Raw genomic sequence first — 144,179 nt, 5'->3', positions numbered from 1 at the left:
GGGGGCTGTTCAGAAGTACCCCTCCTAGAATGCACAGCAAGAGTGACACTCCCACTGGGCTGGTTCCGAGAGAGAACTGGCACTCAATGCACCCAACTGGACTGCCTTCTAGCAGCTGCCAGAGATGACAGCGCCACCTATGGTCAAGCAGAACACAATGCAATCCAGCTAGACTAGTACTGAGACCAAAATTTAGAGTAATTAAACCCAAAACCAAACTGCGGTTCCAGGAATATTAAATGCCAAAAACACATAGTGCGTGCTCTTCTGGAGCCGGCGTTACAAATATATCATTTAGTGACAACTTGTGCAAAAAAGTAATTCTTTTTCTGGCAACTTGTGTCAAAATATAAAATATTGCATGGACTTGACATACCTCTCAGTAAATAGCTTGGGGTGTCTACTTTCTAAAATGGGGTAATTTGGGGGGGGGGGGATTTGAACTGGCATTTTATGCACAACATTTAGAAGCTTATGTCACACATCACCCACTCTTCTAACCACAAAGCCTTTTCTGACACTTTTTGTTTACATGAAAAAAAAAATTTTTTTTGCAAGAAAATTACTTTAAACCCCCAAACATTATATATTTTTTTTAAAGCAAAGGCCCTACAGATTAAAATGGTGGTTGTTAAATTTATTTATTTTTCACGCAGTATTTGCGCAGTGATTTTTCAAACAAATTTTTTTACAAAAAAACACACTTTATTTAATTGTAATGCACTAAAACACACGATATTGCCCAAATGTTTGATGAGATAAAAAAGTATAATCTTATGCCAAGTACATGGATATCAAACAAGACATGCTTTAGAATTGCACACAAATGTGCAGCGGCGTCAAACTACATACATTTTTAAAAGCCTGTAAAAGCCTTTACTGCTAAAATTACTGCCCTCGAACTGACCTTCGCGGTGATACCTCACATGCATGGTGCACAAACTATATACATTTTTAAAAGCCTTTAAAAGCCTTTACAGGTTACCACTTTAGATTTACAGAGGAGGTCTACTGCTAAAATTACTGCCTTTGATCTTACCTTTGTGGTGATACCTCACATGCACAGTGCAATTGTTGTTTACATTTGATGCCAGACCGACGTTTACGTTCCCCTTTGTGCAAAAGCAGAGGGGGACAGGGGTGCTTTTTTTTTCTTTTTTTCTTTTTTATGTTATTTTTAAACTGTTCCTTGATAAGAGGTCGTATAGAGAGATCTGATGTGTGCAGTAAAGAACAGAATCCTATTATCATACCACGTCAACATCACGTCACCACAGAAGGTGCCATCCGGTCAGCTGGCCTCTGGATTATTGGGATGAAAAGATGTGTTTCTTCCATACTCTATAAATACATCAAATGCCACAAATTAAGGGGAAGACATCAGCAGCAACAGATGGCCAATCTACCAGTTGATCGGCTAAGTACCGGTCCACCTTTGTCTTACATGGGAGTCGATGTTTTCGGGCCATTGTCTGTCATTACTCAGAAGACTCCTGGTGGAGCCAGTAACAGCAAAAGGTGGGCCGTATTGTTTACTTGTCTTAGCATCAGAGCAATACATATCGAGGTAATCGAGTCCATGGATTCCTCCTGTATTATAAATGCTTCTCCATCAGAGGGCCAGACAAGCAACTATGGTCTGACTGTGGTACCAACTTCATTGGCGCATGTAAGAAACTAGTTAGACAACTTCCTATTTCACAATGGGTGTACTTGGGTATTCCACCCTCCTCATTTATTGCATATGGGAGGACCATGGAAGTGAATGATTGGCGTTGCACGGAGAATTCTTGATTCCATGTTACTGGACCATAAATCTGTGCCACTTACCCATGAGACCTTGACCACTTTTCTAGCAGAAGTGTCGGCAATAGTCAGTGCAAGGCCACTAGTCCCAATGTCTTCAGATCCAGATTATCCGGTAATTCTTTCTCCAGCCTCACTCCTAACACGAAAGATTGGGACCATCACAGCCTCTTCAGTAGGGATGAGCCAAACACCCCCGGTTCGGTTCGCAGCAGAACTTTCGAACGGACCCCAAATTCGAACGAACTTTAGAACCCCATTGAAGTCTATGGGACTCGAACGTTCGAAATTAAAAGTGCTAATTATAACGGCTAATATGCAAGATACTGTCCTAAAAAGGGTTTGGGTACCTGGCTCCCGCCCCAGGGGACATGGGTCAATGCCTAAAATGTTTTTAAAAATGGCCGTTTTGGCGGGAGCACTGATTTTAATGACGATTAAAGTGAAAAAAAAGTGAAATATTCCTTTAAATATGGTGCCTGTGGGGTGTCTGTAGTATGCCTGTGAAGTGCCACGTGTTTCCCGTGTTTAGAACAGTCCCTGCACAAAATTACATTAAACGGAAATAACACCATTTAAAACTGCTTGCGGTTTTAATGTTATATCTGGTTCCTGCAATATGGTTGAAAATCATTGAGAAAAATGGCATGGGTAGCCCTCCCTGCCCATTACCAGCCTATTTGGGTCTTGTACGCATATTAAGGGGAACCCTGTACCCATATTAAAAAAAGGAAATGCGTGTGGCCCCCAGGCCCTATATACTCAGAACAGCAGTATACAGGCGGTGCAAACAAGACAGGGACTGTGTAGGTTTGTTGTGTTAAGTTGAATCTGTTTGTAATTTTCAACTGGTACATTTTTAAAGTGTAGCTCCAGTCAAAAAAACTATTTTTAAGCTTTTTGGAAAACATAGGGAAGGGTTATCACCCCTGTATAATTTGTTTTGTCCTCCATCTTTTTTCATCTCACTTGCTGTTGTCTCCTTCCCTTTGCAATTAGGAGATGTTTGTAAGTTGGATGTTTGAAAGTAGGGGCCTGCCCTATATGCTCTGCAGAAATGGCGGAACAAGGTGTTGGTTTTGCCACAACATTGTAAGCCCTCAAAGTGACTCTTGGTGGGCGCTGGAGCGCCCTGCTGTGAACGATTATATCAAGAATTGTAATTACATGCCATTGTTGAACAGTGGTAGAAAAATTGACCTTTGGTGGTTGTGGTGCTGGTGCCACAACAGTATAAGTCCTCACCGTTACTCTGGGTGGGCACAGGAAGGGGCCCTCCTGTGAAATATTATATCAAGAATTGTAATTACATGTCCCTGTTAAACAGGGGCAGAAAAATTTGGCCTTAGGCACTGCTGCTGGTGCCACCACACTGCAACCTCTCCCATATACTCTAGTTTTATTGCAGGAATTAGCCCTGCTGCAAAGCATTGCATCAAAAATTGTACTTAAACACCCCTGTTAAACAGGGGCAGAAAAATTGGGCCTTAGGCACTGCTGCTGGTGCCACCACACTGCAACCTCTCCCATATACTCTAGTTTTATTGCAGGAATTAGCCCTGCTGCAAAGCATTGCATCAAAAATTGTACTTAAACACCCCTGTTAAACAGGGGCAGAAAAATTGGGCCTTAGGCACTGCTGCTGGTGCCACCACACTGCAACCTCTGCCATATACTCTAGTTTTATTGCAGGAATTAGCCCTGCTGCAAAGCATTGCATCAAAAATTGTAATTAAACGCCCCTGTTAAACAGGGGCAGAAAAATTGGGCCTTAGGCACTGGTGCTGGTGCCACCACGCTGCAACCTCTGCCATATACTCTAGTTTTATTGCAGGAATTAGCCCTGCTGCAAAGCATTGCATCAAAAATTGTAATTAAACGCCCCTGTTAAACAGGGGCATAAAAATTGGGCCTTAGGCACTGGTGCTGGTGCCACCACACTGCAACCTCTTCCATATACTCTAGTTTTATTGCAGGAATTAGCCCTGCTGCAAAGCATTGCATCAAAAATTGTAATTAAACGCCCCTGTTAAACAGGGGCATAAAAATTGGGCCTTAGGCACTGGTGCTGGTGCCACCACACTGCAACCTCTTCCATATACTCTAGTTTTATTGCAGGAATTAGCCCTGCTGCAAAGCATTGCATCAAAAATTGTACTTAAACGCCCCTGTTAAACAGGGGCAGAAAAATTGGGCCTTAGGCACTGGTGCTGGTGCCACCACACTGCAACCTCTTCCATATACTCTAGTTTTATTGCAGGAATTAGCCCTGTTGCAAAGCATTGCATCAAAAATTGTACTTAAACGCCCCTGTTAAACAGGGGCAGAAAAATTGGGCCTTAGGCACTGGTGCTGGTGCCACCACACTGCAACCTCTGCCATATACTCTAGTTTTATTGCAGGAATTAGCCCTGCTGCAAAGCATTGCATCAAAAATTGTAATTAAACGCCCATGTTAAATAGGGGCATAAAAAATTGGGCCTTAGGCACTGGTGCTGGTGCCACCACACTGCAACCTCTTCCATATACTCTAGTTTTATTGCAGGAATTAGCCCTGCTGCAAAGCATTGCATCAAAAATTGTAATTAAACGCCCCTGTTAAACAGGGGCAGAAAAATTGGGCCTTAGGCACTGGTGCTGGTGCCACCAAACTGCAACCTCTTCCATATACTCTAGTTTTATTGCAGGAATTAGCCCTGCTGCAAAGCATTGCATCAAAAATTGTACTTAAACACCCCTGTTAAACAGGGGCAGAAAAATTGGGCCTTAGGCACTGGTGCCACCACACTGCAACCTCTGCCATATACTCTTGTTTTATTGCAGGAATTAGCCCTGCTGCAAAGCATTGCATCAAAAATTGTAATTAAACGCCCCTGTTAAACAGGGGCATAAAAATTGGGCCTTAGGCACTGGTGCTGGTGCCACCACACTGCAACCTCTGCCATATACTCTAGTTTTATTGCAGGAATTAGCCCTGCTGCAAAGCATTGCATCAAAAATTGTAATTAAACGCCCCTGTTAAACAGGGGCATAAAAATTGGGCCTTAGGCACTGGTGCTGGTGCCACCACACTGCAACCTCTTCCATATACTCTAGTTTTATTGCAGGAATTAGCCCTGCTGCAAAGCATTGCATCAAAAATTGTAATTAAACGCCCCTGTTAAACAGGGGCAGAAAAATTGGGCCTTAGGCACTGGTGCTGGTGCCACCAAACTGCAACCTCTTCCATATACTCTAGTTTTATTGCAGGAATTAGCCCTGCTGCAAAGCATTGCATCAAAAATTGTACTTAAACGCCCCTGTTAAACAGGGGCAGAAAAATTGGGCCTTAGGCACTGGTGCTGGTGCCACCACACTGCAACCTCTTCCATATACTCTAGTTTTATTGCAGGAATTAGCCCTGCTGCAAAGCATTGCATCAAAAATTGTAATTAAACGCCCCTGTTAAACAGGGGCAGAAAAATTGGGCCTTAGGCACTGGTGCTGGTGCCACCACACTGCAACCTCTCCCATATACTCTTGTTTGATTGCAGGAATTAGCCCTGCTGCAAAGCATTGCATCAAAAATTGTACTTAAACGCCCCTGTTAAACAGGGGCAGAAAAATTGTGCTGATGGCATCAACCAGAACCAGAAATGTTCTTCCAACATATCAGCGGAGGAGGAAGAGGATAGACAATCAACATAACAGGACAGTCACTCAGCATCAGCATAGGCAGTCTTGAAGGGATGTGATATTTAAAAAAAAATTATTCTGTTACATCAGCTTCAGGTGCTTGGTAGCTGTGGGTGATCCAAGACTGATTCATCTTGATGAAGGTCAGTCGATCAACTGATTCGGTGGACAGGCGCACCCTGTGATCGGTAACAAAGCCACCAGCAGCACTGAAGGTGCGTTCCGAAAGAATGCTGGATGCAGGACAGGCCAGTAGCTCAATTGCATACTGTGCAAGCTCTGGCCAGTGATCCATCCTCAAGACCCAGTAAGCCAGAGGATTTTCGGTGGGAAAGGTGTCCAAGTCTGACCTTGCCCCTAGGTATTCCTGCACCATGTAAATCAGACGCTGGCGATGGGTCCTGGAACCGATCATACCTTGGGGCTGCGGACTAAAAAATTGTCTGAAAGCATCAGTCAGACGGCCACCTTCTCCACCGCTCCTTCTGACCGATGCCTCAGCAACACGTTGTCCAGGACCAGGAGTTTGTAACCTCCCAGTCTCTGGGAACGCGTTGCACAGACCTTTCTGCAAGGCCTCCCGGAGATGTCTCATCCTCTGCTCCCTCTGCGATGGCAAGATAAGGTCGGCAACCTTACCCTTGTACCGTGGATCAAGGAGAGTGGCCAGCCAGTAATGGTCCCTCTCCTTGATCCGAAGAATACGAGGATCCTTCCGCAGGCTTTGCAGGATCAGGGAGGCCATGCAGCGTAGATTAGCTGAGGCATTCGGTCCGGAGTCCTCTGGGTCACTAAGGACAACATGATCCGCAGCTACCTCCTCCCAGCCACGTACAAGTCCACGTGTTTCTTGGGACTGTAAATCATCCCTACAAGACTGCTGCTGCTGCTGCTGATGCTGAGTGCCAGCCTCCACCTCCATGCTGACACAATCATCCTCCTCCTCCTCTTCCTCCTCCTCATCCTCTTCCTGTGTGATAGGTGGCACAGCAGGGACACTGTCTGGATAAAGGGGGCCTTGAGAGGCAAGGAAGTCCTCCTCTTCCTGCCTCTGTTCTGCCTCAAGTGCCCTGTCCATTATTCCACGCAGCGTATGCTCCAAGAGGTGGACAAGAGGTACAGTGTCACTGATGCATGCACTGTCACTGCTCACCATCCTTGTGGCCTCCTCAAACGGTGACAGGACAGTGCATGCATCCCTGATCATGCCCCACTGGCGTGGTGAGAAAAAACCGAGCTCACCTGACCCTGTCCTGGTGCCGTAGTCGCACAGGTACTCATTGATGGCCCTCTGCTGCGTGTGCAGCCGCTGCAGCATGGCCAACGTTGAGTTCCATCTGGTGGGCATGTCACATATAAGGCGGTTCTTGGGCAGGTTCAACTACTTTTGGAGCTCAGCCAGCCGAGCACAGGCATTAAATGATCGACGGAAATGCACACAGACTTTCCTGGCCTGCTTCAGGACATCCTGTAAGCCGGGGTACCTGCCCAAGAACCGCTGCACCACCAGGTTAAGGACGTGAGCTACACAGGGCACATGGGTCAGTTGTCCCTGTCGGAGGGCGGAGAGGAGGCCTGCCCCTGCAGAGCTGACAAAACATCCGCCCCAGTGTGGCTCCTGTCCCCCTAACAAACCAGCGCAAGCACGGCATGGCATCGTTTTGCCTGCGTACTTGCGTAGCCACTGGAAAGCCTACGAAGCACCGCTGGTTCTGAGGACAGAGCACTGGAAGAGGCCATGGAGGAAGAAGAAGAGGAGGGGGTGGAGGAGAGAGGCGTGTCACAACCAATAGTAGTATTTTGGAGGCGTGGTGGCGGAACAACCTCCAACACTACTGCACCTTGTCGTGCATCCTTCCCAGCTGCCAGAAGAGTGACCCAATGGGCCATGAAAGACAGGTAACGTCCCTGTCCATGCCTGCTGGACCATGAGTCAGCAGTAATATGCACCTTACCGCTGACCGCCCTGTCCAGCGAGGCAAGAACATTGCCTTCCACATGCCGGTAGAGAGCCGGAATCGCCTTCCGTGAGAAAAAGTGGCGTTTGGGGACCTGCCACTGAGGAACCGCACATTGTACAAACTCACGGAAGGGGGCCGAGTCTACCAACTGAAAAGGCAGCAGTTGAAGTGCTAGCAATTTAGCCAAGCTAGCATTCAACCGCTGGGCATGTGGATGGCTGGGAGTGAACTTCTTTCGCCGGTCCAGCAGCTGGGGCAGGGACATTTGCCTGCTATAATCGGACGTGGGTGTACCGCTAGCAGAGTTCCCGGAAGCACTTGGCTGTGACACACCTAATTCTACACCTTCATTCCTCTCAGAGCAGGTTTCAGAGAGGACTGAAGGTCTAGTGGGGTTGGAGATGCCAGCTGATGAGGAGCAAGGAGAGGTCCACTTTGTTCTTTGGTGTGGGTCTTTGAGGTACGCTTGCCAATGAGCTGCATGGCAGGTCAACATATGTCTGGTCAAGCATGTGGTGCCCAAGCAGGTGATGTTTTGGCCACGCGAGATACGCTTGAGACATATGTTGCAAATAACAGCGGTGCGATCTGATGCACTCGTCTCAAAAAAGGCCCACACCAAAGAACTTTTAGAATAACGCGCAGAGGCAGCGCCCTGCACAGGCGGAGCTCTGCGGTGTGATTCAGTCGGTGTGCTGCCCCTAAGCTGGCCCCCGGAGGGCATCCTGCCTCGTTGGACATGTGCCTCCTCCTCCTCCTCCTCCTCCTCTCTCCTTCCAGGCACCCACGTGGAGTCAGTGCCCTCATCATCCCCTCCCTCTTCATCGCTGTAGCAAACCTGGCAGTATGCTGCCGCTTGTGGAACATGACTGCCAGATTGCTGTCCTTCTTGAGCATCCCCTCTCTCTGCGCTCACGCTACTGCCTTCCTCTAGCTGAGTGTCATCATCAGAGCCCACAAAACACTGGGCATCCTCCTGGAGCATGTACCCAACACTGTGCTCAAAGAGTTCAGGAGACTCCTCAGGAGGACGTGGTGGGTCTAGGGAAGGAGTCACTGATGATGACATTGAGAGGAGGGAAGACGATGCGTTGGCAGCTGCTTTGCTAGTACCCTGAGACTGGGTGAGAGAGGATGAGGAGGATGAAGAGGGCTTGGTCATCCACTCTACCAAGTCGTTGGCATGTTGCGGCTCAACATGTCCAGCTGCCGAAAAGAAGGACAAGCGTGTCCCATGGCCACGTGCTGATGACAATGCACCGCGTCCACGACCAGCACTGTTGTCTCTAGACACAGAGCCTGCTTGCCCTCTTTTATCGGCTCGCGCCTGTCTGCCTCTCCTTGCTGGCCTTCCAGACATGGTAATGGCCTGAAGGGAGTTGGGTAAAAAAGCAGTTGGGTAGTATATATTGTGCTAGAGGCACACAACACCCACTAACTCCTGCAGATGCCTTTATTATAGAACACCAGAGATAAAGGGGTATATACAGATGTATACTGTGCTGTGCTGGATGCACACACAACTTCCAATAACTCCTGCAGATGGCAAGTGGGCTCAAATAGAGAACAGCTATGTAGGTGGATATAGCGGTATGTACTGGGTACAGAGCACGCAGACAGCACGCACTAGCTCCTAACACTACTGACTGCAAGCTCTATTATAAAAGATAGATCACTAGCTATATAGGTGAGGTGAATATAGCGGTGTATACTGCGGTCAGGGCACGCAGACAACAACCACTACACAACAGCAAGATCGGAAATCGGCCGAAAACAATCGGTGTGTACTGTGTTGAAGGTACACCCACTGCTTCAGACGCCAACACACTACACAAGGCCGCCGCGCTGGCGGCCTTATATAGTGTGGGGCGTGCACTACACAGCCTGAGCTATGATTGGCCACAGGCATCCTGACTGTGGCCAATCATGGCTCTCCTCGCTGCTGGCGCTGCGATTGGCCAAGCATGCGGGGTCACAGTGCATGCTTGGCCAATCATGAGCCAGCAATGCACTGCGCCATCGCAGTGCATTGTGGGCCGTGAGCGCCACACGAATTTGGCGCAAACGGACCAAAATGTTCGGACTTCGTCGAACGGACGAACAGCCGATGTTCGAGTCGAACGTATGTTCGACTTGAACACGAAGCTCATCCCTACTCTTCAGGAGTGATTGACCAAAAATATATATACAGGCGTCAATGGAAATAGGTACAACACCTTTCCAATGTGTTTTGGCACCAGTGGAGGAAAGAGTACCTGCATGTTTTCCAAGGCCTTTGCAAATGGCAAATACCCAGGCCAAACATTAATGAAGGAGACCTCATTCTTCTAAGGGACAAGGAAGCATGTCGCAATGAATGGCCTATGGGGCTCATTACCAAGGTCTTGCACAGCGATGATAGGAAGGTTTGGAAGGTGGAAGTAAAGGTGACCAAAGGAGGTACAGCATGGACTTTCTTACGACTGCTTCTCAGCCTTTTGGCTAAGATCAAGTGTAGTATCTGTTCTTATCAGTTGCCAGAGGAGGCGCTGACGTCACTCCCGAGTGTGGGGAGGGCAGATGCAAATCCAATTGTGTCATTGCACCTGGAAGGGCGGTTTCAGTAGGGGTCAGCATCTGGGCATCCATGGTGGTGTCAGTGGGGCTTCAGTCTGAGCCGCCCGGAAGGGTGCTCCTGGTGAGGACGGGTGCTACATGCGGTCTGAACCCAGAGGGTCGGGTCTCTGGCCTTCTGGCCTAGATTGGGGTATTCCTACCTCCGGACAGTCTTTCAAGAGAGAACACTGGGTCCTCCTTTGCATGCAGGGGAGGAACGTTTAGTATCTCTGAATGTAATGAGGTAGGAATGATGGGAGCAGGGGTTGAGCTTGTGGATGGGCAGGCTCTCCCCGGGCTTCCTGAACTCCCTGCCTTCCTAACTGGAGTGGGGGCTGCTGTGGTCTGGGCTGTTGGTCAGGGTGGTCTTGAAAGCCTATAGAATATGTACCCCTGGAGTGGCAGTCCAGGGGTGTCATAAATTCACTGTGAGTGAGGGTCACCTTGATTTTGGGCACCAAGGTCACAGCACCATAGCACGCTTTTTTAGCACCTGCCTCTTGGGCCGGGCCTTTTGCCTGGGATCAGAGGAATTTTTTATTCCTGGCCAGAGGGTCTGGTCCTGGTTTTACACAATGGCCACCTTTTTCTCTCTCCTCTCCACTTATTCCCCCCCCCCCCACTTTATTTAATGTATTCCTTTGTTGTGTGTGTGTCACTTTTTTGTGTTGTGCACTGCATGTGTGACAAGTAGGGTCGCAGGTCCTCGGGCCTGTCCTGAAAGTTTGGGAAGGGGGTGGACACGGCCTTCTGGCTTAGTTTGCCCTCTCTCTTCTGGGGTCTCCCTTCAGGGGAGCCCTACCTAGTACTTGGGTGGGTCTGTTTCGGCAGACCTTCCAAAGAAAGGGGTCTGTCTGGTTTCGGCCAGACAGACCATGTTTTAAGTACCCTTGTACCCCTGGCACTTTTTGTGTATCACTCCCTATGTGTGTGCACATTTTTTTGGTACCGGGTGCAGTTTTTGAGTGTGTTTTGCACGCCACAGGCTTTCAAAAAAAATAAAAATTAAATTATTGGTTCTACACACTAAATAGTCAAACACTTGCATGGTGGCTGCACGCTTGGTAAATAGTAAAGTCCAAAAATAAAAAGTAATGTACTAATGCGCTACCAAAAGAGTGTTATAGACACATATAAAGTGCTTAGTGAAAAAATATATAAATAAAAAGCAGCTAGACTTCTGTAGTGATACCAACACCAATAAATATACATATATATATATATATATATATATTGTGAGGGGTTAGCTCGGTAGCGGGTGGGTGTGACCCCCTGGATGGGTTCACAACACAAAGTCAGGCACAGCAGACAGCGGTGTAGGTTCAAAAAACAAAAGATCCGGTTTATTTCTGCTACATGCAGTGATACATAAACAGCCAAACAAAATAAAACAAGAAAATAAATCCTGGTCAGCTTGACCTCTAACTACACACGTAGACTCCCTGTCTAACAACTGGGTGCAGCCTTGTGCTGCCCCAGTCCCTGTCTCTATTGTAGGGGTTTGCCACACAGGCGTTAACTCACCGCACAGAACAGATCTCAGACTCCCCAGTCTATACACACAAAACTGGTTCCAGGATGGAGCATCTCCCTATGCATGCTGGGGTTTTTTGTAGAGGTCTTAATGAGCCCACTTACTACAGCTGGGCTCATTAACTCTTCCCCTCTAATTGTAAAAGTCTGCATACAGCCTGAATCTAGGACACATATATTTCCCATCCTGAATACAACCAGGTGATTTTACCTGCGTGCTGCCACATACCCCCCCCCCCTCTTGTTTCAACCTTGGGGTTGTAACACAAGTAGCCAGACACGCATGTATCCGAGACAAAGCATCCACATTCCCCATTTTAACACCAGGGCGATGCTTAACTGTAAAGTTAAATTCCTGTAGGGCCAGGAACCACCTATTTACCCTTCTATTGGTCTCCTTGTTTTGAGCCATCCACTTTAAAGGAGCGTGATCAGTCACCAGGTCAAAGTGCCAACCTAGCAGATAGTACCGAAGGGAATCTAGAGCCCACTTCACTGCTAAACATTCCTTCTCAATCGTGGAGTAATTTACCTCATGGGACTTCAACTTCCTGCTGAGGTAAATGACTGGGTGTTCTTCCCCGTTCCAGACCTGGGATAACACTGCTCCTAACCCAACGTCTGATGCATCAGTTTGTACAACAAAGTCCTTAGAGAAGTCTGGTGAGTACAACACTGGCTGGCTATATAAAGCTGTTTTTAAGGACTGAAATGCTTCCTCAGCCTCTGGGAACCATTTAACCATAACCGACTCTTTCCCTTTTGTCAGGTTGGTGAGGGGCACAGCCTGAGAAGCAAAATGGGGAATGAATCGTCGATAATAGCCAGCGATTCCCAGAAAGGCTCGTACCTGTTTCTTGCTGTTGGGACGTGGCCAACTCTGTATGGCCTCGACTTTATTGACTTGGGGTTTTATCACCCCCCTCCCAATAGTGTACCCAAGATATTTGGCCTCCTCCTGTCCAATGGTACACTTCTTTGGATTGGCCGTAAACCCAGCTTCCCGGATAGAGTCTAGGACTGCTTGTACTTTTGGCAAATGTGAGACCCAGTCTGTGCTATGGATAATCACATCATCCAGGTAAGCTGCAGCATATTTCTGATGGGGCCTCAGAATCTTATCCATTTTCCGCTGGAATGTTGCCGGTGCATTCTGTAACCCAAACGGCATTCTTTTATATTGGAATGCCCCATCTGGGGTTACAAACGCAGTTTTCTCCTTGGCCGACTCGGCCAGGGGAATTTGCCAATACCCTTTGGTGAGATCAAGAGTTGTCATATATCGGGCTGTTCCCAGCCGGTCAATCAACTCATCTATACGTGGCATGGGGTAGGTGTCAAATTTTGTAACTTTATTTAATTGTCTAAAATCGTTACAAAACCGCCAGCTCCCATCAGGTTTGGGCACTAGTACAATAGGACTGGACCAGTCACTCTGGGACTCCTCTATCACACCCAATTCCAGCATCCTTTGAACCTCCCCACGTATTGCCTCCCGTCGGGCCTCTGGTATTCTATAAGGTTTTAGTTTTACCCTTTCTCCTGGCGGGGTGATAATGTCATGCTCTACGCCAGATGTTTGTCCCGGAAGCTCAGAGAAAATCTCTTTGTTACGAAGTACAAACTCTTTAACCTCCTGTTGTTGGGGTTTCGATAAGGTGTCTGCTATTCCAACCTCAGGAACTAAGCAGTCAGGCTGTACTTGTGACAAAGTCTCTGCGACTAGGGATTCCCTATCCCTCCAGGCTTTCAGCAGATTGACGTGATAGATCTGCTCCGGCTTTCGCCTTCCTGGCTGTCTAACCCTGTAGTTCACCTCACTAATTTTTTCAATTACTTCATATGGACCTTGCCATTTGGCCAGAAATTTGCTTTCAACCGTAGGGACTAGCACCAAGACCCTATCCCCCGGGGAAAAAGTACGGGTCTTGGCCCCACGGTTGTACACTCTCTGCTGTGCTAACTGCGCTTGGGTCAAATGTTCCTTTACAATTGGCATTACCTGTGCAATTCTATCTTGCATCAGGGTGACGTGCTCAATCACACTCCTGTGAGGAGAACTCTCATTTTCCCAAGTTTCCTTGGCGATATCCAGCAGCTCTCTTGGGTGTCTCCCATAGAGCAACTCGAAGGGTGAGAAACCCGTAGAGGATTGGGGTACCTCCCTAATGGCAAACATCAGATAGGGTATTAGACAATCCCAATTCTTTCCATCTCTATCCACCACCTTCTTTAACATTTGTTTTAGGGTTTTGTTGAATCTTTCAACCAACCCATCTGTTTGGGGGTGATACACAGATGTACGCAATTGCTTCACTTTGTACAACTTGCATAATTCTTTCATAACCCGGGACATAAAGGGTGTACCTTGGTCCGTAAGCAGTTCCTTACAAATACCCACGCGGCTAAAAACAAGGGATAGCTCTTTGGCTATGGTTTTGGCCGAGGTATTTCGAAGAGGAATTGCTTCCGGATAACGGGTGGCATAGTCCAATATAACCAAAATGTACTGATGCCCCCTAGCAGACTTCATTATCGGACCTACCAAATCCATTGCGATCCTCTCAAAGGGGACCTCAATGATAGGAAGAGGTACCAGTGGGTTACGGAAATGTGGCATAGGTGCCGACTTCTGACACACAGGGCAGGAGGAACAATACTTTTCTATTTCCTTCATGACCCCAGGCCAATAGAATCTCTGCAATACCCTCTCTCTGGTTTTCTCTGTCCCCAGATGACCTCCCAGAATGTGTCCATGAGCCAATTCTAACACCAACTCCCTGTAAGGTTTGGGCACCACAAGTTGCTCAATGGTTTCTTCTGCCCTTTGAGCCACTCGATACAGCAGGTCCCTTTCCACAGTGAAGTACGGGTAAGTGCAAGTCTTATCTGGGTTCACTAACTCGCCATCTATTTTCACCACATTTTCCCGTGCCTTTATTAGGGTGGGGTCTTTTAACTGTTCTGTGGCAAAATTTTCCCTGTGAACCTCAAGATCCGAAAACTCCACAGACGGCATGTTTTCAACTGAGGATGTTGGCTCCTCCCTAGTTTCTCGAGTTTCCCCCGCCAATACCGACAAGGGAAATTCAGGAGAGTCCTCACCACTCCCAGAGGAATTCTGGTCATCTTCCTGGTCTATAGGGGCACCAGTGGGGGGCTCAGGACAATCCCAGAGTTCCCAGAATTTTGGAAAATCCCTTCCCACAATAGCATCATGTGGTAAGTGAGACACTAACCCCACCTGATGAGAGAGGTTACCTTTGGGGGTCTCAAAAAACACTGAAGTTACAGGATACTCTCGGGTGTCCCCATGCACACAAATAACAGCCACCCTGTTATTCCCAGAGACCTCTGTAGTAACTAATTCAGCTTTTATCAATGTTACCAGGCTACCTGAATCTAGCAACACATCAACATGTCTACCATTAATACACATTTTACATAAATGTCTCTCAGGTCCCCGAATGGCAGTGCATGCAACTGTCGCAAACAGCGACTGACGTCTCTCCCTTATAAAGTCACATTGCATAGGCTCATCCACAACTGGGCAATTGGCTGCAATATGTCCCTCTTGCCGGCAGCGGTAGCAAATAATTTTTTTCGCTGCCTCTTGCAGCATGGGCTTCCTGGGCTGCTCCCGCCAGACCTTAGGTAGAACTCCCACCCTCTCACTCTCTCCACCCTCACCCCTTGGAGTCATCTTACCCGCCACTGGGGATGATCTGGTCTTAGGGGGGAAAGTCCGTGAGTCCCTGGAAGAGGTGGTCAAGTTCTCTGTAGCCAAGTACCTCTCAACCAGATCCACAAGTTTATCTGCATTTTCTGGGTCTCCATGGCTTACCCATTTTTGGATGGCAGTAGGAAGAGCTCTCAGGAAACGATCCATAACCACACGTTCCACAATGTTTGGTGCGGTCAAAATCTCTGGCTGCAGCCACTTCCTGCTCAGGTGAATGAGATCATACATTTGAGACCTGGGAGGTTTTCCAACCTGAAAAGTCCAGTTATGCACACTCTGAGCCCGGACTGCCAGGGTGACACCCAGCCGTGCCAATATTTCTGCTTTTAGCACCACATAGTCTTTTGCTTGGTCAGGCTCTAGGTCATAATAAGCTTTCTGCGATTCCCCAGTTAACAGAGGGGCCACCAGTCCAGCCCATTGCTCCTTAGGCCACTTTTCCCTTTCCGCAGTCCTTTCAAATGTGGTCAAAAACACCTCCGGATCATCCTCTCCAGTCATTTTTGTCAGTAAACGGCTCACACCAAAGGATGCGGTATTATTGTTCCCACTTGCTTCATTGGTCTGCGGACGTTGCTGTATCAATGTCTCTATTTGCTGTTGAAAATTCTGCTCTTGCTTCTGCAACAGGTCTATGAAACGGGCTTCAGATCGCTGCTGGGCTTGTTGCTGAGCTTCCAAACTCTGCTGCAAAGTTGCATTTGTCTGCTGCTGGGCTTGTTGTTGAGCTGCAAGGCTCTTTTGTAAAGCTGCATTTGTTTGCTGCTGGTTTGCATTTGCTAGAGCCAGCTGTCTCAGTATCTCCTCCATGCTGGCCTTTAAAAAAAATTGAAAAAAAAAAAAAAACTTGCCAAAATTCTCCACCAACTGTGAGGGGTTAGCTCGGTAGCGGGTGGGTGTGACCCCCTGGATGGGTTCACAACACAAAGTCAGGCACAGCAGACAGCGGTGTAGGTTCAAAAAACAAAAGATCCGGTTTATTTCTGCTACATGCAGTGATACATAAACAGCCAAACAAAATAAAACAAGAAAATAAATCCTGGTCAGCTTGACCTCTAACTACACACGTAGACTCCCTGTCTAACAACTGGGTGCAGCCTTGTGCTGCCCCAGTCCCTGTCTCTATTGTAGGGGTTTGCCACACAGGCGTTAACTCACCGCACAGAACAGATCTCAGACTCCCCAGTCTATACACACAAAACTGGTTCCAGGATGGAGCATCTCCCTATGCATGCTGGGGTTTTTTGTAGAGGTCTTAATGAGCCCACTTACTACAGCTGGGCTCATTAACTCTTCCCCTCTAATTGTAAAAGTCTGCATACAGCCTGAATCTAGGACACACATATTTCCCATCCTGAATACAACCAGGTGATTTTACCTGCGTGCTGCCACAATATATATATGTATGTATAGTAAAGCAGCGCTAATTATTTAAAAGTGAGCAGACATAAAGTGCTAGTGGGCAAAAATACCAAACATCTTCTTTTCTGCCTCTGTTCTTGACCCTATGGATCTGAAGATATTTTCCTTTAGGAAACTGTAAGGAAAAGCTGCAGTGATTCCCTGTCCTGGATACACCAAGGAGGATAAAGAAACTGCCTTGACGTTTATTGATGCATCACTAGATCCGTTGGGGTCTATCCTTAAGATGAGAGGCTAGCAATACTGGGGGAGGATTGTGAAATCATTTTTTATTACCTCACATTTATAAATATATAAATACAAGTTTCTGAGCATGACAGTGAAGAGGAAGTGACTCATCTGTCAGATTCAGACTCAGAATACAAACAGGTAGATAGCAGCAGCACCCCGACAGATAGCTCTGAAGATGGAGTTGTGGTCTCTGCCAAGGTCAGGTGTACCCGACCCTGTTCTTCTGCTGCTGTTGAGGAGCAAGAACCGCAGGGTAGACATGTGCATTTCGTTTCGTTCCGAATCGAAATTCGGACTAATTTTCATTATTCGGACATTCGGATGCATCCGAATTACCGAATTGCAATGCTAACGAATTCAAACGAAATTCGAATCAAATTCGAAAAAATGACATTTTGCAACCCGACTTTGGGGCCATGTATCTCGGGGCCACTTATAGCTAGGAACCCCAAATTTGGTATGCAAACACAGTAGAACTAGCACTACAACATATCCAAGTTACAGGGCCCCAAAGTTGGGTTGCAAAATGTAATTCTCTGCTTCAGAAAAGTGCTTGACATTTTGCGACCCGACTTTGGGGCCCCATAACTGGGGGTCACTTGGAGATAGAAACTCCAAATACGAGATACGTGGCCCTAAAGTCGGGTCGCAAAATGTCATTCTCTTCTGCAGAAAAGTAATATAAATGAAATAAGGTGTGTGTGTTTTTTTGCACTGGTACACTGCAAGTATGAGAAGTTGATGTGACAGATGTATATAAGTAACTAACCATCTTCCAAAATTTCTAATTCAAATAGAAAAGATTAGAAAAATATATAATTTAATAGAATAAAATAGAAAGAATATATAACCATCTTCTGAAATTCTAATTTCAAATAGAATAATTTGAATTTCGAATAGTATGAATTCAAAATTTTTAATTAATTAATTTTAAATTTGGATAGAAAAGATTATAAGAAAATAGAAAGTAGACTAGAAAAATGATAGAACAGAATAGAATAGAATATATTATATTTTATTCTGTTCTATTGTTTTTCTAGTCTATTCTTTTATATTCTATTAAAATCTTTTCTATTAAAATCGAAATCATTATATACTAAATTCGAATTTCGGAAAATGGTGGTTTTATAATATATATATATTTCTTTCCGACATTTGAATTTCGTATAGAATGAATTAGAATTTGAATAGAAAAGATTAGAATAGAAATAGAGAATAGACTAGAAAAACAATAGAACAGAATAGAATATAGATACTATCTATTTCATTTTTAATTTCTTTTGCAGATTACTATTTGTTTCCATAAGATCTCCTGCAGACTATTAGCATCTATTTAAAATTTTTGCAGATCTCCTGCAGACTATTAGTATCTATTTTGTTTTCTAACCAGATCTCCTGCAGACCATTAGCATCTATTTCATTTCATCTATTTCAAGTTGTGTATTTTCCACTTGCCACGACACCTGCCAGGAGTGCTACGTGACCTGCCACGAGTGCCACGTGGCCTGACACGAGTGCCACGTGGCCTGACACGAGTGCCACGTGGCCTGACACGAGTGCCACGTGACCTGACACAAGTGCCACGTGACCAGACACGAGTGCCACGTGACTTAACACGAGTGCCATATGACCGACCACGAGTGCCATGTGACCAAGTTGTGGATTGTCCGCTTGCCACATCACCTGCCACCAAGCGACCCAGATATGGGCAATATGAAAGTACTTTTCTGCAGCAGAGAATGACATTTTGCAACCCGAATTTGGGGCCACATATCTCGGGGTCCCTTATAGCTAGAAACACCAAATTTGGTATGCAAACACAACATAACTAGCACTACAACATATACAAATTTGGGGTTTCTAGCACCAAGTGACCCCGAGATACATGGCCCCAAAGTTGGGTCACAAAATGTCAAGCACTTTTGTGCAGCAGAGAATGACATTTTGCGACCCGAATTTGGGGCCACATATCTCGGGGTCACTTATAGCTAGAAACACCAAATTTGGTATGCAAACACAAGTGACCCTGAGATACATGGCCCTAAATTCGGGTCGCAAAATATTTTCGATTACAATTGAAATAGTTTCGAATGCGGTTGAAATAATTTCGAATCATGTTGAAATCATTTCGAATTCGGCAGAAATATTTTTGAATTTGGTTGAAATATTTTCGAATGTGATCGATTTTTTGAATTCGGTAGAAAATTCAACGAAATACGAAAATGAATTTAAGTAATTTAACGAATATAACTATACAAAATTAATTAATTAACGAATTAAAACGAAACAAAACAAATTTTTTCCTTTTGCACATGTCTACCGCAGGGTTCTTATATGGAGCAGATAGTACTAGTGCTGCTCATTCTTCTGGTGAACTGGCAAGCATCAGTGGCCTAGTACATCCTGGTCATACATCCAGCACTGCAGTAACACTTGGTGATGTGGCGAGTCCCATAAGTGCAGTTCAAGCTGGCGAGGTTGCTAGCACATGTAGTGTCCCGCTGCCACCAAGAAGAAGACAAACACAGGCCCGTCAAGCCCATAGTGCCCTTCCTACTGCATTTGCCAATCCTAATTGGGAGCCCACCACTTCTGCAGCACCCATACTTCCCCCATTCACTGGCCAATCCAGAATTCAGGTGGAAACAGTTGATTTTTATTCGCTGTTTTTCACAGAAGAACTCTATAGATCTATTGTGGACCAAAGCAATTTATATACTGGTCAATTCATCGCCGCTAATCCCCAGTTGACCCTTGCCAGAGATTGGAGACCTATTACAGTCTCCAAATTTAAGACCTTCCTGGGCCTATCCCTCCTCATAACTAAAAAGAGTGAGTTGCGGTCATATTGGTCCACTGACCCAATTCACCATGTGCCGGTGTTCTCTGCCTCCATGACCAAGACACAATACGAGCAGATCTTGCGGTTCATGCACTTCATTGATGATGAACTCGGGGTGATCCTGGATTTGATCGGCTCTACAAAATTCGGCCCCTTGTAAAACCACTCGTAAACCCCTTCAACAGTTTGCAGCCTTGTTCACTCCCGATCAAGTTGTCTGTTTGATGAGTCCCTGACTCATCAACCAGACAAGCGTTTTTCTTACCACTTGTCTATCAAACAGCATCTTCCGAGCAAGCCATGCCAGATAATGGGGTCAACATGTATAAGCTCTGTGACAGGGCAACAGGCTATACATATAGTTTTATGGTTTACAAGGGAAAAGATAGTCACGTAGAGCCGGAGAACTGCCCAGACTACATAGGGAACGCTGGTAAGATTGTGTGGGGCTTGGTGTCACCCTTATTCAGAAAGGGGTACCACTTGTACGTGGACAATTATTACACAAGCGTGGCAATTTTTAGTCACCTTTTTGATTGTGGAATTGGTGCATGTGGCACCATGCAAGCTAATCGCTGGGCTTCCCCCAGGGGCTTGTAGAATCCCGACTTAGACAGGGGGAGAGAGTCTGCTTGAAGTGTAATAATTTGTTAGCAGTGAAGTGGAGGGATTCACGGAATGTTTTCATTCTGTCCTCCCTTCACGCAGATATGACAGTCCAAATTTCTATGGCAACTGGTGTTGTGGAGAAACCCCTCTGTGTCCATGAATACAACCTTAATATGGGAGGGGTGGACCTCAATGACCAGTTGTTGGCACCATACCCAATTGCCCGTAAAACCAGACGCTGGTACAAAAAAGTGTCTGTGTGTCTGTATACTTATTTCAATTGGCTCTGCTGAATGCTTTTGTGCTATACAAAGCTTCACGATGGACAGGATCCTTCCTCAAATTCCAGGAAGAGATCGTCACAGGCCTTCTGTTTCCAGGAGGTGCTATGGCCCACCTTCCCAATGCAAATGCAGTGAGCCGGCTGCTTGAGAGGCATTTTCTGTATGTCCTCCCTGGTACCCCTACCCAAAGAACACCCCAAAGAAGATGTCGTGTCTGCAGAAAACACGGATTTAGGCTTTTACTGTCCTGACCAACCTTGTCTCTGCATCGGTGACTGTTTTCAAATGCTACCACACACTAGTGGAGTATTAGCGTAGGGTACAGCACTGCAGAGTCCTAGGGCACACTAACACAGGGTCTTGAAAGATGTGATGGCCATCATATTTTGAGAGACCCTAATCTGCAATGTTCAGTTTACAGTTTTTATAAAAGTGAAAAAAGTGGAAAAACAACACACAAAAACACAACAATAAAAATTAAATAAAAAAGCCAAAAATAGTTGTGGTTTTATTTTTCTTCTCTCTCTCTATCTTTGTTCTATTGATAACCATCATTTGCTTAGCAGGTATGCCATTCAGCTGAACCATGGGTTTATTTATTCTGACAGCAACAGCGTTTGCGCCAACGATGCGTAAAGTCGTGACTCCAGCTGTGTCAGAGGTGATTTCACCACCACAGTTAAAAAAAAAGAGCATATATGCCGAAGCATGGGGGCGGGGGGGAGGAGCGATTTGCTCCTAACATTAGGGGCGGATTGCCCCCATGCTTCAGCATATATTTTTTAGGCACAGATCGCAATGTTTTATTTAGTTAAAAAAAAATGGTGCATGTATGCCCATCTTTAGAAGTTGGTGGATGAAGGGAGGTATTCTACATACCCACCAATTAATCTCTTTTTTTCGTTCAGCCCACAGGCTGCATGAAAAACAGAACATTACAATGTATACACAAGGACCAGCGACGTACTGGTATGTTGCTGGACTTTGAGTAGTTATACCAGAATGATGACTGCAGGTTTATTTTATTTTTTAAAGATTTTTTATTGCACACAAAAGTATTATACAGAGTAGAACATCAAAGATATGTAGACCCCCGACAGTAAGAGGAATCAACATGCATTAGGAGCAGTAAAGATTATATACATCCATTTTCACATGTCTGAGCCTTTGATGTCTACCCCCCATAATACACTAAAATATATGTGCTTTTTCTTTTTCCATTTGCTACAAACAACATAAATGTAAACCAAAAACCAATTGAATAACCGCACAAAGAAACCCCCCGAAGAGAGTGTCTGCTTTCCAGTGTTATGTTCAGTAAGATACAGAAAAAAATATCCCTGTCCACTTCAAAAAGTGCACCCACTGCGATGCCACCATCCCAGCTCCTAGGCTTGAAGATAATCCTAGATAACCCACTGTTCTAACATCAGAATCAACCCATAGGAACCATAAAATCCTAAACTTCTTGGGAGCCCCTCTAGCCTCATTATACATCAGCACATCCGCATTTACTATTTTCTTCCACATCCCCAGTGTTAATCGTTCATCATGTATCCAGCGTCTGGCAATGAGTTTCCTCACACCAAAAAACAGGATCCTGAGGAAGTGTTTTGTGTGCACATTCATCACTTCTTCCTCAAAGACCCCAAGAAGACATCTCAGAGGAGAGCAAATGTTTGGCAGATTAAAATTATCTGAAATAAATTTAGTCAACTGCGACCAACGGTCTCACTTTTTTGCATTCCCAGACCATATGTAGGAAAGTACCTTCCGCACCCCTGCATTTGTGGCAATTGGCTGATTCCCTCCTTTGCATTCTGTAAAGTTTAGCTGGTGTATAATACTGTTGGTGAAGGTAACTGAACTGAATCATTTTGTCCGTGGAGGAGACCACAGACACCAAATATGTGTCCATTATCTCCTGCCACATCTTCTCAGACAACTCCGGGACAAACGCCACCCATCTCATCATGGGCCTAGTAGCTGCAGTCAACACCCCCAGGCCTACCGCTCCATAGTATCTAGAGATTCACTTAGCTGGATCTGGATCAATCAGAACCTTCTCCAAATCCATGTTCTGGACCATGGTTTCACCCCCCCCCCCCCAAACTGCGCAATCGCAGCATGGCGTAGCTGCGCATATCGAAAGACCCAAGACTTTTTCCCTTAGCTGTGCAAAGGTACAGAGATGCTTATCCTGGTATATTTGATGTAAGTATTTTATGCCATATTTAGCCCAGGTATTTTGCCCATCTGGTAACTTAAAGAACTCCCCTAGGGTTTTATTACACCATAGGGGACTATTTGGGGATAGCCACAGGGGATCATCTTTCCTCCATTGTGAGCATAAGTGGAACACCTTCCAGGGCAATGCCATTTTCGATCCCGCCTTCCTCCCTAGGATCCCTTTCTTATACAACATATTTTGTAGAGTTTCCTGCGAGGTGGCAACTGCAGCCTCCAGTAGGGTAGTGTGTCAGGTCACCTTGAGGTGAGGTGACAGATGCACACCGTAGGGATCAGGAGTGCACCGCAAGGTTGTGGACCCTAAGGCTGACTGCTGCGGACGGGAGACAGATCCCACCAAGGTTAGAGCGTAAGATTCCCTGGGGCGCGGAATCTAAGAGCCAGCAGGTGTTCACCAGAACCTCTAGTGGTGAGGATGGACTTGGCTGCAACTGGCTCCAGGTTGCGACCCCAGGGTCCCCCAGCTGGCACCCACAGTAGGCAACAGGAGGATAGGGATAGTGAGGGATAAAGCCAAGGTCGGGGCCACAAGCAGACAGGAATAGTCAGGGACACGCCAATAGGTCAGGATCACAGGCAAACAGGGATAGTCAAGGACACGCCAAAGTCGGTAACGGAACAACAGAAGAGCACACGGCAGGTAACAGGCAGCTAAACACACAAAGGAATACACAATGGTTGATCAGCAGGGTTGGCCTGCAGTGCACAGGTTAATATAGAGTTCTCTGATAGGAGTTAGGGTGGAGTCATGCCAGAGGATGGATTACAAAAGCTGTCAGGTGAGGGTCGGCTGGTCTCTAGAGATGAACACATGGAAGCAGGTAAGCAGACAAACTCTATTGCATAACCATGACATAGTGGCATTGGGCATTTGCGGAAAAAGTCCCCAGTGCAAACAAATTAGCTGTGAGGCCATGAAATAAGACCGTAAATCAGGAAGGGCCATCCCACCCATTGTAATTGGAAGCTTTAAAACTGCCAAAGGTACCCTGGGTGCCTTGGAGCCCCACAGAAAGTTCACAATAATGGAATCAATTTGCTTAAAGACTCGTAGTGTCACATAAATCTGTGAATTGGAGATAATGTACAGAAATTAGGGGAGAAAAATCTTAAACAAATGTATCCGTCCCATCAAGGTGGTCGGTAAATTCTGCCATCTCTGTACCTTCCCCCGAAAGTTCGCCATTAGGGGAGCTGAACCTCTATCCCCAAGTACTTAAAGGAGGTAGACAATGGGATGGGGCAGTCCAACGGAACCACCACTACCTCATAAATAAGGAAGAGGGAGGATTTTTTCCAATTAATTTGGAATCCAGAGTAGTCCCCAAATTCCTGAATCAATCGGAAGGCTTCTGAAATCGATGGCCCCGGATCCCACAGATACAAGAGCATGTCGCCTGCATAAAGTGATACTTGCTCCTCAAACTCCCCAAGTCACAGACCATTTAACCCTTGAGTGGTCCTTAGCTTAACCACTAGAGGTTCTATAGCCAGGGCAAACAGGAGGGGTGAAAGTGGACCCCCCTGCCTGGTGCCCGAAATATATGAAACAAATCTGAAATAATACCATTAACCCTCAGTCTAACTATCAGGTCTGTGTACAAAAGCCGCACCCAAGAGATAAAAACAGGGCCAAAGCCATATGACTCAAGGAGGTGGAACAAAAACAACCATTCCACCGAGTTAAAGGCCTTTTTTGTATCCAAGGAAGCCACTATTCTGGTCCCGGAGTTGTCATGAGCTGTCTGGAGATTCACAAAAAGTCTCCTAACATTCATCTGTGCACATCTTCCCTGAATAAAACCAGTTTGATCCGGATCAACTAATCTCAGAATAACTGATTGCAACCTACCCGCCATTATTTTGGGCAGAATCTTTGTGTCAACATTCATGAGCGAGATCGGACAATAGGAATCACATTCCCATTGATCCTTCCCCCCTTTGGGGATCAGGACAACCAAGGCTTCTCTCATAGAGGGGTGTAGTCTACCGTCCGACCTCGCAGCGTTGAACACTTTCAGTAGTCGAGGGGCCAAACCAGTCCCAAAGGTGTTTACCATTCCACGGGGAGGCCGTCTAATCCCGGAGACTTCCCAGGGAGGAAAGAGGCAATCGCCTTCTCCACTTCCTCCACCGTAATACCTGTTTGCAAGGCATTACTGTCCTCCTGCGATAACTTAGGTAGGTCAATATCTGCCATGTAAGTCACCAAGTTCTCCATCCCCAGAGGAGTACAAGACCTGCACAGTTCTTTGTAAAATTGAGCAAATACTGTCAGGATTAGGGATGAGCTCTGTGTTCGAGTCGAACATACGTTTGACTCGAACATCGGCTGTTCGCCCGTTCGGCGAATTCCGAACATTATGGGCCGTTCGCGCCAAATTCGTGTGGCACTCATGGCCCACAATGCACTGCGTCATCGCAGTGCATTGCTGGCTCATGATTGGCCAAGCATGCACTGTGACCCCGCATGCTTGGCCAATCACAGCGCCAGCAGCGAGGAGAGCCATGATTGGCCACAGGCAGGATGCCCACCCAGAGTAACTGTGAGGACTTATAGTGTTGTGGCACCAGCACCACAACCACCAAAGGTCAATTTTTCTACCACTGTTCAACAATGGCATGTAATTACAATTCTTGATATAATCGTTCACAGCAGGGCGCTCCAGCGCCCACCAAGAGTCACTTTGAGGGCTTACAATGTTGTGGCAAAACCAACACCGCCATTTCTGCAGAGCATATAGGGCAGGCCCCTACTTTCAAACATCCAACTTACAAACATCTCCTACTTGCAAACGGAAGGAGACAACAGCAAGTGAGATGAAAAAAGATGGACGACAAAACAAATTATACAGGGGTGATAACCCTTCCCTATGTTTTCCAAAAAGCTTAAAAATTGTTTTTTTGACTGGAGCTACACTTTAAAAATGTACCAGTTGAAAATTACAAACAGATTCAACTTAACACAACAAACCTACACAGTCCCTGTCTTGTTTGCACCGCCTGTATACTGCTGTTCTGAGTATATAGGGCCTGGGGGCCACACGCATTTCCTTTTTTTAATATGGGTACTGGGTTCACCTTAATATGCGTACAAGACCCAAAGGGGCTGGTAATAGACAGGGAGGGCTACCCATGCCATTTTTCTCAATGATTTTCAACCATATTGCAGGAACCAGATATAACATTAAAACCGCAAGCAGTTTTAAATGGTGTTATTTCCGTTTAATGTAATTTTGTGCAGGGACTGTTCTAAACACGGGAAACACGTGGCACTTCACAGGCATACTACAGACACCCCCCAGGCACCATATTTAAAGGAATATTTCCCTTTTTTTTTTTCACTTTAATCATCATTAAAATCAGTGCTCCCGCCAAAACGGCCATTTTTAAAAACATTTTAGGCATTCACCCATGTCCCCTGGGGCAGGAGCCAGGTCCCCAAACCCTTTTTAGGACAGTATCTTGCATATTAGCCGTTAAAATTAGCACTTTTAATTTCGAACGTTCGAGTCCCATAGACTTCAATGGGGTTCTAAAGTTCGTACGAATTTGGGGTCCGTTTCGAAAGTTCTGGTGCGAACCGAACCAGGGGGTGTTCGGCTCATCCCTAGTCAGGATATCAACTGAGTCACATATTTCAGTTCTGGAGTTGTCATTTACCGATTTAATATAGACTGGAACATAGTCCAGCCGTGTCAAGTATGCCAAGAGTCTGCCATTCTTGTTGCCAAATTCAAAAATGCGTCTCCGTTGTGCATTGTTGAGCTTAGTGGTACGATCCGTTAGGACTGTTTTGTACTCCCTGGTTCTAGTCTGTAAAGTCAGTAGTCTCGCCCTAGTGGGGTCCCTTACATATTCTGCCTCCACTAGCGTCACGTCCGTTTCCTTAAATTGAATTGTGGAAGCCAACTGTTTCTTGAAACCCTGTACTTCGGTCATAAACACTCCGCAAATGCGTAAGCCTGGTTTCAGGCCAAGACTAACTAACATCCAGTAGCATAGGGGAGTGATCTGAAAAGGCTCTGGGCAAATAGGTAACCCCCTTGACCAATGCCATACCGCCACCCTCCGACAGGATAGTGTCTATTCTGGAGAGCGTCTTGTGCATTTCCGAACAGCAAGAATACTCCTTTATATCAGGGTGATGAAAAAGCCAGACATCTCTAAACCCATGAGTAGACATCCAGCCTGCAAGGGGGGTCGATTCACCAGTAGTCGTTCCCAGTCTATACAGGGCCGGGTCAGACACATAATTAAAATCATCTAGTATGTAGATCCTCCCCTCTGCCACATGACTAAGTATCATCTTGGTATCATTCTTTTTAGCCAGCGGCCGGCTTTCATGTAAAAACAATCCTAGTGACTAATTAGCCTCTAGACTGCTATTACAAGTACGGATTTCTCAGGCTCTCCTGTCCTAACAGGGAACCCGAGAATGCAGCCGGTGGTTCTGTCAGCTGACCATGGAGCTGATCAGAGACCAGAATGGCTCCTATCATCTCTATGGCCTAGGAAACCAGAAGTTATGAGCATTTCATGACTTAGGTTCCGCCGGATATAAACAGCGCCATTGGGAATTTTTTGCAAAGCATTTTATCACACCGATCTTGGTGTGGTCAGATGCTTTGAGGACAGAGGAGAGATCTAGGGTCTAATAGACCCAATTTTTTTCAAAAAGAGCACCTGTCACTAACTATTGCTATCATAGGGGGTATTTACATTCCCTGAGATAACAATAAAAATGATTAAAAAAAAAATGAAAAGGAACAGTTTAAAAATAAAATAAAAAAAGCAAAATAATAAAATGTCCCCCCGTGCTTACGAGCAAAGGCGAACGCAAATGTCGGTCTGGTGTCATATGTAAACAGCAATTGCACCATGCATGTGAGGTATCACCGCAAAGGTCAGATCGAGGGCAGTCATTTTAGCAGTAAGGGCTTTTACAGGCTTTTAAAAATGTATGTAGTTTGTCGCCGCTGTACGTTTGTGTGCAATTTTAAAGCATGTTGTGTTTGGTATCCATATACTCGGCATAAGATCATCTTTTTTATTTCATCATCATTCATCATCACATTTGAGCAATATAGTGTGTTTTAGTGCATTAAAATGTGTGTTAAAAGGTGTGTTTTTTTCCCAAAAATTTCATTTGAAAAATCCCTGCGCAACTACTGTGTGAAAAAAAAATTTGCAACACCCACCATTTTAATCTGTAGGGCCTTTGCTTTAAAAAAATATATACTGCTTGGGGGTTCAACGTAATTTTCTTGCAAAAAGAAAAAATTATTTCATGTAAGAAAGGGCTTTGTCTTCAAGTGGTTAGAAGAGTGGGTGACGTGTGACATAATAGGAGTAGTTTATATGTTAGAGTGCGGATGCGGGTTACAGTACATAGGGAGAACTTCGAGACCCCTACATGTACGGCTGACGAAACATATTAGTAGTATCAAAAAGGGTCTTACTACACACAATGTTTCCCGCCATTTTAAGCAGTTCCACCAACAAAGCTCTAAAGGTTTAAAGTTTTGGGGGATAGAAATAATTTTTTATTCGTCAGTTAAGCCGTAGCGAATCATATTGGATATATGAGACCAAGTTTTTAACCCCTGGGGGGCTTAATGTTGATTTAATCTTGATGTTTGATCTAAATTGTTTTATTTGTTTTTATTTCTTTTTGTAAGGTGACGTTGTGTCCTTTTAGTTTCCTCGGATTTGTCCTGAGGTAATGTCTGTGAATATATATAATTTTTTTTATATATATTTATATATATTTTCTATATAATATTTTCATCACATATTTATGTGCTTTAGTTTAAATTCCGCATACCACAATATGTGGCATTGTTTTTAACATATGTAATATCATGCGTGATGTCTCATCAGGTGGGATGTCTCAGTCTTTTATTTCGTTTCAACCTTTTTCTGTATTTTCCTTGGATGGGCATGAGCGAGCCTAGCCGTGTACAGGTCCCTGAAAACCACATCACATGACACAGCGTCTCTCCAATAACCAAATGGAGGCACAAAGAGCACATGATCCAGCGTCACAGTACTCAGCATGGATGCTAAACAGGATGCGCATCCCGTTTAGCATCCATGCTGAGTACTGTAAAAATGGATCATGTGCTCTTTGTGCCTCCATTTGGTTATTGGAGAGACGCTGTGTCATGTGACGTGGTTTTCGGGGACCTTCGGGGACCTGTACATGGCTAGACTCGCTCATCCATGTCTTTATGGACTGTGCTTTGTGCCCTGGTCCAAATCATTTGGTGGAGGGGGATTAAAGAGGAAGTAAACCCTGATGAGTTTACCTCCTCTTTGATTCCCTGCAAAGCTAAAGCATAATGGACTACTATGCAACTTACCTGACACAGGAGCCAGCGAAGTCACCGCTGTCCCCTGTAGTCCGGGGCCTCCATCTTCTTGGTGGGTCTCGCTGCTCCAGCGCTGTCATTCGTCGGAGCCGCAATGACGTCACTCCCGCGCATGCGCACGGGAGCCGCCACTCGCGGCATATCGCCGTTAACTGTGGCACGTTCAGTGCGCCTGTGCGCCGCCTGTCTTTCGGCAAATATCTCCTAAACCGTGTAGGTTTAGGAGATATTTCTTGGACCTACAGGTAAGCCTTAACCCTTTCATGACTAAGCCTATTTTTGGAATTTGGTGTTTCCAAGTTAAAATCCATATTTTTTGCTAGAAAATTACTTGGAACCCCCAAACATTATATATATTGTTTTAGCAGAGACTCTAGAGAATAAAACAGCGATTGTTGCAATATTTTATGTCACACGGTATTTGCGCAGCGGTGTTTTAAACGCAACTTTTTGGGAAAAGGGACACTTTCATGAATAAAAAAAAAACTGTAAAATTAGCCCAATTTTTTTGTGTAATGTGAAAGATAATGTTACGCTGAGTAAATAGATACCAAACATGTCACACTTTATAATTGCACGCACTTGTGGATTGACGACAAAGTACGGTACCTAAAAATCTCAATAGGTGACGCTTTAAAATTTTTTTACGGTTACCAGGTTAGCGTTACAGAGGAGGTCTAGTGCTAGAATTATTGCTCTCACTCTGACGATCGCGGCGATACCTCACATGTGTGATTTGAACACCGTTTACATACGCGGGCGCGACTTCCGTATGCGTTTTCTTTGCTTCGCGAGCTCGCGGGGACGGAGGGCGCTTTAAAAAAATTTTTTAATTTTTTTTTTTTTTTTTTTTTTTTATTTATTTTAAAATGACTAAATTGTTTTTTTTTTTTAATTGATCACTTTTATTGCTGTCACAAGGAATGTAAACATCCCTTGTGACAGTAATAGGTGGTGACAGGTACTCTTTATGGAGGGATCGGGGGTCTAAAAGACCCCCCACCCCTCCTTTACACCGAAAATGGCGATTCTGAATACCGGATATTTTTTTAAAACCGGCACCATTGGCAGCCGAGTAAACGGGAAGTGACGTCATGACGTTGCTTCCGTGTTTACGATGAGGAGACTGGAACGAAGCCGATTACGGCTTCGTTCCAGTTCCTCCCCAGCAGCCGGAGGCAGCGGAATTTGAATCGGTGCTCCCGATCGAGCGGGAGCACCGGTAGCAGCGGCGGGAGGCAACGGAAGGGGGGGACGTCCCCTCCAGCTCCTCCGGCATAACAGCCGAGCGGCTTTTAGCCGCATCGGTTGTTATGCCTGGATAGCCAATCGCCTGCTGAAAAAAACGGTACCGGGATGATGCCTGCAGGTGCGGGCATCATCCCGGTATACCCCCCGGAAGCCGAGTACGCACATCTGCGTATGCTGGGCGGGAAAGGGTTAATCTAGGCTTGCCTGTAGGTCAAAGTGGTTTGTAAGGGTTTACAACCACTTTAAGGTGTGGGGACGTTTTTCAGGGGTTAGGCTTGGCCCCTTAGTTCCAGTGAAGGGAACTCTTTAGGCGTCAGCATACCAAGACAATTGCATATAGTGCAGGTGTGTGTGTGTAATGTGCAATATAGTGTATATAGTGCAGAAGTGTGTAATGTACAATATAGTGTATATAGCGCAGGAGTGTGTAATGTACAATATAGTGTATATAGTGCAGGAGTGTGTAATATACAATATAGTGTATATAGGGTAGTCGTGTGTAATATGCAATATAGTGCATGTGTGTGTAATGTGCAATATATTGTATACAGTACAGGTGTGTGTAATGTGCAATATAGTGTATATAGTGCAGTCGTGTGTAATGTACAATATAGTGTATATAGTGCAGGCGTGTATAATGTAAAATATAGTGTATATAGTGCAGGAGTGTGTAATGCACAATATAGTTCATATAGTGCAGGCATGTGTAATGTACAATATAGTGTATATAGTGCAGGCGTGTGTAATGTACAATATAGTGTATATACAGCAGGGGTGTGTAAAGTACATTGCAGTGTGATTTGGGCCAGTGCATTGCGATACAGTGCATCATGTCTGCATTTTATGGCTGCATGATCCAACACAGCGCTAGGCTTATTTGCAATGTAAATGGGAACAATTGTTTCCTCTGTGTCCCTGCGGTAACAAACATTTTATCATGTGATAAAATGTCTGTACCCTCACATAATGTGAATTGGCCCTGTAAGAAGATCTCGACTGTATCTGTGCACCACAAACTGAAAGTGCTATTTCAAGTGGAGTTCAACCCCAAAAATGCGCTGAAGGCTTGGATGTTCATCTGAGTGCGCACGGTCTATCTGCCTGTTGCTATTAGGTGGTTCTTATCTGCTATGAGTCTGATGTGTGTGTATGCAGCTCCCTCGGCTCAGGTGATCGTAGGTGGAGTCATAAGTTTTATACATATATACATGGCAGCAGTTTCTGTTTGTTGTTTGTACCTTCCTTTCATTATTTTCAGCATCAATGGTGTCCTATGTCGCTGATGCTTCCTGCGTTCCAGCAGCCGCTCTCTCTTACTTCCGAGAACCGGTGTGCATTCCGCGCATGCGTGGACCCTATACAAAGAAAAGGCTTGGTTTGCACATGCGCGCAAGCATTTCATGTGTGACTCCATTGATGACGTCACAGACACCACTTTTTAAAACTGTAGGAAGCCTACAGAGCCCCGGGAATGATTGTGGGCTCTACAGCGACTTCCCGGGGCTACTATCTTGGCGGTTCAAGGTAAGAGCAAGTTCTTTTGTCTGGGGTCTAATTTCCGTGTCAGTTAGCTGATGTTTTATTTTGTCTCTGCAGTTCCCTATTGTATTTGTCACTTTGAATTCCTCACTGCCCCCTAGTGGCCAGCCCGCTTGTAACAGGTATGTTTGCAGTTATGCTTTTCTGCCTGTTCAAGGAGAGAGTGTAGGACTTTTAGGACACTAGTTGATTTCTGTCTCTATCTTTTCTGTTTTTCTTTAATCACAGCCCTTCTAGGTCTGATCCACAGCGTAGTTCCCATAGAGGAATGTGGATCTTCGAAATCACACCACCAGCAATCTTCCTCCAGGTCTAGCCATCATAGGTCTCCTTCCAGATCTGAACGGCGCAGTAAAGACCTTCCTCGTCCCCTTCATCTCACTCTAGCAAGAGACTAGAAAAATCATGCTGGGGGTGTAGGATGCCTGTTCCAGGAGACAACTCTCTCTGTGATCACTGCTTCTCTAAATCTTCAGAACTGAGGGATGGTGCATCTAGAGGCAGGTTGTGAAAGAATCTCTACAGGAAAGAGAGGCTCAACAGCCCCATGATTCCCCATCAGACCCATTATACCCTCCAGTGGGAGAAGATTTAGTAAGAGAGGCTCTGAAGTGGGAAGACCCTGTTACTTCCCCCCCAAAACAGAAAAATTTTCAAGCAGCTCAATAAGGAGTGACAATATTTTCCTTTTCTCTCTGAGCTAGGTGACATTATATCCGATGAATGGAGCAAGATGGACAAAAAGAGTTCCATGCAATCTAAAGTCTTGAAATTGTATCCTTTCAAGGAAGAGGAAGTAAAACACCTTGAGTCAGCCCCTTTGGTGGATGAGGCACTTATGAGACTAGTAAGATATGTAACTCTTCCCTTAGAAGACACTGTATCTTTTAAAGATCCCTAATGCCGTGTACATGCGACTGGACTTTTCGACAGCAAAGGTCCGACGGAACGAAACCGCCGGACAATTTGATCATGTGTGGGCTTCATCGGACCTTTTCTGTCGAAAAATCAGACGGACTTTAGATTTAGAACATAGTATAATGTATAAAATATTGATGCGCTAAGATCAATGTCCCACCATATATAAAGTGCATATGCAAATACGTCCCTAAGCCCTTGTACACACGGTTGGATATTCCGATGGACAATGTCCGATAGGACCGTGTTGTCGGATAATCCGACCGTGTGTGGGCTCCATCGGACTGTTTCCATCAGAGTATCCGACGGACCAAGTTTTCCAACTTGGCTATAACATTTTCCGACAACATGCTCCGAGCGGACATAGTCCGATCATGTGTAGCCTACTCCGACGGACCACGCATGCTCACAATCAAATTCAGACATGGAAGCGCTCGCTCAGGTAAAACTACCGCTCGTAATCGATATAGCACATTCGTCACGCTGCAATGTTAAAAATTCTTTCATGCAGCGCATTCTCTTGTTCTTTACAATGCTGCAAGAATGAAGTTGTTTTGATGCTCATATTCACACACACTTCTCCCGAACGTATTTCTTTATTCTTTTTACTCATTTCAGCAATACAATATTTTAAATCGTCGCATCTACCCAATCTTTTTTTTATTTATTTTTTTTATTAATTTTGTGGTTGGTTTTTTTAATCATCTCCTTTTTTGACAGTTTGCTCATCTTTGCATTTTTTGGTGTGTTTTGTGTGTCAACTTACCACAACACCATTATTATCTTTTTAATTTTGTTTTTCTTTTTTAATCTACAGGAGGTTGTTTGGTGTTGGTGCCCCTTGTTATTCATTTCACTTTGTATTTTTGAAATGTACCTGCCTGCTCACAAATAAACTGTCCTTTTTGAAGTAAAACACATACGTAAGTATTTCTTCAACCAAAAAAACCCTTTATTTAGGTGGCAGTAACAAATAAACAGGAAGGCAACGCTGGAGAAACTGGTCAATTTGGCGAAGCCTTTGGCCCCCAGGGCAGACATGAACTAATTTGAAAATGCAAAATTGGTGGCCTGAGGAGTACATATCATCTCGGGGAGAGCAGTCTGGTCCAGAAGTCTAGAGGTCAGGAAGAGCAGATGCCATCTATGTCCCCAGGCTGTGGTTCTACAAGAGGCTGCATCTTCTGTCAGACCAAACTGAACCCAGGCCATCACTCTCTGGTCTTCCTTGGGCACTTCCCTCCAGGCTTCCTTTCAGGCTGTGGCTCGGCTCCTGTAGTTGTGGCAGGAGGAGGAGAGCGATGGATCGACCTCCTGGCTGCCACTTGCCACAGCCTCCTCCCAGCTGAGGTCTTCCTGTGTATGAAAATGGGACATAGTTTTAGTTTTTTGCTCATCAATCACACAATTTTGTGCTCATGACTGTTGCAAATTGAATGTTACCAAATGGAACAGACTATCATTCTGAGCCTCGCATTTTTCATTCTTGTCCCAATCATTTTTGGTCACTACTGTCTATTGAGATGTAAACCACTTTGTTAAATCACAACTTACTGATCAATAATAACATCTAGTTAACATCATTAAATGTACGACAAGAAATATGTTCAACAATGCTATACCTGTCTCAAGCTGGGCCCCTCCACATGTTGTTGCCTGGAAGGCCCAGGTTGCTTGTTGGAAGCCTCAGCTGGGGGTGAAGGAAGCCTTGAAGGAAGACGGTTGAGTGGCGGCCTGGGTTCCCCCTGGTCTGCCATAAAATGCAGCCTCTCGTAGTACACCATCCCTGGGACATAAATGGCATCTGGATCTCCTGATCTCAGGGAATCCTGGTGCTTCTTTCGCTCCCTGAGATATGTACTCTTCAGGGCACCAATTTTAAACATCACATAGGTCATGTCTGCTGTGGGGACCATGACCTGCACCAAAGCAAGAAGTTTCTCCAGCGCTGCCTTCCTCTTTCTTCGGTCATTATAAAAGGGGTTGTTCTTCTGCCACAGGCAGGGCACCTCCCTGAGCAGATCAATGAATAGGCCCATAAAATTTGAGTTCTTGAAGGGATCCATCTTGTCTGCAAGACACAACACAAGACAAACCCTAATAATAATGCCATGCTAAAGTCTCCTAATCTTGTCCCAACATAGGCCTATATAGAAGCAGTATAGGCTAATGATGTACCAAGTTAAAAATTGTACCTTCGTTTGCATGATCGGCGCGTCAGCTCCTCACTCTGCTCACAGATCCTACGTATGGCGCACGCGTGTTGCGTTTTATCTACAATGCGCATGCATGAAACTCCGCCCACCCCTGACGTTCTTTCTAGACTATTCCTCGCCCCTTCTCTTTCGGGCGCAGTGGGGAGAGCACATGGCAGAGAGAACGCAGGTGTGCAATCAGAGTTCCACTAACGAGGAGGAGGGCGAGGAAAGCCCGGAGCCGGAAACGTCCCGATTCTGGAGAAGAAGATTTAAGGCCCCAAATATGTCTTTTGGAAAGATGTTGGAGATGGTGGACATACTGAAGAGGACCGACTATGATGGGAAGTATGGACCTTACCCAAACCCAAATATCAGAAAGACCAAGATCATGACTAAAGTTGTGAAGAGTCTTCAGAAGAATTTTGGGGTACAACGATCCAAGGATCAACTGAGAAAATGCTGGTCAGACCTGAAACTGAGGGAACATGATCAGTACAGAAGGATCAAGTGAGTTCTTCAAAAAAGTAAGTAGTTGTTGTGTCTTCATATGATTTTTATTGCTTGCATACTGCTCCATGTGCTTTGATTTAATGTTGTACAGTTTAAAATGGCCACTTGCATGTTCATGGGTTCAATCGTTCGTAATAAACATCGTTCATTAGCCCACTCCCAAAACGATGTTTTCCCAAATTACACTTCACTACATTTCTTCACACTGCAGGTAAGTATTCCAGCTTTAGAAAGTGTCATTAATAATGTTCTCACCTTTGAACTCAGCCAAAAAACACAATTGTACAACGCTTCCAAGCAATGTTTCATATTCCTATTTCTGCCCTTTGTGTGCTAAGTATTCCTTTTTTACATTCTCATAGGGGAGAGAAGACTCGGGAAGTCTGAGGACACCAGGGACCCCACACCTCCCAAAGAAGGCGAAATTCCAACACCGGAAGCAGAAAGTTGGTCAAATTGTCACCACAACAGGTGAGTTTCGGAGACCACAGTTTACGGTAAGCTAATCAATGTATATTGTCATATTTATAATACATGGTGTGTTTATTTTTGTTTTTTTAGGTGATGTGGAAGAAGAATCACATTTTACCAGTGAAAGTGCCCAGATCCTGATTGGGGAGATAATGGGGTACAATCGCGATTTAGAAATTATACAGAAAAACATCAATGATGTTCAACATAAAATAAAGAACATCATTGATGTTTTGGGGAGAGTTTGAAACACCCCAAACTAGCTCAGTTTTTTTTTTTTCAAACAAACAACTTTTGTATTTTACTAAAAGCCAAATTTGGAAGATGCACACAGTGTGTCAACATGTGCTATCCCCCATCATGGGGGATCAATGTACGTGTTTTGTGGAAAGTGGCTGAGATGAAGGGGTTGCACCCCCAAAACATGTACATTGATCCCCCATGATGGGAGATAGTACATGTTGACACAGTGTGCATCTTCCAAATTTGGCTTTTCCAGGGGTGACACCCCATGTGATGAAGGCAATATCAGCCCAGTTTGTACATACTCATGTCTGATATTGTCTTCACTTTTCAAAGTTGAACTTTGTAAGTTCCTGTGTTCTGTATGTTATGCTTTGATACATGCCTGTTTACACAAAAATGCCAAGTTACAAAAAAGTTACCGAAAATAATGTTTTCCATACACCCAATATGTTGGTTTGTTGTAAATCCCTTTTCTAAACGCACATGTGAATGTGCTTTGATTAAAAAGTGAAATTATCAACAATGTGTGGCTTCCTTTTTCAATGAGCAAAAGCAGTATTTGGAGTAAAGTTGTTGTTTTCTGTGACAATGGGTGTTATTTACTAAAGGCAAATCCACTTTGCACTCCAAGTGCAGTTTCGGGTGCACTTTTGCAGTGCACTTGTAGTGCATAGTGGATGTACCTTTAGTAAATAACACCCACAGTGATGTGTAAATTTCCCCAATCACGCCATTTTCCTGACCCCACATATTTCTGCCATGGTGCTGAAAATGAGCAATAGTTTGGTCAGTAATGCACTACATACATTAGCAACAAAAACAAGGTGTACGTGTAGCAGACCCACAACATAATAAGATTATCTGAAGAAGAGACTGTCACCTCATCTCGCTTAGAACTTGGGTTTGCACTGTTGTAGAAAAAGGCCCAACAAAAAAAAGCAAAAATACCTATGAGACACCTAAAACAAAGCCAAGCAGTAAATGAAAACAAGATTATTGTAGTTTTAAAGAAAAAGGTATTAAAAAATGCCTCTCAGACATTGTCTGGCATATCAATGGCCCCCCTACCCACAAAGTACTCCATGTGTTGGGTTCTGACCTTGCGGGCTCTTTGGGGGGCAAGCCAGGACGAGCAGCTTCAAGGGCCGTGAGATTGTCATTTTCAGGCAAGTCTGCATCTGGGCCAACTGACACCACATAGTTAGCTGAATTTCTTTTCAAAAAATTGTGCAGAACACAGCAGGCAAGCACTATGTGATTGAGTTTATATTCTGTCATGTGGATTGGCGTCAAAAATAGGCGGAACCGGCTGGCCAGTATTCCAAAAGTGTTCTCCACGACTCTTCTGGCTCTGGCCAGCCGGAAAGTAAAGATCCTCTGATCCGGGGTGAGGGTCCTCATCGGGAAAGGCCGCATCAGGTGGTTTGCAAGGGCAAACGCCTCATCCGCGACGAATATGAACGGGAGTTCTTCGACATTCTCCTCTGGGGGTGGCAAGCCCAGACTGCCACTCTGGAGATGCCAGTAGAATTCCATGCGTGAGAACACTCCACCATCCGACATCCGGCCATTTTGCCCCACGTCCACATAAAGGAAGTCATAGGTCGCTGACACCACCGCCAACATCACGATACTATTAAACCCCTTGTAATTATAATAGTAGGACCCCGAGTTGGGGGGTGGGACGATGCAGACGTGTTTCCCATCAATTGCACCTCCACAATTGAAAAAATTCCCAATGGCTGGCAAAGTGGGAGGCCACAGTCTGCCATTCCTGTGGCGTTGAAGGAAACTGTGGAGTGAAACAAGACAAAAAATTAGTCATTTGGCACATCAACATTGCAAGCAGATTAGACACAAACATTTTTTGGCCAAGATCAGTATAACATTTTGGGAAATGAGTATTTAAAACCTAAAGTATAAGGTCCCCTTATCAGAGTCATCACCCACCCATCCCTCCCCCACAAATGCCTCCTCACCCTGTTCATGGACCGGGCTTGTGTGAAAGCTAAAAGCCCAACACCAAGCCCCTGCACAGCAAAAACTCTACGATGAGTACGTACACGAAACATGGCTTTAAAACGGTCGGCTGGTCAGAACGGACAGCAGAAAGCACCGATAAACAGCAATGCCTGAAAGAACGATCTGAAAAGCAGAAACAAGCAGACAATAAGCAATGCAAATCAAAGCGTACTATACCAAGATATAGTCCACAATGAGAAACAAATGCTTACTGACTACATGCACTGATAATCAAATACGCACCGACAAGCACAAACTGAAGAGCAGTAATGAACTGAAGCGCAAATCTGAAAAGCGCAAATCTGAAAAGCGCGAATCGTCTCTCACCAAACTTCTACTAACACTCACGATAAACACGAGATCAGCAGAAGGAGCCCAAAGGGTGCCAGATGTGGTGCTGAACTTCCCTTTTCTAGTCCCGTCGTACGCGGCTTACGTCACCGCGTTCTTGGCAACCGGAACTTCCGACAACTTAGTCCGACCGTGGGTATGCAAAACACCCCTTCCGGACCTCTTCCGGACTAAATCCGTCTGAATTTATCAGACGGATTTGGTTGCCGGAATGTCCGACCGTGTGTATAAGGGCTAACAGAAGGACAAACACATCAGTGCAATATACTAAATTGACCAATCAAACACAAAACATAAAAATGAAATGAAAATAAAAGTTCACAGATGCCCCGCTTAAGAGATAACGAGATACAGTGCTAAATATATAACTAAATATAAATTGCATCAAACACATATGTATATATTAACACAATTAAATAGTGCAAAATATATGGAAAAAAGGTGAAAAACACCAATGGCTGATGTAAAACAAGTAGTCCCGTAGGAGAAATGAATAGTTCACGATTACCACTAATACGATTGCTTGCTAATCCAGACACCTGAAAAGCCCCGCTGGCATCAGTTCCACAATAAAATGGCCCCAATGGTCTCATACATAAATAATCACAAACAGTTATGCAGAGATCATCACTGGTAGGCAAGCAGATTTTCCAACAGAATAAGTGTACAAAATATACACTTGGGCTCTGGTGTACTTGCGTGCTGGACCTCTTATAGATGATGGATCACATAGAGAGTAGGGAGTAGGGATGAGCCGAACACCCCCCGGTGCAGAACCTGCAAAAAGACCTACAATTCGTGTGAAATTTAGAACTCTATTAAAGTCTATGGGACTCATACGTTTGAAATCAAAAGTGTTGATTTTAAAGGCTAATATGCAAGTTATTGTCCTAAAAAGGGTTTGGGGACCCAGCTCCTGCCCCAGAGGACATGTATCAATGCAAAAAAAACTTTTAAAAACTGATGTTTTTTCAGGAGCAGTGATTTTAATAATGCTTAACCACTTCAATACAGGGCATTTATACAGCTTCCTTACCAGATGAATTTTTAGCTTTCAGCACTCTCACACTTTGAATGCCAGTTACTCAGTCATGCAACACTGTACCCAAACAACATTTTTATAATTTTTTTAATACAAATAGAGCTTTCTTTTGGTGGTATTTAATCACCACAGGGTTTTTTATTTTTTGCAGCATAAGTGAAAAAAGAGCGAACATTTTGAAAAAAAAACATTTTTTTAGTTTCTATGATAAAATTTTGCAAATAAGCCATTTTTGTTCATAAATTTGGGCCAAAATTTATACGGCTACATCTCTTTGGTAAAAATAAACCAAATTAGTGGATATTATTTGGTGCAAACCATTGAAAATTGATCTGATCACACCTGATGCACCTATCTCATTTCTTGAGGCTCTGAAATGTCAGGAAAGTACAAATACCCCCCAAATGACCCCTTTTTGAAAAGTAGACAGTCCAAGGTATTTAGTAAGAGGCATGGTGAGTTTTTTGAAGTTGTAATTTTTTCCCACAATTCTTGGGAAAAAGAAGAATTTTTTTATTTTTTTGTTTTTTTACAAAATTGTCAAGTTAACAAGTTATTTCTCATACACAGCATATGCATACTTCCAATTACACCTCAAAATACATTCTGCAACTCTTCCTGAGTATGGTGATACCACATGTGTGGGACTTTTACACAGGCTGGCCACACAGAGAAGTCCAAAATGCAGGGAGCACCGTAAGGGGTTCTAGGAGCATAAATGACACCTCTAATTTCCTAACGACCTATTACATTTGTGAAGGCCCTGGAGCACCAGGACAGTAGAATTACCCACAAAATTACCCCATTTTGGAAAGCAAACACCCCAACGTATATTCTATGAGGCATAATGAGTCTTTTGAACAGTTAATTTTTTTCCACAAGTCTTCAGAAAACGTGGAAAGAAAATTTAAATCTTTTTTCTTGATCATATATCACGGGACACAGGAGCTTCATTACATAGTGGCTTATATAGGCACCTCTGGTGATTGGACACTGGTTAACCCCAATTAAGAAGAATTCCTCCCCTATATAACCCCTCCCATATGGGAGGCACCTCAGTTTTTTCGCCAGTGTCTATGGTGGTTGGTCACGTAAAACTTTAGCTCTGTGCAGGTCCCTGTGGAGGCCTAAGGGCTACAACAAACCGAATCCATACCTCGGGCCGATATTTGACTCCCAAGATGGTATGGTACCAGGGCCTCGTCAGCCGAAGAAACGAGGTTTGGCCTGTAAGTCCTCTCCTATTGGAAGACTGGGCTCTGGGAAAACCAGACTTGGTGTACTGTTTACACAGAGCGCTCAAAAGTTTCTGGCAGAGTGTTTTACATGGTCCAGGTAGGAGGCTCTCTTGAGAAAGAGCCCCAGATAAACCTGAAGGTTGGCTAACACTGCTCGTCGTGATGGGTGAAGGCTGGAATTTGTCTGTTTCAGCAATTCCTGCGGCGAGGACAGGTAAGGGAAGTAAATCCTATATATATAATTATATGATGAATTTCTTCATTTTGAGTAGTTGTATGTCTTACCTGGTTTCCACCACTAGAGGGAGTAAGAGCAGCCTGATGCATACTTACATGCCTTTCAGTACACATGCTCAGTGAAGCCTGGTTCTCCAGCTGTCTCACGTCTCCACTGCAGTCCCTGCCACAACAAGGTAACACAGGGGTCCCACGTAGTCTGGGGGTCCCACGCAGCTCCGGTGGAGTTCTCCTTTCCCCCTGGATCCCGCGGTCCTCGTGCACGCGCGCCGGGCGCATTCCCGGCCTAATGGAGGAGGGGGGAGTGTGGTTGTGAGCCGTGCACGTCAGTGTGCACGGCGCTGTACTGCGCAGGCGCCAGGCGGCAGATTTAAAAAGCCCAGAGCGTCATGGGGCTGTAAGTGGAGACACAGGAGCTGTGGGCAGTAAGCATCCGTGGGGATTGGATCCAGGCAAACCTTAGACACCTACTCAGCATCAGGTTGTGCGGTTTAAGCATATATATTTATTGTGAGACTTTAAGCACAACAGTGATTGCACTTGTACTAGTACCTCTGCTTTGTAGCTTAGGACTATGTCTCCTCGTAAGAGGGTCTCAGGGGGAGGTAACAAAGGCACTGGTAAATCACCGCCTAGGTCCAGGGGTTCTAAAAATGCCTGTAAGTTACCATCCCCCCCTGCAAGACTGGAGCCAGCCTCTCAGGATGAGTCAGTGCCCCTGTCAGGTTTTGCAGCCTCTCCTAATGTCCCAGCCCCGGTTTATGTCACTGAGCACTCCCTTAGGGCTACATTGGAGGGGTTTGAAGGGAGAATAATGAATTTTATTTCTGCTTCCCTGAAAGATAGCAGGAAAAGGGGTAGATCCCCTCCCTCTGCTGAAATTCCTCTCTCAGATGATTCTTCTGACAATGAGGAGAGATCCCTGTCTTGGGACATGGATCATGAGCAGTCGGATGAATCAGAGGAAGAGGAGAGAGTCTCCTCCTCCCAGGCGCTCAGAAAACAGGTGCAGTATTATACTGAATTGGTGCGTACAACATTCAGAATGCCTGCTGCTGAAGTCGCTACGTCCTCTGTTTCTTCCCTGGGAGTCAGGAAAGCCCCACAGACTGCCTACTCCTCTGGAGTAGAGTTTCACCAAGAAGTGGGGGATCTGTTGATGCGGCTGTTTCTTGCGTGAATAAAAACCTGACTTGTCCCTTGGATAATGCGCAGGTATTTAAAGATCCAACTGATAAGAAGCTGGAAACCTTATTAAAAGCCTCCTTTTCCATGACTAGCGCTGTAGTGCAACCTACAGTCGCAACCGTGGGGTTGTGCCAGTTCCTCAAGGAACAGGTTAAGCAGATGCTTGGGCTCCTTCCCAGCGAGGAATTAGAGAAGTATGCAGAGATGCCTCATATTCTGTGTTTCATGATTGATGCGATTTTGGATTCTGTCCAACAAGCATCACTTGCAAGCATCCTTCATTCAGGCGTGCTCTCTCTCCCGGAGCATCAAGCTCTAAGCAGTGGCGACGGCCTTCTCAATCCTCCTCTACAGGAAAGGCTCAGGGCCGAGCCCAGGGACAGAAAAAGACTTGGGGGCGAAAGCCTGCCAAGCAGAGCCCAAAAGCTTCCTTGTGAAGGAGTGCCCCCGCTCGGCCGAGTGGGGGGAAGGCTCCTGCAGTTTCCCGCACACCAAAGATTTCTAAGGTTCGCGGTAGAGCGGCGCCATTTTCAATTTGTGGCCTTGCCGTTCGGCTTGCTATGGCCCCTCGAGTCTTCACAAAGATTCTGGACCCTCTCTTGGCAAACCTAAGAGCTCAGGGTATAGCCGTCATTGGCTTATCTAGACGATTTGCTTCTCATGGAGAAAACAGTAGCATTCCTGAACCACAGTGTTACCAGAATGCTAGAACACCTGAAACGCCTAGGTTGGATTATAAACCTAGAAAAGTCGTCCCTACAGCCTGCCACCAGGTTGGAATACCTGGGTATGATCATCGACACCGCTCAGGGAAAGGTGTTTCTTCCAGGGCCAAAGGCCTTGAACCATTGGGGATCTGATGCGCCTAATTCTGGGCAGGAGATCATCCCCCATTCGATTGTGCATGAGGCTATTAGGAAAAATGGTCGCCTCCTTCGAGGCCGTCCCATTTGCCCAGTTCCACTCAAGGCCTCTGCAAAGATGCATCCTTGCGGCTTGGAACAGGAAGCCCCAATCCTTGGATCTTCCTATGCGTCTATCCCTAGGGACACGCAAGAGTCTCGTCTGGTGGTTACAAACCAAGAACTTGCTGAAGGGCAAAACTTTTCTTCCTCTTCCATGGAAGATTATCACGACAGATGCCAGCCTGACAGGCTGGGGAGCAGTGTTGGAGGAGACGTGCTTGCAGGGGAAATGGTCTGCGATCGAGAGGCTATTGCCCATAAATGTCTTGGAGATCCGGGCAGTTTATATGGTTCTCATAAAGTGGTCTTACAGACTACGAGGTCTCCCTGTTCGGGTTCAGTCCAACAATGCCACAGCAGTGGCTTATATCAATCACCAGGGCGGTACCAGGAGTCTGGTTGCGCAAAAAGAGGTGAATCGCATACTTGTCTGGGCAGAAAAGCATGTTCCGTGTCTTTCTGCAGTCTTCATTCCAGGAGTGGAAAATTGGCAGGCGGATTTTCTGAGCTGCCAGCAGTTGTGCCCAGGAGAATGGGCTCTGCACCCCAACGTGTTTCGGAACATATGTCACAGGTGGGGTACTCCAGACGTAGATCTGTTTGCATCCAGGTTCAACAGGAAACTGGACAATTTTGTGTCAAGGACAAGAGATATACTTGCTCAGGGGTCAGATGCTCTGACAGTTCCCTGGGATCAGTATAATCTGATCTATGCCTTCCCCCCGAGCCCGCTTCTGTCTCGGTTCCTGGGAAGAGTCAAGAGGGAGACAAAATCGGTCCTTTTAGTGGCCCCGGCTTGGCCCAGGCGTCTGTGGTATGCAGAGATCATGAAGTTGGCAGTAGGCAGGCCATGGATCCTCCCTCTCCGGCCAGATCTGCTCTCACAGGGTCCAATTTACCATCCTGCTTTACACAGTCTAAATTTGACGGTTTGGCTGCTGAGACCCACATTCTGAGAGACCGTGGCCTTTCGGGGCCAGTCCTTTCTACTCTGGTCAATGCCAGAAAGCCGGCCTCCAGGCTTATTTATAACAAAATCTGGAGGGCATATGTTTCCTGGTGTGAACTCAGGAAATGGCATCCTAGAAAGTATGTCATTAGCAGGGTCTTGGCCTTTCTCCAGTCAGGCCTAGAATTGAATTTGGCCATAAGCACTATCAAGGTGCAGATTTCGGCCCTGTCAGTGTTTTTTCAGAAGCCACTTGCATCGCATTCCCTGGTGCGGGCTTTCATCCAGGGGACCATGCGGATAAGACCGCCAGTCAAACCTCCGGTATGCCCATGGGATCTGAATTTGGTTCTCTCGGCTTTGCAGGGGTAACCATTTGAACCTTTGCATCTGGCTTCATTAGTTCTCCTGACTAAAAAATTGGTTTTCTTGGTAGCCATATCCACGGCTAGAAGAGTATCAGAGCTAGCAGCTCTTTCCAGCAAGGAGCCGTATCTAATTATTCATAAGGACCGGGTGGTCATGTGTCCCAACAGGTCCTTTCTGCCTAAGGTGGTTTCGGGATTCCATTTGAATCAAGACGTAATCCTACCATCCATTTTTTCGAACCCACAGTCCACAGAAGAAGAATCTTTGCACACTTTGGATGTGGTTAGAGCAATCAGTATATATCTTCAAGCAACTGCTCAGATAAGGAAAACTGATTGCTTGTTTATTTTGCCGGAAGGCCCTAGGAAGGGCCAGGCGGTGTCAAAATCCACTCTCTCAAGGTGGATTAGATAGCTTATTTCTCAAGCCTATAGTGTTAAAGGGAAAATCCCTCCTTTTTGAGTGAAAGCGCACTCTACTAGGGCTGTAAGTGCTTCTTGGGCAGTGCATCACCAGGCTTCCCTGGCTCAGATCTGTAAGGCTGCAACTTGGTCATCAGTCCACACATTCACCAAATTCTATCAGGTGGATGTCAGAGGGCAAGAGGATATCGCCTTCGGGAGGGGTTATTTAGGGGAGGAATTCTCCTTAATTGGGGTTAACCAGTGTCCAATCACCAGAGGTGCCTATATAACCCATTATGTAATGAAGCTCCTGTGTTCCGTGATGTACTCTCAAGAAAAGGATTTTACAGGTAAGCTGTATATAAAAATCCAATTTTTTTTTACACAAAGTTGTCCATTTATAAGATATTTCTAACACATAGCATGTATATAGCACAAAATAAAACACCCCAAAACACATTCTGCTACTCCTCTTAAAGCGGGAGTGCGCCGGGAGTTCCGCCGTTTTTTTTTTTTTTTAAAGCCAGCAGCTACAAATACTGCAGCTGCTGACTTTTAAAATAAGGACACTTACCCGCCCAGCGCGTCCGCGATGTCGGCATCCGAAGCCGATCTCTCGATCGTCTCTCGGGTGCTGCCGCCGCCATCTTGGGTATGGGAATCAGGAAGTGGAGCCTTTCGGCTTAATTTCCCGGTTCCCTACTGCGCATGCGCGAGTCTCGCTGCGCAATAAGGATGGTCCCGCTGCCTCTGGGATCCATGTGTTTCCCAGCAGGCAGCGGGGGTCTTTCGGAAAGGGGCGTAAACTACGCCCCTTTCCGCAGATAGCTATGCCGGAAGTGGGTGCAAATACCTGTACTGTACAGGTACCTGCACCCCCCTCCCCCCTGAAAGGTGCCAATTGTGGCGCCAGAGGGGGGGAGGATTCCAATGAGCGGAAGGTCCACTTTAGGGTGGACCTCCGCTTTAAGTATAACAATACCACATGTGTGAGACATTTACACAGCCTGGCCACATACAGAGGTCCAACATGGAAGTGGTACCTTCAGGCGTTCTAGGAGCATAAATTACACATCTCATTTCGTTCCTACCTATCACACTTTTGAAGATCCTGGAGCACCAGGACAATAGAATTACCCACAAAATGACCCCATTTTGGAAAGCAAACACCCCGATGTGTATTCTATGAGGCATGGGCTGCAAATAGGTACTTGGATACTCCGACGGGCTGGAGACAGGTACTCGGGTTCTCCGACGGGCTGGTGACAGGTACTCAGGTACTCAGACGGGCTGGTGACAGGTACTCGGGTACTCCGACGGGCTGGTGACAGGTACTCGGGTACTCTGACTGTCTGGTGACAGACATTCGGGTACTCAGATGAACTGTCACAGGTACTTGGGTACTCAGATGAACTGTGACAGGTACTCGGGTACTCAGATGGGCTGTGACACGTACTCAGGTACTCGGGTACTCAAATGGACTGTGACAGGTACTCGGGTACTCAGATGGGCTGGGACAGGTACTCGGGTACTCAGATGGGTTGACAGGTGCTCAGGTACTCGGATACTCAGATAGACTGTGACAGGTACTCAGGTACTCAGATGGGCTGTGACAGGTACTCGGGTACTCAGATGAGCTGTGACAGGTACTCGGGTACTCAGATGAGCTGTGACAGGTACTCGGGTACTCAGATGGGCTGTGACAGGTACTCGGGTACTCCGACGGGCTGGTGACAGGTACTCGGGTACTCCAACAGGCTGGTGACAGGCATTCGGGTACTCAGATGAACTGTGACAGGTACTTGGGTACTCAGATGGGCTGTGACAGGTACTCGGGTACTCCGACGGGCTGGTGACAGGTACTCGGGTACTCCAACAGGCTGGTGACAGGCATTCGGGTACTCAGATGAACTGTGACAGGTACTCAGGTACTCAGATGGGCTGTGACAGGTACTCAGGTACTCGGTACTCAGATGGACTGTGACAGGTACTCGGGTACTCAGATGGGCTGTGACAGGTACTCGGGTACTCAGATGGGCTGGGACAGTTACTCAGGTACTCAGATGGGCTGGGACAGGTACTCAGGTGGGCTGGGACAGGTACTCAGGTACTCGGGTACTCAGATGGGCTGGGAAAGGTACTCGGGTACTCAGATGGGCTGACAGGTGCTCAGGTACTCGGATACTCAGATGGACTGTGACAGGTACTCAGGTACTCAGATGGGCTGTGACAGGTACTCAGGTACTCAGATGGGCTGTGACAGGTACTCGGGTACTCAGATGGGCTGTGACAGGTACTCGGGTACTCAGATGGGCTGTGACAGGTACTCGGGTACTCAGATGGGCCGACAGGTACTCGGGTACTCAGATGGGCTGACAGGTACTTGGGTACTCAGATGGGCTGTGACAGGTACTCGGGTACTCAGATGGGCGGTGACAGGTACTCGGGTACTCAGATGGGCTGTGACAGGTACTCGGGTACTCAGATGGGCTGACAGGTACTCGGGTATTTAGATGGGCTGTGACAGGTACTCGGGTATTCAGATGGGCTGTGACAGGTACTCGGGTACTCAGATGGGCTGTGACAGGTACTCGGGTACTCAGATGGGCTGACAGGTACTCAGGCACTCAGGTACTCGGGTACTCAGATGGGCTGGGACAGGTACTCAGGTACTCGGGTACTCAGATGGGCTGGGACAGGTACTCAGGTACTCGGGTACTCAGATGGGCTGACAGGTACTCGGGTACTCAGATGGGCTGACAGGTACTCGGGTACTCAGATGGGCTAGGATGGGTGATGACAGGTACTTTGATGGGTGGTGACAGGTACTTTGATGGGTGGTGACAGGTCCTCTTTATTGGGGGGGTATCAGTGTGGTTGGTGTGTACACTGAGCGATAACGAGATGTTACCGCAATCTCCTCCTCACACACAATCAGTGTGTGAGGAGGAGAACCCGGTAACATCTCGTTACCGTGGTTTGTTTACATTCTGTGACCGGCGGTGATTGGACACAGCTGGTCACATGGTAAAGAGCCAATTTCATTGGCTCTTTACTGCGATCGGGGGTTGGGCTGTGTCAGGGTGACAAGCCACATCCCCGATTGCCGCTCTGCACGCGCCCTAGGTGCGTGCACGAGCGCTGTAACGGCACAGTACATGTGACCGGCTGTGATTGGACACGGCCGGTCACATGTATCGGGGGGGTCGATGGGGAGGAAAATCCTACAGTTCGGGGATGAGCTGTGTCCGAGGGACACAGCTCATCCACGATCGCCACGCTGTGGGCCCCCGGGGGCCCGCAGGAGCGGCGCAATACTGAGGCTGTCATATGACGTCCACCCAGGATGGGAGATCCCATCTGTGGCCGTCATTTGACTATGGCCCGGTATTGAAGTGGTTAAAGTGAAACAATAAAAGTGTAATATTCCTTTAAATTTCGTACCTGGAGGGGGTATGTATAGTATGCCTGTAAAGGGGCACATGTTTCCTGTGAACTAGAACTGTCCCTGCACAAAGTGTCATTTCTGCAGGAAAAAGTCATTTAAAAGCACTCACGGCTATAATGAATTGTCGGCTCACCGTAATACAAAGAACAGTCATTGAAACATATTGATATAAAAAAAAAAGGCGTGGGGTTCCCCCCAAATTCAATTACCAGGCCCTTCAGGTCTGGTATGGATATTAAGGGGAACCCCATGCAAATTTCTTTTTAAAAACTACGTGGAGTTCCCCCCAAATATTCATACCAGATCCTTCAGGTCTGGTATGGATTTTAAGGGGAACCCCACGTCATTTTTAAAAAAAATTTTTACACGGGGGTTCCCCTTAATATCCATACCAGACCTGAAGGGCCTGGTAATTGAATAAGGGGGGAGCCCCATGCATTTTTTTTTTATCAATGACTTTCAATGACTGTTCTCTGTATTACGGGGAGCCCACAATTCATTATAGATGCGAGTTCTTTTAAATGACTTTTTTTCCTACAGAAATGACACTTTGTGCAGGGACAGTTCTAAGCATGGGAAACATGCGCCCCTTTACAGGCATACTATACACACCCTTAGGTACGAAATTTAAAGGAATATTACACTTTTATTGTTTCACTTTAAGCATTATTAAAATCACTGCTTCCGAAAAAACGGCCGTTTTTAAAACTTTTTTTTGCATGGATACATGTCCCCTGGGGCAGGACCCCCTTTTTATGACAAAAACTTGCATATAAGCCTTTAAAATTAGCACTTTAGATTTCTCCCATAGACTTTTACAGGGTGTTCCGAATTTGCCGCGAACACCCCAAATTGTTCACTGTTTGGAGAACGGGCAAACAGGCAATGTTCGAGTGGAACATGAGTTTGACTGGAACTCGAAGCTCATCCCTAATAGAGAGAACAAAAGATACACCACCATTGCGCAATGTTGTAAAAGTATGAAACAAATTCAATGAATTGTATGCACTCACATAAACAGAGGATTGTAGCGCTTTGTATAATGGTCAGTTACAACACCCCTCTACATACAGCACATCCTTTGCTGACACTGATGTACGATGTTGTCACTGGCTCTGCCTCCTGATGCGTTGTGTCACGTGTCACGTGACTTTCTCAAGGGTTGCCTTGTGAACCGCCGCGCATGATACTTTTGCCGGTGTATTTATTACCACACTAGCTGCGGTTGTTGGCAATTCATCATTCTATTCAGCACTAAGTTGTACATTCCATTTTAATAATAACATACTTATTTACACAGTAGCATCATTTAATAATTAAAACAAAACTTTATAAAGAATGATTAAAAGCATAATTCTATAGTGCATATATTAAAACCATTAGGCTTTAAGAGCACTCCCTCCAGTGGTCATCAGTGGAATTACCCAACATGCTGATAGATAAACATTCACATGCTCTGTGTGTTAGGACACTGACTCCCCCAGTGGTCATGATCATACAATTGATCTGAATGCATGATAATAGTCCCTCTGGTGGCGAGATTCAGTCATTACTAACCCTAAAGCCTCACATAGAGAAAAATAATAATAAAAATAAAAAATATAAAAATAATAAATAATACTACATCCTAAAATACTAAAAGTCTGAGATAAAACAATTCAAATCAAAATCAATATTCAGGCCCCTAGGTGATAAAGTGCACATTTCAAAAATCCATCTGGACTCGCTTTTATTTAACTCTCTAATTTTATTACTCCCCCTCCAGCGGTGATTATACTTTTTAATAATCCAAAATTTTAAATGAGAAGGATCTTTGTTGTGATGTGATGCAAAGTGACGTGATACACTATGTTTAGGGAAGCCAGTTTGAATATTTTGTATATGCTCATATACGCTTCCACATAGGTTGTTTCGTCCTGCCAATGTATTGTAATGAGCAGGGACATTGTAGTATATAGACCACCCCTTCTGTTCTGCACGAGATGAAGTCTCTGATGGTATACTCTTTATTAGTAACTGTAGAGATAAAATTGGTGCATTTTTGACCCATCCACTTCGTGTTTCTAAACGCATAACACCTTCTGCATGAAAAAAATCCTTTCCCATTAAAAAACGTAAAAATGCTAGATTTCTTGGGGGGAACCAGTACATTTTTAGCAACTAGGTCCCTTAGTGTAGGAGCTCTCCTATAGATAAAATGGGGTTTGACAGGTAAAATCTTTTGTAATTGTGTGTTTGTTTATAATACGTTCAACTTGTTTATGTTGAATGTTAAAATTCATTACCAATAGAATCTGATCATATTGATTGGGGATCTTTACTTTATCCTGTATGAGTTGATCCCTCGGTATTTCATATACCTCCTGGATTTTATCTTGTATGAGCTTTTCATTGTAACCCTTACATACAAATTTCTTACCAACAATGTCTGCTTGTTCTAAATAGGATTTAGGACTAGTACAATTTCTTCTAAGGTGTATTAATTGACCTATAGGCCCCTTTCACACTGGGACGGGAGCGGCGTCGGTGGTAAAGCGGCGCTATTTATACAGCCGCTTTACTGTCGTTTTAGCAGCATTATTGAGCCACTAGCGGGACGGTTTTAACCTCCGCTAGCAGCCGAAAAAGGGTTAAAACCACCCGCAAAGCGCCGCTGTATAGCCGCACTGCTCCATTGATTTCAATGGGTAGGAGCGGTTTAGGAGCAGTGAATACACTGCTATCTCTACAGTTACTAATAAAGAGTATACCATCAGAGACTTCATCTCGTGCATAACGGAAGGGGTGGTCTATATACTACAATGTCGCTACTCATTACAATACATTGGCAGTACAAAATGACCTATGTGGAAGTGTATACAAAAGCATATACAAAATGTTTGAACTGGCTTCCCAAAACGTCACTTTGCATCACATCACAACAAAGATCCTTCTCATTTAAAATTTTGGGCTAATGAAAAGTATAACCCCCACTGGAGGGGGAGTAATAAAATTAGAGAGTTAAGTAAAAGTGAGTCCAGATGGATTTTTGAAATGTGCATTTTATCACCTAGGAGTCTGAATATTGATTTTGATTTGAATTGTTTTATCTCAGACTTTTAGTATTTTAGGATGTAGTATTATTTATTATTTTTATATTTTTTATTTTTATTATTATTTTTCTCTATGTGAGGCTTTAGGGTTAGTAATGACCGAATCTCGCCACCAGAGGGACTATTATCATGCATTCAGATCAATTGTATGATCATGACCACTGGGGGAGTCAGTGTCCTAACACACAGAGCATATGAATGTTTATCTATCAGTAAGGATGAGCCGAACACCCCCCTGTTCGGTTCGCACCAGAACCTGCGAACAGACCTAAACTTCGTGTGAACTTTAGAACCCTATTAAAGTCTATGGGACTCGAACGTTCAAAATCTAAAGTGCTAATTTTAAAGGCTAATATGCAAGTTACTGTCCTAAAAAGTGTTTGGGGACCTGGGTCCTGCCCCAGGGGACATGGATCAATGCAAAAAAAGTTTTAAAAATGGCCGTTTTTTTCAGGAGCAGTGATTTTAATAATGATTAAAGTGAAACAATAAAAGTGTAATATTCCTTTAAATGTCGTACCTGGGGGTGTCTATAGTATGCCTGTGAAGGGGCACATGTTTCCCGTGCTTAGAACTGTCCCTGCACAAAGTGTCATTTCGCAAGGAAAAAAAGTCTTTTAAAATCACTTTGAACTGTCGGCTCCCGTAATACAGAGAACACTCAATGAGTGTTCTCTGTATTATGGAGCCGACAATTCATTCATTGATAAAAAAATAAAAAAAGCGTGGGGGTTCCACTGAATTCAATTACCAGGCCCTTCAGGTCTGATATGGATATTAAGGGGAACCCCGTGTCAAATTTTAAAAAAAATTGACGTGGGGGTCCCCCTAAAAATCCATACCAGACCCTTTCTCCGAGCACGCAACCTGGCAGGCCACAGGAAAAGAGGGGGGATGAGAGAGCACCCCCCCTCCTGAACCGTACCAGACCACATGCCCCCAACATTGGGAGGATGCTTTGGGAGTCTGTGACCCCTCAAAGTACCATGTCCCCATGTTGATGGGGACAAGGGCTTCATCCCCACAACCCTAGCCGGTGGTTGTGGGGGTCTGTGGGTAGGGGGCTTATCAGAATCTGTAAGCCCCCTTTAACAAAGGGACCCCCAGATCCCGCCCCCCCCCCCGTTTGAAATGGTAAGGGGGTACAAAAGTACCACTACCATTTCACAAAGAAAGTGTAAAAAATGGTTAAATAAGACAAACACAGTTTTGAAAAATTCCTTTATTAAAAATAAAAAAAATTAAAAAAAGATTCCAGCGCTGCTAATCCACTCTTGCTATCCAATGATGGATGATCATCTCTCCGGGGTCCAGCGATGGCTGATCTGATCCAGCGACGGGTGATTTTCAGTCCAGCGCAGTCCATCTATGCATCCGTTTTCTGAGGAGACACTGCGGGGATCCCAGTGCTGACGTTTCTTATATTAGGAGGGTGGGGCCACCCATCACCTGACCCCGCCCCCTCTGATGCTGGTGAGGGAAGCCAGGGGTTCCCCCATGACGTTCCCCCTCTGATGTAACACAGGTTTCCGGAAGACGGATGCATAGATGGACTTTTTTCAAAAGTGTGTTTGTCTTATTTAACCATTTTTTACACTTTCTTTGTGAAATGGTAGGGGTACTTTTGTACCCCCTTACCATTTCAAACGGGGGGGCGTGATCTGGGGGTCCCCTTGTTAAAGGAGGCTTCCAGATTCTGATAAGCCCCCCGCCCGCAGACCCCCACAACCACCGGCCAGGGTTGTGGGGATGAGGCCCTTGTCCCCATCAACATGGGGACATGGTGCTTTGAGGGGTCAAAGACCCCCAAAGCATCCTCCCAATGTTGAGGGCATGTGGCCTGGTACGGTTCAGGAGGGGGGGCGCTCTCTCGTCCCCCCCTCTTTTCCTGTGGCCTGCCAGGTTGCGTGCTCGGATAAAGTGTCTGGTATGGATTTTTAGGGTGACCCCCACGTCAATTTTTTTTTTAATTTGATGCGGGGCTCCCCTTAATATCCATACCAGACCTGAAGGGCCTGGTAATTGAATTTATGGGAAGCCTACGCTTTTTTTTATTTTTTATCAATGAATGAATTGTCGGCTCTGTAATACAGAGAACACTCATTGAGTGATTTTGACCATTCAAAGTGATTTTAAAAGACTTTTTTTCCTTGCGAAATTACACTTTGTGCAGGGACAGTTCTAAGCATGGGAAACATGCGCCCCTTCACAGGCATACTATAGACACCCCCCAGGTACAAAATTTAAAGAAATATTACAGTTTTATTGTTTCACTTTAATCATTATTAAAATCACTGCTCCTTAAAAAACGGCCGTTTTTAAAACTTTTTTTTGCATTGATCCATGTCCCCTGGGGCAGGACCCAGGTCCCCAAACACTTTTTAGGACAGTAACTTGCATATTAGCCTTTAAAATTAGCACTTTAGATTTCTCCCATAGACTTGTACAGGGTGTTCCAGATTCGAATTTGCCGCGAACAGCCCAAATTGTTCACTGTTCGCTGAACAGGCGAACAGGCAATGTTCGAGTCGAACATGAGTTTGACTCGAACTCGAAGCTCATCCCTATCTATCAGCATGTTGGGTAATTCCACTGATGACCACTGGATGGAGTGCTCTTAAAGCCTAATGGTTTTAATATATGCAATATAGAATTATGCTTTTAATCATTCTTTATAAAGTTTTAGCGCTGAACGGAATGATAAATTGCCAACAACCGCAGCTAGTGTGGTAATAAACACACCGGCAACAGTATAAGTACGATGCGCGGCGGGTCACGAGGCAACCCTTGAGAAAGTCACATGACATGTGACGCAACACGTTGGGAGATGGAGCCAGGGACAACGTCGCACGTCAGTGTCAGCAAAGGATGTGCTGTATGTAGGGCGGTGTTGTAATGGACCATTATACAAAGTGCTACAATCCTCTGTTTATGTGAATGGATACAATTCATTGACTTTGTTTACTTACATACTTACATACTTTTACAACATTGCGCAATGATGTGGTGTATCTTTTGTTCTCTCTATGTGATCCATCATCTATAAGCGGTCCAGCATGCAAGTACACCAGAGCTCAAGTGTATATTTTGGACACTTATTCTGTTGGAAAATCTGCTTGCCTACCAGTGGTGATCTCTGCATACCTGTTTGTGATTATTTATGTATGAGACCATTGGGAGAATTTTATTGTGGAACTGATGCCAGCGGGGCTTTTCAGGTGTCTGGATTAGAAAGCAAATGTATTAGTGGTAATCGTGAACTATTCATTTCTCCTACGGGACCACTTGTTTTACATCAGCCATTGGTGTTTTTCCTCTTTTTTTCCCCGTATATTTTGCACTATTTAATTGTGTTAATATATACATGTATTTGATGCAATTTATCTTTAGTTGCATATATTTAGCACTGTATCTCGCTATCTCTTAAGCGGGGCGCCTGTGAACTTTTATTTTCATTTCATTTTTATGTTTTGTGTTTGATTGGTCAAATTAGTATATTGCACTGATGTGTTTGTCCATCTGTTAGAGACGTATTTGCATATGCACTTTATATATGGTGGGACATTGATCTTAGCGAATCAATATTTTATACATTACACTATTGAATTTCGGTGACTGAGCACTGCTAATTTGTTGCAGCTTTTATCATCTAGGTACGTCTCACTAGGAATCCATATTTGCGCTTTAGTAATTTGTAGTTTACATTTAGAACATGTTTCAAATCTTTCCAACGGACTCGAGACCAGTCGAAAAACCCATTTGTCTTTATGCTAGTCCGATGGATGAAAATGGACGCTAGGGCAGCTATTGGCTACTAGCTATGAACGTCCTTATTCTAGTCTGGTCCTACGCCATCACGTTCAAATCTGTCGGACTTTGGTGTGATAGAGTGTGGCCAAGTCCGTTCGTTCGGAAAGTCCGTCGGAACTCCGCTGAAAAGTCAGTCGGGAAGACCGTTCGACCTAGTCTGCCGTAAAGTCCGGTTGTGTGTACACGGCATTAAAAAGATGGATTAATTTGGATTTAAAAAGGATTTATTTGACATCAGCAATGTCATGCAAACCAGTACTTATAGCGATAGCTGCAGTATCCAAAGCCATGGAATCTTTGTCTGACAGCGTTGATGAGTTCCTAAGAGGTATCTCTGTTGAAACGGCTAAAGATTCTCCTATCCAGGAGATCAGGTTGGCGTCCGCCTTTCTTGGGGAGGCTTCTATTGATGTCATCTGCCTGATGTCCTGGGTTTTGTTGACAGCTGTTTCAGCACGTCGTGCCTTATGGCTCCATCCATGCTTGGCGGATCCAGCTTCCAAACAAGCTTTGTTCCGAATTCCTTTTGAGGGAACTTCCCTCTTTGGCAACAAGCTTGATAGTGACATAACCTGGGCCACAGGGGGTAAGTCTGGTTTCCTTCCTCAAGGCAGATGCCTACAGAATCAGAAACGTTCATTCCCAAGAAGACAAAATTCTGATCGCGCTAGGGAAGTGCGCAGTTACAGACCTGGTCAGGAGTTCTCAAGGTCCTGGAAATCTAGGCAGTCCTCTTACAAAAAACCCACAAAAGGTGGTTCCACTGGTAACCAGGACTTCACTAAGTCCTTTTGATATTGGGCCTGCTCAGGCAGGCCAGGTGGGGGCTCGCCTTCTCCGCTTCAAGCATGTCTGGGCGGCCTCAATTCGGGTCTCCTCCGTTCACACGTGGGTCTTCAACAACACCCCAAGACTCAGATTTGTTCCTACAACTCTTCCAGGTTCAGAAGAGAAAAAGCAGGTCCTGTTAACCTACGTGAATTGTTAACTGGATCATGGTGCAACCATCCCTGTTTCAGAAGACGAATGAGGTAAAGGCATGTATTCTCCTCTGTTCATGATTCAAAGAAAAACAGTACATGGAGACTAGTGATAGACTTAACCCATCTCAATTCCTTTATGCGGAAGGAAAAATTCAAAATGGAATCCTTACTTACAATTCAACAGTCAGTACATCTGGGAGACTGGTTGGTTTCAATCGATCTAAAAGATGCCTACTTCCACATGCCAGTGGCAACGGACTTTCAACAATTCCTCTGCTTTGCGGTAGGTGTCCAGCATCTGCAATTCACATGTCTACCTTTCGGCCTAATGACGTCATCTCTGGTCTTTTCCAAGGCCCTATTATCTGTAGTGCCTCTTCTCCATGTCAAAGGGTTTCATCTCCACCACTATTTCGACGATCTGCTTTTCTTAGCTCAGAACAAAGACCGACTTTTAGCACACAGCAGCTTAGTAATTTCCACCCTGCAAGAATTCGGGTGGCTCCTGAATCTAGAGAAGAGCCATCTAGAGCCAACACAATCTCTTGTGTTTCTAGAGGCTCACTTCAGCACAGTGGAAGGCACTATCTCCCTTCCAGAGGAGAAGATTGGAGTGATTCAAAACAGAATACATGCAGCCCTTGCGTCATCTCACCTATCCGCTCTCCAATGCCTGAAATTAATTGGCACAATGACAGCCACCATTCCTATGGTGAAGTGTGCCCAATGGCATACACCGCCCTTCCAAAAAGGATTCCTTCAACAATGGGATTCCTTCAGCCAAATCCAGTGCATACACCTTAATCCAACCATGACAGCATCCCTCCTTTGGTGGCTTCAAGTGAAAAATGTGCACAATCACCATTCAATCATTCCCATCTCATGGGCCACGATAACATCAGACGCCAGCTCACTGCCTATCAGAGGTGGCTCAGAGCAGATGGAATTCCCCTTCTCGGGGGATTGTCTCCAACATACTGGAGCTGAGGGCCTGTCATTTCGCCATCCAATAATTAATTTGCCAGTAATGCTAAGGTTGGACAATACAACCGCGGTGGCTTACATAAGGAAGCAGGGTGGAACTCGGAGTTGGTCCCTGATACAGGAAGTGGAACCAATAATGAGCTGGGCTCAGAAGAACTTGCCCAACATCCCTGCGGTCTACATTCCAGGGATTTAGAATGTACAGGCGGACTTCCTTTCTTGTGTTCAAATGGACAACGAGTGGTCTCTCCACAGAGAGGTGTTTGAGTGGCTTCTGACTCTGGGAGTGTCTCCAGAGGTCAATCTGTTTGCTTCCCCATGCAATCACAAAATGACCAAATACTATTCGAGATTCAGAGACCCTCAGGCATATGGGATAGATGCTCTCACGGATCAGTGGAGGTTTCAAAAAGCCTATGCCTTCATTCCGGTACCGGTGATTTTCCAATTTCTCCGGAGGCTCAGGACAGAGAAGGTGGAAATTATAGAGGTGATTCCTTTCTGGCCCAACAGGCCTTGGATACCTCTGTTAACACTCCTCAGTTATTGGGACCCAATTCCCCTACCTCTCAGGCCGGATCTGTTATCTCAAGGCACAACTCTATACCCTTGTCCATCCTACCTACACCTCAGGGTTTGGTTTTTGAGAGGGGAAGGCTTGAAGCTGTAGGCTGTCCTGTGGAAGTCATTCCAACCCTTCCCAGTGCCAGAAGGAAAAGTACCAATAGGGTATATGAACGCATATGGTCCAGATTCATTGATCACGTGTCTTCTAGGTCGAATCCCTGTAACTCTCCAGCAGTTCAAGACAGTTTTCTTCAATCAGGACTTGACCTGTCTCTGGCAGTCACTCACTAAGAGTACAAGTGTCAGCCATCTCACCTTCACAGGAGTTTCATGGACAAATCATTCTCTGGTTCGTCAGTTCTTTAAAGGAGCCATCAGGCTTAGACCTCAAAGGAGACCTAGGTTTCCCAAATAGGACCTCCCTCTTGTCTTGGATTTTCTCTCCAATCTCGGTTCAGATCCTGACAAACTTCTTTCAAGAAGAGACCTCACACTTAAGACTACTTTTCTAGTAGCTGTGACTTCGACCAAGAGGGTGTGCAAAATTAGAAATCTAGGTTCAGAGGAACCTTTTCTGACCTTTTTCCCAGATAGAGCAGTGTTGATTAGTGATGGACGAACTTCCGACGGGACGTTTCGCGAACGCGGACCGCGAACGATAGTTTGCGAACCGTAACGTTCGCGGCGGGCCCCATTGACTTCAATGGGAGGCGAACTTTGCAAACCTACAGGTCAAATTTGCAGCCACAAAATAATTAATAGCTGTGCAAACATAGTCCCACCACATGTCCAATGACATAACACATGTATGAGGTGAATCTGGGATCGACAACTACAAGCATTCTTTTTTTATATGGGAAATTGTTGTGACAATTCAGGACTGTGGAGCGCATGAAGGCAATGGAGGAGAGGGAAGGTCAGGGTAGGCAAAGAAGAGGGTGCAGGAGATGATCACCAGCAGCGTGACATACAGCAATGACACCTGCACCGTGATAGAGTCATCTGACAACAGCACCGTGATAGAGAGCACTGACATCAGATGCGTGACATAAAGCACTAACACCAGCACCGTGATATACAGCACTGACAGCAGTACCGTGATAGAGAGCGCTGACATCAGCAGCGTGACATACAGCAATGACACCTGCACCGTGATAGAGTGATCTGACAACAGCACCGTGATAGAGAGCACTGACATCAGCAGCGTGACATACAGCAATGACACCTGCACCGTGATAGAGTGATCTGACAACAGCACCGTGATAGAGAGCACTGACATCAGCAGCGTGACATAAAGCACTAACACCAGCACCGTGATATACAGCACTGACAGCAGCACCGCGATAGAGAGTACTGACATCAGCACTGTGATATACAGCACTGACACCTGCACCGTAAGCAGCCCCAGGAGGAAGTCAGCATAGCACAGGGATGATGGGAGCCCCTCATAATGAGCATAGCACAGGGATGGTGGGAGCCCCTCATAATGAGCATAGCACAGGGAGGGTGTGAGCCCCTCATAATGAGCATAGCACAGGGATGGTGGGAGCCCCTCACAATAAGCAGCCCCAGGAGGAAGTCAGCACAGCACAGGGATGGTGGGAGCCCCTTATAATAAGCATAGCACAGGGATGGTGGGAGCCCCTCATAATGAGCATAGCACAGGGATGGTGGGAGCCCCTCATAATATGCACAGCAGAGGTACAGCCCCAGGAGGAAGTCAGCACAGCACAGGGATGGTGGGGGCCCATCATAAGAAGCAGCCCCAGGAGGATGTCAGCATAGCACAGGGATGGTGGGAGCCCCTCATAATAAGCAGCCCCAGGAGGAAGTCAGCACAGCACAGGGATGGTGGGAGCCCCTCATAATGAGCATAGCACAGGGATGGTAGGAGCCCCTCATAATATGCACAGCAGAGGTACATCCCCAGGAGGAAGTCAGCACAGCACAGGGATGGTGGGAGCCCATCATAATATGCACAGCAGAGGTACAGCCCCAGGAGGATGTCAGCACAGCACAGGGATGGTGGGAGCCCCTCATAATAAGCAGCCCCAGGAGGAAGTCAGCACAGCACAGGGATGGTGGGAGCCCCTCATAATGAGCATAGCACAGGGATGGTGGGAGCACCTCAAAATATGCACAGCAGAGGTACAGCCCCAGGAGGAAGTCAGCACAGCACAGGGATGGTGGAAGCCCCTCATAATATGCACAGCAGAGGTACAGCCCCAGGAGGATGTCAGCACAGCACAGGGATGGTGGGAGCCCCTCATAATAAGCAGCCCCAGTAGAAATATGACACCGCTCAACCTCTTCAAAGATATAGTACGGTGTGCTTTTTTTGGACAAGGAAGTGAGCCAAATGAAGAAAGAAGGTCTCTGTGCTCGATTAAGAAAATTGTTTATAGACATATACATGGTCTACTGGTCACATGTGTTGAATTCCTCCGAGATCCATGCCTCATTCATTTTTAGAAATGTGAGGTAGACACTGGATGAGGGGCAAGCCAACAGTTCGATTGCAAATTGGGCAAGCTCTGGCCAGAGGTCAAGCCTGCCCACCCAGTAGTCCAGAGGTTCATCACTCCTCAGAGTGTCCACATCGGCCGTTAACCCGATGTAGTAGGACACCTGACGGTCTAGGCGTTCCCTGATGCTGGATCTGGATGACACCTGTCGATGGGTCGGCTGAAAGAATGACCTCATATCTGAAGTCACCAACACATCTTCAAACCGGCCTCTTCTTGCAGGCGCTGTTGGATTGGTACCTTCTCTGGGAGTGGGAATTGCTCCTCTGCCAGCGCACGCAAAGGCAGAATGCAGCATTTCTCGAAGCAAGGCCTGGAAGTACTCCATTCTGCCAGCCCTCTGTGACAGCGGTAACATTTCCGCCATTTTGTGTTTGTACCGGGGGTCTAAGTACGTTGCCACCCAGTACTGGTCCTTGACCCTTATGCTTTTCATACGGGGTCCCTATTAAAACACTGGAGCATGAAGGCCCCCATTTGCTCTAAACTGGAAGCGGTGTGGTGGCCTGGCTCCTGCTCATCATCCAAGATAATGTCATCCTCTTCATTCTCCTCTCCCCATCCACGCACAAGAGGGATCCCAGAAAGGTTTAAAGCATGCTCTTCTTGCTCCTCCTCATCCGCCCCGGCACCATCCTCCTCTGACTCCTCTTCAGACTCCTGTTGTTGACTTGTCTCAGATAGAGTAGCCCCCCCTGGGAATTCATCCAGCATTGTGACTTCCTCATCTTCCCGCTCCTGCTCCTCCACAGATTGATCAATGACACGACGCCATGGCTGCGACTGACCAGTTTGGTGATCTCCTCAAATGGCCACAGAAGTCTGCATGCGTCGCGCATGAGCAGCCACTGAATGAATGAAATACTTGTATAGCGCACAATGCAAACTGAATCGCCTCTAGGCGCGGTGAAAAAAAGCCCAGCTCCCCAGAACCTGTTCTGCCGCAGAGTTCATACAGGTAGACATTAACTGCACGTTTCTGCTGGAGCAGCCTATCAAGCATATAGAAGGTTGAGTTCCATCGCATCGGGCAATCGCAAATAAGACGTCTGACCGGCAGATTGTGTCGCCGCTGAATGTCAGCAAGGCGAGCCATGGCCGTGTAAGCTCTTCTGAAATGGGCCGAGATTTTCCTTGCCTGCCGCAAGATGTCCTGGACCCCAGGGTATTTGACAAGGAATCGCTGCACGACCAAGTTTAAGACGTGTGCCATGCATGGCATGTGCGTAATTTTGCCCTGTTTCAATGCGCTAAGCAGATTGGCACCGTTGTCACACACCACTTTACCAACTGTCAAATTGAGCGGTGTTAGCCACTGATCTGCCTGTGAACGCAAAGCTGAAAGGAGTTCCGGGCCAGTGTGGCTCTTGGCTTCCAGACACAACATACGCAGCACGGCATGGCAATGTCTCACCTGGCATGTTGAATAGGTTCTGGGGAGCTTGGGCGGCACAGCGGAAGAGACGCTAGCAGCGGAAAAGGAGGAGTCAGCCAAGGAGGAGAGGGAGGAGGATGGAGTAGGAGGAGGAGGAGAAGAAGAGTCAGGCCTGCATGCAATCCGTGGCGGTAAAACCAAATCTACACGGGTGCCACGCTTGGTGGCCATCAGAAGGATCACCCAGTGGGCAGTAAAAGTTATATACCTTCCCTGCCCGTGTTTGCTAGACCACGTGTCTGTGGTCAGATGTATCTTGGCACCGACACTGTGTGCCAGAGATACATTCACTTGCCGCTGAACATGGCCATATAGCTCTGGGATGCCCTTCTCTGAGAAATACTTCCTTCCTGGGACCTTCCATTGTGGTGTTCCAATGGCCACAAATTTGCGAAAGGCCTCCGAGTCCACCAATTTATATGGCAGTAGTTGGTGGGCTATGAGTTCTGACAAGCCAGCCGTCAACCATTGGGCAAGAGGGTTATCCGGCGTCATCATTTTTTTACGCTCGAACATTAGGCCCACAGAAGCCTGCCTTTTTGCAGAAAAACTTGAGCTTGGCGTGATGGAAGGTGGAGTAGAGGAAAATTGTGAGGAGAGAGGAGAAGGAGAAGTAGAAGACGAGGCTGGACGGTGAGAGCCTGGAGTGTGGCTTTGTGTGTTCCGTTGCTCCCACTCGGCTCAGTGATGGCTGCTCATGTGCCTTCTTAAGGCGGTCGTCCCTAGGTGAGTGTTGGGCTTACCGTGACTAATGCGTTGACTGCAAAAAAAGCAGATGGCAATGCTATTGTCAGCAGCGGACACGTTAAAAAAAGCCCACACTGCAGGGCCATGTGCCGGTGTCCTGGGAGCGCCAGATGTGACCGTACATGGTCGATGACTCGCTCCTGATACATTTGCAGTCTGCTTTGTCCCTCCTGTGCAATGTAAGTTATTCCTGCTTCTCCTCCCTATCTGCTGGTCCATATCTCCCTCTGAACTCCCCTCCTCTTCCTCTCTTGTGGGCACCCACGTGACATCACTAGACACGTCATCATCAACGTCACCTTCCCCACTGCTATAAGTAGAGATCTCTGGGTAGGCAGCAACACCGGGGACCAACCTCCTCCTTGGGCTGATCTGGGTACTGTCGTCAGACTGCTGAGTAGCGGTTGTTGCTACCTCCTCTTCCTGATCCAATACCAAGAGTGGCTGCGCATCAGAAATGTCTTGATATGGATCGGAAAAGAATTCCTGTGACTCAAGCGGAAGGTATCTGGTGGTGGTGGTGGTGGTGGTGTTGTTGGTAGTAGTGTCTTTGGGGGTGCACATAGCAGAGAGTGAAGAAGAGGGTGCAGATCGAGAGGATGAGGAGGGTGCAGAAGAGTAAGGCTGAGTGAGCCACTCAACCAAGTCTGGTGCATCCTTTAAAGTAATTGAATGCACTTTCTGCAACTTCCCACTTTGGCTCAAGCTTGTTGCTCCTGCCCTACCCCTACCACCCCTGTCTCTCCCTCTGCCTGTCATTTTTTAAATGACCCTGTGACAAAACTCTCAGTCCCTATACTGATGAAGGACTGCTGCAGTATAGGGCAGCGGTCAGCAGTAGTGCACCTCAACCCTATGTATTGTGGACCTATACCAGTCCTTATAGAATGGCAGACTGTACCTCACTCAACCCTATGTACTGTAGCACCCTAGACAGACGAAGTTACCAGTCCTTATAAGGACCTTTGTGGAACAAGTAGGTTGTGTGTGACTGATTAGCAGACTGTTGGTCAGTCCCTATACCGATGAAGGACTGCTGCAGTATAGGTCAGCGTTCAGCAGTAGTGCACCTCAACCCTATGTATTGTGGACCTATACCAGTCCTTATAGAATAGCAGACTGTACCTCACTCAACCCTATGTACTATAGCACCCTACACCAGGTTATTACCAGTTCTTATAAGGACCTTTGTGGAACAAGTAGGTTGTGTGTGACTGATTAGCAGACTGCAGCAGAAGGGCGGCAGTCAAGTATAATATTCTTTCTATATTTGGAAGGAAGAATATTATACGTGTGCAAGCCTATTACCATACCACTGATACCAGTCCTGAAAAGAACCTTTGTGGACCTAATATAGTAACAGCTACTGATTAAACTGACCCTCACTGCCTCACACACAGCTTCCTGCCTGTCCCTATATAAACTGACAAAACAGAGGCTACTGGAACAATAACTGGAATAGCACTTTTGTGGACCTGATAGTAACAGCTAATGATGATGACTAAACTGACTGTCCCTGCAGCACACTCCGTCCTGTCCCTTTCTCTAAACTGACAAAAGACACTCAGGCTGCTGCAACAATCAGTAGCACAGCAAACCTATATCCTGAACTACACCTAACACCTATACCAGTCCTGAAAAGAACTTTTGTGTACCAAATAGCTAGCGATTTGGGTCACTGCAATCTCTCCCTGCTCCACACAGCAACCTCTCCCTATAGTGACAGAAGAAAGAATGTAAAATGGCCGCCGGATCTGGTCTATTTATAAGTTAGGGGGAATGTCCAAGTGTCCATGTGCTGTAATGTCTCAATTGGCTGTCCTGTACTCCATGATGGATGTGTCATCATAGGTCAAAGTTCTTTTACACAGTAAACACGGAAGTCCGCCGGGCGAATGTCGCCAATAGTCCGCCAATCGGGCGGACCGCGAACAGCCGAAATTTGCCGCGAAAACGACCGCCGGGCGAACTGTTCGGCCATCACTAGTGTTGATTCCCATGTTAGGGTCAAACCCTAAAGTGACCTCAGTCTTCCATAAAAACCAAGAGATTGTACTTCCTACTTTTAAGAGAACAGATAATCAGGATGTTCATACTCTTGCCATAGGCCACACTCTTTGGCTCCTTTCAGACAATCAGAATTCCTCTTCATCCTTCTCTATGGTAAAAACAAAGGAATGCGGGCTTAGCTCAGATCAGTTTCTTCCAGGATTGTGCAGACCATTCAAAGGGCTTATAAAGCAAAGGGCTTGGCTCCTCATGAGGCAGTGACGGCTCATTCGACCTGGAGTATCTCAACCTCTTGAGCAGCCTCCCGGCATGTCTCACCTGAAATCATTTGTTCTATCAACACATTTATTTCTCACTATTTTGTTGAACCAGCTGCTCTGTCATCCATTAATTTTGGTTTACAAGTATTGTCAGTTGCTCAACATTTTGCCCACCCGGGTGTGTATGGCGAGTTATTTCCCACACGTTGCTGCCATGGAGTCTGTCAGGAAAATTGAAAATTTATATCAAATACCGTAATTTTCCTTTCCTAATAGACTAAATGACAGCAGGAGTTCCCTCCTAAATGTCTGGAGTAGGCTAGTTACGGAACATGGATAGCAGCCTAGAGCAAAAATTTATGGGAGAGGGGTCCTATTGGGTAGTTATGGAGGCGGGGCTAACCCACACGTTGCTGCAATGGGGTCTATCTGCAAAGGAAAATTATGGTAAGTATTTGATATCAATTTTCAGTTTTTATTACAAATTACGTGAGCAGATTGCAGTTCCTATTTAAAGAGGAAGTAAACCCTGATGAGTTTACTTCCTCTTTCATTCCCTGCAAAGGCAAAGCATAATGGACTACTCTGCATCGCATAGTAGTCCATTATGTGTCACTTACCTGACACAGGAGCCAGAGAAGTCACCGCTGTCCCCTGTAGTCCGGCGCATCCATCTTCTCGGTGGGGTCTCGCAGCTCCGCCGCTGTCATTCGGCGAAGCCGCGATGACGTCGCTCCCGCGCATGCGCACGGGAGTCGACACGCGTGGCAGCTCCGTCATTGAAAATGCCGCGCTCAGTGCGCCTGCGCGCCGCTGTCTACGGTGCATGCGCCCTAGACAGCGGTGCCTGTCTTCGGGCAAATATCTCCTAAACTGTATAGGTTTAGGAGATATTTCTTGGACCTACAGGTAAGCCTTAATGATCTAGGCTTACCTGTAGGTCAAAGTGTGTTGTAAGGGTTTACAACCACTTTAATACCATTATGAATAATCCATATACTGTCCCTTGGTACACAATAGATGAGTATGCTGCTGTTCTGTGAATAAATACTGTAGTACTAGCTGTCTGATATTTATAATAGAAAGTGACAACTGACTACTATACGCCTACAAGCGGTGACGCCATCAACCCCGCCCACACCACCATCAGGAACACCCCCTGAGCATCCCTCACCCACACACTACTAAGATCACGCTCTGTGGCTGTGCCTACATCCCCGGAAGTGACGCTGAGTTCGACCTCTTGGCGCACTGGTCGCTATGGCGGTGACGTAGTGCTGGGAGAGCGGTGTTGGGATTGGCTTTCCTTTTTCCCGCGCACTTTGTGTTGTTGCTGTCAAGTTCCCGGATCGCACCGTGTCACCTCATGGACCTGTCCGTGTATGATTCCGCCAGCCTGCCGGACTTGCTGCCGCTCTACTACCGGAGGCTCTTCCCTTTCTATCAGTACTTCAGATGGCTCAACTACGGGGGCGGTGAGCACATACCGGCGCCTCTGTCATTGTGACCTGTGTTTTCTCCACAGACACCTCCGCTGCATTTTCTCTGCCATTGCTTTCTACATAGGGCTCTCTGTACTGCAGGGATAGCTGTGCATACAGCGCCATGGATCTTGTTGGCATCATATAAGTCAATGTTGTATTTGTCTACTATATCTGTATTCGTTGTTTTCTAATTCCATATTAGTCAGGTTTCCTGAGTCACAGCAGTTAGAATGGGGGGTATTTCCAGTGGTGACTGGTGCTTCAATATAAACCAATGGCACCATTCACACTGTGAATGACAATTGGGCAATCTTGCAATGCTGTATCCAAATGACATTTTTATTCATTTTTTTTTTTTTTTGGGGGATTTTTGCTTAAACAACTAAAATTTTTGAATGAACACTTTTTCTTTGCTTCTGTTATAAAATCTTCCAAATAAGTAATTTTCCTCCATCACTGATGTGTGACACTGACAGGTGGCACTCGTCAGCATTAATGGGGTTGCACTGATGATCAGTACCGTGATTATCGCTGTAAATATCCCCTGTGTGGATTTGCTGGTTATTGGCTCTCCTCACACTCTGTCGTCATGAGGAGAGGAATGCCGATAACCGGCAAATACTGTTTACGCTGTGATTCAACACAGCTGGTCACATGGTAAAGTGCCAATGTGATTGGTTCTTCTCTTTACCCCGATCTGTGATCAGCTGTGTCCTAAGAACACAGTGGTCAAGGATCCATGCCGTCGTCTGCCGCAGAGGGCGTGTGGGAAGCGCAATCACAGGAGTACGTCCATACACGCTAGGGTTGCACCGATACCAAGCATTTGCAAGAGTACTTGTACTCCTGCAAATGCTCCGATGCTTCGCCCGATACCTGGAAAGTAATGCCCCGTACACACGTTCCGATTATCGGACCACAAAAGTCGCTTTCGGACAGATCGTTTTGATAATCTGATCGTTAGTACGCAGCTTTCGACAGCCGATCACGACAGTCCATCCAACCAAATCCGAAGGGACAAACAGGAAAACATTGGTCGGATGACAGCCCATCGTACGACAATCGTGTAGTCAGTACAGTATGCGTTCGACAAACACCGCGCATGATCAGAAACACAAAAATAAACCAGAAGGACACACGGGTCACATGTATTTGACATCATTTAAAATACGTAGCTACGCACAATGGAAGATTTTTCCAGAATCGTACAACAAAAATCTTACACACGTTTTGCACTGTTGTATTCGCCCTTAGTTGTATGCAACAAAATGTGAACGATCTGTCGTACGATAATCGGAACGTGTGTATGGGGCATAAAGGTTGATCGTGGGGTGGACCCATCTCCCCGTATAGATTTATGTAAAGCAGCTGATAGCTGCTTCTCCTCCTCCTACCCCCCCCCCCCCCCCGGGGCCTCTCAGTTGCTTTACTGAAATATATACAGGGAGATCGGTGCTTATACTCTGCCAATCGATGTCCTCTGCCTGTCCCGGATCTGTCAGGATGGAGAACGGAGGTATACTGGCTCCTTCTTTTTGTGAGTGCAGAGTCAGTGAACGCAGACTCTGTCCATTCACATAACTGAGCATAGTAATCTGTATTTACGATGTCTCAGTTTATGAATGGAGAGGAAAAATAGCAAAAAAATAAGATTGCGCTATGGACAAATTGTACCTATTCACTACACGGGTCAAGGAAAAAATTGTGAAATCAAGTGAAATTCAATTATATGAAATGAATGAAAATAATAATGGTGAGATGAACTCCAAAGGTTGAAGCTGCCTGTGCTTGAAACCTGCCCCTAAATAATAGGAGTAGGCCAGAAATATGAAGTGTAAATTGAGCTTTGGCTATAAAACCTTTTTTAACGTGCACTGTGAGTGCCAAAATATTATATATATGTGTGTGGTGATCTATTATCTCTGCTGATGATCTAAATAATTCATGTGAACTAATGTGGAAATCTCCTAAAATCCACTATATAAGTGATATCTACCAAAATATGTGTGGGTATATCTAAGTAGATATATTAAAATAAAAATAAACTGGAAAAAATAAACTGGAAAAAATAAAATGGAAAAAATAAATGTGTCTGTTGACTTGCAACTCAGAAATGCACATGTGTTGCAAGAAAATAGTGAATAAATCGCATGAAAATAAATAATTAAAAATAATACATATGTGCTTGGTATGGAAATCATATGCAAACCATAAACCTATATCCATAAATTATGCTCTATGTTCAGAATCCCAAAAGTGACAGTCCAAAGCGTTTGTAAAAGTACCAAGAAAAAAAAAAAAAAACGTTCAAAGTCGCATCATTCAGTTGCTGAAAAACGCATGGAATTTTTTCAAGTGAGGGGGATAGAGCAAGGTGACTAGTGCAGAAGGGTTAAAGTCATTCCTCTCCGGTGCGCCACTCTGTGTCAGGAAAAAAAAAATATATATGCGCTCACCAGACCAAAAACCCTCAATGGGTTAACCGAGCAGTCACAGTATGAGCCACTGTGCAGCTTTCCTTGGGCTCTGCTTCTGCTATGCTGGGGGAATGCTTTGCACTTTTCCTTCCACAAATAGTCCGTTTAGCAAATACACATAGGAGGAAACAGAAGTACAGCCATAGTGCAATACTGTTTTTGAAGGGTTTATTTGTTTAAAAGTCAGGTTACTCACAATATCCAGTAAAAACAGATCGCCTTAATAATGACTGCGCCGGCGTTGCTGCTTGTATACCAATATGAGGTGCACGTCCTAGGCCTAGGACGTGCACCTCATATTGGTATACAAGCAGCAACGCCGGCGCAGTCATTATTAAGGCGATCTGTTTTTACTGGATATTGTGAGTAACCTGACTTTTAAGCAAATAAACCGTTCAAAAACAGTATTGCACTATGGTTGTACTTCTGTTTCCTCCTATGTGTATTTGCTAAACGGACTATTTGTGGAAGGAAAAGTGCAAAGCATTCCCCCAGCATAGCAGAAGCAGAGCCCAAGGAACGCTGCACAGTGGCTCATACTGTGACTGCTCGGTTAACCCATTGAGGGTTTTTGGTCTGGTGAGCGCATATATATATATATATTTTTTTTCCTGACACAGAGTGGTGCACCGGAGAGGAATGACTTTAACCCTTCTGCACTAGTCACCTTGCTCTATCCCCCTCACTTGAAAAAATTCCATGCGTTTTTCAGCAACTGAATGATGCGACTTTGAGAATTTCTGTTGGACATTGAAAGTTTTTTTTTTTTTTTTTTTTTTCTTGGTACTTTTACAAACGCTTTGGACTGTCACTTTTGGTATTCTGAACATAGAGCATAATTTATAGATATAGGTTTATGGTTTGCATATGATTTCCATACCAAGCACATATGTTTTATTTCTAATTATTTATTTTCATGCGATTTATTCACTATTTTCTTGCAACACATGTGCATTTCTGAGTTGCAAGTCAACAGACACATTTATTTTTTCCAGTTTATTTTAATTTTAATATATCTACTTGGATATACCCACACATATTTTGGTAGATATCACTTATATAGTGGATTTTAGGAGATTTCCACATTAGTTCACATGAATTATTTAGATCATCAGCAGAGATAATAGATCACCACACACACACATATATATATATATATATATATATATATATATAATTTTGGCACTCACAGTGCACGTTAAAAAAGGTTTTAGCGCCAAAGCTCAATTTACACTTCATATGAATGGAGAGGAGCCTCTATCTCCTGTCCATTCATCTTCTTCACTGCAGCTGAGGCTGCTGAGAAAGGGGACTGGGGGGCATATGTGTCCTTAGTCCCTTTCTCTGTCTCAAAGGGGAGATGTCAGGGGTCTGTTTATGCAGGCTCACTGCTGTGAATTTTGGACACAGCGTCTGTACACACACAGCTCTTAACATCAGTGAGTGTTTGGATCCATGTGCACACACAGCTGTGAAATTGGGAGGAGAGACTTGACATGAATCTGACTGTCGCAGAAGAACACCTGTGCATACCAGTGTTGGCAAATGCGACCCTCACAGGGCCTCAGGTTTAAAGAGGTATTAAACCCAAAACTAAAATGTATTATATTGCGGCTTACCAATCATTACATGTGGTGGCTGCATTCGTTTTTGTCTCTTTTGGCCTTCTTTTTTTTTTTTTTTTTTTTTGGTCTGGTGATCTGGCCAGTAACGCATCTCCTATATTGGTGAGACACAACTCATGAAGGAATGTGAACAGGAGGCACGGCAGCATTTTCAGTCTGGGGGGGGATGGGGAGGGAGGAAGTGCAGTGTTAAATATTTTAGAAGGTTTAGATGCAGTAACAAACTGAAGCCAAACTCCAGCTCACACTTTATAATCAGTTACAGCAAACATTTTTTTTATTTTTTTATTTCCTTTTTGGGATAAAGGTTTTGCATAAATAAAAGCATTTTAATTACCCATGCCAGTGTTCATTGGTTTGTTTCATCCATGTAAACTGATACATTCCGCTGGAGAGCTTGTTCTGTCAAAAACAGACTTGCTGGTTGGATTGCAATATTAACATAGAAGAAAACTAGAAAAGAAAACTGATGAAGCCATCACATCTCAGAATTTGTAACCTGCAATATCATCAATGTTTTACTTTTGGGTTTAATACTGCTTTAACCACTTCCTGCCCATAGGACATCATATGACATCCTCAACTTTCAGTGGTTATATTGGGATGATGTCTGCAGCTACAGGGCTGGGGATTCACTTTGATGTCAAATCCATCCTAGCGGCTAATTAACCACTGGAGTGTTTTTACAGGCGCTGGGAAGGGTTGTCCCCCCAACCACCGCCATCCAGTGCCTCTTAAGCCCCATACACACTATCAGATTTTCTGCTGATTTTTGTCTTCAGATTTACCAAAACCATATAATATGAGGTCAAACCTTAGGAGTTTCAATGTGTATGCAATCAGGCAGGCCCTTGCACTACATGGTTTTGGTAAATCTGAAGACAAAAATCAGCAGAAAATCTGCTAGTGTGTATGGGGCTTTAGGACTCTCCCATCCCAGCACAAATGCTGGTAGTTCCACCAGCTTACCACAGAGGTGATTGGGGACCAGATCTTTCCTGATCATCTCTGATATACTATAACTATTCATTGCTCATGTGAGAGCTGCTTTGCGCTATCTGAGCAGCCAGCTGTGAAGCCACAAGCTGTCGCAGCCAGCTGCCCACAGTATTAGTAGTGCACAGAAATTTCATTTCTGTTGCCGAAACCAAAAATTCAGGATGCACTTGGCTGAAACAGAAATTGACAGCTTTTAAAAATATATTTTTATGAATGTATTCCAATTTTTTTATTTTTGTCACTTGTTTTTATAGCGGTGTTATAAATCCTGCTTGCTGCATATTTGGTCAGTTAAAAATTGCACCTTCCCATTGAAATTGCAGCAAGAACGCATCACAAATGCACCTCTTCTTCTTCCTTTTTTTTTTTTTTTTTTTTTGAGTCAAATGACCTATGAAAAACACACCACAGGCGCCGTAAAATTGCAGCTAAATCTCAGGCGTTTTCAGCAGCCATTATCTGCACTCTCTCCTTCTCTCCGATATTAATATTCGGTGCATCACTAGTTAGTATGCTGGGGACAGAAGCCTGGTGAGGACATCCCTGGATTCTGGGGAAGGTGATTGTCCCTTTAGTCAACAGCTAGTTTTTGTAGTTGCTGACTTATAATTTAGCCAAAAATGACTGAACGACCACTTTAAAACCCAACTCCAGCCCAACTACTTAGCTGCAGATAGAATGGGAACAATAAAGCTGCCCATATAGGTTGTAATTGTACAATTTCTTTTAGCTTTGCTAATATGTAGCTTGAGGTCACACCTATACAATCCATTCAATTTATAGCTCATAGCTATAGTCATGCACTTCATTCACTTTTGCCTTTCATGTTGAATGTTGTCTCAATGCACCTTTCCTACATCAACGCACCTGTGTTTCAGCACACCACAATGCCAATGTGTGCTAAATCATCTGTGCATTAAAAGGAAAAAAAAAACAAATCCAGGTACTATGTGATGTAAAAGTCTCATAGACAGGGAAGATAGAGGAAGTTTTTTACTCTGAGCCAAATCCTCCTCTGTGTCTCACACGCTCCCCCCAGACACTGCAGCTCACAGTAAAAGTTTCATCAGCAGAGGCAGTGCTGTCAATCTAGAAAGCCCTATTGGGTGTGGCCAGGTGCTGATTGAAAATCTAGACTTGTTAATCACCGGTGACAGTGTTTATAGTCATACCCCCTGCAACATCTCTTCGTCCCACTTAGTACAGGTAGGCACAGCCTGATGGGAGTGGCAACTCTGCTGTGCATTTAGGAGCAGTAACTTATTGTTGCTACAACATCACATAAAGCTTCATTATGTGGACAGGTTCAACATTTGTGGTACTTTGCAGGGGGGCTAAGGGAAAACCGTAAGTGCAGATACACTTATAAAGTGCTGTAGCATGTTTTCCTCATTACCTATCTAGTCAGCCCATCAATGGCAACATAGAGAGCAATAAAAAGCTAACAAAGGGTTCTAGCCATCCCTTATGCTACTTGGGGTCCTTTCACATGGCGCGGATCAGCGCTGGAGCGATCTCTGCTGAGCAGGGAGATGACAGGTCTGTCTCTGCACACTGCAGTGATGGACCTGTCACAGCGCCATTCTCCCCTGTGGGAGATCTGATGACGACAGACCGCAGTGTCCATCGTCACCCGATCAGACGACGGATGGAAAAATAGCTTTTTCCTCCGTCACACTTCTTTGGACTGGATCGGATGTCACCGCTGACATCCGACGCTCCATAGAGCTCTATGGAGCATCCGTTCTGGTCCGCCTGAAAAACTGACAAACTAACCTGAATGGATTGTCCATGTAAAAGGGGCCTAAGAGTTTTTGCTGCTGTGGAAATGTTTCCTTGTTGGTCCTTGTCTGGCCTAAGTGTTGTCACAGGGACAGTGAAGCTGGTCACTAGTAGATTTTTCAACAAACGTTCATTTGAAAATTCCTTGTATATTCATTGACTGGACAAATGTCGTTTGGAAGTACTTGAATATGTTTGTGTGTGTTTGTTTTTTTTTTTTTCCAAATACTTTAATAAAAAATGTTTGCGCCTTGCAAAGATAAGAGAATAGGGAGTCCATTTTCAACATTTGACACGTTATATTCATTCCATGCTACATAATGTTGGTACAACTAGCTTTTTCGGTTCCATGTTCATGGTCCATGTGAGTTCCATAAGTGAACTGGTCAAACCTCCTCCTTTTGCTAACTGTCAGCAAAAAGCTAAACGTGCATCTAGCATTTCCCAGATGTACTTCAACTGTACATCAATTATTTCTCTCAATGGGAACATTCAAACTCCAGAATAATAAAGACAAACATTTAAAAAAAAAAAAAAAAAAAAAAAAAAAACAGGTTACAGATTGATGGAGAACACATTTCGGGACCGTTAAAAGCAAACCAGAGACGCCATTGGTTTTCTTATTAAGTGATCCTACTGTCTTTATAATTTTTGTTTGCTTTTTAACATTCAGGAATTTTGGAATGAATAGTCTTTCCTGAACAAAAAAGACGTATACTGTTAATTTGTGTGAGAAGAAAATTTTCATTCTGCTCTCAATTTACTCTTCACTGTGGTGCAAAACGAACGTTGATTTGACCCATTGAAAAAAAATTGAATGTTCCTAAAACAAAAATTTTGAATAAATTAAAATTCTACTGTATAGCCAGCTTTAGTAAAGATAAATTTAGGTGATCATTTACATTTGCCTTACCATGCATTGCCAGGGCTTCTATACATGAGGTGTGTGCAATGCAAAAGTACAGTGCACATATTGTGCATTGTTTTATATAAAAAGTAATGTAAATGAATGGGCTGGCTTAGCACAATGGGCCCCGACAAGACCTGAGATGGTGGTAAAAAAGAAAAAAATTTTTTTCAGTGTGCCGGAGTTGTTTGGAACATGCCAGAGCTTGAGATATTGGCGCTTTAAATTAAGCCTATCTGAAAAGATCTCTTCTGTTAAGGTTTTCACTGGTCCTGCTTATTCTATACTTGGTAATAACGTCGTACATCGACTCAAAAAATATCCTGGTGATTTATGGTATTTATATATTATTTTTTTTGAGACACTGAATAATTTGAACTTTTTCTGGGTGTTCTTCCAGTTGTGAAAAACTACTTTCAGCACCGGGAGTTCAGTTTCACCCTGAAAGATGACATATATGTACGATATCAGTCCTTCAACAACCAGAGTGAGCTGGAGAAGGAAATGCAGAAGATGAATCCATACAAAATAGATATTGGAGCAGTATACTCTCACAAGGTAAGCACTCTATATATAGTGTCGGGTCCCCCCCCCCCCCCCCCCCCCCCAGAAGAGCAGAGAGCTGTAGGTGATCGGTGGTGCTCGATCATACGGCTCTCAGTGCAGAGGTGTCGGGGGACAGAGCTGTAGGTGATCGGTGGTGCTCGATCATACGGCTCTCAGTGCAGAGATGTCGGGGGACAGATGCATCATCCAACCGATGCTGCATCCACCTACGCAAGTATGATTTGGGTGAAAAAAAAATCCTTTACTTTTAAGATGTTTAAATCACAAAGGGACAACAACGTGCGCACCATTCTTGTGCATTACTTCAAACACAGTTTTGAATAAAAAAAATATACTCAGGCAAATTGGCAACAAATTATTAGTTCTAGAACACATTCACTAAGCAAGCTTTAAACCTAAACGTCCAAAAAGACTTGGGTGACACTATGTAACAGGCAAGAGCTTATGTGTTTTGAGGGTTGCATACTCTGTCTCAACTCTGCAGGTATGGGGGGGTGTGCTTAACATGTTACACCTGTATTTGTATTTGGAGTGTATTTTGCTAAAGGTGGAGTTAGCCCTTAATGTGAATGCTTGATATTCTGAGCTCTCAGTATGAGAAGTGGAATGCCTTTCAGAATGCGTAATCCAAATTATTACATTTTGATCTCTTATCAATAGTGGTACTGTATATATGTATTGGTTCTTAGTTAAAATATATTTTATTTACACACACCCAACCAGGTAATCGGACTATCTTGACGAGTTTGAATGTATGGAAACATGTTTGAATTTCTTTCCACAGCCCAGCTTGCACAATTCTGTAAAATCTGGCACATTTCAAGCACAAGAGAAGGAGTTGGTGTTTGATATTGATATGACCGATTATGATGATGTTCGGAGATGCTGCAGGTAAATGCTGTATTCTCTAATTTTTTAAAGCTGCTGTACCAACTGTTGTACTGCCCCAAGTGCAATAGAATAACTTGCTCTGGCTATTGAAATGAACACTCAAGTGCTACGTGTGCCTACATCGAACTTTTTATTTATTTATTTTTTTTTTTCTCTGGCAAAACTTCTGCTTGATGCGCTGGCAATAAGGTTTGTTGTATGTGAGTTTTTTTACCTCTTCCCTGGGCCAGTTTATAACCTTCCATGGCTTCCAATACCACCTCTATGCTGACTTCAACCAGATCTATCTCTGTTCACTCCTCAACTCCCCCCTCAATCTCCTCGCATATCACAAACTTACTGACCGACATGGATGTCACACCACATCCTCAAACTCAATTTTTTCTAAAATTGAGCTTGTAATGTTTCCTTCTCCCTGATCCCCCCCCCCCCCCCCCCCTCCCTACGACTTAACCATGGAGATCAATGGCACAGCCATTAGTCTCTCCATATGTTGGGGTGCTACGTGTAATCCTAGACTCTGACCTCTCCTACAGCCCCACATCCAATCACTGGCTGCATATTGCCGCCTTAACCTCCCCAACATTTCCAGAACCCGCCTCTGACTAACGATACCACAAAACAATTTATTCACTCCTTTATCTCCCTCCTTGACTACTGCAACTCCTTCCTCACTGGCATACCTTTACACAGGGTAAAACTCACTCATTCAGGAAAGCCTAACCTATCTCCACATAAGAACTGTACTCTAGTCACCTCCATCAGATCATCCGCTGCAGCTATTGCCTATTGTACTGACCCCCCCTCCCCCTACATTGTAAAGTGCTGCGTAACCTGTTGGCGCTATATAAATCTTTTATATTGATAATGTGGAATTAAAAGGCAGGAAAAATCCAGATGCCCTTAGGAGCAGGATTAAAAACATCCAGTGTGCGTGAAGCTTTAACCTCTAAATCTCATGGTTTGAGTCACAGTATTGCATAACTGCTTACCATGTTTGTGCACCCCGTGTTTTAAGAAACCACATTGTTATGGATGGACTTACACTTTCCAAGTCTTTGTTTGTTGCAGGTCCTATTTTTACACTTGAACAAAATTCTCTAACCAAACTAAACTTGTGCAGTTTATGTAATCCCCTAGTTGTTGGGAATGCATTCTGGCTGCGGATTTTTAATTATTCAACAAGCTTTACTGGTCTTAAACTGTACATGGTTTGGATGCTTTCCAGCCTTTTTGTTTCCATAGGTGAGAGTAGAGCACTTCAACTGATCATATACTTGGACCTATAAAGCAATAGCCCCAAGTATCCGATTTCGACCAGCCTGGTCCTCCATTCCAGCAACACACTGCTTCTAGTGTTTTCTCTAACAGTATTTTACTCCACGTTTTCTAGGAATTCATATAAAAATACTGCGGTATACACATAAACAATATCAGCCAGCACTACAATCTTAAAAACTGTGTGAAATAAATAGTGAAAACAGTGCAGCACTAAGAATCAAATGTTGAGTACTGACATATTGACTTACTGTGATCTACAAAATTGTGATTGGCACATACAAAAGCTACCACCATCTGATTTATTTTTTTGACACTATGCAAATTGTAAATCCAATCCAATTTTAGTCCCATTGATTGAAACATGAATCAATTAGTATATATTGATGGGAAAGAATATAGGACTAAAGGAGTCACCACCGTGTGTGCATCCACCCCTCAGGGGAGAAGATTAACCTCCCTGGCGGTATGATTCATTCTGGTTTTAGGTGCTGAAAGCGGTACAATTATTTTGCATGGGAATTTGGCGTTTTATATTGTAGGCCTGTAATTCTTAGGAATAACTCTCTTAAATCTGTTCAAACCAGAGTCTAGCAGACATCCCGTGTATGATAAAGTTTATAATATAATAAATAAAAATTATTCAATAATGTAATCAAATCCAAAAACACTGAAATTTGCTCATTTGCAGAATTCGCTGTCATTAGATTTAGTGTTTGATGACGAATTTCCCCACAAATCGCTATCGCTCAATTCTGCAAGTGATTCTAATTATCGCTGTTTTCTAGTTGGTCTAAAATCACTTTTGACACAAAGGGACACTTTTTGGTTGCTATGGACAATCTCCAAATTCCAGGCAGAAAAAACAGTATTTATAATATAAAAGTGCATGCAGGGCACTGCACAGACCACTAGGGACAAAGGGGGTGTGTAATTTTTTTTTATACAGTACTGTAATCTGTAAGATTACAGTACTGTGTTTTGTGTATTAACTTTTTTGAATTTGGCGCTGATCTCCGCTCCCGTGTGTCGTAACGTCGCAGGGAACGGAGCTTGGCGGCATTCGGACACTGTGTGAATCGAGCGGAGGACAGCTCGATCACACAGCGCGGAGGATATCGCTGGATCCAGGGGACAAGGTAAGTAACCTCTCCCTGTATCCAGCGATGCGATCCCGAGTCTGGCTCGGGGTTACCGCTTATGATAGTAAAATCCTAACCCGAGCCAGACTCGGGAATACCGCCAGGGAGGTTAAATACACTTACCAGAAGGTAGCATGAATCGAGCATGTGATATCAAAGCTCTGGATGGCAAGTAGTACAATTCCTCCTCCTCAGCTGAGACGCCTCAGGCAATCTCAACCCGGCATGTGAGAATATGGATCGGGAGGGCAATGTCCCAGATGGTAAAAAAAAAAAAAAAAAAAACAACTCCTTCTGCCAAAGAACTGTTTAAAGCAGGGGTGTCCAAACTACGGCCCTCCAGCTGTTGCAGAACTACACATCCCATGAGGCATTGTAAAACTCTGACATTCAAAGACATGGCTAGGCATGATGGGCATTGTAGTTCCTGAACAACTGGAGGGCCGTAGTTTGGACACCCCTGGTTTAAAGTCTTTGTACACAACGCACCGGATTTGAATCCTTTCCATGCCATTGAGCCTTTTTTTTTTTTTTTTTTTTTTTTTTTTTTTTTTTCTTGATGCAATACATCTTGGAATCTATGTAAAGCCTTTTTATTACAAATAAACTCCTAATGTTTTTTTCACAGTGGTGGGCTGTGTGTGTGTGTAATATAGATAGATACACCTCCACAGTGGAAAGAAAAAAATTTATCTGGTACATTGCCATCCTGATCCATATTCTCACATGCCGGGTCAAGGTTGGCTCAACTGAGGAGGAGGATGATTTACACCACTCGCTATCCAGAGCTTTGATATCACATGCCTGATTAATGCTACCTTCTGGTAAGCATATTTAATCTTCTCCCCTGGGTGGGGGCTGTATGCATTGCGTGACTTTTTAGTCCTACACTTCTGGATTCCTTCCCATCAATATATACTACTGGGCTAATGTTTTAGTTGCCAATGGGACTATACTACCAATGTTGATTACGATTTGCACAGTGCGCTTTAGTTTGAGATGCTATCAGATAATGGTGTTTTTGTATATGCTAATCACAATTTATTTTATATATTACAGTATGTTGATATGTCAATAGTCAACATTTGATTCTTAGAGCTGAAATGTTTTTACTTTACTCCACGTTTCCATTTTATAAAAGAGCTACTAGTACATGATTTGACCCCCCTCCCCCCCCCCCATCATGCTGGATACATTGCCACTAGCTAATGTTGCAATAAACATCAAATAACAATTTTGGATTGATTTTTCCTTTAATGACTAGTTGTATGCATTAACCTGCTTTGTGATTTTTCCAGTTCCGCAGATATATGCAACAAGTGCTGGACTCTAATGACCATTGCCATGCGAATACTGGATAGAGCTCTAGCAGGTAAGTAGTGTTGTATGATGTGAGAGGATTTACTATTTAAAAAAAACAAAAAAAAACTTAGAGTTGCTGTATTTTACAATGCTTCTTGTATCACAGTATAAAAGGTGCTAGAAATAAGCATATCTGGATTTAAGCAAGTCTTTTATAAGCTCTTCTTATAAAAACAAAGACCTCAGCGTAACATACAATATCTGACAAAAGTGAGTACACCCCTCACATTTTTCTAAATATTTTATTCTTTTCATGTGCCAACACTGAAGAAATTACATTTTGCTACACTACAAGTAGTGAGTGTACAGCTTGTATAACTAAATTTGCTGTCCCCTCAAAATAACGCAACACTCAACCATTAGTGTCTAAACCGCTGGCAATAAAAGTGAGTACACCCCTATGTGAAAATGTATAAATTGTGCCCAAAGTGTCAATATGTTGTGTGGCCATCCATTATTTTCCAGCACTGCCTTAACCTTCTTTGGCATGGCATTCACCAGAGCTTCACGGGTTGCCACTGGAGTCCTCTTCCACTCCTCAATGACATCACTGAGCTGGTGGATGTTGGAGACCTTGCGCTCCTCCACTATCCGTTTTGAGGATGCCCCACAGATACTCCAGTGGGGTTTAGCTTTAGAGACATGCTTGGCCAGTCTATTGCTTTTACCCTCATCTTATTTAGCAAGACAGTGGTAGTCTTGGGGGGGTGGGGTCATTGTGTTGAAATTCTGCTCTGTGGCCCAGTCTCCGAAGGGAGCGGGGATCATGCTCTGCTTCAGTATATCACAGTACTTGTTAGCATTCTTGGTTCCCTCTATGAACTGTAGCTCCCCAGTGCCGGCAGCACTCATGTAGCCCCAGACGATGACGCTCCCACCACCATGCTTGACAGTAGGCAAGACACACTTGTCTGTGTACTCCTCACCTGGTTGCTACCACACACCACACAGGGCGACACAGTGGTGTAGTGGTTAGCACTCTCACCTAGCAGTAAGAAGGGTCACTGGTTCAAATCCCAACCACGACACTACCTGCCTGGAGTTTGCATGTTCTCCCTGTGCCTGCGTGGGTTTCCTCCGGGTACTCTGGTTTCCTCCCACGCCCCAAAGACATGCAGGTAGGTTAATTGGCTTCTGTCCAAAATTGACCCTAGTATATGAATGCGGACCTTGGATCCTGGGCTCTTTAAGGGTAGGGATTGATGTGAGTGTGCAATGTACAGGGATAGGGACAATTGTAGACACTCAGGTTGAACTGGATGGACTGGTGTCTTTATTCAACCTTACTAACTATGTAACACTTGACACCATATGAACCAAATACGTTTTATCTTGGTCCCATCAGACCACAGGACATGATTCTAGTAATCCATGTCCTTAGTCTGCTTGTCTTCAGCAAACTGTTTGCAGGCTTTCTTGTGCATCATCTTTAGAAGAGACTTCTTCTGGATCGACAGCCATGCAGACCAATTGGATGCAGTGTGCGGCTTATGGTTTGAGCACTGACAGGCTGACTCCCACCCCTTCAACCTCTGCATCAATGCTGGCAGCACTCATAAGTCCCAAAGACAACCTCTGGATATGAGGCTGAGCACGTACACTTAACTGAGGGGAAATGGCTAAATGGGTCCAATTTGGACATTTTCACTTAGGGGTGTACTCGCTTTTGTTGCCAGCGGTTTAGACATTGTTGGCTGTGTGAGTTATTTTGAGGGGAGAGCAAATATACACTGTTATACACTCCTACTTTACATTCTAGCAAAGTGTCATTGCTTCAGTGTTGTCACATGAAAAGATATAATAAAAATACTTACAAAAATGTGAGGGTTTTTTTGTTTTCAGGTGTATGTGTGCATGCATACACACATGATGTTGGTACTGTCCACCTTCTTAAGCTTTTTATCTCATCCCATTCTTATCATGCATTGCTGGATCTTGATCTGCCATTCACCTGTAGTGTTGCCTGTTTTCCCTATGTTGGCACTGCTTAGGTATATGCCATTTAGAAAGCAAGAGGTTGACAATCTGCAAGGTAGAGTAGGGACTGGCCATAGAGGGATCCTTTTGATGCAGTTGGCCAGCTTGAAAATGAATTGAATTATTCATATTTATTTTTTCTCTCTTAGATGACTTTGGGTTTCAGCATCGATTGTGGGTTTATTCAGGCAGGAGAGGAGTCCATTGCTGGGTGTGTGATGAATCTGCCAGGAAGCTCTCCCAAGCAGAAAGATCTGCTGTAGCAGAGTATTTAAGTTTGGTGAAGGTAGAGTATTAATTGTCTTTTGTGGGCTATCTGTGGCCATGTTTGCAAAGCAAAATTGATGTTTCTTATTAGTTGGCTCAAGATGGCCAAAGATGCCTTTCTATGGAAGATACTTCCTGACTAATCATATTCTGGGAAAAACAATGGATGGGCGTTTGAACCTAGTAGACATTTTTATCTTACAAGAAATGTGGTGCCAGAAGCTTTTTATTTATTTATTTATTTTTCTATTCACTAAACGTACATTTAGAACCCGGATGGTTGACTGTTGCCTTTCCTGCGTCCACACAGCAAACATGCTAAAGGTTATTTTTAAAATGTTTACCTTAAAGTTGTTAATGGTACTTTCCAACATGTTTTCGCTTTTGACTTTTATTTATTTTATTTTTTTATTACCGTATATACTAGAGTATAGGCCGACCCGAGTATAAGCCGAGGCCCCCAATTTACCCCCAAAAAACTGGGAAACCTATTGACTCGTGTATAAGCCGAGGGTGAGATATGCCTGTCCATCCCTGTGTGTGTGTCCATCCATCCATCCCTGTGTGTGTGTCCATCCATCCATCCCTGTGTGTGTGTGTGTGTCCATCCATCCATCCATCCCTGTGTGTGTGTGTCCGTGTGTGTGTGTGTGTGGCCTACCTGTGTCCCGAGCCTCCGTCCGGTCCCGTCCCGTCCCGAGCCGAGCCTCCGTCCGGTCCCGTCCCGTCCCGAGCCGAGCCTCCGTCCGGTCCCGTCCCAGGATCACCGCTCTTCGTCGGCGCCCATTCCCCTGTTCAAATGCCGCGCCTCCCTGTCTGTGATAGGCGGAACACAATTTCCCAGCAGCCTGTGTTCCGCCTATCACGGACATCGTCTCATCCTCGTCCGTAGTACGAGGATGAGACGATGTCCGTGATAGGCGGAACACAGGCTGCTGGGAAATTCAGTGTTCCGCCTATCACAGGCGAAGGCGGAGCCGGAGGCGCGGCTTTTGAATTATAGAATGGCCGCTGTCTGTCTGCTCGACACGCTGATCGAGCAGGCAGACAGCGATGACTCGAGTATAAGCCGAGGGGGGCACTTTCAGCCTCAAAAAAGAGGCTGAAAATCTCGGCTTATACTCGAGTATATACGGTAAATATGGAAATTTGCAGATTTGTCACTACAAACCGGCTTTCTCTGCTTAACGAGTTTTAAGAAGTGATCAGCTATACAAAACATTTTTAATGGGTTGAAGGTTCATAAATGTGTATATAGATGGGGGGGGATGTCGGTAACAATCTATGCAATTCATACATAGAAAAACTTAAGTTCAGAAATTAAGTTTTGTATTTAAAATGAAATGGGGAAAGTTTTTTTTGCAAACACTAACTATCTTCCACACACCAGTCTTCAGATCTCGGAGGTTCTGTGGGCCTCTTCTATGAACTCTGATCTTTAGTTCTTTCCATAGGTTTTCTATTGGATTCAAGTCAGGTTATTGGCTGGGCCATTCTAGCAGCTTTTTCATTCTTTGAAACCAATCAAGGGTTTTCTTTGGCTTTGTGTTTGGAATCGTAGTCTTGCTGAAATGTCCACCCTTGTTTCATCTTCATTATCCTGGTAGATGGCAGCAGATTTTTACCAAAATGTCTTGGCACCTTTTTTCCATTCATCCTTCCTTCAATGGAATGAAGTTTGCCAGTACCGTATGCTGAAAAACGGCGGCACACCATGATGTTCCCGCTTCACTGTTGGTATTGGGGTGTTTTCATTTCATCTAACTATATTTTCCCAGTATTTCACAGGCTTGTTTAAATGTTGTGCAGCCAACTAAACTAGCTTCAGCATGCATTTTCTTCAGCAATAGTCTTGCGTGATGAACTGGCATACAGGCCACGGCAGTTGAGTGCACTTATTTGTTTTCTGTGACACAACTGTTCCCGAAGCTCTCCACAAGTGGTCCTTGGCTCTTGGAGAACTCTTCTATGAATTATTTTCTTTCCTCTGTCAGAAATCTTGCGAGGAGCACCTGGTTGTGGCTGGTAATGGTGAAATGATCTTTCCACTTCCAGATTATGGCCCCAACAGTGTTCACTGTAATGTTTAGAAATCCTTCTGTAACCAATGCCATTGGTATGTTTTGTAACAATAAGGTTGCAAAGGTCTTAAGGGGGAGCTCTTTGCTTTTACACATTGTGAGATGTTTCTTGTGTACCACCTTGGTAATGAGACACCTTTTTTATAGGCTATCAGTTGAAACTGAACCAGCTGATATTTGCACTGACAAGGGGCAGGATTTCTTTCTCATTACTGATAGATTTGGTGTCTTGGCTTTCTATGCATTTTTGCAGCCCCCTTTCTGTGTGTTCAATTATTCATTAGTCATTCCATTTTATTACACAACCTCATTTCTGAACTTGTTTGTATCTTTGTATAGATTGCATGAGTTGTTACTGACGTGGTGAATATTTCATGTCCATAGCAGGTTTAGAAATACATTTTCCCAGAAAAATGCTCATTTTACCTGCTGTGTATGTAGATGGCTAATCTGAAAAGCTGCTTCCACAAATTGAACGATTTTAGAATAATGTTCAACATCAAACTGAAAAGATCTTAAATATTAACTACGGCACATTGTCCTCAAAAGATTCAGAGAATCGGAAAAAAACTCTGTACGTAAGGGACAAGGTAAAAATGAATTATTGGATGACTGTGCACTGCATTAAAAACTGGCATGATTTTGAGAAGGACATCACTGCATGGGCTCAGGAATCACTGTCTGAACACAATTCACTGTGCCATCAATGCAAAGTAAAGCTCTATAATGCGAAGAGAAGCCACATCTAAACATGATTCAGAAATGCTGTTTTCTCTGGGCCAAAGTTAATTTTCAAATGGTCTGTTTCAAGGTGGAAAAACTGTTCTGTGGTCCGACAAATCCAAATTTGACATTTTTTTGGCAACCATGGGTGCCACGTCCCCCGTACTAAAGAGGAAGGACCTTCTGGCTTAGTGCTCAGTTCAAAAGCCTGCATCTCTGATGGTATGGGGGTACATTAGTGTGTATGGAATGGGCAGCTTGCACATCCAGAAAGTCACCATCAATGCTGACATTTATATTCAGGTTTTCAAAGTGGCATATGCTCCCATGCGTGTTTTTTTTTTTTTTTTTTTTTTTTTTTTTATTTTTTTTCAGGGAAGGTCTTGCATATTTTCAGCAGTGCAATTCTAAACCACATTCTGCATCTATGACAACAGCATGGCTTTGTAGTAGAAGAGTCCAGGTGCTTAACTGGCCTGCCTGCAATCCAGACCTTTCACAAATTTTATAAAGTTTGGTGAATCTTGAAACTAAAAAAATACAACAAAGACACATGAATTTTGAGTAGTTAGAATCCTGTATGGGCAAGAATTGGGACATTTCTCCACTAAAACTCCTCCATTAACTGGTCTCCTCAGTTCCCAGACCTTTTACAGAGTGGTGTTTAAGAGGGGTTGTTACACCATGGTAAACGTGACCCTGTTCCAACTTTTTGGAGATGTGTTGCTGCCATACATTTCAAAATTAACTTGCCGTATTGGCGTATAACATGTACCCCAAGTTTGAGGGAAGTTTAAGGAAAAAAACTTACTTTTAAATGCTCATCAATGCGGCCTTATCGGTGTCCATCTGCAGCCTTGCCCAGTGTCTTTGCAGCCTTGTGTGTCATGATTGCAACCTTGCCCAGCCTCATTGCAAGCTATTTAAAATTGGTGCCGATCTTCGCTGATTGCGAGCGAAGCGATCACCGCCTACATATACAAAGTCGAGCTATGAATAAGGACTTGAAACCTGTTCGCTATTTGCCCTGTTTTTTTCCCTATTAGGTGACTGTATTTGGATTTTTTTTTTTTTTTTTTTTTTTTTTTTTTTTTTTTTGTGCGGCCATCCAGGACACTTTTTTTCTCTCCTCAATCTTGAGCAGAGCCAGCTCCTGTGAGTTCCATCAGGTTGAGCATTTTACCACGGATTTGGGAGGTTACAGCAGCAATTTCTTGCTTATGTACTCGGCTCCTCTCGCAGTCCCACCCCTATGATGGACATAACACAGGTCCAATAGCGTGACTGTGAGAGGAGCCTAACCGAGTACACTCGGCTTTGTGTATGTCGGCGGCACTCGCTCCGCTCGCAATCAGCGTCGATAGGCGTATAAAACACGCATTCACGATTTTCCCCTGATTTTAAGGGGGAAAAGTGTGTGTTTCATATGCTGATTTTTAAATAGTTTTTTTTTTTTTTCTTAAAATGGTACATTTTTGCTCAGTTTAAACATTTTGATGTTTTCTATTATAATAAGATACATTCTATTTATAGGTGCCTTTCAGAGCACCCAAGGGGACCTTACAGGAATAGCAACAGAATATGGGTTTGAGATTTTGCAAAGATTTCATTTTTCAGATCAGCAAATAATTGAATTTGCAAAAACCTGTGAAAACTCCACCACCATATAGTCTCCACTGTAATAGCCATGTTATCTCCCCCACTGTAATATTGGCTAGGTATGGGCAGGGTATTGCAGAGTATGGAGGGATGGCTGAGCATGGATGGATGTGACTGCAATTGTCAGAGCAGCGCTGTGGGCACTACAGATCCAGCCCACAGCGCTGCTGCCATCCGATCTCTCCCCTCCACTGTACAAATCGGTACACAGGGGAGAGGAACCAGCGGCATGACATGATGCCGGTTTGTTTACAAGTGATAGGCCGAGGCAGCGGATCGCTGTGTGTGTGTGTGTGTGTGTGTGTGTGTCAATCCAAACGGGGTGACCCGCACGGATCGTGAGGATCCATTGCACCCCTACTACACACTATGCAATCAAGGCTTTTACAAGCAAATATATATTGATGCGAATGTTTACATCACTTTGTATGTTTGACAGTGCTTGGACAAACTAAGATATAGGGGATTTTACAACAGTTGGATCCCTTTCACACTGGGGCTGCGGCCATGTTTGCGGTAAAGCGCGGCTTGGTTTTTAGAGGTGCTTTTGGTAGCTATCTGGATGCTTTTAACCCCTAAAATGTGTTGACTCCCATTTTGCTGCACTTTCAATTCACTTTTCAGGCAATTTGAAAGCGCTGCCCATTCATTCCAATGGGCAAGACTTTTTTGGAGCGCTAAATGCAGCGCTCTCAACCCTCCCTAAAAGATTTTGCTTGCAGGACTTTAACTAACGTCCCACAAGTGCACTGAAATAGGTGGGTTTCAATCGCTTGGCAGAGGCTATTTCCAGCGCTAAAGCGTCTGAAAACCACCTCGGTGAGAAAGGGGTCTTAACTGCTTTACCTCCCTGGGGGAATAAAAGGTTATACTTTGTCTCCACCCTGTCACTATCACTTTTTTGGACAGCTTAGTTTGCGTGTAACTTTAGAACACAAAATACATCAACACGAAGGAACAATGTTTCATCCATATACTGAATAGTATAATTATGTGTTAATGCAGGGGTTGACAAATTTGCTTGGAATCTAGGAGCCAGCTAAAAAAGTTAGGAGCCAGGTCCGTGACGGCGATCTGGACCTGTCCCTGGCCTGACATGGAGACGAGTGAGGGGAAGATAGCACCTCCAGCCCCCCCACCTGTCTCCAAGTCATTGCTCATAGCTCTTAGAGGGACATTTTATTTTATTTTTTTCAAATGACGATTTTTTTTTTTATTGCATTTTAGTGTAAATATGAGATGAGGTCTCTGACCCCATATCTCATATATAAGAGGACCTGTCATGCTTTTTTCTATTACAAGGGATTTTTACATTCCTTGTAATAGGAAAAAAAATGACACACTTAAAAAAAAAAAAAAATAAAAAAAAAGAACAGTGAAAAAAAATAAAAAAAGTTAAAATAAGAAAAAAATTTTTTTTTTAAATGCGCCCTGTCCCGCCAAGCTTGCGTGCAGAAGCGAACGCATATATGAAAGCAATGTTCAAACCACATGTGAGGTGTCGCTGCGATCGGTAGAGTAAGAGCAATAATTCTAGCCCTAGACCTTCTCTGTAACTCAAAACGTGCAACCTGTAGAATTTTTTTTTTAAAACGTCGCCTATGGAGATTTTAAAGGGTAAAAGTTTGTCGCCATTCCATGAGCGGGCGCAATTTTGAAGCATGACATGTTGGGTATCAATTTACTCGGCGTAACATTATCTTTCACAATATAAAAAAAAATTAGGCTAACTTTACTGTTGTCTTATTTTTTTTTTTTATTGAATTATTTTTTCCCCCAAAAAAAGTGCGCTTGTAAGTACGCTGTGCAAATATGGTGTGACAGACATTATTGCAACGACCACCATTTTACTCTCTAGGGTGTTAGAATAAAAAAGAAAAAAAGTGTGTGTGTGTTCTAAGTAAATGGAAGGAGATCCATTGGCATTAATGGTTGTAATTCCAACGGCCACCACAAGAGGGCGCCAGATTCCAGAAGGAATGGCATCACAGAAGGCCTCAAAGCTGGGGGCTCAATTACCGGGCGGCGCAGCCCGACGCAGTCACGCTGGGGGGTCCACGGAGACAGGATACCCCTATCTGTGCTGCCCCAGTCGCTAATTCTAGTCGCCAATGCGACCTGGCGCCTGGGTTTTGTCGAGCCCTGTGTTAATGTCATACAGTTATCAAGTTACAGTATTTTTTTTGGTGAAGGTTCCTTAAGTAGAAATAAGCAGGATATTTTTGTGCTCTTTGCAGAAAGGCTAGCACACTCACAGGAATGCAGGATGAGGGGCCTGGCGCCACTCACAAGTAAACATAGACTCACCACTGTGACTAAACAAACTTTTGGTGCAGCCTGGCTGTCACACATGACACTGGCCCAGCACCGTTGATTGTTCTGTATGTGTAAAAGCAGCCACAGATCGACATTCAGTGCTGAGTAATCTTTCACTAATATGAATAAATGACCAGTGCTGCTTGTTCAGTTGTAATGTACACAAAGGAATGCCACTTCTATTGGTCCATAGGATAGAGCTAAAGCCAGCATTAAGAGGTGCATTTAGGAGACAACTGGGCCATCGCTCAAACCAAGATCAAGTGCTATATTATTATTAGTATTATTATTATTATTATTATTATTATTTTTTTTTTTTTTTCTTGCATCAGGGGACACAGAGCCATAGTAGTTACTATGTGGGTTATAGGGCCACTGATAGGTGATGGACACTGGCACACCCTAAGAAGTGTAATTCCTATATAACCCCTCCCAATACTGGGAGTCCTCAGTTTTTTCGCCAGTGTCTAAGGTGTTAGTCACAAGTAAAGATATGCTGAGCTCCGCTGGAAGCAATCCTTGCTGGGGCTAGCCATGCTGCCCGGATCCGTTCTGACATCTTTTTCATGGGCTACATGAATGCTAGTCGGGCCTAGTGTTCGAAGAAACAAGGTTTTGCTTGCAAACGCTTCTCTTTAGAGAGCTGGGCCCTGGGATCCAGTACTTTTTGGTAGTAAGGCCATAAAGTTTTTTTACTGGCAGCTGTCACAGGTCCAGGGTTGTGGGTAACCTGAGGTTCCTGAAGGTTTCCTAAAAGGTCTCGGAGCCCACCGTGAAGGGTGAAGATTGGGTCTTTAGCTCTGATAAACCCTGCTGCGAGGAAAAGGTAAGGGAGATTGTCTCAGGAATTTCTCCTTCTTTGTATAATGCTGTCATGCCTATGTGTCACCACTGGGGGCTTTATTGAGCACTCACTGACCTGACGCTGGAAACAGCACAGAAGCCTGTCACTTTCTCCTCCTACGGCTACAACAGATCCTCCAGTAAGGGGGGGGGGGGGGTCTACTTCTCTTCCTGTGCCCCCCAAAAAAAATTTCTCCTTCAGGGGATAGATGCCAAACTAGTTCCTAGCACTTTCCTTTGAAAGGAAAGGGGGGAGGGGCCATAATTCGCGCAGCGGAGGTGACTAACAGCGTCAGACGCTGGCCACACATTCAGGAGGTTTACTTTACCAGGCTAGAATTAATAACAGCTAATTGGGGTTGGGGGTTAGAGTTTCCCCTAGAAGAACAAGGTTAGGACTCGGATTGGAATGGGGACCTCCCCCAAAGGTCATCAGGTGTGTCCCCCAAAGGTCAAGTGTCGGGCTGACTCACCCCCCACCAAAGTGTTCCGCCTACCCCAACTAAGTCAGGGCATGAACAAGTCGGGACAAGCACTTATAGGAATAGGAACTTCCCTAAAGGGGGTCAATGGTTTTCACTACAAACTGAATCCATTTCCAAAAGAATGTCATCCTCCTCTGAGAGGGATGTGGCTAGTCAGATTGAGCTGTCGGGGGAAACTGTTGCATAAAACACTTCAGTCCCTGTATAGATCATACAAAAGGTTTTATCTTCTACCGTTTGTAAGTGGGAAAGAAAATTAATGCTATATCGCTCCATAGAGGGGCTAAACATAGCAGGTCCCCATCTAGTCCTCAGGACCCTTTTATTGAGGTGCAGGAGGCTGGGGATCAGGTAGATCTTCCCAAATATTTGGAAGATACTTATTTATCCTCTTCTGAGGCTCCTACTATGGGAGTAGCGTCGCAAGATAGGTTGCTTGTGTACTCCCTTACTCGACTGTTCTTGCTGCCTGCCACACAGGCTCTTGAGGAACCTACCTCTAATTGGGTTCATTAGAACCTCCCCCCATCTGGGGATGTTTTTTCCTATTCATGCATGTCTAAAAAACAAAAGCTTAGGTATTCTGAATGGGAACATCCGGATAAACAATATTCTCCTCCCAAGAAATTCTCCACACTTTATCCTCTGGAAGAGGATTTCTATGAAGAAAGGGGGGGGGGGGGTCCAGCAATTGATGCTGCAATCACATCAGTGAGCAAGAGTCTTTCACATGTCCGGTGGATAATGCACTGATGTTAAAGGATCCAACAGATAAAAAGTTGGAACTTCTTTCTAAAAACAATGTCTCAGTCCATTAAGGAACAGTTTGTAGAGATGCCTGAAATTCTGCCTGATCAACAGGCCCGGCAATGGGCTGGTGTATCTGACGCACTGTCTCCTTAGATGCTATGAAAGGCTCTCATTTAGTCCTTATGCTTGGACTAGTGCATTCTCGCAGAGTTCTGTGGATGAAAAATTTATCAGCCAAAGCACCGTGTAAAAAGCTCTTAACCAGTTTTTCCCCTTCGTGGTGTACGGCTATTTAAAGACTATCTGGATGAGTACATCCAAAGGACCTCCATTCGGAAAAGCTCTTTTACCAGTAAAGCAGTTCAAACATTTCTCCTTTTAATTGTGCTGCCTCTCCTATGCCAGGGGCATCTGCCTCTAGGCAGTCTCGACGGCCTCAATCGTCCGGTTCAAGGGGAAGACCCCCCAAGGGCAGCACCAGGGTCAGAAGAGATCTTGGGGCAGAAAGACCACAAAGCAGAATGCTAAACCCTTCTCATGAAGGGTCACCCCCACTCGTTCGGGTGGGGGGAAAGGTCCTGCAATTCTCAAGATCTGGCAGGAACAATGTCAAGACATATGGATTTCTGCAGTTTTTTTTCTCTAGGTTACGACTATATAGTTCTGAGAATTTCCGTCTCCTTTTTTTTTTTTCTAAGGGAAAATGTTCCCAAGGATCCAGAGGAAAGAAAAGTCTTTCTGGCCTTGGGGATCATCTATTATCCCAGTCGGTGATATCAGAGGTTCCCTTAGTGGAACAGGGCACAGGATATGGCTCAAACCAAAACGGAGAGGTAAGACCCATTCTAGATCTCGAAGATCTGAATTGATGCTTAAACATCCGATCCTTTCATAATCCGATTGGTTGTGTCCATCTTGCAAGGAAGGGAGTGTTTTTTTTTTTTTGGCTTTTAATAGATATATATTTTTGATATCTCCCATGTGCCAAATTTTCCCGCTCACCAGAAATCTCTGCGTTTTTTGAAATATAAAATCATCATTTCAGTTGTGTCCCTGCCATTCGGTTTAGCCACAGCACCACGGGTGTTCTGAAAGATTCTGGCACCTACTGTAGCCAGCTTAAGGGATCAAGGTATAACGGTCCTAGCCTATTTAGAATATCTACTTTTTAATAGATCATTCAGTCTCTGGTCTAAACCAGTCTGATCACAGCTGTAGCTACCTGAAATCTCTGGGTTGGATACTCAATCTAGGAAGATCTTCCTTGAAACCATCAAGGAGATTACAGTACTTGGGGCTGGTTATAGATACCATACAGAAAAAGGTATTCTTACCCCAGACAAGAATTGGTTCCATTGTAGAACTAATTCAACTTATCAAAACAAAAATCCTTCCATTCAGCTGTGCATGAGATTGTTAGGGGTAGGGGTGCACCGAATGGGTTTTTTGGTGCCGATACCGAAAATGAAAAATACACTAGGCCGAAAATGACTGTTTTTAAAAAATATTTTCATACAGCAGATGGTCAGACTGGGGACATGATACAGGAGATGGTCAGAGACTGCGGGCATGGTACAGGAGATGGTCAGACTGCGGGCATGGTACAGGAGATCAAAGCAGCCTCACCAGTTCCCCTCAGATGCAGCCAGCCTGATAAAAATACATGCACAGTGTTTTCCATGTATTCCAATGGCTTTAGTTCACACCATGCAGTCAGTTTCCGGTGCGTAAACTGACTGCATGGTGTGAACTGTGAACTAGAGCCATTGGAATACATGGAATACACTGCATGTATTTTGTGCAAAAAAAAAAACCCACGGAACTGCATCTGGTGTGAACTGGCCCCAAGCAAGCTACCTGGTTCCGTTCCAACAGACTTCTATTGGGAATGATCATATTGTTACCTCTACTAGCAATAACCCTTCCCCATTCTATAACATGGCGATAAAAACCTAGCTGGGTCAAAATCAATATTATTATTATTATTATTATTATTATTATATATTTTTTTTATATGGTCAATAAAGGGAGTACAGCCTTTGTCCTGTGACCTGGTTTATATAGCATGGCTACATTCACACAAGTGGCCAGAGGTAGATAGTTTCAGAGGCAAACAAATGACTATTTTGGATGCAGCAGCACTGTGGGCACAAAAAAACTTGTGATTTGGCTGGGGACAAAACACTCTTTCCCCCTCATGCAGCTTGCCAGTGTCTAAATGCAGCCTTACCCATTCCCCGGATCAGAGCGGTGATCTCCGTGTGTCACGGAGCTGTGCATTGAATTGCCCGAGCGGCTGTAGTAACAATGTCCCGCCTCCTGTAATCATGTCAGGCTGATTCAATGTCCCGCCATTGGATCAGTGTGCCATCTGTCACAGGAGGCGGGACATTGTTACTGCAGCCGCCCAGGCAATTCAATGCACAGCTCCGTGACACACGGAGATCACCGCTCTGTCGGGCAGGAGGAGGGAGGAAAGGAGGAGGGAGGACGAGCCAGGAAAACACCCCTGCAGGGGGCGGAGGCCCGCCCAGGCCCCACCCCATTTCCGGCCCCATTATCGGCAAGATTTTCCTTTCGGCAATTTGCCACAAACACAATTTTCAGCCGATATGTTTTAGTGGCCGAAATTTCGGTGCATCCCTAGTTAGGGGAAATGGTGACCTCCTTCGAGGCCGTCCCTTACACGCAGTTTTTACTCAAAAACTGCTTCAAAGCACCATCCTGTCAGGTTGGGAATTAAAAAGATTCAGGCCTTGTTTGTTTCCAATATGCTTGGCGAAGTAAGTCAGAGCCTAAATTGGTGGTTATCCAGCAAAAGGGAAAATCTTTTCTACCTGTATCCTGGAAGGTTGGGGAGCAGCCTTGGAAGAAGATTCTGCCCAGGGGAGATGGTCCAGAGGACCTTGCCTATCAACTTTTTGGAATATTCAGGCAGTATGTTTGGCCCTAGAATCAGACTACGGGACTGTCCTGTCAGGATTCAGTCTGACAAGGCCACGGCGGTGGCTTACATCAATCACCAGGGGGCACGAGAGGTCGTGCAGCCCAAAAAGGCGTGAATAATGTTCTAGCTTGGGCAGAACACAACATTCCTTGTCAGCAATTTTTCATTTCAGGAATAGAGACTTGGCAGGCGGGCTACTTGAGTCGCCAACAGTTATTTCCAGGAGAATGATCTCTTCACCCCATCTTCCTAGCGATATGTCAGAAATGGGGGTATTCCGCACATGGACCTATTCGCGTCCAGATTCAACAACAATGTCGACAACTTTGTGTTGGGCATAAGGGATCCGCTAGCAGGCGGAACAGACGCATTAGTCTTCCTATGGCATCAGTTTTCACTGATCTATGCATTTCCTCCAGTTCTGGTACTTCCACGCCTTCTCTGCAGGATTAAGCAGGAACGAAAGGAGGCGATTCTGGTGGCCCCAGTGGGTCCCAGAAGATCTTGATTTACCTAAATCGTAAAGATGGCAATAGGAGTCCTTTTGGACTCTGCCGTTATAGCCAGACCTCGCACAAGCTCCAGTATTTCATCCTACCTTGGGGACAAAAAATGTAATGGGTTTGACTGTTGAATCCCACTTTATAAAAGATCGTGGGTGATCTCCTTCAGTAGGGTCTAATTTGATTAATACCAGGAAGCCGGCTTCCAGAATCATTTTTACTATAGTGTGGAAAGCATATGTTGCTTGGTGTGGATCCAGGGGTTGGTACCCCAGGAAGTATGTCGTAGGCAGGATCTCGGATTTCCTGCATATGGGATCTGTAATGAAGCTGGCCTTGTCAGTGTTTTTGTCAATGGCCTCTTGCGTCCCACTCTTGGTGCGTAGCTTATTCAGGGGGTAACGCAGATTAATCCCCCATCGAGACACCTCCTAAAATTCTTGGGATTTAAATTTTGGTCTTATCGGCTTTGCTAAATCAGCCGTTTGAGCCTTTACGAGAAATTCCCTTGGTTCTTTTTGACAAGAAAGAGATGATCTTTCTGATTGCCATTTCTTCTGCTAGAAGAATATCGGAACTAGCGGCTCTGTCTTGTAAAGAGCCATATTTGATCATGCATAAGGATGAAGTTTTTCTTTATGTCCTGATCCTGAATTCCTACCCAAAGTGAGTTTTTTTTCATTTAAACCAAGATATAAATTTTTTTTTTTTTTTTTTTTCTCTCTTCAATCTAGGGAAGAGAAGGCACTACATTCCCTTAATGTAGTAAGCGCGATCAGTCATTTATTTATTTTTTTATCTATTATATCTTTTTTTTTTTTTTTTTTGGCGACCGCTCAAGTTCGCAGAAAGGATGTTTGTACTGCCAGAAGGTCCAAAGGTGTGGACCGGCAGCGAAGAACCACTATTTTTTACTAATGGCTTGGTGAAGTGACTGTTCAAGCTTCAGCTTAAAGAAGAAAATTCTTCCTTATGTTAGTGCCCTCTTGGGTGGTGCATCATCAGGCCTTTATGGCTCAGATCTGTAAGGCCGCGACTTGGTCTTCGATTCATATGTTTATCAGATTTTATCAAATCAATATTGAAGTTCATGAGGATATTGCCTTTAGGCACAGTATACTGCAGGCTCCAGTATGAGTCCTCTGGCCTTCTGTTTTTTGTTGTCTCCCTCCCTTCAGTTGCCATTGCTATGGGCCATCCCACATAGTAACTACTGTACATCAAGGGACACAGAGGGTCCCTCCCTTCTGGGTATACACTTGTATTGCTTGGCTACAAAACTGAGGACTCCCACTATTGGGAGGGGGTTATATAGGGAGTACATTTTTTGCCTTAGGGCGTGCCAGTGTCCATCACGATCAGTGGCCCTATAACCCACATAGTAACGACTACTATGGCTCTGTGTTCCCTGATGTACATCAAAGAAAAGGTTTTTACAGGTAAGCTGTTTTATAAATCCTGTTTTTATATTTTATTTTGAATTCAAAGAAACTGCTAATTTTAGTTGTGTGTGACTGTTCTTTCTCTAGGGAGGGGAAGAGACCATAAAGAAAGTCCAGCTCTCTGATCCCATTCACCCATTTATAAGGTATGTTCAACTAGCTATTGAGGCTACCATTTTTGGTTTACTGTCTGGTTTTTCTCCCTCCCTTTCCCTCCCCCATTTTCTGTGGTAATTGTCCGCCTTGGTGAGTGGCTCAGATAATGTCAGTTTTTTTTTTTAATTATTAGCCTGGGTTCACACTATTGCGAACACAGACATTGGCTGAATTTTCACTGCACAGACATTGTATGTGATTGCCATGCATACAGTTGTATGGCTGAACTCGCATTGATGTCGCACACAAAATGCAAGAACCTCTTCTTTTTTTTGCACTGGAATCGAGTTGCATGGATGTTCACGCCCATGCGATCCTATTCCTGTCCGAATTCACACTGCAATCTGCGAACCGATCTGGGGGTGTTGTTAACTTTGTATTGGCACCCGCAGCGGTTCCCAGAGGGCAGTTTGAGCTGCTTGCTTGGGAGTTGCGATGTGAGAACCAACACTGGAATCACGCTGGGTCCCGTATCGCATATGTGCAGGGCTGGACTGGGACAAAAATTTGGCCCTGGATTTCATCCAGACCAGCCCAATTTTGCAATCGTACACATAAAAACAGGCGCGCGAGTCGAGCGGTGACAGAAAAGGACGAGCGTGGGCCAGAGGTGGCTGAAGATGTGTGCAGTGTCAAAGAGCCAAAATGTGCCGCTCTGCTTACAGGAAGTTCCATACCTAGCTATGGGCAATACAGCGGTACTCAAATTAATCGCTGCGTGAGACATGTAGCCATTTGACCGGCTTTCACTGAAAGCAGCCCACTGAGCCATTGGCTCACCAGGAAACGCCCGGTAGTCCCAATGGGCAGTACATGTCTGCATATGTGTGAACCTAACCGTATTGTGTAATGAAGGCTAAGTAGTGTCATCTTGGTAACTATTTGAACAATTTTGCTCCATTAAGAATTAAATTAAATCTAGACTGTAAAGAGACCATGTCCTCAGAGGCAAAATATTACAACTTTTTAGAAAATACTCAAACGTCTGAACTGACTACTTTGCTATAGCCGGCATAGGCAAGCCAGTTCCCTATATAGAGCAGGTAGTGTTATGGTTATTTATTAGCGTGGTGATTAACATGCCCTAATCCTTCCCAATCTATCTGCCAATCAAAATAAGAATACAAGTGTAAAAACTGGTCACTTTAAAGTGCAAATGCTAACTGAAAACAACCTACTTGTCAAAATAAGTTATGGTGATCAGTGTTTGCTTCCTTTTTATAAAGAGCAAGAGCTGAACAAGCTGTGCTAAAGCTACAATATGTAAACAAATACAAGTCACTTATGTGTAAACAAAACAGTGTACAAGTGCAAACAAACATTTAGTCCAGTGTGTGTGTGTGTGTGTGTGTGTGTGTTCAATAGTCCACCAATCTTCAATATATATTTTATTTTTTTCTCAAATCGCCTTTCAGGACAAACCCGGAGAGAGTGTAGCTCCACCTTCTCCGGAAACATATGCCCACTTTAAAAACACCTCCTTCCCCCATGGCTTCAGTTATTGTGTTTCCTCCATGGGGGAAGCATGTGCCTGGAACCAGGGGAAAGCTACACTCTCTTCAGGGAAGTAAAGGCTTACCATTAAGGTTATTTGGCCCCCAGCAGCATCTCCAGCGGGAGAGCTCTCCTGGCCCCGCCATCTCACGGGAGCGAGGACCCTCGGAGTGCCGGTGTCATGTGTCCGCTGGGCAAGTGCAGGGAGGGCTCTGTTGCTGGCGGAGGTTGATGCAGGTCCAGCGGCGCGGCCCCGTTTTCGGCGCCGGGTCCCGGGCGGCGACGGCTTCATTTACAGTGACGCGCGGGCGCTCTGAGGGGCATCGCGGTTCAAGCACCTGGAAGGCAGGGACCATGGGGCGGGTCAGGTGATCGAGTGCTTCCACTTCCGGCCAGCCCTGATGACACGGCGGCTGGGGAAAATTCAAATGGATGGTGGAACTGATTGAAAGAAGCTGTCTCACTCAGTGGAATGGAGGAGTGTAAGCCAGCTATGGCGGAGGCAGGCGCCCCTAGCACCGGTCCATCCCAGATATGGAAGGTGCAGAGGCACCCTCTGCTTTACTATTGGGCTATGCTTGTGGTTTGTCTGTTTCTCTCCCCCCCCCCTCTTGGGGGGGCCTGTCGCTGCAGGTCAGAGGTGACTTCGCTCTGACCCTTGCAGCTTAGTTCTGGGGTCTCACTAGTGGTCTGTTTGGTGATGGGTCTCTGCACTGGCTTGGTATTAGCAGCTGGTAGTTAAAACATTTAGTGAGTTTAACCTGTATGTCGTTTCAGGAAAGGTCACTAGGGAAGGCTAAACCAAGCTAGAGGAAATGTCCTCCTTGCAAGAACCCCCTTAGAGAATCATGGCAGAAGGCAATGTGCAGAGCTTGTATCAGGGAGTTGGTGGAAGAGGAAACATCCCAGCAGTATAAGGACTTGTTTTCCTGTTAAAGAACTGACAAACTCCTTGAGTTCAGTCAGGTCCATCCTGGTACAAAAACCTTCCGGACAAACCAAGCCTCATAACTTGCCACCTAGCCCCAGGGCATCGTCGTCCAGACAGGTGGAGACCGAGGACTCTGGAGACGAAGGGGGTAGTACTCTTATCTCCATCAGGTATTCTGAAGTGGAGGAAGAAGATAGCTTGTATCGAGAGCCCCTGCTATCGCTAGAGGAGGTAGATGACATTCTTAGAGCAATCTACACAACTCTAGAAATTCAGGAGGAAAGGGTACAACTGTCAGTTCATGATAAAATGTACCAGGGGTTGGACGAAACAAAACAGTTTTTCCAGTCCACAGGGTCCTCTCAGATACGGTGAGAAAAGAGTGGAAGGACCCAGAAAAAGCCCCCCCCCCTCTAAGGCTCTCAAGAGAAGGTTTCCCTCTGAGGATAAAGACTCGGAGGTGTGGAACAAAAACCCAGAGTCGATGCAGCTGTCTCCCAGGTATCTAGACGAACGGATCTAGCCTTTGAGGATCCTAAAGGACCCAATGGACAAGAAAGTTGACTCCATCCTCAAAAAGGCCTGGGATGCAGCGTCAATCTGAAGCTGGCTATGGCTGCTAAGGTAATGACCAGGAACCTGGAATGCTGGGTGGAGAAACTGAAGAGCCATATTGAAGCGGGGACGCCCCGCAAGGATCTCTTAGAGTCCTTCCCACTAATTCTGAATGCAGTCAAATATATGGCAGATGCATCAGCAGAGTCGGTCAAGCTGGCCGCCAGGTCTTCGGCTCTTGTGAATTCAGCCAGGAGGGCAGTTTGGCTGAAGACATGGTCTGGAGACACGGCCTCTAAGGTCAAATTGTGTGGTCTGCCCTTCTCAGGTGACTTGCTCTTCGATTTAGAGTCAGTGCTGGATAGGACGGCTGATAAAAAGAAGGCCTTTCCAGCCAAGAAGAAGCAGGTTACCAAAAATAATTTTCGTGCTCTTCAACAGTCCCATAAAAAAGACCAGGATCGCAAGAGCAGATGGGGTTCACAGAAGGGCAGAGGCAGGGGTGGAGTCCTCTTTAGATCTCCCCAGAGCAGACCTCCAAGAGCAAGTGACAATCTCTTCCCCAGTGGGGGGGAGACTGTAGGCTTTTTGCGAACAATGGGACAGGCTGTCTCCAGACTTGTTTGTGAAAAGCGTAGTCGATCAGGGGTACAGGTTAGAGTTTTCAGAACCACCCCCAAGCAGGTTTTATGCGACAGCGTTGCCGAGGGATCAGGAGAAGGCCTCTGCAATGAAGCTTTTATTACAGGACCTGATACAGCAAGAGGTTTTAATTCAAGTCCCAGTAAACCAGCAGAGCAGGGGTTTTTACTCCCATATCTTTCTGGTGAGGAAACCCTCAGGGAAGTACCGTCTAATTCTGAATTTGAAAGTTCTGAACGGGTCTATACAGTACAAGCATTTCGGGATGGATACTTTTTTATTTATTTTTTTTTTTTTTCCCCTCCATTACGATGCTGTTGACCCCAAACTGTTTCATGGCATCCCTGGATTTAAGGGATGCCTACCTTCATATAGCCGTTCATCCGGCGTCACAGCAGTTCCTGTGCCTGGCATTGAATTTGGGGAGTTTGGTGTGGCACCTCCAATTCAGGGCTCTGCCATTTGGACTCTCGTCCTCTCCCAGAGTCTTTACAAAGATTATGGCAGAGGCTCTGAGCCCCTGAAGTTAAATGGGATCTCAGTTGTCCCTTATCTGGACGACGGGGGGGGGTGGGGTTGTTCCACAGATGGACCTTTTTGCCAGCCAGCAGAATTTAAAGGTGGACAGATTCTTTTCTCTTCACCGAGGAGATGCAGCAGTAGGGCTGGATGCATTTGCTCACCCCTGGCACTACCAGCTGTGCTACGCTCCCCCCCCCCCTTCCACTAGTTCTGAGGAAATTCAGAGAAGAAAGGAAGGACTTCATACTAGTCACTCCTTTTTTGCCAAAAAGACCTTTGGTTCGCGGGACTTCGAAACCTAGCCTCAAAGCCTCCATGGAGGTTACCACCCAGGAAAAATCTCTTATCCCAGGGGACAGTAAATCATCCAGAGGTGGAACTTCTACAGCTAACCGCCTGGTTTCTAAGGAGGACCTCTTAAAAGCGAAAGGGCTCTCAGATAAAGTAGTAAAGACCCTGCTATCTAGCAGGAAAGCAGTCACACAGACAATTTACATGAAGGTCTGGAAGAAGTTCAACTCCTGGTGTAGTTCCAGAGAGCTCAATGTCTTGGAGTTTCTCCATGAAGGAATGGAGAAAGGGTTAGCAGCCAGCACCCTGAAGACTCAGGTGGCAGCCTTATCGGTTTTCTTTGAAAAGATTTTATCAAAAGAGACTAATTCCTAGATTTTATTTTTTATTTTTTTGGGATCGAAGTAGACCGGTAGCCCTCAAAGACTTTCCCAGTTGGGAGTTGTCAACAGTTTTGCAGGGTCTCTCGGAAGCACTGTTTGAACCCTTACAAGAAGCCTCTTTACAGAAGGTAGTTTTGAAAACAATCTTTTTAGTGGCCTTCACCTCGGCCAGGAGGATCAGTGAGCTGCAAGTCTTGGCTATTACGGAACCCTTCCTTAGAGTCTATCCGGACAGAGTAGTGCTGAGGACGGATCCAGCATTCCTACCGAAAGTATCCTCAGCTTTTCATTGATCGCAGGAGATGGTGTTACCTACATTCTCTGCAACCCCAGCTAATGCAGGAGAGGAAGTTTTCCACACATTGGATGTGAGAAGATGCTTACTGCAGTTTCTGAAGATAACTAAAGACTTTAGAACAGGGGTCTTCAAACTACGGCCCTCCAGTTGTTCAGGAACTACAGTTCCCATCATGCCTAGTCATGTCTGTGAATGTCAGTTTTACAATGCCTCATGGGATGTGTAGTTCCGCAACAGCTGGAGGGCTGTAGTTTGAGGATCCCTGCTTTAGAAGATCAAACGCCCTTTTTGTGATATTTTCAGGATCACGCAAGGGAAAGAAAGCTTCTAAGAGTACGCTGGGTAGGTGGCTTAAGCTGGCTATAGCAGAAGCTTATAAAGCAAAAGGAGAAATACCCCCCTCAGGTATTGCTGCTCACTCTACTAGATCCACGGCAGTTTCCTGGGCTGAAAGGGCCGGTGCAACGCCTGAACAAATCTGCAAGGCTGCCACTTGGTCCAGTTATTCGACATTTCTCCGACACTACCGGTTAGAGCTACTGTCTGCAGATCAGGCCTTCGGCAGGAAGGTACTGTAGGCAGTAGTCCCACCCTAGGGTAAGTTTCTTGGTTATCTTCTCCGGGGTTGTCGTGAAAGGCGATTTGAGAAAAACTGAGTTAGACTTACCGGTGACGGTATTTCTAAGAGCCTTTCAGGACAACTGTTACTTCCCTCCCTAGGTTATTCTTAGTAAATGTATTAAGTTCTACCATGGTGTTGTGCTTTCTGTGCTTTATTTTCCAGTGTCGGAGGTCACAATAACTGAAGCCATGGGGGAAGAGGAGGTGTTTTTAAAGTGGGCATGTGTTTCCTGAGGAGAGGGTGGAGCTACACTCTATCCGGGGTTGTCCTGAAAGGCTCTTAGAAATACCGTCACCGGTAAGTCTAACTCAGTTTTTTTTTTTTTTTTTTTTTTTAATTGCTGTGGGTTGATGCCATGTAAATTCTTTGACATAATAGCTGTTCATTCTGAGCAATGATGAACCTTATAGTTAAAATAAGATCAAACCTGCTTTTCCTCAAATTGGAAACGATGGACATCGGGACCCGCCTGTACACAGCCAGGGTAACTCCAGGCAGAAATTCATAAAGTATATAATTGTGGGGGTGTGGACTGCGCAACTCAAGCAGGCAAACTTTTTCTGTTCTAACACCCCCCCATTCCAGAACATAGCTATGATTCTGAAAATGCATCATTCACATGGGGTCTGGACACTTAAAAAAAACAAAAACAAATTTGGGCTTAGCCATAAACATTCTGCTATCCCATTACTTAAAGGAAGCAAGGAATTTGTAACAGACATAATATGACATTTATTATATGAAATACGATATGTAGGTCACTGTATGAAATTTAACTTTGACCAGTAGTTTTTTTGTTTTAGCATTTGCATTAATCTTAAATATCATACTTGTTAATACATTAATAAAGATTTTCTTAAATCCAATGCATGGCTATATTCTAGACCAGCCTTTTTTAACCAAGATCCCTTCAGGTTTCTTTATTGGTGCCTTGGAAAAATGCCAAAAAATTGTAAACAAGCCAGAGGGTTGTTGAAACCTGCCTTTTATTACTCAAAGCCACAGGTTTTCATTGTGCTCCATTACAACCTTCTAGCTACCAGTCTCCTAACAACCATTGACGTCATCGATTTTCATAGACTATATCAGACACCTGCACAACATCCTTGCTTGCCTCTCTCCATCAGTGAGGGAGAGAAACATTGGAATACTAGTCATTACCAGTGTGCAAAGGTGTATTTGCTTTGGAAGAATAAATCGCCTATAATGCGTGTCCTACAAATGTGGATATTTCTGCATTAAGTAAAGTATTAGCTTAGTTTTCAACATTTTAGATTGGGGTGCCTCAAGATTTGTGTGGAATTGTAAAGAGTGCTTTAACCGAAAAAAAGGTTGAAACGCTGTTCTAGATTTTGTCTGCATGTTCCTTTTTTTATTTATTAATTTTTTTTTCACTCACTATAGTAATGGTTTTAGAAAAACTGCTTTTTTAAGCTTTGTAAATGTAAAGTTCTACATGTTTAGTATGTGATGAAGGGATGTAGTGTTGAATTGCGGGTGATTATTATTATTATTATTATTATTTTTATTTATACCCGTTGCATATAAGAAAATTATAGAAAATTTATACCTACTCTTGGAGAAGTCCAGCCAAGGCTTCTTTGGCTGTACTTATCCCGTGGATCAAAGGAGTGCAGTTAGTTTTTGCACATCTCTGGACCAACACCTGGCTCAGGCTCTCGGCGAGCTGCTGAGAGCCTGAGCCGGAAGCTACCGTCCTCCCACAGCCTAGCTCTGCAGTGAGCAAGGGGGAGGGAGCACACCAGAGAACGGTGACTTTGGTTCTCACAGCTCCCCAGAGAGCTGCTGACCCATAACTATCTGCGGTGTGTGGTCACTCGATTCTTGCTGTTTGAGCCGGTGGGGGGCAGATGCAGCATCGGACCAATGCTGTTATCCACCTTTTTTTAATGTAAGTATAAATCTGCAAAAATCCCATTCTTCACTTTTTTAAGTGGTTGTAAAGGTAAAAGGATTTTTGACATAATGCGTTCTCTGCATTAAGTTAAAAAAAACTTTATTAGTAGCTCACCACTCTCCTAAATATTCACCTGAGCCCGATCTCGATCCAGCACTGTGCACATCTATAGCAGCTCTTCTCCCCTCTCCCTGCTCGCAGCTGAATCTGAGTTACATGAGTGCAGAACTAAGTGCCTTTGACCCACAGAAGTATGGCAAAAAGAGCCATACTTCTATTTTTAAAAGAGACAAAACCTTTTTATTAGGTACATCAGTAATGGAAGGAAAAATACAATGGGATCACAAAAATGAAAGCTTTTTTTGTTGAGGGAGACCTGGATGTAGAAAACCATTTAACCACTTCCCGACCAGCGCACGACTATGTACGTTGACAGAATGGCACGGGCAGGCATATTGGCGTACAGATACGTCCAATATTCAATGCCGCCCTGCCATCGGGAGCGCGCCGTGAGTCCGGTCGCGGGTCCCGCGGACTCGATCGCCGCGGGCATCCCCGTGATCGTCTCGCGGAGCGGACGAATGGAGGAAATGCCATGTAAACAGCATTTCTCCATTCTGCCTAGCAACTAGTGATGCTGATCTCTGCTCCATGTGATTGGAGCAGAGATCAGTGTTCACTAAATGAAAGCCACACCCCTAGGAACACTTAACACCTACACTGCCACCCCCTGGTTAACCCCTTCACTGCCAGTGTCATTTACACAGGAATCAGTGCATTTATATAGCAGTGATTACTGTATAAATGACAATGGTGCCAAAAATGTCCGATGGGTCCCCCACAATGTCGCAGTCACAATAAAAATCGCTGATCGCCGCCATTACTAGTAAAAAAAAAAATAATAAAAAATTATTAATAAAAATGCTATAAAACTCCCTATTTTGTAAACGCTATAACTTTTGCGCAAACCAATCAATCGCTTATTGCGATTTTTTTTTTTTTTTTTTTTTTTTTTTTTTTTTTTACAAAAAATATGTAGAAGAATACATATCGGCCTAAACTGAGGGAAAAAAATGTTTTTTTTATATATTTTTGGGGGATATTTATTATAACAAAAAGTAAAAAATAATGCGTTTTTTTCAAAATTGTCGCTCTATTTTTATTTATTGCGCAAAAAATAAAAACCGCAGGGGTGATCAAATACCACCAAAAAGCTCTATTTGTGGGGAAAAAAAGGACGTCAATTTTGTTTGGGAGCCACGTCGCATGACCGCGCAATTGTCGGTTAAAGCGATGCAGTGCCGAATCGCAAAAAGTGGTCTGGTCTTTGACCAGCAAAATGGTCCGGTCTGCAAGTGGTTAAACAATTACTTCTGTTCAGCTTTCTCAGATATTAGTATAATTTTATAAGTTGGGCGATCATATTGGTTCTAGAAATGCCAATGAACTGGCTCGGGTAAATCCTAATGAAGCAATGGGCCCTGATGATATTTGTGACAGACCTAGCCTGGACAGAGGCTGTTGGAGGGGACAGAATGTGAGCCTCTTGCCTTGCTATTATGGGCCCTGGCATTTGGGGGGGGTGGGAAATGGTGCTCTGTGAGCTGTATGCCTGGGGACCCCTGAGGTGGTTTTACTTGTATTCAGATCCATGTACCCCCCCAAGACACAGACTGGATATGCATTTGCCATATTAGCAATAGACTGAATCACACTGTTGGGATACAAACTGTTTGATGCTAATGTCGTCAACTCCAGCCACCTGTCTGTTGTGTAAATGAGTCTAGTCTGGCTTGTAAGAATATTCCACACATTGTTGTTTATGCTAATTAACCCTGTGTTTGTTTATGGTAATGTGTATTGAATAGTCAGTGAGCTAGGAGACAGTCTTACCCTGAAAAGCCCTATCTCGCAGACAACTAGTCTGGGTCAATGATTAGATAATTAGCTCATGCTAATTAGGTTAGGTTTTAGTCTTCTACTTTATAATAAATACTTGTCATTTTGGTTCTAACAAATCAGTCCATGTTGAGCAGCTAAGCAAGTGTCTTGTTTTGTGCTTGTGAGAAGTTGGAATATCTATATTCAGACTTAGGAAGCGGTATACTGACGGAAGCACTCAATCGGAGTGTGGGATCGGTTCCGTCCCAATATTCATCCCAGAGTTCTAAGAGAACTTTGAACTATAGTTGTTAGACCATTGACTGATCTTTTTAATCAATCTCATTAAACAGAAGTTCTCTGAATGGCAGACAGCTAAATATTGTACCTATCTACAAGCAGAGCAGCAAGGTAATTGCAGGCCAGTGTGTTTTTAACATTGGCTGTAGTCCACTTAATGGAATTATTCCTGAAAAGGATCATTGATCACTTTAAATACACACCTTGCTGGACTCAAAGCAGCATGGGTTTACTGAGGGTAGATCGTGTCCGACTAAACCGCAGTTTTTGACAATATCGCTAATGTTTTCGACCAAGCTGGCTCTGTGGATCCAGCCTATCTTGATTTCAGATATACAGAAAACGAACAAAACTCTGGATAGCCGCACTCTGGATTGAGTAAAAAAGCCTTTAATTATTCAAGTAAAAACACTCCATATTACAAGAAACATCACAGCAAAGGGAAACAAAAATTTAGAAGATACTGACGCGTTTCACGATAAGACCAGCGCTTACTCATAGCTCATGAGTAAGCGCCAGTCTTGGTGTAAAACGCATCAGAAATCTTGTTCTAAATTTGTTTCCCTTTGCTGTGATGTTTCGTGTAATATGGAGTGTTTTTACTTGAATAATTAAAGGCTTTCTTACTCAATCCCCCCCCCCCCCCCCCCGTCTCATGCATACTTGCTCTGTGTCTCCCGCTGAATTCCCCCTTCCTCTATCTTCAGTGCCATATGATGAGAGAACCCAGAGGAGGAGCACAGCTATTCTGCTCACAGGACCTGCAGAGAGAGGTGAGCTGAGGGAACATCAGTTTGGGGTGGTAAGCTGGGCACAGTACCTGGCAAAGTTTAATGCCAGGAGGGAAGTTTATGTGGAAATATGTGAATGGTTGAAATAGCAGCGAGTGTGTTGGAGCCCTGCAGAGTTTGCAGGCCCCCAAGCTAACATACATCTCCTAAGCAGGAAGACATCACCATCTCCCTAAGCAATCTGTCCAGATAATGTGCAGTTAATTTATGACCTTTTTGTTTAACCCAGTGTCATCCAATCCCATCGTTCATGGGATGTTCTCCTATCCCATTGTTCAAAGTGTAAACTCACCACACAAACACTCTATATACAAAATAAAATTCCCCACTAAAGATCAGAACATGTTCACATTTGCATGGAAGCACAATTGAATGAATGCTGATTATTCAGAGAATTAACGTGTTTGTTTATTGAGGATTGTGTGTTTTTTTTTATATATATATATATATATATATATATATATATATATATATATATATATATATATATATATATATATATATATATATATATATATATATATATATTGTACTAACAGTTAAGCTTGATACACACAATACGAAAATTGGATGTAAAATACCACTTTTGAAGCGTTCGCGCATATGAGCGTATCATATTTTTATTTTTTGGTTGGCGAGTGGATCTGGAGTGGGAGTTCCCACACTCCCCCCCCCCCCCCCCCCCAGACTTGACCCCTGCACATAATCTAATAAAGTTGTCCAAGCTAGGATCTATCCCCTTGGGTGGTTCAGCAGATATGTAGTTTGCTAAAGGATAGATGCCAGAGTGTGGTTGTAAATGGGGGCCATTCATAATGGGCCTCTCGTCGATACGTATAGACGTCGTATGACATCCTTCCAGATCACGCCTCGCAAGGGGCTGCATAGTGGGGCAATCTGTCACAGGCTGTGTCAGTGTACCAGCTCACTGCAGTACCATGCGACAAATTGCAGCAGGTCACATGACAGTAGTTTAACAATGGATGGCTTCCTTTTTAATATCATCCGTTGTGTACAATTTTGTGTTGCTAGCTGTGGTCAGTGTGATCACATTGTAAAGACGGGGCCAATTACAGCTCATCTGTGCCATGTGATTAGCTCTGGCCAATCCACAGGTAAAAACAAAACAATCAGTTTCATTCAGTGAAATATTTATAGCAATGTAATGCACTGCTATAAGCAATCATATTTTGTGTGGGTACAAAGAAATCCTGATCACTACCATAGTAGTACAATGTTGCTATTGGTCACAGTATGTTTAAAAAAAAAAAAACGTAAACAAATTGAAAATGTAACATTTTTATTTTATTTTTATTTTTTTTATATCGTGCTGTCACCAGTTAGCGTCTGATCACCACCGCACCAGTTATGATAAAGCTGTACTGCGCTGGTGACTGTAAAATTAAAAAAAAAAATTTTTCATTTTCAAAAAAAATAACTTCAAAAAACTTGCATGGTCTCTTACTAAATACCTTAGAATATCTATATTTCAAAAGGGGGTCATGTCTTTTATTTGTACTGTCCTGGCAATTTCAGGCCTCAAGAAATGATGGGCTGTCTGTAAATCAGAAATGATCAATTTCCAGAGATCTAACATAATATGCGGACTTTATAACTTTCATACATACTAAATTAATATTCACTGATTTGCGTTATTTTCACCAAAGATCTAGCAGAATACACTTTGACGTAAAATTATGAAGAATGATTATTTGCAAATTTCTATAACTGAAACCCAAGAAAAGGTGTGTGTGTGTGTGGGGTATTTTTTATTTATATTTTTTTTACTTTGCTAATAAAATAAAAAACCCAGTGGCTAGTAAATACCACCAAAAAAAGCTCTAGTTGTGTGCAAAAAAAAATGTAGTTTAGGTACAATGTTTCAGGACAACTGGTTCAATTGTCATTCAAAATTCGACAGTGCTGAAAATTTGGCCTGGGCAGGAAAGGGGGTAAAAGTGCCTGTTTGAATGTGTTAGTCTACATGTAAGTGATTTAATTAAGCTTTGATACCATAGAAAATGAATACACTAATGCACTGACTGGAACCCAACTGTCATTTAACAGGACCAGGAGTGGTAGGGAACACCAGGTAAAGTGGATGCAGCTCATCACCGATTTTAGATTTTGAGATCCTAATACACATATAAAAAACACAAGAGGGTGCCTACATCTAGATTTAGCAATCTATTAAATAGTATAAAATAAAATAAAATAAAAATGCACTCGCTAGATAAAAGTGGATCAAGGCTTGTCATCCATATAGACCTCCATGTTATCACCATGAGCGTCAGAGTTCAGCAGGTATGTCGCTAGTTGAGGCAGAGTTCATGTTCATGTTTGTGTTTTTATATCTAAAGGTTTGTTGGGCAAGGTATGTCTTTTTTTACTTTTCACACAAAGGTGCAAAATAGGGTTTTATATCCCTGGCGGTGACAAACGTGGAACTTGATTTGACATTGCTGGAAGATTGTAGAAACTGTTGCACAGTGTTTATAAATGTAAAATAATGCATCTAGGGAAAAATAATCCCTTGATCGAGTACAGCATTGATACAATGTTGGCCAGCACTAAAGAGAAATATTTCGCAGTACTTATTTCAGATGATTGCAAAATGGTCTGGCCTGGTAGCGAATATAATTTTCTCATGCACCACTAGAGGGGTCACCAACAGGGGAAATTCCCAATTTCCATTATATTGATCTTTGGTGAGACCTCATTTAGAACACATTTGTCCAGTTCTGGAGATCCCACTTACAAAAAGATAAGATGGAACACATCCAGAGATGGGTAACAAAAATGGAGAAAGATCTGAAGGATAAATTCAGAAGACTTCGAGAACTTGAGAATATATTATATTATATTATATTATATTATATTATATTTTTATTTTTTCATTATAGTGTGTATAATTTTGAGAGCGACAGATGGATCAGTGAAATTTTTAAATACATCTGTTGGGGGGGAGGATTTGGTAAGTAAGGTTCAGGAGGGTAGTTTTTATTTAGATATGAAGCCAAGATCAAAAACCCTAGGATGTGACTTCAAAGCTGGACGAAAGTTCAAAACTAATCTTAGAGTATTTTACTGAAGGTATAATTGACTCTTGGAATAGACTTCCAGCAGAGGTAGTGAGTCAGTCAACAGTAAGTGGATTCAAACATGCTTGGGAAAAACAGATTCGTACTCGGACAAAAAAAAGTTTAAATACAAAATGTATAAATTTGGGGGTGGCGCTAACAAAAAATGGCTACTTGGTAGTTGTGTTTTTTTTTTTTTTTTTTTTTTTTTTTTTTTTCTGCTATCACTTTCTATGTTTCTACTTAAGCTCCATGCAGATGATATTTTTCCTATTACTGAGTGGTGCATTCAGCAGTATGTATGTTTTTAGAGCAGTATGCACCCTGAGGTGAGTGCGTAGAATGTGGACCTTGTCAACGTTTAACAGGCTGCCAGCAAGGTGCACCTGTGCCCTCTGTCTGCTAAATGCCAGAGCCCCCACGTGCAGGAAGAGACTAACAGCCACAGGCATCAGTGCCTTAGATCTTTTCAAATATTTTATTGAATATAATGCAATAAAGTCATACAACAGATTTATAGTTTAGAATGTATAAAAGTGTGAAATTAGGCTTCTCAGTATAGTAACAGGAGGTGAATACTATAATAATATAAGAATAATGGTTATTCCCTGAATAAGATACTTAATTAAACCATCCCTAAAATCTCCTCTATAGTAATAACATTAGGAAATATATAACTGATTAATTTAGCTTTTACATCTATACAAAGTAAAAGGAGAGGGTGTGGGGGAAGCATATATAAGGGTTGTGAAGGGAGGAGACCACTCTGAAAGAAAATGGTATGTTAATAAATTCTACATGTAACATAGGGGGTAAGATATGTTTGATTAGTTGTTTTCATGAGAATATAAGAGATTGGTCTAGACCATGTGGTAAGTAGTGTTCAATAATGCCATAATGATTCGAACATGGGAACTTTATCTAGTACGGTTGCCTCTATTTTAGCGTGAATCATGGCTTGCGTTACACTGTTTGAATGATACCATGCATAAAGTGGGTGTTTTCCAGGCTTTTGCAATATTTTGTTTAGCAGCCGTGGTTATCGATAATAGAAGTTTAAATTGGCGGTGAGTTAAAGTTTGAGGTTTATTATTCAGGAGTGCTACCGTAGGGACTGGTTCTACTGTGGTTTTGAAAATGATAGAAAGAATTTTGAATATTTCTGACCAAAAAGCTCTATGGGACAATCCCACCAAATGTGTAAGTGTGTGCCTAAGTCAGCACATCCTCGAAAGCAGTTAGCTGGGTATTGCGGGAGGAATTTTGAAATCCTAGCAGGTACTAAGTACCATCTAGAAAGCACCTTAGTTAGTTTCTGAAGCTACTATATTCAGGGGGGCCGATCTAGTAGCCTGCCATATGTGAGTCCAGTTTAGTTTGTCTGGTTGAAGATTTAAATCATTTTCCCATTTTAGATGTATAGGTTGGAGGGGAAGAGGTTGTATGCGATAATGGTTGTACAGATTTGAAATGAGCCCTTGTTTTTGAGGATCAGATTTGCAAGCTTGTTCGTCAGCAAACATGCATAGTTTGTGTTGATAACCTCCTAGTTCGAGGCCTTTAATATTTATATTGGAGCGTATAAGCTGTGCGAGAGGTTCGATTGCCAAAGCAAATATAAGAGGGGAAAGGGGGCATCCTTTGGTTCTTCTCTCAATGGCAAAGGATTTGGAACGGCATCCAGAATATGAAACGTATGCTTTTTGGGTTTTGATACAGAGAAGAGATCCAACCTCTAAATTGTGTTCCGAATCCCCATCGGATTAGGATGGAGTTGAGATAGGACCAAGAAATCGAATCGAATGCCTTTCTTATGTCTATTGAGAGGAAGCAGGTAGGTATACGACTGGATCTTGCTATGTGAACTAGGAGGGTAGCACGGCGAATGTTATCACCTTCTTGTCTAGAGGGAATAAACCCTGTCTGATCTTTGTGAATGAGGGAGCCTATTATTGGATTTAGTCGGTTAGAGAGGATCTTGGCTAGAATTTTAATATCTAAATTAAGTATTGAAATTTGGTCTATAATTGGACCAAGAATTTTCGTCAGTGTTCGGTTTTGGAATCATGGCTATGGATGCTAATAAGGATTCATCACAAAAGGAATGGTTTGTGAGAAGGGAGTTAAAGGCCTCAACCATAAGGGGAGATAGCTATATTTTATAAAAATTTTACTACTATACTGAGAAACCATCAGGGCCTGGACGTTTGTGGATTTTCAGAGTTTTTATTGCTATTTGGACTTCAAAATCTGAGATTGGTTTATCAAGAAGTTCTTTTTGAGCAGTCGAAATGGAGGGGAGTTGTATAGAGGAGAGAAGGGTATCAAATTTTGCTTGGTCAGATTTATGAGTATCTCGGTATAGGTCAGTGAGTCCATTACTAAACTTATGGATAATTTTGAGATGGTTACTAGAATAATAATCTTTGGATAATTGGAGGCGGATCGGTTTAGGGGTATAGTTTCCCTTGCGTAGGGCTAAAGCTAAGAAAGTAGTCAGCTTATTGGCTTTCATATAAAAAGTATGTGCTGATTTTCGGAGAATCTTTTCAGTGGAGTCTCTTAAGAATAGGTCGAGTTCTAATTTAGCTTTTTTTATATAATTGTTTTGCTGTGAGGGTGAGTTTTGAAAATTCTCAGAGGCTTTATAAAAAGCATCATCAAGTTGTGCATGTAGTTTTTGTTTTTTCCGATGTGTTGCTTGGCTAATGCAGACCCCTCTAATAGATGGTTTAAGGGCTTCCCAAAGTGTCAAAGGATTTGTATCTAAGGGATTGTTGTTAGCAAGGTAGTCTTGTATAGCATTTTCTATATCTTGTCTGTATTTAGGTTTGGTTAGTAGACTGTCGTTTATACACCAGGTACGGTGATTAGGTCTTGGAATTAATGATGGAAAGGATGTCATTACAGCATCATGATCTGACCAAGAGCATGGTACAATTTGAGGGATAAGGGTAGAGGTACTAGCGTTTATAAGGAGATGGTCAATTCGAGAGAATTGTTTGTGAGGATGAGAATAGTGCGTATATTGTTTCCTTTATAGGGTTATGTTCACGCCAAGTATCTATCTAGTAAGGAATGCTGATTAAGAAGGTTTTGGTATGAAAGGCGCTGAGCATTTATTGGAGTCGGATTTGTCTAGGAATAGATATATCACTTGATTAGTCTCCACAGAGCGTTAGGGTACCAGTTTTATGTGTATCCACTAGTGAGAACAAGAGAGAGAGGAAGGACAATGGATTATTCTTCGGGGCATAGTAAGAGACTATGGTAACTTCGCAGTCTAGCAAATGGCCAGAGATCTTCCCTCTGGATCTTTAATTTATTTTTGAAGTATAAACTGTGGTACGGTGAAAAGCTATTAAGACACCTCTCTGTTTGTTTGGTAGAGGCCGGCAGTATATGTCTGGGAGTATTGATGACTGAAGAATTTTGGGAAGGATTGTGTTTGAAAAGTGTGTTTCCTGTAAACATACCACTTGTGCTTTAAGCTTGGAAAAGTATTGGAACGCTTTAGTTCTCTTTGAGGGGGGAGTTGAGTCCCTGTACATTGAGGGTTAGGATATTTAAAGTCATTTTTATGAAGAAGTGGAATATCAGGAGAGTTGTGGGTATTTGGTTAGGGCAAGGAAGGGTATATGGGGTAATGTAGATGGGAAATGAAAAGTATGAGTTGAATCTGGTAGTTGAAAGGGACATGAGAAGCTTTGGTATAGAAAGAGTGGCTCCTATGTGGAGCAAGTATTCAGTGGGTGGTAAAAATCACCAACCAATGGATACTGTAGGTCCAAAGAGTATCCAAATTACAGTATCGAGTACTCGAGGATCAAGTTGAATGCGTAGTACGTTATGACCGGGATTATGACAGCCATTCAAAATAGTCTATAAATTTGTAAACAAGCAAGTTTTTAGAACTATTATATAACTGTATAATTATACTTGGTACATTAACAAAAGTACTAAAAAAAATTAATATTAAATAAAATGGTGTATGAAATAAAAATAGAATTAGAAGCATCTCTGAGATCGATTTTTGTTTAAGATGATTTATAGTGCTTATCTCATTAATTATAGCTGTCCTGTACCCATTCAGAAGTAAAACCCCCGACAACAGGTCCAGGAGAGGATAATATATAATTTCTTATGAAATGAAGGTTGCAAATATACCGAGCATTGGCATTTAAATTAAGAACGTTATATTATGTTGGGGTGTAAGACCATCTCAGTGTTTACTGATGTCACTGAATATATGATTTAAGGCAGAACATGCCCTAGGGGTTCTATATCACATATAAGAATATTAAAATCAGTCCATCTGTTCTTCTTGAGCTGATGGAGGTGAAGCAGCAAGGCACCTTTTTAATGCATACTGGGATGATCTGAAAGATTAGCAGTGTCCTGTGGTTGTTTAGGAGATTTAGATGTTGCTCGACGTTTGGATCCTTCAGCTGTTCCCTCTGATGTTGACAGGCGAAGATCTTGAATTGCTTCAATGAGATCATCTTCCGTTTTACAGGTGACGGTAGAACCTCGTGAGAAAAGCGGACAGCAAATGGGAAGTTCCAGCGATAAGAGATGCAATGAAGGTGGAGAATCTGCAAATGTGGCTTCATCGCCTTTCTTTTCATTAGTTTGCTGTGAGAGGTCTTGAAAAATCTGATATTTATGCCCCTGAAAGATTAAGGAATCTTTACTTCGGGCTGCTTCCATTATTTGTGCTTTAGTACGGAAGTAGTGTAATTTTATTACAATGTCCCTGGGGGGCCATCCTCTTTTCTGGGAGCCAGGGTTCTATGAATTTTGTCCATTTCCAGGCACTCTATAGGAATTGATGGGACTAATTCCTGGAAAAGCACAGTAATAGTGGATTGGAGATCTTCTATAGCCTCAGGGATGCCACAGATATGAAGATTAGATCTCCTGGCTCTATTTTCAAATTCCTCGAGTCGGCTGCTGAGGGAAGAATTTTCTTCCCTCAGGGCTTCTATTTCTTCTTGATTATTTGTAATAACTTCCAATTCATCAATTTTCTGTTCTAGGACAGATGTGCAACGGCCCACCTCACGAATCTCTTGTGTAAGTCTCTCAGTAATTGTATCTGAGGTGTTTTGTAAAGCCTTTTGTAAAACTCTCTCAAATTGACATAAGTCAGAGCCAGGAGGAGAGTTCTGCAAAGTAATGGGAGTCATTCCAAAATCAAAATCTCTCGCCTTTCTGTGGAGGGAGAAATCCTTATTTGTGTCTTTTTTTTTTTTCTGTGAGGAAGTATTGCAGGGGGATGATGCTGCCGCCATTTTAGCAGTAGTTCCAGTCAGTGATGTTTGGGTTTTTAAAGCTTTAGATTTAGATTTTTTTTCCCACTGTACATAGTATCAAAATGTGCCCTGATGTCTCAGTGACAAATGTAACTGTTTTGTAAAGCGGTCTTGTGTCGCTATATAGAGCTGCTCCGGTTACCATCCAGTTATTTTCCTGCTTTGTACCACTGTGTAAAATAACGGTCCACAACAGAAGGAAAATCTCAAGATCCTTCAGCCATGTAAAGGCAAAAAGACAATTCAGCAGCAGTTCTTATTCCCAAGTAGTGTACTCCTCCGTCCACACCACAAACAAATCTCCTTTCTTTGCACGTTTCAGTCCTTTACCAAAGCAGCTGGACTGAAACGGGCAAAGAAAGGAGATTTGTTTGTGGTGTGGACGGAGGAGTACACTACTTGGGAATAAGAACTGCTGCTGAATTGTCTTTTTGCCTTTACATGGCTGAAGGATCTCGAGATTTTCCTTCTGTTGTGGACCGTTATTTTACACGGTGGTACAAAGCAGGAAAATAACTGGATGGTAACTGGAGCAGCTCTATATAGTGACACAGGGGTTCACACTGGAGGCGCATTAACCCCCTTAAGGGGCAGGGGAGCTGGTGAGTGCGGAATATTGTTCTAATGCATGAAAATCGCACCGGTTGCAATCCAGAAATCCACTAAGCACTGAAGCACATTGTCACTTTGATCTGAATATAGAGGAACTTTCTGTTGTTAACTTCTGCTGTTGGACTGATTTAGAACTCATTTGGACTGTCTTATCAATTTTATATTTGCAATTTTGCATTTTGCGATTTCACACCCTGGGAGGCGTTGTGATGGAAGTTAACGTGTAAAGCACTGTATCTATATGTTTTTGCACCAATATAAGCACATAGCACTTTCGTGACAGTATAAATTGTGATTTGCATAATGCACATATGCACTTTCTAACACTGCATAAAGTATGAGGCATTGAATTAATACGTTTTCACTCTAGCACATAGCACTTCTGTAATGGTATAAACTGTGGTCTTTAGAATATACTTATGCACTTTTTAATACTGCTATTTGTTAGCGATTTATAGATGTTTATATTCTAATATTGCACATTTGCAGTTTTTCTATATTTATGTGTGCAAATTACAATCAAGCATTTTTGGGTGATGGGCATATATATTCAGTCACACTATTTGGCTTTAGATTGGTGCTTGCATGGACCAGATGTAGTAATAGGCGAGCGCCGTAGCTACCTCAACATTTTACCTGCTACAATCAGTCCACTCATAGGAAGCGTCATCGTGACACACTTCCGCCCATACGAGGAATCGAGCTGAGTGACAAGAACGGTGTCTCCTAGGAGTGGGCCAATTACTCCATAATTCAATCACCTGCTACAGACACCAGGTGCCAGGATATAGGTACATTCAAATGTGAATGGAAATTTTTATATAGTTTATGAAATAAAATTGTCTTTAAAGAGGAAGTAAACCCTGATGAGTTTACTTCCTCTTTCATTCCCTGCAAAGGTAAAGCATAATGGACTACTATGCATCGCATAGTAGTCCATTGTGTGTCACTTACCTGACACAGGAGCCAGCGAAGTCACCGCTGTCCCCTGTAGTCTGGCATATCCATCTTCTCGGTGGGTCTCGCTGCTCCGCCGCTGTCATTTGGCGAAGCCGCGATGACGTCGCTCCCGCGCATGAGCATGGGAGCCGCCACTCGCGGCACATCACCGTTGACCGCTGCGCGCTCAGTGCGCCTGCGCACCGCTGTCTACGGCACATGCTCCGTAGACAGCGGTGCCTGTCTTTTGGCAAATATATCCTAAACTGTGTAGGTTTAGGAGATATTTCTTGGACCTACAGGTAATCCTTAATCTAGGCTTACCTGTAGGTCAAAGTGTGTTGTAAGGGTTTACAACCACTTTAATGGCATTGCGCAATGAGGATCTTTCTGTTATCTCTATTCACATGAGGCTTTTTCTCTGCATAAGATGTCAGCCAACAGACCTCTACAGGGTTATCTCCACACGCTTGCAAGACCACACTAGAGAGAGATGTGCTCTCACCCCTAGGAGTGGGGCACACAGTTTGAGCGCAGCTGCACAAGGATACGTTTCTAGGCACAAGCACTTTATACCATCGCTTATTGGGACTGTATAAGATATTAATGCGTGTATATTCATGTAACTACACTAAGAGCATCAAATTTGAGATGGAGAGATATTATTATTAATTAATATATCTTTTTTTTTTTTTTTTTTTTTTTTTTTTTTTTTTGTATTTCAGCTTTCTATATATTTTCAAATGGGTGGGCAAGAACCCTTGCTTTAACCCTGTGGTCATCAACCCTACCCTCAGGGCCCACTAACAGGCCAGGTATTACCTTGGGGAGATGCAAGCTAGAATACTGCAATCACTGAGCAGCAAATATCACCTGTGATGTATTTCGGATATCTTGCAAACCTGGCCTGTTAGTGGGCCCTGAGAACAGGGTTAACCAGTTCCCGACCAGCACATGCCGATGTATGTCGGCAGAATGGCACGGGCAGGCATATTGGCGTACAGGTACGTCCAATCTTTAATGCTGCCCTGTCATTGCATGCGCACCGGCGGCGTGCTGGTCTCGGGTCCCGTGGACTCTATCGCCGTGGGCATACCCGCGATCATCTCACGGGGCGGCTGAACGGAGAGATCCCATTGTAAACAGCATCTCCCCGTTCTGTCTAGCAACAAGTGACGCTAATCTCTGCTCCGTGTGATTGGAGCAGAGATCAGTGTTCACTAAATGAAAGCCCAGCCCCCAACAGTTAGTAACACACCCCTAGGAACACTTAACCCCTACACTGCCACCCACTGGTTAACCCCTTCACTGTCAGTGTCATTTACACAGGAATCTCTGCATTTGTATAGCAGTGATTGCTGTATAAACGACAATGGTCCCAAAAATGTCCGATGTGTCCGCCATAATGGCGCAGTCACAATAAAAATCGCTGATCGCCGCAATTACTGGTAAAAAAGAATATAAACAAAAAATGCCATAAAACTATCCCCCATTTTGTAAACGCTATAACTTCTGCGCAAACCATTCAATAATTGCTTATTGCAATTTTTACCAAAAATATGTAGAATACTTATTGGCCTAAACTGAGGGGAAATTTTATATATATATTATATTATATATATATTTGTGGGGGATATTTATTATAACAACGTGAAAAAAATGCGTATTTTTGTTTATAGCGCAAAAAATAAAAACCGCAGGGGTGATCAAATACCACCAAAATAAAGCTCTATTAGTGGGGAAAAAAAGACGCCGCTTTTGTTTGGGAGCCACGTCGCACGACCGCGCAATTGTCAGTTAAAGCGACGCAGAGCCGAATCGCAAATGGTGGTCTGGTCTTTGGTGAGCAAAAATAGTCCGGGGCTGAAGTAGTTTAATGACCACTTTTTTAATCCATTAATGAAAACCTTATGAAACTATCAGATTTTTGTTAACTGGTGCTAATTTAATGGTACCATGCAAAGAGTCGCTAGAAACTGAACACAATGTTTCACTTTATGAAATACTAGTTCTGTCTTTTAGGAAATCCATCAAGGTGGTGGAGAAATATTTTGAACAATATGCTTTGGTGGGGCAAGACATTATGGAAAATAAGCAGAACTGGGATAAGGTGTTGGCACTTGTTCCAGAAGATATCCTTTTTTAGAATTATTTTATTTTTATTTTTTTTATTTTTTACCATTCCTTTATTGTACAATGTGTGTGTTGATGTGAAAAAAAAAATCTGTTTAAATCCTTAACCAATGAGTTTACCAGTCCGAGAGACTTTGCAGAAAGATTTTCAGAAAGCACGTACTTCAGTTGAGCGATGGGAGAAACTAAAGAAAAGTTTAAACTCACTGGTATGTAACAAATGCAGGAAAATGCACTTGTTTTTCAAATTTACCCTTTTTTATTTAGTCCTGCTGTCAGTCCCTGTTATAATAATGAGGCATGTAAAGTGTATTCTTTGTAGATTTTGTGTCTTGTATTCCTATTGGGGACTTTTCAATTTAATTTGGTGTTGTAAGCCTAGTGCACTACTATATTTTTTTTATTTTTTCCATTCAATCCAGCGGGCTGAACTTAAAAAACAAAAAAAACTGACCGCTCAGGTCAGAGATGCTGTACTAACAATCCGATGTTGGTACATCAATCTCCTCTGCTGTTCTGTTGTGTTCTGACAGAGGGACAGCCCCCCGCAAGAACACTCTAGTCAGTGCTCTCAGCCATTGGCTGAGAGTGCTGATCGTGAGTCGGACGGCTGACCTTTTTAGGTCACACCCCTTCGACAGAAGTCGGCCCAGCTACAGTACACACACGCCAAATGTTCTCATGATTTCTATTGTCCTGGCCAATGCCATCCAACATGCGATCCGTGTGTACGAGACTTTAGACAAAGAAAGCTGAATCTTCCCAAGTGGGGGACAGTCCTGCTTTAACAGCTGTCATTAGAACAGGAGGTGGAAGAAAATCCTTTTAAAGAGGGACACCTGAACAATGACCACTTAAACGTTTACATTTCACCAGGGACAGTTGTGGGAAGCAGGGCAGTAGTTAAAGGGATTGTAAACTCTTGATGTTTTTCACCCTAATGCATTCTATGTATTATGGTGAAAAACCTTTAGTGCAGCAGAGCCCCCGTTTTACTTAAGCCCGGTCTTTCCCACAACAGGAACGAGCACACCAGCTCCACCAGGTGTCTCGGGTCCTCAGTAGATAGATTGATAGCAGCAGTAACCATTGGCTCTCGCTGCTGTAAATCAAAACCAATGATGCAGGAGCCAGGGTGTGGAGCCGAGTCCTGTTTGTGTCAGTAGACACAGCAGCAAGACACGGAAGCACCCCGTACAAGTGCCCTGTGGGAGAGTGATTCTACAATGGGGCACTCGAGAAGAGGAGGAGCCAGGAGTGCCGCTGAGGAATCCCAGAAGAGGAGGATTGGGGCCACCCAGTGCAAAACCAACTGCACAGAGGAGGTAAGCAAGACATGTATGTTTAAAAAAATAACAAAGGTTATTCTTTAAGGCTTATATGCTGAAATGAATGGGATTTTTGCAGCCTGAAAGCACCCCTATACCAACTTACTTTGCAAAGTTCACAATGTATTGTAACTGCATAAACTGAAACCTTTGTCTGCTCTTCCATCTTGCAGGATTTTAAAAAAGGTCTATATGCCTCTAAGGAGGTTATGTTACAGTACTGCTATCCTCGATTGGATGTGAATGTCAGCAAAGGTGTTAATCACTTATTAAAGAGCCCTTTCAGCGTTCATCCTAAAACAGGTAATTAAACATGGTGAAAATGATGTGCTCAGCATAAATGAGTACACCCCTTTGAAAAGTAAGGTTTTAAGCAATTTCTCAATTAACACAAGATTTCCAAAATGTTGCCAAAACTGAGTTTTATAGCACATTTGTTTAGCTCATATGAAAGGCAGGTTAATGATATAACTTGGATTACAAAATCTTCAGTTTTACTCAAATTCGGTGATGCAAAAATGAATACACACCATAACAAAGACTACTACTGTAAGGACAGCACCAAGTCTTCTAGGCATGGAATGAACAAGTTGGCAACATATTGCATCAGCTCTTTTTCCATTCTTAAAGAACGACCTCTCTTAAAGCCTGGATGCTGGATGGAGGGTGATAACCCAACTGCTGTCTTCAGAATTCCTCATCTTGGCCACTGAATCAACCCTGTTCTTCAGAAATGCAACTGTGGTCTTGGATGTGTGTTTTGTATCATTTTCATGTTGGAGAAAAGTGCACGACAACCAAGCACACGGTGTGATGGTAGCATCTTCTCTTTCAATATAGAGCAGTACATCTGAGATTCATGATACCATCAATGAAATTCAGCTCCTCAGCACCAGCAGCACTCAAGCAGCCCCACAGAAGGACATTGCCGCCACCACCATGTTTGACTGTAGGCACCATACATTTTTCTTTGTACTCCTCACATTTGCAACTCTCTACAGTTTTGAAGCCATCCGTTCCAAAACTTTTATCTTGGTCTCATAACTCCAGAGTAATGTTCAGCAGTGATGAGTAAGATGTAGTCTGACTTGGTATTGCTGGATGCAAGTCCACATTGACCAGGAAATGATAACGTAATCTTCTCTCTGAGCTGACACAAAAAATAAGAGTACAGAGTCCCCGTAGTCTTTTTTTTTTTTTTTTTCAGCATGTACCCTGGCAAATTCTAGGCGGGCTTTCTTGTGCATGGGCTTTAGGAGAGGCTTCCTTCATGGATGACACCCATGCATGCCATTCCTCTGCAGTGTACATCGTATTGTGTTGTGGGAAAAAATCACCCCCGTTTGGCTTTAGCTAACTGCAATGAACTTGCATGGCGACTGACTTCAGCGTTTCTCATCAGAAGATGCTCCTGTCGAGGGAGATGCAGGCAGGAGTTTTTAGATGAGGCTTCGGCCTAGTCTGCGGCGTCTGGCCTCGCCTAAACTCCTGCCCGCAGCACCTCAGGACCAACACTGTGTCAGCGCCGATCCTGGTGAAAAAACGATTTGCTCAAATTTTGAATCGATTTGACCTCTCAATTCAAGATTCAGCTCCTTTTTTATTTTATCCCCCCCCCCCCCAGCCTTATAATTGCGTGGTTGTGCAACGCTGTACCCAAATAAAATTAACCTTTTTTTTTTGTTCTCCTACAAATAGCTTTCTTTTGGTGTTCTTGCCTGCAGTTTTTTTATTTTTTGTGCTTTAAAAAAACTGACAATTTTGAAGAGAAAAAAAAACACCATTTTCTGCTATAATATTCAATAAAAAAAATTAACCACCAAAATTTCTTCATCAGTTTTGTCCAATATGTATTCAGCTATAATATTTTTGGTAAACAAAAAAAATCCCAATAAGTACATATTGGTTTGCGCAAAGCAAAATAACATCTACAGAAATATGGGCTATTTTTATGGGCTTTTTATTTTTTATTTTTTTTGTTTGGATTGCGGCAGACAAATCGCACACCTGAAATTTTTGACCCTTTTTTTTTGGGGGGGACCAGTGATTAGTGATCAGTGCTAAAAATATGCACTGTTACTGTACTAATGACACTGGATGACACTGGTAAGGAAGCGGTTAAAGGGCAATTAAAGGGTTATGTGTGTGTTCCTAGGGGGTGCTTGCTAACTGTGTGGGGGTTGCTCTGACTGGGTGAAGACAAATCAGTGTTCCTGCCAAGCAGGAACACAAGATCTCCATCTTTTCCCTTTTCAGAATGACGATCTGCCTAGTTTACTTAGGCAGATCGCCATTCTGCCTCTCCCAGGAATGATTGTAGGGAGGCCAGCTGACATCCGGTCTGCCAGACCCACTGATTGGCATCCCCTGTGCCCACTCGGCGTGCAATCATGCCACCGACGGTGCATGTCCCCCCAGTGTCTATTGAACAAAATGACATGCAGGTACATTGTTTTGTGCAATAGAGCCAAGTGGTTAAAGGGTCTGTCAGCATAAAAGTGAATAGAGAGATAGGGATATGGCTTTGTGGACTGAGCCAGCACAAATGTCTTAAATACTCAAGCAGTGAGCTCATCTTCATTTTATAACATTGGAACATGCTCAAAAGATCTTGCTCACAGTCCCCAAGAGATCCTAAGTGTTATGTAGTAACTTACAAGCACTGATTTTAGGTGTGCTGCTGTAAAACTAATGTGAAATATTTGATTTGTCTATCCTGTTCAGCATTTATTATATTGTGCATCGTATTTGTCTTTCAGGAAGAATCTCTGTACCAATAGATTTCAAGAAGCTTGATCAGTTTGATCCATTTGCAGTTCCAACAATAAGGTAGGCAACAGTTGCGGCATTGAAATTGGCATCCCTAACTCTTTTCTCTTGTATGGTCTGCTCATTTTGGCTCCAACTCTTCAGGGTCTGTAAAGCTGTGTCGCCAAAAAAAGTCTAGATGACCCTTAACGCAAACCTTTATTTACGTTAACCTTTATCTCCATCTAAAACTGTAAACCATTTTACAAAAGATTTCTATCATAGGATTAGTATTGGCAATAAAACCCAGAAATGTCATGCAGTGAAATTCTGGCACCAAAAAATGTGCCAAAATGAAATGATTGCCACTTTATGACTAAATGCAGTTGGTTGCTGGGGTGGGAGAACAAAACCAAACGCTACTTAACTTGTTTTTTGGCTGTTAAGAATAACAATCTTCTGGTATACAAAGTTGCTGTACAAGTACTGTATTGGCGCATGACACTCACTTTTTCGCCATGAAAATCAAGTGCAAATAGCGTGTGGATGTTATACGCCAATACTTCAATTTTAGCTGACTCGAAGGGGACAGGGAGGGGGGGCGGGACGAGCGCCATCAGATTACATACAGTGAGAATTTCCTGTTTACTTGGCAGCCTCTGTAATAGGAAGTCCTGTCTCCTGGGCTGCCATTGCACTACTGTTCTGTCTATCATAGGAAATTCTGGTGCATGAATGAAAATATTTGTAAAGCGCACAACGCGAACTGAATCGCCTCAAGGCGCTGTGAAGAGCTTAGTTGTCATCAACTAGAAGAGGAAGGTCTGGAGTTTTTTTCCTAAAGGCCTGGTGGTTTTCTTCCAGGCGGATGTTGGTTGGTAGAGCATTCCGGAGCCGAGGTCCTTGGACAGCGAATCTCCGATCCCCCTTCGATTTTGTACCGTGCTTTGGGAACAAGGAGGAGATTTTTGTTAGATGATCGTAGACAGTGGTTTGGTATGTAATGATTTATTTTCTCAATTGGGTATTGAGGAGCGTCTTTATGCATGCATTTGTGGGTGAGGCAGAGGGTCTTGAATGTGATCCGATTCTTTACGGTTAGCCAATGTATGTTCCTCAGGGAAGGGGAGATTGATTCCCAGGGTTTTTTTCCTGTTATCAGCCTTTCCACTGTGTTTTGGATAAGTTGTAATCGTGCAAGTTGATATTGGGGTAATCCTATATAAAGTGAGTTTGCGTAGTCCAGTCGTAAATTAATGACTGGTCCAACTACCACTGCTTTGTTATTCCGTGGAATGAACGGGATTAGTCTGCGTAGCAGATGGTGAGCACCACTAACTCCTGCTCCTATTTGTGCATCCATTGACATTTGCGAGTCCAAAATGACCCCAAGACTCTTAGCCTTGGTCTTTGGGGAGATGGTTTGCCCAAAGATGGCGGGTGGTGTCCAGGAGGACTTGGTTACGGAGTTATGGTTTGAGTGTAGGATAAGAAGCTCTGTTTTTGATTCTTTGTTTGAGTTGGTGGTCATCCAGTCTTCTATTAAATTAAGGCAATTTTCTAGTTGGTGATGGTCTTTGTCCGGTGATACAGAAGTAAAGTTGCGTGTCATCAGCGTATGAGTGGAAGCAGAGGTCTGAAACTCTGATGATTTTGAGGAGTGGGCGGATGTATATGTTGAAGAGGACTGGCGACAAAGGCGATCCTTGAGGGACTCCGTAAGCGACTGCCCGGGATTCAGAGGAGAATTCTCCTAGTTTTACTGTCTGCGAACAATTTCCTAGGAAGGACGCGAACCATTGAAGATCTGAGCCTTTGACTCCTGCAACTTCTGTGAGGCGGCTGAGTAGAGTAACGTGGTCTACTGTATCAAACGCTGCGCTGAGGTCTAACAGTACCAGGAGACATGATTTTCCGTCATCGAGGGTGTCGTCCCAAATCTTGAGGAGAACTGTTTCTGTTCCATGGCCCGGGCACAAGCCTGATTGCAGCAGGTCCAGGAGTTTGTGTATCCAGGTGGCGTTGTAACTGTTGTACTACTGCTGCTTTCTCCATGATCTTGGAAATGGTGTTGAGGCTTGTTATTGGCCTACGGTTGTTTGGGTCCTAAGGGTCGAGGTTAGGTTTCTTTAGCAGGGGTTTGACGGTGCCTTGTTTGAGGGCTCTGGGAATGATCCCTTCTTGGAATGACTGGTTAATGAGGTGCGTTTATAGTGGGAGCCACGATGTCGGCACATTCTTTCAGTAGTTCTGTGGGGATGATGTCAATTGGTGATGTACTGTCACGGAGTTTATTGATGTTTTTAGTGGTGTCCGCGGTAATTGGGGTCAGCGAAAACTTCGGCGGTAGTGGGATGTTGGTGTAGATATTTTTTGCTTTTGATGGCTGAAATTGGTGGTTTTCTTCTGATAGTTTTCCTCATGGTTTCGATTTTGTCGATAAAGTCAGTTTGTTGCAGTAATCTTGGGTTTCGTTTGGTGGGGGCTGTAGGCATACCGGGTTCAATGATTGAGTGACTATTTTAAAGAGTTCGTGAGGGCGGTTTAAGGCTGTTGAAATCATATGAGAAATTATCCTTTTTAGCTTTGAAGATTGCTTTGCGATTAATTCCTTAGTCCTTTGTAGTTTGAGTGGTTTTCCTCGTGGGATTTCTTCTCCATGTTCTTTCAGCTCTTCTGTGTTCTTGCTTTTGTAGAGGGGGGCGCCATTAAACCATCTCGAGTTTTTTTTTTTTTTTTTTTTTTTTTTTTTTTTTTTTTTTTTTTCCTGATGAGTCCTGCGTTTAGGGGCTACTGAGTCTGCCGATTTTGAAGTAATGCCTTGTTCAGGGATTTGAGTGTTTGCTCCGATGAATGGCTTAAATTCATTGTAGATATCTTCTTAGAGTGGTTTTGAAGGTTTCAGAGTACAGTTTCTTCTGTGATCTGGTCCAATGCATTGTTGCAGGTTTCTGTTTTTCGTGGGTGACGTTGGAGGAGATTTTGAATTTGATGGCGTGGTGGTCTGCCCATGGCAATGTCATGTTGTCGAGTATGTTGATGTCAATATTTTGTTTGAAAATGAGGTCCAGGGTGTGTCCTGACCCATGTGTGGGAGTCTTTATCAGTTGTTGGAGACCCAGCTCTTCCAGTTGCTTGATACAGGCAGTTGCGATAGGATCTTGGGGATCGTTTGCCCAGAGGTTGAAATCTCCTAGTGGCAGGAAGTTTTTGGATTTTAGGGTGTCTATTGCAATGAATTCCATGAGGGGTGAAAGGAGATTGGACGTTGGTCCTGGGGGTCTGTAGCATAGTAGAATGTGAGTGGTGTCATGGGGTGTTGATTGAAGATGGTAGCGTCAGTGTCTCCATAAACGGCACCGGGTTCTGTGCAGTTGGTTTGGTGAGCACCAGGTGAGATTTGACGATCACTGCTAGCCCTCCTCCTCCTTTTTTTTTTTTTTTTTTTTTTTTTTTTTTTTCTCTTCCCCTTTCTGATGTTCGGTTAGGATCCTGTAGTTCTTCGGCACCAATTCGGTGAGGATGGTGTTGCAGTCAGGGGATAGCCAGCTTTCAATGATGAAGTCGTGTACTTCCAGTCTGTGTTTGACTGCAGATCTGGTGTTAATCAAGGTGCATGCTAATTGTTGTTGAGTAGATCTCTTCCTGTATTTGGTTGCATGTCGTCCGGTTTTTAGTAGTTCTTTTTGAAGGATTTTTTGTGTGGAGGATGGTAATGTTGTAGTGGTATTCCTTAGTCTGTGGAGAACTTCTGCTGAATATTTGAAGTAGCACGTGGTCCAAGGATGCGGTTGATAGTACTAGGGGCCTAAGATGATCCAGATCAGGGTTTTGCCTGGTGTCAAGCTAGTTATCAGACTTGCCGCCGTGCTATGGCTATTAGTAAGCACGCAAGTTGATCTTGGGTTGCCTATGCGGAGGAGTTTTTATATTTGGGTCGTGAGTTACTGGCTGTTCCAGCTACTTTTGCTTGAGGCGAAAGGTCCCCGCCCAGAAGAGAACCTGCTGGAGAAGCTGTTGTCCTAAAAAGGGTGTAAAATAATCACGGGGGGGGGGGGGGGGGGAGGGAATGGGTCTGCTAAACCCACTACCCTCCCGTTGATCCAGAGGAAGGCAAAAAAAAAGCTCTGTCGGCCAATCGCTACAGTGGGGAAAGAATTCCTTCCTGCATTAAGGTGAAAAAACACCTGGCAGTCACCAGCCTGGCTCTTGATTGGATAGATTTATAGCAGCGCAGCCATGGGCTCCCGATACTGCTAGTCAAATCCAATGATGCGGTGGGTGGGGGAGAGTCCGACATTCATGTCTTTGGACGCAAATGCTGGACTCGGGAGCACGCCTGCAAGGTAACCCCCTCGGAAAAGCGCTTCTCCTAGGGGGTTATCTGATGCAGGGAGGAGATGTGAGAGCTGCCAGGGGACCCCAGAAGAGGAAGTTCGGGACCACTCTGTGGAAAACTAGCTGTACAGTGAAGGTAAGTATGACATGGGTTTTTTTAGTTTTTTATTTATTTTTTTTTATTATATAATCGCTTATTTTTTGTATTTAAAAAAAAAAAAATTATTTTTTTTCTTCCTCCTGATTTTAGCTTCATATGCAGCGAGTTGGACAATGTGAATGTAAAAGAGGATCATGAAAAACCTGGTGATGAAGACCCAGAAGTTAAACGTAAAACAAGAGGTGACCTAAAGCAATTATCATGTAAAAGAAACAGAAGGATTACAAGGAATTTTAACTGCCTTAATTTAAAAATTCCTTCCTTGAACCATTGTTTGAATACTTCCTAAACATGTGTAATTCATTCTCCCAAATTCAGTTGCATTATACAAATATATACAAGCAACTGGCAATCCATAGAAATGATCTAGAAGGTATATGCTAAAATATATTTAACTTGCCGTCCTGAATTTTTCTCAATAGGCAGTAGGACCCATGACTGCAATAAATACTTGACCGAAGTGTTTGCTCTTCCCAAATCTGTTTAAAATTCAGAAAAATACGTTTTGGCTGGACCTGGGCTTTAAAGGAAAATGAAATTTGCTTCTCATGTGACCCATATTTTTCCTTAGATGGAACTTGCACTTTTGTCTTGACTTCAGCTTTCAATGTAAAAAGTTCTGTTTGTTTTCATTAGATTATAAAAGAACAAGCCTTGCTCCATATGTGAAGGTGTTTGAACAGTTTCTTGATAAACTCGATCAGTCACGAAAAGGTGAACTACTACTTAAAAGCGGTAAGTGAAAACGGCTCATACAGGACTTGCCAAGTCAGGGAAAATATAAATGTTCAGGTTTATGGAGTCTAAAACTAGATACATAATGTTGTTCTATATCGCTGTCTCCAGTATTTGACATCCAAATATCGTGGCAAAAATGTATATGAACCCTTTGGCACTCACTGGACCTCTGCAGTAATTTTTTGCCACAAAATGTGATCTGATCATCATCATCTAAGCCAAAACAATGGAAAAATGCAATGCGCTTAAGCTGATGAAACAAACCATTCTAGTTTTTGGTGTTTTTTATTGCACACCCATTAAGCATTCACCATACTGGAGGAAAACGTAAATGGTTAATAGCTAGCGATTTCTCAGCTCCAAACTAGAATGTCTAGTTTGGAGAGCTATGAGACCTGAGTAGAGGGAAGGGACACACCCCTCTTCCAACAGCACAACAAAACCAAAGCTGTCATTCACAGGCTGTGTGATGAAGCCACCCTCCCCTGTCTTTTTTTTTTCTTTTTTTTCCCCCTCCTTGGTGTCAGGAAAACTTGTCAGAAGTGATTCATACTGATAACATTGAAACCAACCAGTAGAAAGAAATGACACTTGGTGCTCCTAATTGAGACACGTACACACTAGAAAGAGATATGCTTTGCTCATGTCTGAGGTTTACAACCACTTTAAAATATTGATATATTACAGTTGTGGTACTCCCCTGCATACAGAATGCAGCAACGCATTATCCACTTGTCTATGGTATGGATGTTTATAAACAACATGGTAGACAAGTGATTAAATCGAGCTTATAGCTGCTTCTGCAGCTGTGAGCTTGATACCGACTTTAAGAGCCAATGAAGGGCTTTTCTGATGAAGTGATCAGGGTAGCTAGACCTGATCACTTGTGCGGGGATTCCCAAAGGAGTGCATCTAATGGACTCCAATGTCTCCATAAAGAGGAACTGTGGCCTGCCCATGTCATCTCTTAGGGGGCCTCCTATGTGATTGCAGATAAACTTAAAAAGCAAAATTTTAAGTTTAAAATTGGAAAAAAAAATTTAACTACCGTATTTATTGGCCTATAACACGTGCCGGTGTATAACACGCACCCCAAGTTTAGGAGGGAAATTTGAGGAAAAAAACTTACATTTAAATGCCCATCAATGCTGCCTTGTCAGTGTCATTTGCAGCCTGTCCATCATTGCAGCCTTGTGCATTGTTGTCCCCTCAGTGATAATGTCAGCTTTTATTTTTAAAATGTCCTTTATATCTCGGCGGTGCCCGGTAGTTCTCGGCGGCTTTTGGCTGCCTTCGGCCGCACTCGGCGGCTTTTGCCCACTCTCGGCCCTTCTCGGTGGTTTTCCGAAAGCCACCGAGAAGGGCCGAAGGAGGCTGAAAGCCGCCCAGAGCCCAAAAATCGCTCAAATCGTGGAGGATCAGCGTATAACAAGCACCCACGTTTTTCCCCTGATTTTAAGGGGAAAAGTGTGTTATACGCCGATTAAATACGGTACTTGTCTACTGGCCACTTTCGCCCCCTTCCTGCCCAGGACAATTTTCAGCTTTCAGCATTGTCGCACTTTGAGTGACAATTGTGCAGTCATGCAACGCTGTGCCCAAACTAAATTTGTATTTTTTTTTTTTTATCAGAGCTTTCTTGTGATGGTATTTAATCACTGCTGGGTTTTGTATTTTTTGCTAAAGAGCAAATTTTTCTGGGCAGGAAAAATTTTTTATTTTTTTTTTGGTTTATAAAATTATGTAAAGAAGTAATTTTTCTCCTTTGCTGATGTGTGCAGATAGGGTGGCATTGATGGGGCAGTGATTTCAGCTGATTACATGGGTAAAGAGTCTTGTCGGCTCTTTACTGAGATCAGTGATGCGCCGTGTCCCAGGAACAGAGCACACCAGAGCGTGTCCACGTGGCAAGAGTGGGATGACGACCCATAAAGAGTCACTGCCCGTCATGTGTCAATATGATGTGTGGGAGGTGGTTAACCACTCAAGAACAGAGCCTCGTTTTTAGATTTGGTGCTTAAGTTATTTTTTTTGCTAGAAAATTACTTGGAACCCCCAAACATGATGGACACAGCTCGTTTATAATTCTTGACATTAGGGTCATCACGCCACTTCAGGAGAGGACTAGGCAGAACATGTAAAAACAGCAAGACTGCACAGCACCGCCTTCTGGCTATAACCCCTCACCCTGCTTCCTGCAGCTCAGTTTTTTTTTTTTTCTGCCTAGTGTAGAAGAACCTGGCTCCCTGAAGGGGACCATTGGTCCTGGGATTTTTTTATTAATTTTTTTTTTCTTTCTACAATTTTTGATCCTGTGATCTACTATAAACAGCCGGGCTGGGTGACAGGCTGGATAATATAGATCCTTGTAGTCTCCCCAGCCTGGCCATCGAGCGTGAGCAGACCATAGCTATGCGCTGGGTCGGCCATGACATGCCCCTTCTGCTTCAGGGGCGGCCGGTGAGCTATATACTCCGGGGCACACATATGACTGGGCTACTGCTGTTCGTGTCAGTGTGCCGTGGCCAGCAGCCACCCTGTACTGCTTGAGTGGTAGGTCTGTGGTGGAATGTGTCCAGCAATCTCGACAGAAAGGGTAAGTATGGCTCTCACTGCCTTGGCAGGATGGAGCAGCTGGGCATTCCCTGGGAGGTCGACTAGGGGGTCTCTCACGCTCACTTTCCGCTCTCCCTATCCCTCATTCCCTCCTCCCCCTGCTGGGGCCCCTGTGTGACTGGACGTGTGGTGTATGTACCTAGGCCAGGAGAGGGCTCCGAGCTGTGAGGTGCCTGAGTAAATTTACCTCAGGAGGGGCCACCGCTCTTTTCCTGTAGTCTATTATGCAGTGTATGGCACTTTCTAGAAGGTTCGGCAGCCATTTTCTTGTAGCCTCAGCGCGCTTTTAACTCTAGTGTTTTGTCTGTGTACCTCAGAACAGTGTGGTTTTTACTCTGAGCACTTTGTGACTGAAACAGGGCAAAGCGGTCAGTGACAGCACAGCGCAGCACCTGGTCAGGGTGGTGAGTCCTGCGGAGGGACCCCTCAGTCCGTGAGGTATTTGTTTTTTTTTTTTGTTTTTGTTTTTTCTTGCCTCAAGTCCCCAAGTTGTGGCAGGCGAGTGAGGGTCAACATGGCTGACACTTCTTCCCCAAACATCCCTGCTATTGCAACCTCCTCACCTGCAAAAAATGCGGTGCCTATGGACGCTTTGACGGCTGTCCTGGAGACCTTTGTTGACAGGGTGGAAGCAGCGTGCGGATGCAAGGGGGGGGGGGGGTAAATTATGCCCCCCTGTCTTCTGAGGAGAGCTCTGATTCAGCCTTGGGTCAGGATGCGGACCAGGACAGTGAGAATTACTGTGTCCGGGTTAATGCAGGAAAAAGCACTAGTAGGAGCACTCATCACTGGTGCGGGATACCTGAAAATACAGGATGCAGCAGGAACCTCTCCTGAGGTCCCTTTTTGGGTCCCACAAACCGACCCGCATGCCAAGGTGTTTCCGTATTTGACTTATTTTGATAAGTTAATCTCCAAGGAATGGAGAAGTCCGCAGTGGGCCTTTTCAGTTCCAAGAAGAATGGCGGTGCGTTACCCCTTTGAGGAGAGCCTTGTGAAAAAATGGACATCTCCGGTCGTTGACCCTACCCCCGGTATCCAGGTTAAATAAAGTAACTACGATTCCGGTAGAAAGGACTCCTTCCTTCAAGGATCCGGCCAACGGGAGGATTCTGCCAGCGTTTCAATCTGTGCTGGCCACGGCGTTGGTGTCTCAGTCGCTTACTGAATGGGCAAAGCTGTTGCACCGTCAATTGTAGAAGCAACAGTCTCCACTGGTCTGCGTAGAGCTGGCAGACCAGTTGGTGCATGCCCTTTAAGTATGCCTGTGATGCGGCCCTGGATACGGTCCCCTGCTCTCTAGAGCATCAGTATCAGCAGTGGTGTTGCGGCGCCTGATTTGGCTGAAATTCTGGTCTGCGGACCAAGCATCTAAAAAGCCCTTCCAAGGTGAGAGGCTTTTTGGAGCTTCGCTGGATGACATTATTAAGTGTTACTGGTGGGAAGAGCACGTTGCTCCCTCAGTCCAGAAAGGGTAAGGAGCCACGCCGTAGGCAAGGGCCCTATTTTTCCGCTCAGGAACGGCCTTTTACCCGCCCGGGTCGGCAGGTAAGCGTTCGCAGTCTGACAAGGTGCCTGCTGAAGGACAAAAGCGTCCCTGGTTTCGCAAGCCAAACAAGTCTGCAAACAAAAAATTTTACTGCATGAAGGTTTGCCCCCGCCCAACTCTCGGATGGGGGGTTGCCTTCGAGAGTTTGCAGCCTGGTGGACCTCTCTACTGTCCAGTGAATTTGAAAACTGGTTTCATCGGGATACAAGATGGATAGTTGGTTAATTACTTGTCCACCAAACAGATTTATTTTTTATTTTTTCCTCCAAAGTAGCTCTACTTCCAGCTTGTGCGTGGGGTGATGGTACCTGTACCGACACTGGAAAGGTTTCAGGGTTTTTACTCCAATCTGTGTTCCCCAAAAAGAAAGGGGTACATCCAATCCTGGACTTGAAGGCCCTCAACAGCTTTGTGAAAGTGCAAAGGTTCAGGATAGAATCAGTTCGCTCTGTGGTTGCTGCACTCAATCAGGGGGACTTCCTGGCATCCCTGGATATCCAGGATGCGTATTTACATGTGCCCATATGCCTCGGGCATCAGAGGTTTCTGCAATTTGCAGTTGGGGAGGAGCACCATCAGTTTGTGGCTCTCTCTCTTTTGGCGTGGTGTCAGTACCCTGAGTCTTTACCAAAGTGTTGGCTCCAATTCTGGCGCTGTTAAGGCAATGTGGGATCGCAATTGTGGGTTACCTAGACGACCTCCTGAGAGTAGCTTCCGCCTCAAAATTAAGGGAGGATGTAGCAATCACCAAGCAGACTCTCCTCCAGTTTTGGTTGAGTGCTGAACCTAAAGAAGTCTGTGTTAGTGCCGACTCAACCCCTGGAGTACCTGGGCTTGGTGTTGGACTCCTCCAGAAGCGAGACTTTTTCTCCCTTCAGGCAAGTTGCAGACTCTTCAAGCTGTGGTGAATTTGTTGATGAACCGCAGGTGGTCATCGCTACGCTTCTGTATGAGTGTTCTGGGCCTCATGGTAGCCACTTTCGAGGCAGTACCATACACTCAATTCTTGCACTCTTGCAGAAGGAGATTTTGTCAAAATGGAACAAATCTCCATTATCCCTGGATTGGGTCCGGGAGATCGTTCCTTCCCCTCAATTGGACGGTGATGACAACGGACACCAGCCTGACCGGTTGGGAGGGAGTGCTGGGAGTACAGTCGGCCCAGGGCCTTTGGATGTGGGAAGACTCCCAACTGCCGATCAATGTGCTCAAGCTTTGGGTGATCAGACTTTGCCTCTTCAAATGGTCAATGAGGCTACAAGTGCGTCCGATCAGGATCCAGTCAGACAACACCACGGCGGTGTAAGTCAACCATCAAGGAGGAACAAGGAGCTCAGCTGCAGCACGGGAGGTCACCCACATCCACCAGTGGGCAGAGCGACATGTGCTGACCCTGTCGGCCCTATATATCCTGGGCGTAGAAAACTGACAGGCGGACTACCCAAGTCAGGTGCTGGACCCAGGGGAATGGTCGTTGCATCCGGAGGTGTTCAGGCTCCTTTGCCTACGGTGGGGCACACCAGCTCAATTGGAAGGTGCAGAGTTGTGTCCAGGATAAGAGACCCCTGGGCGGCCGTGTCAGATGCGTTGGTGGCTCCATGGGGGCATTATCGGCTAATTTATGCCCCCCCAACTCAAGCTTCTACCACATCTGCTGCGCAGAGGGGATTCCAGTAATTGATTGCCCTCTGCGTCCTGGGTATGCCAACCTAGTACGACTGGTGGCAGATGTTCCTTGGCGGCTACCGCTGCGAGAGGACCTTCTAGCGCAAGGTCCGATACTTCATCCTGCTTTACCATCGCTGGTTTTTACAGCATGGCTGTTGAAAACCAGGTGCTAAAGGACCGAGGTCTGTCAGACTTGATAATTTCCACTATGCTGAGGGCACGGAAGTCTTTCTTGAAGATTTACCATCCTACATGGAAGGCTTGCATCCCTATGTGTGAGGAAATGGGGTGGCGTCCGCGCACTTATTCAGTTTCCAGGATCCTGCATGTTTTTGCAGCGAGGAGTGGATCGGAAACTTGCCTTAAGCACCATCAAGGGACAGATCTCAGCCTTGGCTGACTTTTTCCAATGCCCCTTGGCAACTCACTCATTGGTGAGTACCTTTTGTGCAAGGGCTTCGACATGTAGTGTTGTGCAGTCTTGCTGTTTTTACATGTTCTGCCTAGTCCTATCCTGAAGTGGCGTGATAACCCTAAGGTCAAGAATTAAAGGAGCTGTGTCCGTCGAACTTCAGAGAAAAGGATTTTACCATGAGCACCACAAAAATCCCATTTATTTTTATTTTTTTCAGACACCCTGGAGAATAAAATGGCTGTTGTTGTAATACTTTCACACTGCAGCGGTCTGTCGCACAAGCGCAATTTTTTTATTTATTTACTTTTTATGGGCAAAAAATACACTTTCTGAATTAAAGACAGTAAAGTTAGACTTTTTTTTTTTTTTTCTTCAAAATTGTGCCCGCTCATGGAATGGCGGCAAACTTTTCACCCTTAAATATCCATGGGCAACATTTAATTTTTTTTTTCTTATTTTACTTTTTATTTTTACTCTTGTCTTTTGTAAAAAAAAAAAAAAAAAAAAAAATGGGTCACTTTTATTCCTATTACATGGAATGTAAACATTCCTTGTAATAGAAATAAAGCATGACAGGACCTCTTAAATGTAAGATCTGGGGTCAAAAAGACCTCAAATCTCGTATTTACACTAAAATACAATAAATAAATTTTTTAAGAGCATTGGGCGGAAGTGACATTTTATGTCGCTTCTGGACTCCAATGCTATGGAGCCGAGTGGGGGCCATGGTGCCCTCACTTGGCATCCAGGCTGTGAGGGGATCAAATGCGATTATCTCCACAGCTTTCCGGAGCCGTTGGTAGCAACAGAGACACTCGCATTTGAGCCCCTACCAGAGGAGGGGTGGGGCCCTCTCCCGCCCCCGATTAAAAGTAATCTTGCGGTGAATCCGCCGCTAAGACCACTTTTATCTGAAAGCTGACTGCCCGCTGAAGAAGATATTGGGGGTTATGGCAGCTATCTGCTGCCATATCCCCAGTATGCCTCTTCAAATAGTCACTGTATAATGGCGGGCGGTCAGCAAGTGGTTAAAGGACCCTCATCCTCCCTACGCACACCCTTTAACAAAAAATGCAGCGTAGTGCAAGCACATGTGCCTACAATTGCACCACACGTGAGGTATTGTTGCAAACATTAGAATGAGAGCAATAATTCTAGTGCTCGAAACGGATGACCTGTAAAGGCCTTTAACCACTTCAATACCAGCCACTTTTGGCCTTTCCTACACTGGACAATTTTCAGCTTTCAGTGCTGTCACACTTTGACAATTGCAGGGTCATGCAACGCTGTACCCAAACTAAATTTTATCATTTTCTTCAAACACACAGAGCTTTCTTTTGGTGGTATTTGATTACCTCCTGGGGTTTTGTTTTCTATGCTAAACAAACTAAAAAAGACCAACATTTGTGAAGTTTTTTTTCTTAGTTTTGTCATAAAATTTTGTTTTCCCCCTTCACTGACAGGCACTGATATGTAGAATTGATGGGCAGCACTGATGAGGTACTGAGAAATTACTGACGGGTGTTACTGGTGGGCTCTGGCACTGTGGTGGGCACTGGCACACGTTATTGTTGGGACACTGCTTGCTGGGCACTGATTTACAGGCGATTTGCACAACTGAGGGGGCTGTGCTGATAATCAGCAAAGATCGACCCCCCCCCCCCCCCCCCAACAGGGACAGCTGAGAAATAGCATTTACTGGCACTTCCTGGTTCACGCAATGACCAGCTGTGATTGGCCACAGCTTATCTCGATCGGATCGCCTTCATGACGCCAAGTCAGGATAACAGAACCACTTCCCAGCCGTCATTCTGCATATGGCGGGTGGGAAGTGGTTAACGCATTGCCTATGGGGAACTTTGGATACCATTGTTTTTGCGTTTTGTTAGACCCCTTTCACACTGGGGCGTTTTTCAGGCGCTTTAGCGTTAAAAAAAAAGTGCCTGTAAATCGCCTGAAAGAAGCTGCAGCTGCAATCCCAATGTAAAAGCCTGAGTGCTTTCACACTGAGGCGCTGCGCTGGCAGGGTGTCAAAGTCCTGCAAGCAGCTTCTTTGTAGCGCTTTTGGAGCGGTGAATACACTGCTCCTAAAGCGCCCCTTCCCATTAAAATCAATGGGAAGCGCCTGAAAAAATGCTTTTGGCAGCAGCGTTTTGTGGGCGCTTTTAACACTTTGGCCACTAGCAGGGGTTAAAAGCTCCCCAATAGCACTTGAAAAACGCTGGTAAAGCGCTGCTAGTTTAAGCGATGCTTTACGAGCGTTTTTCGGGTGCTGACATTGTGAAAGGGCTCTTAAAGCACTTGGGCTTTCACATTGGGATTGCAGATGAGGCTTCTTTCAAGTGCTTCAGCCGCTTTTTTTTTTTTAACACTAAAGGGCTTGAAAAACGCCCCAGTGTGAAAGGGGTCTTAAGGTGCAAAAAAAGCTTGCCAGTAAACATTCCTATTGCTTGGCATGGAATATAGTGGGGTTGATTACTAAAATTGCAGAGTGCAAAATCTGGTTCAGCTGTGCATGGTGGCCAATCGGGTTCTAACCTCAGCTTGTTCAATTAAGCTGGAAAAAAATGGAAGCTGATTTACATGGTGGTTTCTCTGCACAGCTGCACCAGATTTTGCACTTCAGTTTTAATCGACTCCATTGCGGCTTAGACCCTCAACTTTCACTGTGTACTTATTCATTAATTTCCTATTGTTTTGTTTGTACAGTATGACTTCTCAACTCGTACTTGAGGAAAATTTTGTATATGGAAATTATGTTTAGGAATATACCATACTAAAATGTAACTTTTATTTTATTTTTTAGATCTGAAGCGGGAGTTTTAATATTTTCTGGCATGATCATCGGCTTTCACTTTCTGATTTTACAGCAGCATATTAATCTTTATGCGTTTTGGCCTTCTTTAATTAGTGCCAAGTTCAATAACCCGTATCAATTAGATTAGTTAATGCTGAAAACTCATTGCTATGAGTTGCTGCATTTTAGAAGTTTACTTGACTCTTCTCCAAGGATCTTTGCAAAGCTACATCTGTACATTTGTAAGTACACTGATTCATGTTGGCATAGCCACATGCAGAAGCTGATAGTTTTATTTGATGCTGTTTTGCCCCAGAGATATGACTGCCAGAGCTGCCCAGATGCATTCCCCATTCTAAAAGCATACATGCCTGGGCAATTCAATGTTGTAGGTGTAAGCGCCTGAAAAACATCTTCACATGACTGGATTGTGCTGGCACATTTTTTGTGTCAACAGCAAAGCATTGGAGTCTTCTGTCTGAAATTTTAAATATGAAACAATTTTTATATCTGATGCATTGCTCAGATATGAAGAAGCTGCCGAAGAACTGTCCAGTGTTACTAAAGAGGAACACAATATACGTTGAATTTACTTTTGTACCGTGTAAAATAAAAATTCTGTCAAGTTGTATGTTTTTAAAATTGTCATAGTTTGGTACATGTGTGCTAATTACATGTATAAACACATTCATGGAATGACTTTCACGCTAATATAAAATTCACAGCTTTCACATTAGTTTTAACTGCAATACATATGGAATAGTCTGGAGAAGTGGTGACAGAAACCAGCTTAAAATAGTCTTTCAAGGCAAGCTAGAGAGACAACTGTGTGAAAGTATCTTATGGAATGGCCAGTCAGTGCAATATCAAAGAAATGTGCTGGGTTACAAATTGCTAAATCTCAGGAGGTGTATGATACCTCCTGGATCACTGCCTGCTCTTTACAATTTGTACCTTCACTATGAAAATTGCATAGACAAGACCAGTTTACACAGAAACAGAAGCGCCAACATCCTTTAACCACTTGCCGACCAGCGCACGACGATGTACGTCGACAGAATGGCACGGGCAGGCAAATGGGCGTACATGTACGTCCCTTTAAATTTGCCGCCCTGCCATCGGGAGCCCGCTGCCGGCGGCGCGCTCCCGCGCTGGTCGGGACCCCCGTGAGTCCGGTCGCGGGACCCGCGGACTCGATCGCCGCGGGCATCCCCGCGATCGTCTCACGGAGCGGCCGAATGGAGAAGTGCCGTTGTAAACAACATTTCTCCATTCTGCCTAGCAACTAGTGACGCTGATCTCTGCTTCATGTGATTGGAGCAGAGATCAGTGTTCACTAAATGAAAGCCCAACCCCCCCACAGTTAGTAACACATCCCTAGGAACACTTAACCCCTACACTGCCACCCACTGGTTAACCCCTTCACTGCCAGTGTCATTTACACAGGAATCACTGCATTTATATAGCAGTGATTACTGTATAAATGACAATGGTCCCAAAAATGTCCGTTGGGTCCCCCACAATGTCGCAGTCACAATAAAAATCGCTGATCGCCGCCATTACTAGTGAAAAAAAAATAAAAAAAATTAATAAAAATGCTATAAAACTATCCCTATTTTGTAAACACTATAACTTTTGCGCAAACAATCAATAATCGCTTATTACGATTTTTTTTTTTTTACCAAAAATATGTAGAAGAATACGTATCGGCCTAAACTGAGGGGAAAAAATGTTTTTATATATTTTTGGGGGATATTTATTATAACAAAAATGAAAAAATAATGCGTTTTTTTTTCAAAATTGTCGCTCTATTTTTGTTTATAGCGCAAAAAATAAAACCCGCAGGGGTGATCCAATACCACCAAAAAGCTCTATTTGTGGGGAAAAAAAGGACGTCAATTTTGTTTGGGAGCCATGTCGCACGACCGCGCAATTGTCAGTTAAAGCGACGCAGTGCCGAATCGCAAAAAGTGGTCTGGTCTTTGACCAGCAAATTGGTCCGGTCTGAAAGTGGTTAATAAAGAACTAGAAGAAAAGGGGGAAATGTGGAGCTATTCAGGTGCATGGACACACAAATACACAAATATTTTGCATAAAAATTATTTGTTATATTTGTAATTACAAAAACTTTGGATTAAAAGCATACTGTACAGTTATGTGATTCAACATCTTTTCTTGAAGCTTGAACACAGGCAAAGTGTGTGTTGATACTACTGGCAAAATAAATAGAAATAAATCAAAACAATATCACCCAAACATTGTTAGCAATTTTGAGCGACTTCTTCCGGGTCTCGCGGCTCCAGCGCTGTGATTCGCCGGAGCCGTGATGACGTCACTCCCGCAAATGCGCACCGGAGCCGACACTCGCGGCATATCGCTGTGGCCTGCCCAGTGCGCCTGCGCGCCGATGTCTACGGGTAAATATCTCCTAAACCGTATAGGTTTAGGAGATATTTCTTGGACCTACAGGTAAGCCTTAATCTAGGCTTACCTGTATGTCAAAGTTGGTTGTAAGGGTTTACAACCACTTTAAATCTGTTTTGAAAAGCATGCAGGGAGCCTGTATGTCCACAAGATGGCAGTCCAAGGGGTCTAATAAAGGTGCACACACTGCCGCGTACACACAGTTGGAATTTCTGACAACAAATGTTTGATGTGAGCTTGTCAGCAATTCCGACCATGAGTAGGCTCCATCAGACATTTGTCGAAAGCTGGTTCTCAAATTTTCCGACCACAAAATCCATTGTAAATTCTGAGCTTGTGTAGATAATTCCAATGCACAAAATTCCACGCATGCTTGGAATCAAGCAGAAGAGCTGCACTGGCTATTGAACTTCATTTTTCTTGGCTCGCCGTACGTCACTGCATTCTTGAAGTTCGGAATTTCTGACAACATTTCTGCGACTGTGTGTATGCAAGACAAGTTTAAGCCAATAGCCCAGAGCTCTGTACAGAGAACAATCTCTCTGCTTCTGCAGGGATGAGAAACTTGGAGATTTATAACTAAAAGCTTCACACTTAACACATCCACATAGTTAGGCACATACATAACCCCTAGATTTAAACCCCTTCCCTGCCAGTGTCCTTAGTACAGGGACTATGTATAATATCACTGATCACTATATTAATGTCAGTGGCAGTTAGCTTCCCCCCCAGTGTCAGATTGCCCTCCGCCCTTTCCCAGTCCCATTACAAGTTACTGATCATGCCATTTTAGTATAAAACATTTTTTTTTTTTTTAATATGTTTTGTAGCAGAGTTTAGCCTCATACACACGATTGGACTTTGTACAAAAGTCCACGGGAAAGTTTGTACAAAGGGCGTAGTCCACAAGTTTGTATTGCATACACACGGCAGAATTTTTTAAGCAACAAACGCGAACATAGTGACGTTTCAATGTACTGATGAAACTTCAAAAGAGGACGTTCAATTACTCCAGCGGACTTTGCTCCATCGGACTTATGTTGTCAAAAAGTTTGTCCATTCGCACAGCCAACAAAGCTCCGATTGAAAATGGAAAAAGTTTGTCCGATGGAGCGTACACACGGTCGGATGTTGCTCCAAAACAGCTAATTTGCATGTTTGTTGTCAAAAAGTCCAATCGTGTGTACAGGCCTTAAGTTAAAAAAAATTGGTATTTTTTTTTTCCCCAAATTTTGGGTTTTTCATTTATATTGTAAAAAATAAAACCCAGAGGGGATGATTACCACCAAAAGACAGCTCTATTTGTGTGGGAAAAAAAATTGTGTACATTTTATTTGGATACAGCGTTGCATAACCGGGTCATTACCAGTGCTAAATAAAAAAAAAAATGGCCTGGTAATGAAGAGGGTAAAATCTTCTGCAGCTGGAGTGGTCAAACAAGGATTCCAGGTATGGATATTTATACTTAGTAACATTGGGCAAGATGGACCAATGTTACTATGTGTAAGGGGTCCCTCTAGTAACTAGACATCACTACAGGAGGTCACTTTGCATTCACGGAAGGGATGCAAAGCATTCTATGATTGGAGGAGGGGATCACAAGCTGTGCCAATGTAATGGTAAAAATATCCATACAGTTAATTCTTCTTGTACTGTATTAAGCTCTGCAAAATACCTCCAACTTCCAGAAATGTAGCAGTTACATCACTAGCTGGCCACTGTCATCTCTCTGAGCAGTGGCGGCTGGTGCTCCATTTTTGGGGTGGGGGTGCAAAAAAAGCCCTAACCAACCCTCCCCCTCGCTTGCCCGCAATAGGGCCTACAGATTTAGACACTGGGTGGGAGAGATAGACAGGTAGCTATTGGGTGGGAGGGGGAGAATGAGAGGGATGGTTAGATAGAGATACTGGATGAGATATAGTGGGTGAGAGACACAGGTACTGGGTGAGATGGATGGCTAGATAATGAGTGAGTTAGACAGGCAGACGCGCTGGGTGGGTGGGTCAGACAGGCAGACGCGCTGGGTGGGTGGGTCAGACAGGCAGACGCGCTGGGTGGGTGGGTCAGACAGGCAGACGCGCTGGGTGGGTGGGTCAGACAGGCAGACGCGCTGGGTGGGTCGGACAGACAGACACTGGGTCGGACAGACAGACAGACACTGGGTCGGACAGACAGACAGACACTGGGTCGGACAGACAGACAGACAGACACTGGGTCGGACAGACAGACAGACACTGGGTCGGACAGACAGACAGACACTGGGTCGGACAGACAGACAGACACTGGGTCGGACAGACAGACAGACACTGGGTCGGACAGACAGACAGACACTGGGTCGGACAGACAGACAGACACTGGGTCGGACAGACAGACAGACACTGGGTCGGACAGACAGACAGACACTGGGTCGGACAGACAGACAGACACTGGGTCGGACAGACAGACAGACACTGGGTCGGACAGACAGACAGACACTGGGTCGGACAGACAGACAGACACTGGGTCGGACAGACAGACAGACACTGGGTCGGACAGACAGACAGACACTGGGTCGGACAGACAGACACTGGGTCGGACGGACGGAAGGACGGACACTGGGTCGGACGGACGGAAGGACGGACACTGGGTCGGACGGACGGAAGGACGGACACTGGGTCGGACGGACGGAAGAACGGACACTGGGTCGGACGGACGGAGGGACGGACACTGGGTCGGAAGGACGGACACTGGGTCGGAAGGACGGACACTGGGTCGGAAGGACGGACACTGGGTCGGAAGGACGGACACTGGGTCGGAAGGACGGACACTGGGTCGGGCGGACGGACACTGGGTCGGGCGGACGGACGGACACTGGGTCAGACGGACGGACGGACACTGGGTCGGGCGGACGGACGGACACTGGGTCGGGCGGACGGACGGACACTGGGTCGGGCGGACGGACGGACACTGGGTCGGGCGGACGGACGGACACTGGGTCGGGCGGACGGACGGACACTGGGTCGGGCGGACGGACGGACACTGGGTCGGACGGACGGACGGACACTGGGTCGGACGGACACTGGGTCGGACGGACGGACGGACACTGGGTCGGACGGACGGACGGACACTGGGTCGGACGGACGGACGGACACTGGGTCGGACGGACGGACGGACACTGGGTCGGTCGGACGGACGGACGGACGGACGGACACTGGGTGAGACGGACGGACGGACGGACGGACACTGGGTGAGACGGACGGACGGACGGACGGACGGACAGACACTGGGTTAGAGAGAGAGCGAGACACTGGGTGGGAGATAGACAGTTGATGATGAGGACTTGCATATCTCTTAAAGTGGTTGTAAACCCTTACAAACCACTTTGACCTACAGGTAAGCCTAGATTAAGGCTTACCTGTAGGTCCAAGAAATATCTCCCAAACCTGTACGGTTTAGGAGATATTTGCCCGAATACGGGCAACGCTGTCTATGGCCCATGCGCCGTAGACAGCGGTGCACAGGCGCACTGAGCGTGGCTTCGTCGATGACTAAGATGCCGCATGTATCGGCTCCTGTGTGCATGCGCGTGAGTGACGTCATTGCGGCTTTGCCGAATGACAGCGGTGGAGCTGCGAGACCCCACCAAGAAGATGGATGTGCCCAGACTACAGGGGACAGTGGTGACTTCGCTGGCTCCTGTGTCAGGTAAGTGACACATAATGGGCTACTATGCGATGCATAGTAGGCCATTATGCTTTGCCGTTGCAAGGAATGAAAGGGGAAGTAAACTCATCAGGGTTTACTTCCTCTTTAAGGAGGCTCCCTCCTGAGCAGACTGCAATCCGTGGCTAGTGACAGCTGTCCTGGCACCTCCTCTGCCTCCTTCCTTGCATACGCTGGCTGGCTCAGAAGGAGTCTTATCTAGTGCCGTGTGACTACACAGTCACACTGAGAGGAGTCCACTCCACATGCTTCCTGTGCTCGGGCGCACTGGGAGATGAAAGCGTAAGTGACATCATAACTGAGTGTCACTCAAAGCACCTAGCAATACATATAATATGCATACTAATGCGGAAGCTACTGGGTGTGATGGATCGCGCCACAAGGCGGGTTTAAAGCCCGCAAATGAAGCGCCACATCTGCAATCTTGTGATTGCATAGACGTGGTGCTTCTCAGAGTGCACTGTGTACGGCGCCCGAACACAGTGAACTTATGGACATTTTTTTTTTTTAAAGGACTAGTTTTAAAAAAAAAATTTATATTATATTATATTATATTATATTTTTTTTTTTTTCCCCTTGACTGTCCATAGGGAGGGCAGCGCCCTTGCGCCCCCTATGGACAGATCGCCACTGTGGACCCTGAGCTACTTCTGGGAGCTGAGTTTTGATCGGCCCACTGGAGAAGTTGTCATCCTGCATGTGTACAGACTACAAAGAGGCAGGTATATGCGTCAAATTGTAGCTTGCTTGCAGTTTTTAAACTGTTAGCTTTAGTTTCTCGTTCAAAAATTTTTATTTTATGTTAAAATAAATTACATGTACAGAATATAAGACAAATTATGTGATACCAGAAATAAAAAGTAGACATATTGAAGTACGGATGATACAAAGCAAAGAAGAATTTCAAGATATTCTCGTGGGAATGACAATAAATGGCCTTTATATATTTTAGAATTTTAAAACATTCTTATAGCTGAGTTTTAAACATTTTAATCCCAAGAAAATATAAATATGTCTAAAATAAAATATATGATTTTAAAGTTTTGACCATAACTTCTAAAGTATGTATATAGTAAGTATTGTATAGTAAGGGAAGAACATAAAAGGTATATAGGAGGGGAAGGTGAGGGAATAATTCTCTGGAGGAGATTTTATATATCATCTAATGTTGTAATTCTATAAAAAAAATCTTAATCACCATAACAAAAAAACTCGGTTGTCAATATTATCTGACGTATAATAT

The 144,179-nt window shown here is 44.3% G+C and overlaps 1 protein-coding gene, 1 non-coding gene and 1 pseudogene across 2 annotated transcripts; all 3 read left to right on the top strand.

The window, feature by feature from the left end:
* The first annotated feature begins 9,903 nt into the window (after positions 1–9,903).
* LOC143986329 (U2 spliceosomal RNA) lies at positions 9,904–10,014 on the top strand (annotated as a pseudogene).
* A 56,309-nt stretch (positions 10,015–66,323) lies between these two features.
* Positions 66,324–137,439, top strand: PRIM1 (DNA primase subunit 1). Its single transcript, XM_077483531.1, has 13 exons — positions 66,324–66,558; positions 74,758–74,915; positions 75,709–75,815; positions 79,534–79,607; positions 81,724–81,860; positions 95,678–95,736; positions 118,343–118,452; positions 118,574–118,662; positions 119,955–120,084; positions 122,541–122,610; positions 127,118–127,209; positions 127,664–127,762; positions 136,820–137,439. Exons 1-13 carry the CDS (start codon positions 66,450–66,452, stop codon positions 136,837–136,839), a joined length of 1,254 nt encoding a protein of 417 aa, XP_077339657.1. The 5' UTR covers positions 66,324–66,449; the 3' UTR covers positions 136,840–137,439.
* On the top strand, positions 120,842–120,934 carry LOC143986266 (Z30 small nucleolar RNA). Its single transcript, XR_013276475.1, has one exon. It is a non-coding gene; the product is annotated as a Z30 small nucleolar RNA (small nucleolar RNA).
* Positions 137,440–144,179: the final 6,740 nt, after the last annotated feature.

Source organism: Lithobates pipiens, unplaced genomic scaffold (genome assembly GCF_037356315.1).
Source record: "Lithobates pipiens isolate NorthernLeopardFrog02 unplaced genomic scaffold, aLitPip1_a1.2 Scaffold_16, whole genome shotgun sequence".
In the NCBI taxonomy this organism is placed as follows: Eukaryota; Metazoa; Chordata; class Amphibia; order Anura; family Ranidae; genus Lithobates; species Lithobates pipiens.
Note: the sequence above shows the minus strand (reverse complement) of the source record. Positions and strands in the feature narration are given on the sequence as shown.

Coding starts and splice junctions, on each gene's coding strand:
- PRIM1 (XM_077483531.1), top strand. CDS start 66,450: ATGGACCTGTCCGTGTATGATTCCGCCAGCCTGCCGGACTTGCTGCCG. Junction 79,608..81,723: donor ACTGGATAGAGCTCTAGCAG/GTAAGTAGTGTT, acceptor TTTCTCTCTTAG/ATGACTTTGGGTTTCAGCAT. Junction 118,663..119,954: donor AGAAAAGTTTAAACTCACTG/GTATGTAACAAA, acceptor TCCATCTTGCAG/GATTTTAAAAAAGGTCTATA.